Here is a 144,179-nt window from a genome sequence, read left to right on the forward strand (position 1 = left end):
GTATTACCTGTCCAATCCCAAGACATTAACTCTTGAGTGACCTCAGATAATACAGAAATGGATCAATGAATCACTTGGAATGATTTGGGTGCTAAGTAATAGAAAGCCCCATTTAAATTACCATTAAAAATAAGTTGAATTAGTTGGTTCACATAATGAAGTAGACTTTAGGAAAAGTTTGATTAAAACTCTACTACCTCTAGTTTTGTTATTGTTGTTGTTTGTTTTTGTTTTTTGTTTTGGTTTTGGTTTTTTTGTTTTGTTTTGTTTTGTTTTGTTTTGTTTTGTTTGGGTGTTCTCTGGAGTCTTTGCCAAAAGCCAGTGTCATTTTCAGGCTGGCTTCCCCATTAGTGAAAGATAAAAGCTACTCCATAGGGCCCATCCGCCCAAAGCAAAGACATGACCTAAAGTCATACCCTCTCCTGCCATAGTCCTAAGGACAAAAGAAAAGGGATTTCACTGATGGATTCAAGCCAGTTCAGGTTCATGCCTGCACCTAGCAGCAAGGTATTTCAGCCAGCCTTCTGACCACTCTTCTAATGGAGGAATAAATGCTGGAGAACCACAGGCCTCCGAGCTTTCAGCTCAGCTATCCAAAATAGAAATGCAAGCTTCACCAAACACTTCATTTTTAGGCAGGGAAGCAGTGAACTGCAGACGGCGTGCGATCATTATTACTCACAAAAATCACAGAGTACACAAATAGCTAAGGTGACAACCATTACTCACTAACATTTCCCTGGGCATCTGGGGAAGGTGAGAGTTCTAAGGCTTGCTTCTAAGAACCTCAAAGGGCTTTCCCACAGTCCCTTTTGGTTGAATTCCTAGTAATTTAATAAGGGACCTTGAAAGTTTGACCACATGAATGACCTAAGAGTTTTGTTCTAAAATCAGCAATGTACTGCCTGGCCTGTGCTACATTCGAAGATGGCACTAGGCACTAATGGTGCCCCCTCCCCCATCCTGGGTAGCGTCGAGCTGAGTCTGTCTGACATTTTTGGGCAGTCTGAATATAAGGCACGCATCAAGAACAGTGAAGACATCTACGCTTTGCTATAAACTAACAAATTATCCTGTCACAGCTTAACGGATGCTAGGGCCAAAAAATTCCAGGGACAGAGACAAATGGCTTCTAGCAAACACCAGCTTCAAGTCTGCCCGTTTTCCCTTGTCTCCTATCACTCTATAGTCCTGAGAGGTACCAGTGAACCACCATGTGAGGTACTTACTCATCTGCTGGACTTCATCAGTGTGGTGGTACACTTGGTGCTAATGATAGAGAGAGAAAGGGTCAGAAGATCTCAAAGTTTCCAGTCTGTGACTGGCTGACTCCGATGCTATGTGTCTGAAGCAAGGCAAGGCGGGCACCAGGCGAAAGACAGCACCTCATGGCAAACATTAGAGACAGACAGATGAAGGAACTAGGTCCCAAAACATTCATCAAGGGTCTAAGTTCTTCCAATAAAACCCCACTTCCCCCCCCCCAAAGAGTGCCCAGAGCTGGATACTACGATGTAAAAAGCCAGTGGGAACTTGAACTTAGGACACCAACATTCTATTTAAAAGAGTACTTCAAACTCTGTGCCCAAGAGAGACGTTATCTTTACTGCACATAACAACAAATATAGCTGCCCTTCACTTGTGGGAGATGCAATCATTATCTTCCAGGCCTGACCACTGCACAAATACCCATGAGCAGATAGTCTGGAACAAAATCTGCCAATTCTTCTGAACATAGTCTGTACAGAAATGCAAGGCACCCAAGGAGACGACAGCAGACAGTAAAAGAGTTACGTGCACTGAGAGCTGTACCTAGTGTACACGAAATGCTAACTGGAAGCAATAGGAACCACAAGGTAGGGAGATGCAGAGGAGGCCTGAGAGATGTTTTACAGCAGTAGGGGAAATAATCAAAGAGGGACACTGTGGCAGTGGAAATTTGTTGGTACTCCTAACCCATATGAAGAAGCATACTCACGCTTAGAAGAGGTTGCGCAGTGTTCATAACTGAATTAGCGGATGTGAGATTATTTTGCTTGAGAGTAGAAATTTCTCCCACTACCCACTCACCTGCCCTATCATCACAATCGTGGAAGTCAAGCCAGACTCAGGCCGTGCCAGGCAAATGGGCTGTGCAAAAGATTTGTATCCTACAGACAAAAGCTAAATGCTGCAGAGGCTCACCTCAGAAAGCAAGATGTCGGGACACTATCTCTACCACAATAGCCGTTTATGGTGAAGAAATTGATTTTTGCAGTTTTTAGCTTCTTATATATTATCTCTTACTTTATATCTCCACTCAAACTTCTTCCCTAGATAAGAGATACTTATTGTCACTTGCCAGTGATAATAATGGCCCTTGTTAAAGTCAACAGAACAATTATCTCAAAGGGAATGCAACTCATCTTACAAACTAACGGCCTCTATTCCTAGTGTCTGATAACAGTTCATTACCATATCTCCAAAAAATAAATCTTCCCCAAAAAAATTTACATTAAGCGTTCGGTCAAAGCAAGCATCTTGTGATCACTACCTCTTATTTACATTGCATTAAGCATTTTATTCACTCCTACAACAACAATGACAATAAAATAAAAGTCTTGCTGCTCATTGATAATTAGATGTTTGCTTCATTTGGACTCCCTCCAACTCTCTTTCTACTCAGATGCAGCTCTTTATAATTAATTACCCTCTTGCTGAACAACCCAAAGCTGAAGTCTGACCAAAGTACACCTCATCCCACACAGATGTCCTAGTTACTCCACAAAAGGTTAATTAATCATAAGAGGTGCTTCAGAGCAGGAGGCACTGGAAGAAATTCAGATCTAGTTGCTGGCAGCCCAGACAGACTCCCAGCATGCCCCTAGTTATTGAGCTCACACTGAGAGACTCTTTCAGTGGAACAAAAAATTCAAGTGCACAGAGTAGCTGGTGGGTACAATATCCTGCCCTACATAATGGAGCGTGCCATTTCCCAACCGCTGGTGGTTCAGAACCCGCAGCCTGCCTTTGGGGGGAGGTCGGCACTGTTTGTCCTCATTCACAGGAATCAAATCACAACAGCCGAAGTGGTCGTCACTGTCCCACTCCCTTTGGCCACCGGTCATTTCATCCCATGAATGAATCCTCCTCTCCAACCAGTCAGTCTGCAGTCCACTATCTTCCAGCTACGCCCCGCACTCTTCCAGCCTGTAGTTTCAGCCACACAGCCCCTACAGTCCTGGGACAGCCTTGATTTCATTCACTGGCTAGCCAAAGCCTGTGATTCAGTCAAGAACACGTTTCCAATGGCTCCACGCCATAAGCATGCATCAGAATGCTTCAACCACCAGAAAAACGTGTCTTCTTTTGATCAGGAGCACTGCCTTGGGAAACAAAAACGTAGGTGTAGTTTTGCTCCTGTTAAATGTCCATCTTTGAGCAAGGTGCTTGATTCCTGTGAGCACCATTTCTTCCTGTTCAATATACCATGAAGAATTTTGTAAATTTTACTATGGATATCATCTGGAATGAGATGTACAAATGCCTGTCATTTTGCTGCAGCTTAACATATATTTTTTTTTTTACTTAATAATTGCCTAGTCTTATGCTTCTCTTTTCCTTCTTTTTTCTTCTCTTAGCAAAAGATGTGACAGTCACATCTGACTTGAAGTCATCAATCTCTGAAGAACAAGAAGGTGGTTCCATTTGTCCCAGAACAAGAGCGTCATAAAGTGGGTGTTTTAAAGATCTACACAGGCTGTGTGTGGTTCAGTGGCAGAGTGCGAGCTGGTGTGTATGAGGCCGTAGTTCGATTCTCAGATTGACAAAGGTATATAATATAAATAAATAAAAGCAAAGATCATTGAGAAGACACAGACTATGAGAAGGGAACTTTTGGGGAAGCAGATGAGATCAGATGTCAGACTCTCAGGCCTTGGGGGCTCATTTGTGGTCCTAGAGGTGGAGACGAATTGAAAAACAACAACAAAAATATAGCCACCACCGTAGACCAGATGCTGTTCTTCCAGAGAGTATTACAGCTCTGGCTATTCTCCCTAAATCAAGGTGTCCCGCTATTACATGCACAATTTTCTAGACACAGAGACTTCTCCTCAGAGTGTCTGCACTCTGAAGATGGAGAGAGGTGATGTGACAGCAGCCAGGAGATGGCCTGAGTGTAAAGTCTTACCGTGTTTTTCTGCCTAACAGACTATACAACCCGAGGGGCCAAAAACTAGATAGAATTTTATATTTCCCTTAGGATCTGCCCCTCTCTTCATGCAGTTAACATCAGACACTCTGGTTTGTGTCCATAGATTTCACTAGATGGACCTTTGTGAGGGAGAGAGAGGGGGGGGTTGTTTGTGTGCATGTGTGTGCATGGAGAGGCCAGATGACAACCTCAGAGTTTGTTCCTGGGGGACATCCACCTCAGTTCTTTCTCTTTCTCACTCTCTCTGAAACAGAGTCTCTCACTGGCCAAGTAGACAAGACTTACTGGACAGCAAGCCCTAGGGATCCTTCAGGATGGCCTTCCTCCACACTGGCATTACAGCTGCATGCCAACACTCCTGACTTTCACATATGGCATCACACTTAGATGGCAAGTGCAGAGCTATCTCGCTAACCTCGTCCTTTTTAAAATTTTTTTTCAATTTAATTTAATTTTTTGTTTTTGTTTTTTGTTTTTGTTTTTGTTTTTGTTTTTTCAGGACAGGCTCTCTATGTAGTTCTGGCTCTCTTGGAACTCACTTTGTAGACCAGATTTCCCTAGATCTCACAGAGATCTGTCTGCCTTTGCCTCCCAGGTCCTGGGACTAAAGGCATGTGCCACTAAGCCCAGTGTACAGAAGTAGAGTCTAGGCAGTGTTGAAAATTCAAGAGGGTTAGTTTCCCCTCCTTGCTGAATGACTCACTGAGTTTCTCTTAGAACCTCTATTAAACACAGAATTAGCACCCCCAGGGATGGATAGAGTGGGAACAGCCAGGATGCTAGGATACGAGGCTATGTCTCAGGAGCAGAATGTACAGCTTGCCTTTCAAACCTAAATTTCTGTGAGAGAGAGAGAGTCAGAGATTGAACTGCAGGGATGTAGGCAGCTAGTGATGGAGAGGCAAACTGTTCCACTTTCTAGAAGAAAACAGAAAGTGATGTTTGAGACAGAATCTCACAATGTAGCCCAGGCTGGCCTGCAGCTCATGGTCTTTCTACTTCAGTCTCCCAAGTTCTTGGATTACAAGTGTGTGCCGCCATGTCTGGTTCTTCCTAGCTTTCTTGTCCATCATGTTTGGTTAGTTCTCAACTGCAGCCAGTTGATATGGAAGCTTTTCTTCCCATTAAAGATATGAACCTATAAGACATAGAGAGCTATAAGTAGTGATTTGCATTAGAAACCCATTTATTCAAGGATCTAAATTCCCTTTTAAGCCTGATTGTGTCTAGTTTTGAGATAATAAGGTACTTATCAAAATCATCTTCAAGATGCTCACCTGAGTCAGCGAGGTCAAATATCACGTTGAGCTGAACAGAATTGGACTGTAATTCCATTTTGTTCTATGTGTAATCATCCTTATTATTATCATTCAATAGCGTTCCTGGTGCTGACACAACACACTGTGCAGAACTCAGCCAACACCTGAAATGCAGCCTCAGTAGCCGAGACACTGCTTAGCAGGAAGTAACCCTGAGATCACAGCACTCTTAGCCCTGAAAGCCTCAATAGCCATGCCAAATCTATTCATAATGGAAATAAATTACAGAATCCACACAAAGCTGTTTCTTCTATGAGTGCTCCTGCAAACACTATAAATAGGCCTTCTCAACTTCTTGTGAGCCAGCTTACTGGGATAAGGCTAATAGTAGTACTATCAAATTCCAAAGACCAGTGTGTTCTATTCTGAGTCTCCAAAAACCCCATCTGATTGTATTTATCTGCTTTCTTCATTAACAGGTGTTGGGAGCCCTGAAAAAGAGAGTTTTTTGGTCTTATAGCGAATGAGGCACATGCAAGCTGTCAGTTAACAGAGAATGGAGATGAGCGTGTGTCTTAACTCCCTTCCGAACTTGATGGCTAAGTTGCTCATGGAATCTCACATACTAGACCAGTGGTTCACAACCTTCCTAGTGGTGCAGACCTTAAACAGTTGCTCCTGTTGTGGTGACTGCCCCCCCCAGCTCTAAAATTATTTTGTTTCTGTAATTTTGCTGCTTTTATGAATCATAATGTAAATATCTGGTTTTCAGGATATCTTATAGTTGACTACTGTGAAAGGGTTGTTTGACCCCCGAAGAGGTCATGACCCATAGGTTGAGAACCACTGCACTAGAGTCATCCTAACTATCACTGTGGGTGTTTGAAGCACAGCGGTACAGTTTGTCTCATTTCTAGAGACTAAAAGTCCAAGACAGAAGTGTTGACAGTTAGATTCTTCTGGGGTCTCTTGGCTCATAGATGCCATCTTCTTTCTGGGTCTCCCATGATCTTTCCTCTGTGTGCTCACCTTCACGTCCTGACCCCTCTTCTCTCAGTAAGGACACCAGTAATATTATACTAAGGTCAACTCTTACGGCCTCGTTTTACATTAGTTACCCTTCCAAAGACCCGTCTCCAAATGCAGTCACATGCTGAGCTAGAGGGTACATCTGCAGTGTGTCCGTTTTGAAGGCATCACAGTTCAGCACCAACCACTGCATTTCAGATAAAGTTTATAGAGTGGTCAAGGAGAGGCCATCATATACGGGTGACTCAATATAAACATAAACTGATTCTGGACAGACAGGAAAGTAATGACCAGCATGAAAACTCTCTTTCTGTCTGTCTGTTTCTCTCTGTTTCTCTCTCTCTCTCTCTCTCTCTCTCTCTCTCTCTCTCTCTCTCTCTCTCTCTCTCTCTCACACACACACACACACACACACACACACACACACACACACAAACACACATACACACACACACACACACACCCCAGGTTGGGGGAAGGCATCTCTGAGAAGAGCTACAAACCTAGGACAATGGAAAAGCCCAGAAATCTATGAGGGTGACCCTAGCTAAGACTCCTAGAAATAGTGGGTATGGAACCTAAAATGGATGTCTCCTGTAAAGAGGGAAGACTTCCAATGGAGACATGAAGACACCAGCTCAGCCACAAAACCTTAGACCCACAATTTCTCCTGCCAATAAGAGGGGCAGGGATAAAGAGGGAATGGCCAATCAATGACTGGCCCAGCTCGAGACCCATGCCATGAAAGAGAGAGAGCCCAGCCTGACACCGTTAATGATATTCTGCTATTCTTACAGACAAGGAGGCTAGCATAACTAAGAGGCTTCACCCAGCAGCTGATGGAAACAAATACAGAGACCCACAGCCGAGCATTAGTTGGAGCTTGGAGAACCTTGTGGGAAAAGGGAGGAAGGGATTGAAGGAGCCAGAAATGTCAAGGACACCACAAGAACACTTACAGAATCAACTAACCTGGGCTCATAGGGGTTCACAGCGACTGAACCACTAAAACAAGAGTGTATGCATGCATGGGACAGACCTAAGCCTCTTACACATATGTAACAGATATGCAGGTTGGTCTTCATGTGGGACTCCTAACAGCAGGAGCTCTGTTGCCTGCCTTTGGATCCCATTTCCCTAATTGGGCTGCCTTGTCCAGCCTCAATAGAAAAAGAGCCAAGGCAGGTTGATATCCATGGGAGAGCACCCCTTCTCTGTGGAGAAAGGAGGGAGGAGTGGGGAGAGGAGGTGAAAGGGGAAGGATAAGGAGGACAGGAGGGAGGGACGGCTCCTCCAATCGGCATGTAATGTAAAGCTAATTAATTAACTAATTACAAATGAAGAAAACTCATTCCCACCCCTACTCCACAGCTCACCTTCCTGATGCTGGGCTTCCTGACCCATGCTGCTACCACTTGCTTCTCACTGGGAAGCAAGGCCTGAAGAAACATTTCAAAAGGTTACACACAGGGGCAAGAGGGAAAACACTACCCTCCTGAACTGGCAAGGTGTCACCACAGCTCACAGTAAACGTGTAGGTGGGCTTTCTTCCCCGGTTTGTTAACATTATGTGATCAGAATGCTGTTTGATGTGAGCCTATGTCGCGTTTCTGTCTCTCTTCATGTGTGTGAATTTAAGCACATTATTAAATCTCTCTAATTCTCACCTTCCTCATCTGTAAAATAGATGGATAGCAACTTTGTTGTGAGAATTGGATATGCTAATTCACTCCAAGTGCCCTGGCATTAATTGAGCATTGAATTAATGTTAATTTCTTTCCTTTTCAGACTTCCTACTCTATCATAAAACTGCAGACTGACTGGGTAGATCACTAAATGACCCTGTCCCTCTCTGTTACAATACATCTCCACTTATAAAAACTCGCATACCTCCCTCACTGTACAAAGGTTTGACAAGCACATCTTGTTGAGATTTACAGCTTTGACCTCTGAGATGGTTTGGAATATTAAAAAGACAATGCACGAATGTTTCCCCAATCTCCAAGCCACAGAGAGCACCAAGGAGCCCACATGTCTGGGGTTTGAGGGTCAGAGAGGAATTTTCATTTGCTGCTGTGTGGATATTTAGTTCCCACTGCAAGAATTAAATTATTCCCAGAGGTCACAGGCGAAGCAAGTCAGCTGTTTTATTTAAAGACACAAGATACAAGCTAAAGTCCCAAAATGGATAACTGAGAAAAGAAGAAGAAACTGCGGAAGGGACTGAGCAATCACAGGAGTTCGTGTCAAAATCCCACACTAGCTCCTCACTACCTGAATAGCTTCCAAGACGAAATGCAAACGATCTATTGTCAGCCATCTTGTTCAGTGCTCGCAAGCCTCTGCATTTGACTATTTGGCCAGTGTTGGAAAGGGCAGGGAGGAAGTGGAAGCAGCATCCTTCAGACTCCCTTAGTGACTTAGTCAGCCTGCATCCGGGCAGAAACCCACTAGCCTTTGTTTAACTGCCTTACCTGTTGTTAGACACAGGGAGCCGTGGCTGCTCCAGGCACTGGGCATTGCACCATGTTAAACAATGATAGGAGAACATTTCTACAATTATCTTGGAGTCTGTGATAGACAAAAAGGAGCCAGAAAAGTTTATGTAGCATCCCTCCAAAGCAATATCAATGGGAGATGCAGGGAGACAGAACAAAAAGGGGATACGTTATGCAAAATAAAGAGACTTTTTTTCCTTAGTTCAAATAATTCCAGAGCTCTGCAGCCTGCCAGGGCTGCCTCTCCTGGGCTACCCCTTTCATATTCTGCAATTTCACTTTCTTGATCTGAGCTACATTCTTCTAAATCAGTTTGGTCCAATGCCAATCACATAAATGCATACATACAGCCACATCCAACGAGATTGAAAAATCTTTACAGTCAAAAAAAATATCTGGGCTAGTGGTACAGAGACTTCTGGGGGCAGGCCTCCGGGATTTACTACTTTTCTCTTCCTGAGATATGCCATTTTGACACACATAGGTCATTCTCTGGCAAAGAAAGCCGAGCTCAGCAAGGGCTTCATCAGATGCCACAGTCATCAATTCCAGCAGCGCTAACTCATCCTAGGGTAGCAGGAGAGGGCATCCATACATGCAGACGACATGCTGGTGTGAGTGCACACATAAACACACACTTTCGGATTCTGCTCTGTCAGCCTTCGCAGCCTCAGATCATCTGTGATTATTTATAGGGAAGGAAATAAATGTCTCCCTCTACGTTCCGATTTTTCTGTACACCAAACAATCATGAGAACCAGAGCCTTGTGCCAGACTTAGGAACACTGTTATCCTAAACATGGAGAGAACAGAGGCAGGAGCCTCTTCACAAGTTCAAGGCCACCCTGGGATATATAATGAGCCTCTTCCTTAAACTCTGCCCCCAAGAAAACACACCAGTCTCAGTTGCTATGTTGTTTGTTGAAATATCTTCTAAAGGACATCATCCAGAAAGAAAATTTACCTAGAGAGGGAAGTATGAAACAGTGGCCAGAAGCAGATACAGAGACTAAGTGAACATTCACCTGTAACCGAAATCAAAGGTGACAATAAGCATAACTACAAAAAAAAAAAAAAAAAAAAAAAAGATAGAACGGCTCCCTGTCATAGGCACATCACCTCTCCATAGTAAATGCTAAGAATGAATAGGTCAGGCTCAGTTTGCTCTCACAGAATTTAGAGGACAGGGGTATGGTAAGGCTGTATACACACATGGAAATATCACCAGGCCCTACAGGTCAGCCCATTTCTTATGTCAATCATGAAAAAGGTGATTTTTGAGACATTTTGGTCATGCCTTGTCAAGCCATTTGTTATCTGGCCCAAGCTTAGCCACGATAACGATTTGGGGTGTAAGAATTCTTTAGATTTGGAAGGTGATATGATCAGGTCAGTTGGTTTTTGTTTTTGTTTTTGTGTTTGTGTTTTTAATCCCTTCAGCTGGTGGAGAAAGAATGGATTTGGGAAGAGGTAGTTACTGGTGGGAGTTTGAGGTAGTTGAAGTATCCAGCAGCGATGTGCCGTGGTCTGGCTTACTGACATTCGGTAGCAATAGAAGACAGAAAGGAATTCTGTAGCTAAGAAACAGGATCTGCCCTTCCCTTCTGGGAGAGGACATGACGGATGCACCCAAGGGGGAGGGGAGGAGCAGACATTTTGCCTGATGCTCTTCAAATACAAATCATCACGCCATATTTTTTTTTTCCGTTCTTAAGAAATTGCCATCTGTCATTTATCTTCAATGAAATCCTTGGCAATTGGAAGAAACCCCAAATGTAGCACTTGTATTGGACCCAGAAATGTCACACAGTTGTCCTGACTCCTGCAAACTGCTCCTTTTGAAACCATGCACGGGACCCACATGGACCCTGCCTCGCTGTGGCACCTATTTGTTCTTCCGCGTTCTCAAAGAGAATGAGTGAGCGGCTGGCAGTCAATGCTCACAATCAAAACTGTAGGAGCTAACGACAGCAACGGGAAGCGCAGTCGGCAGGACAGTGGTCTCCCAGGGCTATTGGGACAGTACTTGTCAGACCGAGTTTTCCAACCTGTGTCACTACAGCTACCTTTGCTCCTGCAGGAGTCTGGTAACTGATGCTGCTGCTGTCCAAAGAGCTTCTTCAAGCATCCCTGAAGCATCTCAAGTAATCTAAACCAGATATTTTAAAACATTATAATGGCATAATAGATATAAACCAAGAAAATTCTTATTACATTTAAGGAAAAGAATTATAAAGAAAGACACCTGCAATTTATCCTTTTTTAAAACCTATACAACTTGTGACGAAGTGATTAAATCTATGCATGTTTTTTCAGTTGCCTAACAAGATAGAAATTTTAAGATGCCCCACCATCTGAGATACCACGTACTCCTAACTCATGAACACCTATACATACTCACTACCATTTTAGGATGCTCCTGTAAGCCACCACTTACTCATTCTGCAAATATCTGAACAAAAACAAACATCCACCTTGTGGTCAACAGTACACTAGACCCAATGTACCCCAAAGCAATAGAACAAAGGACACAGACGAGAAGGGATAACAAAAATTCAAACAAGTATGATATTGTAATTTGTGACATGCGCAGATAAATATGAGAAACTGTGGTGCCTGTAACATCATCCCAGAGGGCCTCCTAGAGGAGATGACTTCTAAAGTAGATCTTATCAGAAAAGCAAAGCATGGCAGACAATCTTAGCAGGCAGGGAGACAATGGAGAAGTGAAGAGTCAGTGAGGACAGAGGGTATAGTATGGTGTGGGAACCACCAGACTGGAGCACAAGGCCCATCACGGGAAGAATGTAAGAGCACACAAGGTTCGGTGTGCTTCAGTAAGCTGAAACGTGGAATAAACACAGCCTTGTTGCCTTTAGCTCATTCTTCAGAGAAGACAGTGCAAGGCAAGCATCTTTGTGTTTAGTGTGTTGATGTAGTGTGTTGATGACAATGTAACCAGGTGGTACAAACCAGGTGACATGAAGTTGAGTATCCCATTATGGACTGAAAGCTGTGTCTCTCTGTTTCCTCCACCACTACCCACCTTCAGATTCACGTATTAAAGCCTTATGTCCCAATGGGATAGAATCGGGGAGCTAATAATGTCTAGATGAAGTCGTAGAGATAAGGCCCCCCACTGTGGGGATAAGGCCCTGATATAAAGAAGGGTAAGAAGATGGCTCAGTCAGTCAAGCAGTCACCTTGCAAGCGTAAGGACCTGAGTTCAGATCCCTGGACCCCACATAGAAAGCTTTTGTAGCACTGTGCACTTGAATCCCCAGTTATGAGGGGACAGAGAAAGCAGATCCCTGAAGCGTTCTGGCCAGCTAGCTTGGTTTCGATGGCAAAGTTCCAGACCAATCATAGGCCTTGTCTCAAAAGGTAGAAGATGATCCAGGCACAACACCTGATGTTACACACACACACACACACACACACACACACACACACACACACACACACGAGCGCATGCGCACAAAGGGGAAAAGGCACCAAAGTTTCCTCTTCCTGCCATGTGATCGTATATGAAGAAGGCAAGCCACGAATCAAATCAGATAGCACCTGACTTGAGACTTCCAGACTCTAGAACTCGAGAAATAGTATCTGTTGGTTAAGCTTAATCTCCTACAGTGGTTTGTTACACCGATGTCAGATGACTAAGATGTTTCTCTTTCACTCCTGTTTGTCTTAACATGGTAACTCTGATTGGTCCATTCATCTGTGGCTTCGGCATCACTGTCTTCTTACCTCACTCTATTTGATGCCCCCACATCCTTGCTTAGCCATATTAACAACAGGTATGGCTTGCACGGAGTCAGGGTCAGGCCACTGTACCTTTCCTCTGCACTCCATACCTGCGACCCAAATGCACACGCAGTGATGACAAGGCTCAGCAGCTACTTAGGACTTGGTCAATGGCATCCTGGGTGACCCAGAAGATTCACTTATTAGGAAATAGTTAACCCAGAGTACTCTGATTCCAGTCCTAAGTTACAGTCAGGGCCCTGTGTGACTCTGACTGAACTGGTGGACGAGAGCTAGTAAAGCTGTTGTTGGTTATGGAGCAGGAAGAAAGCCTGTAAGGAATGGTGTTCATGGAGGGACAGTAGGCAGAAGAGAAGGGAGCTTCCAGGACAGCAGCTCCACCCACAGAGCAGTAACATCGCCTTCCCAGGTGGAGAATCCCAGAGTCAGCCAGTGGCCTGACAGAATAAATGGCCAGAGAAGAATTTCCTGTTTGAATCTGAACTACTCAGCTCCCTCAGGAAACAGCACCCTGTTTTCGTAGCCTCACATTTCTGCCACCCACGTGGCCCCTCAGGCCTTGATAGAAATGCTCCCCCTGTTGAAATCTTCAGACTTCCCACAGGGCAGTTTTCAAATACCCGAAGCCCCACTCAATCAGAACAGCGCACGGTCATACATATTTAGGGATTTTAATCTTTCCACATAAATCAGTCCCTCTGGCTACTTAATCATGTGTGACAGCTTGCAGTGACTGCATCTCGTGCTCCGATTTCCCTGAGAGGTCTTGCAAGCTAAGCAGGGTTAAGCTGAGTCAGTAATTTGGATGAAAGGCACAAGAACCACACAGGAAATGCACCAAATGAGTCAACAGGCAGCACATCTCTCAGAGCCTCGGCCCCTCACCACCCGGAAGTGGAGCTCTGTGAGTGACTCTGGACTGCTGCTGTTTCCTGAATGTGGCAACAGCTCCCAGGGGCATCCTCCTCGCCTGTGCCTGTGGAACCAGGCCAGTCAGCATTTGCAGTCTGTGGGTCTGAGTTCCCAATTCCTTTTGGAAGCAAATTGCCTTAATCAGAGTTATATCTGAACCAATCAAGCTGGGGTGGCCTGAGGACTTCGAATCCAACCAAGAATTCTTAGAGTTTGTCAAGATTCCCAGACCATAAGCTGCTGGGAGTCTGGCAATGCTCCAGTGTCTCACTCTTCTGGAGTTTTAGCACTACCCTAGCCTCAGACTCACCTATTGGTCAAGGCCGTTAGTGGTGATTTCGGTTGCTTAGACTCTATTGATGATGGCAAGGTCCATGTAACCTGTGTCGTGTGTGCGTGTGTGTGTGTGTGTGTGTGTGTGTGTGTGTGTGTGTGTGTGTGTAGGTATATATTATGAACAGGTAAGCCTGTGGTTATGGGTGCATGTGCACACATGTGCACATTCATGTCTATGCATATGAATGTGGAAGCTATCTCTGGTGTTATCAGGAGCACTGTCCATTTCCGTTGAGACACACCCTTTCATCAGTCTGCAAGTCACCAATTAACCTAGTGTGAGCTCCAGGGAGGCTCCTGTCTCTGACTCCCATGCGCTGGCATTATAAGCATGGGCCACCATTCCCAGCATTTTCACATGGGTTCTGGGAATCAAACTCTATGAGCATTTTCTTAACTGAGTTATCTCCCAGCCCTCTCCTAGACACTTTTCTCATAACTCACTCATTACAACCCCACAGCAAGAAAGTAAGAGCCTTGCCCATGGTCATTGACACAGTAAGAGGCAACACTGAGTTTTGACCTAAGTTCATCTGGTTCCAGAACCACTTTACCTGTCTAATAGACACTTGGATATTAGAGAAGTTTCCTTTACTTAAGCAGAAGACACAGGATAGAGACAATAAATATTTAGTAGGCCTGGTTTAGCAGTTTACTTCCTAGTGTGGAGAAAACTGCTGTTTAAAAGCCAAACACTGAGCCGGGCGTTGTGGCACACGCCTTATTTCTAGCACTCAGGGAGGCAGAGGCAGGCGGATCGCTGAGTTCAAGGACAGCCTGATCTACAAAGAGAGTCCAGGACAGTCAGGGCTGTTACTCAGAGAAACTCTGTCTCAGAAAAACAAAAACAAAAACAAAAACAAACACTGGCCAGGAAGTAACGCCTTGGATTGGAGAGTGGTAGACATGAGGTCATGAAGTTAAACTGGTTAACAGAAGGAGGGGGAGAAAGTTGGCATCACAAGAAAGTTGAGAGATCAAGAGAGTGAGTGTCCCTTGCCCAGGGTTATCTCACCTGGTCAAGTTCATTAGAGTCTTGGAGAAGTTAAGCAAATTGTCCAAGTTCACACAGTGGGTAAATGGCTGCGTACCTTAACTGGGCACATGGTCAGGCAGCCTGATCCAGAGGCTGAGCTCCTAGGTGGAGCAACATTCTTTTCAATATTCTTTGCAAGGATATATGAAAAGGAGAGAGATTCTGGGTCCAGGTGACACCCAAAGTAACTGGGAGCCAAAGGAGGAGAAAAGTTACTGAGCCTGAGCATATAGTGTAAGGTTAAAAAAAAAAAAAAGATGCTGGAGTTTATGTGTTTATATTTCCCCTGAGATCTGAGGGAAGGAACAATGCTGAGGAAGGCACACAAGGTCAGTGTGGTAAGACAGGAGAAGGGAGCTGCCTGCCTTATAAGGTCACATCTTCTCAACAAAGAGACAAGCCATCCGCCAAGTGACAAGGCCTCTGTCGTGGGACAGTAGGGCTTGAGGTAGAGCTTAAAGCTTGACACGTCTGGCACAGCTATTGTTGTGGGTTCTTCCCCAAGAGGTGCAAGCATCACCCTGCCATGTGGAGGGCCTTTCCTGAGCCTGGGTTGTTCTTCTTTGTAGTGAGCCCAGGTGGGCTGATTTTTCTCTAGTAACAGCTAAAAGTTTAGGCAGAGAAGACATCGGTGGGGATGGGGGAGGGGGTGTCTTATGTTTAGTACTAGAGAGTTTCTGCAAAGCAACCAAGATCCCTGAGTGTTGAAATCATTGCTTCTCTTTTTAAAAACAGCTGAAGGCTGATCACCCACATGGTAGAAGGTCAGGGCATGCTGGACCTGTGGGTGCCCTGGTTGTTAACAGTCTGGGCTTTGGCATCAGGCCATGGCGATTCAGCTCCCATCGAGGCCTCCTCCTCGATAGTGAACTTGATGCTACTTAACATCTCTGTCTGAGGTTTTTGGGTTTTTTTTTTTTTTCACTACAAAGGAGCATCCTACTAGAACTCACCTCATAAGGATGCCGTAAGAACTAAACAAAACAGTTAAAGCACTTGGCAGAGTGTCTGAGGCATAACACACGGTCAGACAAGGGTCTTGATGCTCCTTCCTAGCTACTCACTGACTTTAGTGATCAGCTTTCACTATTCAATGAGTGGCACCCCGTGCATATGCATGTGTGTGGCTGATGGGCAACTAGAATCCTCAGGCATCGGTGGTAGCTCTAAATTGTCCAGCTGGAGAGGCTCGATCTTGTTTCCAGGTATAAGCAAAGAGGCATAGTAATGAACTATGAGTTCGTTCCTGGAGAGAGTGGCCAACTCGTCCTTATTTAATACCAAAAAGATCCTGACCTTTCCAGCTTCCCATGTCAGCCTTTGGCTCATAAAGTAAACCCAGACCACAAGCCTAGCCAGAGAGTCGATATTAAATTAAACTTCGAATTTTAAAACATTGCCCCTGTCATTTTCAACAATCACAATCAACTTCACGCATGAAAATCTTCTGCATAGGCCCCTGAAGAGCTGCAGAATAGGACCTGGTACTGTCAGTCCGCCCACCCGGTGGGTCTCCAGGCTCCTCAGCATCATTTCTTTTTATGGTCTCCCAGGGGTGACTGATGTCTGCTGCCTGGGATTGGGTCTCTATTCTGCATAACAAAAAGACTGTCTTGGAAATATGAACTGAATGCAGATGCCTCACACACTCAGATGTGTTAAATAGCTATATTCTCGACCTCCTAAGAATGTGCTTTCCCTAAAAATGTTTCTTTTATTTATTTTTTTTTCCTGAAGAAATAGAACTAGTAAAATTCTAGAAGTCTAATGATAAAAATGCCAGCAACATTCTTGTCTCTGAATCTTTGGGTTGATTTCTGTTTTATTCCAGAAAAGATCCCTGATTACAGGATGTGTCTCCTCCTCCTTCCTCTGCTTGCCTCCTCCCCATCCTCCTCTTCCTCCTCCCCATCCTCCTCTTCCTCCTCCCCATCCTCCTCTTCCTCCCCTACCTCCTTGTGGGAAGGATTCTGTTTTTGTTTCTTTCTGTGAATCTAACAAGCCCACAGAAGTGTAGCGGTGCTCTAATTTTTTTAATTTTATTAATTTATTTACTAAAAAATATTCCTGGTTGACCAAGGTGTGTAGACTAGAGAGCTAAGCAGCTGACTGAGTGATGATGCATGCGGGTTACTAGGATTATGGGGTCGTGTGGACTGCTGTAATACGAAAAGTGCATGAGCTGTTGCAGCACATGACGGAAACTCAGATCCCGCTCACTTTGGCCTTAGGGCAGTGGCATGTGGTTAGAAGTTCCAATTTTTAAATATACTATGGAATTTTCTTAAATGTGAAATTTCCCACCTTTTATATGCTGACAAATTCTCGAAGAACACATTTTTATGATAAAACACAAGTTTTAATTAATACAGACCCAACATGACGTGTAGTTGGAGCAGGTCATTCGGGTCCAACACTTCTCAATCTCTTAGAGAAACTTCCTGAGAAACCATAATAAATAATCCAGACTCTCCTTTATCCACCTTTTATAGCGGTCCCGCCATGGTAATCTGTTTTGTGTTACTGTGACAGAATATGTGACACCAGGGTAATTTGTTGGTTTACCACTCTGGAAACAGAAGTTTGATGTCCAGGAGGTGCCATCCGGTGACAGCCTTCTTGCTCTGTTATAACAGAGCACAAGGGACCACAAGGCCAAAGAGCAAGAAAGAGAACGAACAAGAGGGGTACAGCCTCCATGACCTGACCATCTCTTATCTTAGCACTCCCAGCCACCAACACTGCCAAAATAGCTATTAGTGAGACTTGGAAGAAACATAGATCCAAATCATGTAGCCCACCTTCTACCAGCCTGGTGACCTAAGTCCACAACCCTAGCTTCACTTCTTGTCACAGCTAGAGTGGCCTTCACAAAACAAGACTCATGTCTAAGTCAACTAATAACATAATTGATAACATTGTGTAAAACTAAAGGGATAACCTGGGCATACATCCAACTTACACAGTGTGGTGGGCTGGGGATAGACCTGAGAAACAGAGCTCATGCCTAGCATGTGTATGCCTGGTGTCAGCCCCTGGCACTGAAGTAAAATAATAATAATAATGATGATGATGATGATGATAATCAGGGGCAGTCTTCAGATGGCAGCCGATCACCTACAGCCAGAAGCACAGAAGGAAAGGGTGGGAAGGAATCGTCAACACTCCTCATCACTGCCAGCCACACATTAAATAGTGGAAAAGGAAAATGCTCTCCTCCGTATGAAACAGCACAAACTATCAAACCGAGCAAGCAGCGGTATTCCATTCCTCTCAGAATGTGTGCATTCTCCCTTGGTAGGAAACCTTTCTTTATTCTTACAGCCTGTATAAGGCTCCATGCTTGCCCCCCCCAAAAAAAAATTACAAAAATTTCCTGAAGATGAATGCTGTATCATATTAGCCTCTCTGTCCCCAGAACCTAACATGACGATGTCATGAAGATTCAACAAATATTGTATTGGACTAATTAGTGATCAAATGATTGAACTCAATTTGTGCTTCGAATCCTCTTGCCTTTATGCCAATGCCGGGGAAGTCGGTCAGCATCTTTAAATGCAACACCCGGTGGCGGCGGGGGCGGCGGTGGTGGTGGTGGTGATTTTTAAGACACTTCAGAGAATTGCCTGATAATTTTTCTAGTCCACTCTGGCAGGAAGAACCTGAAGATACGATATCTTCTTCCCTCCTAAGTCTTAGCATGTGCTGATTTGTGGCGGCTCCAGAGGTGAAGCTAAAGAATTAATTGCACTATTAGATAAACACGTTATGTTCCCTCGAAAACCTTAGAGCAAGCCTCTGTGTCGCAGGAAAAGATGCCGGGGCATCAGAGTGGTGAGAGAGACATTAAATTTCCCTCTGCCTGCAGCCTCGTGGAAGCCACGTCTATTTCACCTTGCAAAGTTCACGGTCTCAAACGTGACACTGAACTTGACAGAGAAATTGCAGGTCCTTGAGTATGTATCTGCCATTGCAACAGATGTCAGCCTCACGTTTTAGAGGAAAATTGAATTACAGATGGAAGGAGCTGGGGAACAGAATGCATCTGTGAGAAGAATCTGGATTCAAGAGCCGACATTTGACAACTAAGTCTCAACTTCTGAATGAACTGAAATTGTTCATGATTCTTGCTGAGGTGCTCCCCCACCTCCCCATCTCCCCATCTCCCCAACCTCCCCAACCTCCCCACCTCCCCAACCTCCCCAACCTCCCCAATCTCCCCACCTCCCCAACCTCCCAAACCTCCCCAACCTCCCCCACCTCCCCACTTCCCCAACCTCCCCAATCTCCCCAACCTCCCCAACCTCCCCAACCTCCTGCCTCTTGCAAGGACTGAGAGGAGAATGAAGTTCCTCTACACCTGCAAGGGGAAGATGAGCGGAAAACATTTCAGGGAACCTGTGTCAGCAGTCAATAGCTCTTGAAATGCTAGAATATTCCAGAAAGCCCTCACCCTGATAGAAAGGCATGTTATCTGGGTAACCTGCCATCTTTGGTTTCTATAAACCATCTAGGACCTGCGTGTGACCTTCTATGTTGTCCTTGTCACTTTGTTTTAGCTAATGTGAAGAGGGACCGTTCCATCCAAGGAGTTACAATCGTTTACTTCAGCAAAGAATTTGCTCTTTGAGCCAAAGATCCTCAGAGGATAGTTTATAGTCCTAAGTAAAGTCATTCCTGATAAATATGGCTCTTAAACTACCCACAGGACACGGCTCACTCCTTCCCAATCACGTTCTAACAATGGCTCAACTCACACCTGACAGAACCAGTTATAGTGATGGGGACTGAAGGGCTGAAAAAAAAAAAAAAAAAAAGCACACACACTCATTTACACAGCTCCACACACCAGCTGCCAAGCTCTCACGCGGTCAGTTATCTGCAGTCTAATCTTCATTGTGGAAGACAGATGACTTAAAGATTTAAATCGGTGGGACAGTGATCATCTGTGACCTTAGTGTTACCTAGTGTTACCCTGGAGACTGGCTGGTACCTGGACCAGGGGAGCAGAGACTAGGAGCTCTTGCACAGTCACAGGACTTTAGGACAGCTGCCCCTCAACTCTCCACCAGGAGCTTCAATTTATTAACCCTCCAGTGGCCTCTAAAACCTCACTGTGAAATAAGGCCCTTCCCCCATGCCTCTGCATAGTTCTCATGATGGCTGATGCCTGACCCAAAAGTAGATGAAGGGAGAGAGAAGAAAAGTGACCTTTACTTCAGAGAGAAATCAATTAAGCAAGTGAATGTTCTGGCCCCACGAGCAGGCTAGCAACAAGACTAGGCCTGGGTGTCTAGGCCAAGAGATTTGAATGACTCATGACTTCAGGAAGGCCATTGGAAACCAGAGTCTGGGCCAATCCTCCATTAAAAATGAAAATTATACCTCCTTTTATTATGAGACTTTTGAAAAGCCTTTACTGTTACTCTCTTCCCCATAAGCAGACACTTTACTTAGGAGGAAAATTTCCCTAAGCAGCAGGATTGCTGGGGAAGTGACAGGGGACACTTGGCCACCACTTCAGCTCTAATCATGATGCATGTGACGGTTTGGGTACATCTGCCTGAAGTCAGAAGTCTGAGGCAGCCACATCTGGAGCCTGGTGCTTTTTCATCTCTAATTTAATAGCCGTCTTCCCGGTTCTGAAGCTGACAAAGGACTTGAGAGTAGAAAAATGAAAGGGTGATCACTAAACGTTGCTGGCTTCCAAGCACTCCCTCTTGCCTTGGGGAAATTTATATCCTGTTCCACTGAAGACACTGCTGAGGAAACAGTCAGTGCTCACAAGATTTCCCAAAGATTGACGTTCTTCGTATCCCTGTGACCTGTGGTTTGGGTCAATCCTGTATTGTGGAAGTTTCCCTTGATGCTGCCAGGTCAAGGTCCTCAGTTCACCCAAGGGGTAAAGCAAACACAGACTGCCATTTTCAGATCTAATTCACTTCTGTCCCCTTTGTCATTGTCCCGACTTTGATGAGCCTCTCACATCACTGTGCCAACTCCAAGTTACCCTTTTTAAAGTTGTGTTTCTTTAGTTCATTTTTTCATTAACATTTTCACATAGCTGCCACCAATAACACCTTTCTTGTTCCCATGTCTTCTGAACAACATTATCTACAACTGTGTCTTTCCTTCAGGTATAACCCATATAAATACCTAAGGGACTCCTACCATGTTCAAATTCTGAGGCAAAGTGCCAATGGCTTGAACAGAGACCCAGAGACAATCCCTGCTGTTATTAGTTAGCTTTTCCCCTGGTTAGAACCAAAATCAACAACGTAATGAAAGAAAACATTTGGGGGCTATATGGTCTCAGGGGGTCCAGGCTCTGGTTACTTGGTTACTTAGGCAATATATTTTGGTGGAAGGAGCATGCTGCTGAGGAGAGCTGTCTGTTCACTTCCTAGACTTTCAGGCCTCGGAGAGCAAAACAGGAAGCATTTAGGGACTGTATACCCTAAAAGCCTGCCCCCCGGTGACCTACATCCTTTAGCCATACCCCAGCTCCCATATTTCTACAACCTCACAAGATAACACCAGTAGCTAGGGACCACTCCTTGGAGACATGAGCCTCTGGAAGATACTTCAAATTCAAATCGCAGCATGGTTGTGGTGCTCATGAGTGTTCATCATCAAGGGAAGACCCAAAGGTACAGTATCAAAAGAAAAACAAAATAAAACCAAGACCGGAAGGCACTGGGTGGAGGTTAAGAGGGTGGCAGACTCCAAGAACTCAGAATGTAACAGAAAATTGTGTAGGGGTGTGGCCGCTCCTCGGGGAGCACTGCAGAAGCAGGAGGAGGAGGAGAGTGAAAGAGCCAGAGGATCGGAGAGTTGTAAGATTGCACACCCTAGCAAAATCAGAAGCTATTCCCATAAAATATTGCCAATGTGACCGACCCTGCATGAGCTAGACAAAGGTGTACCAACAAACACGGCAAGCTGGATGGAGAAAAGTCCACCAGGCCTCAAGCCTACACAAAGAACCACAGGCAACTTAGCAAAGCTGGCAGCAGAAGAGATGGTCTCCCCAGGGAACAGTGCACCAATGGGTCGTCCAGTGCCAAATGACCAGCTCTGAAAACGTACACACAAGCCCTATAATATGAACTCAACAGGTTATATCTAGGAATATGCATATATACCTATATACAGAAACATATATGCATACAATGAAAAAAAGAGGCTATGACTTTGAAGCCCAGGATTTAGAGGAGAAAGGATGAAAGAACCACTGTAGTTAAAGCACTATCTCAAAAAATAAACAACAAACAGACATCAACATGGGAAAAAGTGAAACTAACTGCTGACAGTTGCATTTTGCAAAACACTAAAGACAGTATCTGTGGCTGTGTATCTACTTACACGCATTCACACACACACACACACACACACACACACACACACACACACACACACACACTAACTCTTGAGATGGCAAATGAAAGTCTTTGTAGCCAAAAGGTGGGGATGCAGGGGTGGGTGCAGCTCCTAGATCTAGGTGTGGCACATGACAATCCAGAATCCAGAAGTCACACACCTCGCTGTGCAGGTGGGCAGATGAGCAAGTGGCACCACAGGGTCAGAAACCCACAGACCTCACTAGTGACCTCCATAAGAGGCCCTGATCCCCTTCAGTCACTCTCCAGATACACCGACCCCTCCAGCAGCAGCGTCTCCAGCAACCCACTTCCGACTGCCTTTTTATGACTTAACAACACAGTTTTTCCTCGAATTTTATGGCATTTCATTAAAGCCGCCAGAAGGTGATACTGCCCCTTTTTCTAGGAGTGAAATAAATTCCAGTTTTATCGCTTCTGGAAATGCCGGAGCAGCTGTCAGGGCATTTGATAGATTCTCTCAATTACAGCACTTGTGGAGCGTTTTATACTTAACAGTAGCGCCGTAGCCCCGCGCGGTACATGCGCGGTTTTGCTTCCCTTTCCTGTACCTCGCGCATCTTTTTCAGTTTAATGACCAATTTATTATTTTTTCCCTTTGATTTCTCCTTGCTCCCTTTTCCTCCCTTTATTCTGTTTCTCTTTTTGCTATTTGGTTTGGTGAATGATAGATACATTTCTTGTAGAAATTAACATTCTTCAGAGAAAGAGAAGAGAGGGGGAGCTCATCAGAACCTATAGAAGAAAAAAGAAATAGGTTAAAATTTAAAAGCAAATCAATTTTTCCTTTGGGGAGTTCACTGGTGATGCATATTGCACTCCACACATGCAGTATTTATTAACGTGACATGACATATGTTGGCGTTTTTCCTCCTAATGGGATAGAAAACTCTGGGTGTGTGACTTTTCACACTAATAAAGCTCTTCGTTGGTGGCTTTCCTCATTATCAAAATAGAGAATATCATCTGTCTCAGATAACTTCGTGGATTATTCAGTACTACAGAACCATGGTCCCCACAGATGTTGAATAAATAAAAAAGGTTCGTGAGCAACAAAGGCCATACCAGCAGCATGTGCGGCAGGCTATGAGTGTGATCGAAAACACTTCTTTGGTTCTAATCGTGTCCTTTGTGGTGGGTGTTTTTGCTGCTGCTGTTGCTGCTTTTGTTGATGGTGGGGATCTTTAATTTGTTAGACATGGTTTGTTTTTGTTGAGTTTTTGGTTTTGTTGTTGGGGATGGTAAGTGTTCATGTGTGTGGAAGGCAGTGATAAACTTCAGATGTCGCTTTTCAGTTGCCATCCACCTTGCTTACAGAGCTGGAGCCTCTCATCGTTACCCAGTGCTCACTAATTACGCTACTCCTATTGGCCAGTGAGCAAAGCCACCAGCACAGCAATTACAAATCCATGCCCCCATGCCAGGCTTTGTAGATGGTCGCTGGAAATCAAAGCATGCTTGGATAGTAAGCATTTTATTATTAGAGCAATCTTGCCCCCACTCCCTGCTTTGGGTTTTTGACACAGCATCTTGCTATGTTGCCTAGAACTCACTATGTAGAACACATTGTCCTCAAATGTGTGGTGATCCTCCTGATGTCACCCCATGAACAAGAGTTACTGATGAATAAAACAGAGCCATAGGTGGTGTGTGCATGTCATAGCTACTCTCGGGGGGCTGGGGCAGGGCCGAGCCAGGAGTACGAAGCCAATTTAGGCTAAATAGTGAGATCCTGAGAGAGAGAGAGAGAGAGAGAGAGAGAGAGAGAGAGAGAGAGAGAGAGCTCAATAAATATGTGCTGAATAAACACAGAGAACTCAACACTGTACTTAGGACAGGCTTTATTAACTTTATTGCCTATTAACTTTACTGCTTTTTTTTTTTTTTTTTTTTTTTTTTTTTTTAGTTTTTTAAGACAGGGTTTCTCTGTGCAGCCGTGGCTGTCCTAGACTTGTTTTGTAGACCAGGCTGGCCCCAAACTCACAGAGATCCACCTGCCTCCACCTCCCTGAGTACTGGGATTAAAGGCATGCACCCCCGCGCATCTCAGGGCCTTCCTGTCATTGCCTCCTTTAAAAAGACAACAAATGGCCTGACTTCTAGCAGCATTGATTAGTTTTGTCTGTTTCTCAAGGTATGTATCAGTGGAGTCATGTGATATATACTCTTACGTTTGGCTTTTCAGGTTTCCACCATTCTCGTAAGACTAACACGTGCTATTATACGAAGCTACGGTTTCTCATCCTGCTGTATAGTGTTTAATGACACAAATGCGACCATCCTCGCTGCTTATCTTACTTTTGATGGGCATGGGGCTCTTTCTAAGCTGGAGTTAAATGGACATGTTTTATGGGTATAGATGTTTGTGATGTTAGAAGAAATTATGAGTTTCCTTTGTGTATGTAAGTTACAACTGGAATAGTTAGCTAAGGATGATCAAATACACGTTAGGAAGTTTTACCAAACACAGCACCGCCAGCAATATTTGGATTCAGTCCCACATCCCCATAATCATTGCTGTTCTCCTTTCAGCACTCTGAGATGGGTAGAGAAATCCCACTTTTGCCTTAATTTGCTTGTCCCCGGTGGTTAATCAAGGCGACTTATTTCCTCTACCCCGGTTACTCTGACAACAACAGAAATTCATTCTTCATGGTTCTTTGTACCAGAATTCTGAACTCAAGGAAACAACAGGATTGTGTTCATTTCATAGGGTCTAGAAAAGAACCCATCCATTGACTCTTCAGGTCCTAGGGGCTGCTGGCTTTCTTAGGTCTGCATTTGTGTTATTGCTTTCTTATGACTTATTTTATTAGCCTTAATACAAATTCATTGTCTGAGATATTTTTTGCAGATTTTTTGGTCACTCTGTAACTTGACTTTCCATCCTTTTTTTTAAAGATAGGGTTTCTCTGTAGAGCCGTGGCTGTCCTGGACTCACTTTGCAGATCAAGCTGGCCTCGAACTCACAGAGATCCACCTGTCTCTGCCTCCCAACTGCTGGGATTACAGGCCTGTGCCACCGCACCTGGCTAACTTTCCACTCTTCTCATTCTGCCTGGCTCTCACAGTTTAGTAGATTAATCAGTAGGTTTAGTGAAACCCAGTGACTTTTCCAGGTACATATTTAATTGGAAAAGAGGCCATGTCCTCAGCCTCATGTCCATTCCCAGAGCTTCTTCAGTGAATGAATGAGTGTCTGTGGTGGCTACAGAACCACCGGAAATGTCTCCTTTAACATTAGAAATTTCTATTAAAATATTATTTAAGGGCTGGATTATTTAAGGGATAGCTCAATTGGTAAAGTTCTTGCCTTGAAAAATGAGAAGACCTGAGTTTGATTCTCAGAGCACAGATTAAAATGCCAGTTGTGATAGCATAGTGGAAGTCCCAGCACTGGGAAGACTGGGAGGATTCCTGGGGTTCCCTGGCTAACTAGTTTTCCTAACCCATGATCTCCTGTCTCAAAGGAGGTAGATCCTGAGAATAACACCAGGAAGTCATCCTCCTGCCCCCACACACCAATGCAAATGGACGTACACATTCATAAAATGATGATGATGATCAACATATTATAATAAATAACAATAAATTAAGATAATAAAATATTTTTATTTTCAATAAATTGTCAAAACTTGGTTTTATTAATCTCTTCAAATGTCTACTGACTGATGAAGACATTAATAAAATATGCTGCAGCCAGCCCATGGAGAATTGATTCTCTAGGGAAAAAAAATAAGGGATTGACACATTGTATTATACTGATGAACCTTGAAAACACATTCATGAAATGGACAGTAACATAAGACTGTGTCTACGAGATTCCATGCACATGAATTATGCAGGCCAACAAATGCAGAGAGAGAGAAAGAAGATCTGTGGGGATTTTTGTTAGGTGATAACAATATTCTAGGATTGATGATGGTAATGATTCCAAAAATCTGTAAATACGGCCAGGTGTGGTGGTGCACGCCTTTAATTCCTGCATTTGAGAGGCAGAAGCGGGCAGATCTCTGTGAGTTCAAAGCCAGCCTGATCTAAAGAGAGTTCCAGGACAGCCAGGGCTACACAGAGAGACCCTGCCTCAGAAAAAAAAAAAAATACTCAAACTGTAAATATACTAAAGCTGTTGAGTTGTAGGCTCTAAACACATGAATTGCATGATATGTGAATTGTATCTCAATAAAACTATGTTTTAAAAAACTAAATCTAACTGAAGTCTTCTGCTGTGTTTATTAGGGATATTCTTCTCTTAATTCTAGCCTCGTGATATGTTCTGACAAACCATAAAGCAGTTTGTGTATTTGAGCAATCCTGAGGGCACTGTCCTGGGCACCTGGCATATTTCAGATAGTCTTAGGTGGTACAATAGCAGCCTATCTCATAGGTCATTGGAAAGAATGAACTAAGTATTTGAGGAGTTGATATTTAATAGCCAGGTGCTTCAACTAAATAATTTAACTTCTCTAGGCCTCTGTCTAAAAAAAATATAAACAAGAAAAATATAAATATCATCCAGGGTCGCAAATTAGATGAGAAAATGACACACATTTATTTAGAATGTGGCAACAAGAGTTTGAGAACTGAAGAAATGGCAGTTTTCCTCCAAAGACGCCACGTTCTTGCTTACTCTGTATCTTAGATGAGTCACTTGTCAGCCCTGGACCTTAGTCTCAGTCGTACATAACATCAAGATGACAGTAGCTACATTTGAGGACTGTTATTGAAGACTGTGTCTCTTAAGAGTCAGAGTAGTAGGTGACAGCCGTGAAAGAGTGCTTTAAGAGCATGGCAATACAGGTGTGTGCATAAACTCCCAGCAGCTGTGACCACATGCACAACACCTGAAAAAGATGAAGCCAGCCAAAAATCCAAGCACCAACAGGTCAGGGCATCAGAGTCCCAACCCTGGCCGAAGAGCCACTGGCCACTGATGGCTGCTGGGAGGAGGAAAGTGGGTGTTCTGGGAGGCTGCCCAGCAGATGGTCCTGCAGGTATCCATGCACATACCGGCAGCACCAAGTGGGTTTAGAAACAGAAAGCACATGAAGGTGGTGGTGAATCATGGTAGGGTGGGATTGGAAAGGAGCTGAGGGTACAAAATGAGGGAGGAAGTAGATTTACCTAAAATATACTTATATGCACGCATGCATGAAATTCTCAAACAATAAAAACAAAGAGTGTGGCTTATTACTCTAAGCCAGATAAGTTTTTGGCTTTGGTAGAGGTCAGTCGTTACTAATATCAAAAGTACTAGAACTCATAAAATGATGGCAACATGCGTTACTAGTCTGAATCGTCAAGTCAGCCATGAAATGCCAACAACATCCTATGGAATTGCAATAGAGAATTCCATTATCATGCAAAGAAAACAAAGGTAAAAGTTGTTCAACTTGGCCTAGAGTCATGATTTGTAGGTGGGGATGGGAGAAATCTAATTTTGCAATTTAAAGTGTTTTTTCTATATACAAACGTTCATCCCATGATATCTCTATTATTTAAACCCTATTATTTAAGCCTACATCTATTTTTTCCCCCAAATGATCTCATTGTACCACAGTCTGGCTGTAAACAGACAGCCCCCTGCCTCAGCTTTCTGAGTGTGGAGTTCCTGTTGTGTGCCACCAAGACCGATTTACCTCACCCCTTTTTATCACACTATTCCTCAGTATTGTCTCTCATTTGTTAAATGGCATTTATAATGGCATGTGACCCTCTTCAATAAATTTGATATTAAAAATAGACAAATGCACCCTGTCTGTGTTGCTTCACAACTGCGTCACCATCAAGTCACATGTTTGACATTTACAGTGATGGCAGGACATTATCTGAGATAAAATACTTATCACATAAATGAATACCACTTGTGCAGTTTACTCACCAGGTTATATTGGAACTGCCCATCCTTGTGTCTCCTCTCCTCGTGGAGCCCTTTTCCATAAAGAGCTCTGAAGTTCCTCATTTTTATATTTCTAGGGCCTACTGCAGGGCCCTGCCATACCATACATATGCATTCATTCAATAATTATTTATCAAAGGCTTGCAGTTTCAAAGGGCTGTTCTCTGAATCCTTCTGAATCCATTTACTTAAAAAGCAGCTCGCATGCACATCAAAAATATTCTTTTCCATTTGATTTTTAAAACAACTTTATTAAGAAAATTTTGCTGACTTTATTCTAGTTATGTTTCTGTGAGCAATTAAATGTTACATCTGTAGTTCTTTACAAGATGAAGAATAATTTAGACTTTTCCCTAATTCAGTCCTTCCTACAAATTAACCCAAACTAGTGAAGCCTCACTGGGCTCACCCAGTGTCTGTGCCTCCAACTTGGTTTTGAACTCACGTGTTCTCAGATCCAGATGCCTCGTGCTCTAAGAGCCTACCTCTGGGCCGGCCATGCTGATCCCAGAAAGCTTTTGAGTTGGGAGCAAATTTAAATAAACTATGGTTACATATCCACGGAGAGCATGCGGATAGTGTTGGAAGTCTGCGTTTTCTACACGGTTCCTAATTCCTGAAAATTAAAGAGGGAAGAAGGAACATAAGGACGAAGCCTTGGTGCGTGATGGCCAAAGTGGTCTGAACCCCACGGTGATGCTTACGTGCGGTGGGGGTCGGGGCAGTGGGCGCCTAGATCAGAAGTCCAGAAAAGAAATCAGGGAAACTGTGGCTGCAGGGGGCGCTGCAGAGCCATGAGGCAGCTCTAGGTGCCTCTGAGCTGCTTGGCATACGCAGTGTGGTGTTCTTCATCTGCACGTCAGCTGCAATCCTTGTTGTACTTCCTGTGAAACGACCAGAAACAACACCTCAACCCAATCTTAAGTTAATTCTCAGACATGGGGGCTGAAGTGGCGGTGCAGCTGTTCAGAGCACTTGGTTGTTGCTCTTGCAGAGGACCAGGTTCAATTCCCAGTATCCCACGGCGGCTCACAACTATCTGCAACTACAGTTCCAGGGATCTCACACCATCTTCTGACCTCTGCATGCACCAAGTACATACATTCTGCACATACATACATACATACATGCAGGCAAAATATTCATATGCATTAAAAATATAAAACAAATAAATCTTTAAAATGAACATTAATCCCACTATTTCAGAGGCAGAGACAAGCTGGTCTCCATGATTTCCAGGCCAGCCTGGTCTACATATCTAGTTCCAGTCCAGCCAGGGCTATAGATTGAGAATCATGCCAGCCCAAAAATAAAAAAATCAGATATGGGCATAGATGTCAGCTGCCTATACATCAGGCTAGAATTCAATCATTCCAAAACCTCATTCATATCTGTGCTTCTTAAACCTTTCTGATGATGGTTCTTAAGACAGTTAGTCTGATACAAAAAAAAGAAAGAAAGAAAGAAAAAAAACGTCTATAATACATAGGGCAATAACAAGCTAAGAGACAGAGGGGGAAATCATTCCTGGTGTAATTAGCTTTTATTCTGCACACAAGATTGTATTACCCTTCTATTGGCAGGCAAAGGCTGTCCTTGTTCATAAATGTTATCCTACCCACAGACTAATCTAACTATAGTAAATAATTTGCTTCTTTCACAATTCTGACGTTTCCCCCAACCTGTTCGTTATTTTCATTTTCTGTATTTTCACAATAAGCATTACAGAATTGCAAGTCTCGTGATGAAACTAACATCTCTGTAAATGACGCTTCTCTTGGTCAATTCCTTGCCCACCCAGCATCAAAAGTGCCATAGCCCTCTGTCTTTCAGGCCATAAAATCTCTATTCAATAAAGAGTCGTTAATTTTTGATCAGCCAAGTGGGGGTTGTAATATTTTTACAACACTGGCAATATTACAGAAACAGAAAAGGCAATACTTCATTTGTCGATGCGGGCTGAAGACGGAAGCAGTAGGCTGAGACTGAAGATCCCGAGACCTGGCAGCTCTGTGGCCTTCGGCATGTCCCTTTGATGTTTCTGAGTTTGAGGCATCATTCATTAAATGTCACCCATCTTCCCAGGTTATTTTGAGGATCAAAAAAAAAAACCATAATGAAAATATTTGTAAATTGTAAAGAGACACATAAATGTGGGATATTGTTCTTCAAAATCTCATATCTTTTAGGGGTTTTTTTGTTTTTTTGGTTTTTGGTTTTTGGTTGTTTTGTTTTTTGAGACAGGGTTTCTCTGTGTAGCTTTGTGGACTCCTTTTGTAGATTAGGGTGGCTTCGAACTCACAGCGCTCTGCCTGCCTCTGTCTCCCAAGTGCTGGGATTAAAGGTGTGCGCCACCACAACTGGCTAAAATCTCGTACCATTTAGAAGACCTGCTTTACACTGTGTGAGACTCTGGTCCAGCAGCCTATGGGAAACATGCAAGATAGACCCTTACGATGGCCCCAAGTCTATCCTCCTGCTAGATCTTTGTGTCTTGCGTGAAAGGCTTTTATTGTTGTTTTGTTTTTGCTGAATTATTGATTTTTCTAGGTTTGTTTTTTTTTCTCCATAAGAATAAGTGAAAAGTTTCATAGGTTGAAATTAATCTCCATACATGCTCTCACTCCATCACTTCCTTGCACTAAAGGAGACAGCCCACGGAACCTTAAGCCTGTTTTTAAAGACCTCGGTGATATATGGACATTCATTTCCAAGCGCTCCCACTGGAGCCATTCTAATCTGGGGAGCTCTGGGGACTGTTTGAACGTGGTGTATATGAAGTCGTTTCTCAGGCACTTCTTCTCAATGTCATGTAGCCAACAGGCTGAATCAACCACATACAGTAATGAAAACATCCTATATTTATAGCAGTATTTCTCCAAGGAACATCCTTCAGCAGGAATGCCTGAAAGAGTTCTAAAAATTGAAGGACATATTTCAGCCATGTCTAACCTGTCTCCGAACCCCTATAAAAATGGCCAGGGTACCAAATTGTGCCTTACCCCGCCTCGTGCTATAAAATGAAATGGGAAAGTTGTTTGGCTTTATGACTCTCCATGTCATTGTGTCTTTTTGCTATTACATGGATGTAAAAAATAAATAAAAATAAGCTATATTAAGCATTATGCCATGTTACGTGCACACACACACACACACACACACAAACAAGCACACACACACACACACTGAGCAGCAACATAGCATCAGCTGTAAATTTTGCTTTATCTTACAGAATCTTTGGAAATATTGATCTGTAAAAAATACTCTACCATGATATAATTTTAGATTTTCCCACATCTCCTCAACCCAGACAAACCTCACGGCATCTAGAAACACTAGGAAATTCTTTTACAAAGGCAGAAAAGATATACAGTAAGATCAAGTTTGTGTTTTCTCTTAAGATCTCTGAAGAGGAGTCTACCCGGGTGCATCGAGGACACTTGAAACTTAGCAACAAAGAGCACACCACGTATGTAATCACTTACGATGGAGGACAACACATCTGTCTTGCTGACGCTTCTCATCACTAGCCCTTATGCAAAGTGACCTAAAAGCAGAAAGTTTTCCAAAACTTCTGGGATGCAGAGCTATTGATTATTTCCTTCATCACTGTAGGGGGAAAATAGAGGGACTTTCCTGAGGGGCAGGTGGTCGGACATCGATGACCATTTTATGGCCCTGCATTTCAGGAAGGCAGCTACGGTATCACACTCCATGGAGGCAGATTCAATCCACTGGCCAAGCATTTTCATCCAACGGTTTATGTGAACCCAGGTGATGGTATTTTTCAGCCACCTTTTTGTTCTTGTAAGCAGACTTGGAGTTTCACAACTCTGAATTGTATATATACTCAAAACATACATTTAGGCTGGAGATGGAGCATACTTTTTTTCCCTCCAAAACACAGGAGGCAGAAGCAAGTGCATCTCTATGAGTTCAAAGCCAGCCTGGTCTACATGGAGAGTTCCAAGGCAGTTTGACCAACATAGTGAGATACTACCTGACACCATGAAGACTGAACATAAGCACTATGTATGACTTGAGGACCTACTGGGTGACAGATACTAAAAAAAGGCTGTCTGACCCATATCATCAGCAGGAATGCAAAAGAAAATGATTTCTCTCTCTATTCCCCTTATCTTCACCAGGTGAGGGTAGGAAACTACTCAAAGTGATATTACAAGAAACAGTAAAAAAAAAAAAAAAAAAAAAGGGACAAAAGTTTGTCCTATGGATGATCTACTTCGAAGAGTCTAGAATATTCATGCTTAAGCCATGAAGGAGTGAAGATTTGCCAACTTCATCTTTTCCAGTGACCCACCATTACCACGGTTCTAAAATGAAGACAGAAGCAATGGGGTTCTCCGATGCTGGACAAGGCTGGTACAAGGGCACAGAGGGGTACATCACAGAGGCAGGGAAAGGTATGCAAAATAAAATGTTGCTCGGATATTCATCACAAGCTAATACAAGAGACCTAATGACAGCTTGATGGAGAACTTTTACACATCACTCCGGACTTTGTGGGTGCCAGTGAACAGCTTAGGCTGAGTGCTTCTGTGCTCAGACTCACTTTCAAAGCTTTCTAGAAGTTTCAGGGTTATATGGTCTTTGTTGCAAATTACAAAATCCAAAAGAATTAGCTAAAGGACCGAAAAGGGAAGTAACTTGGAGCAGAGCACATAGCTACATAACAGGAAGCAGAACCGAGACTCCAGCCTTGGACCACCTCACTCTAGAGCCTGGGTTCAGCCATCACCCCACACAGGCCTCACCAGTACAACTCTGCTCTTTTCTTCTGTCTCCCTAACTTCATGAATTTTTCTGTGTACGAACATCATCAACATTGTTATTCATTCTCCACTTTATATTTTGAGAAGGGTCTCTCTCAATGAACTTGGAGCTTGCTGATTCGTCTAGACTGGCTGGCCAGCAATCCTCAGGGATCCTCCTGTCTCTCCCTCCCACACTGGGATTATAGCCATAACCACCAATGTACCTGGCCTTTCTTACGTGAGTCCTGATGATCTAAAAAGGTCTTCAAGCTTGCTCAGCAAACAGTTTGCTGTCTGAGCCATCTCCTCTTTCTATATATTTTTATACACACACTATATAAAATGCCGATAGAATTCATTCCATTCAGGCAGTTATTTGGGTTGATAGTGTGCTTATTCTGGGTTCATCACAGTATTTGAATAACTATTCTCTCCACATTTATTCAACGTTACTGAGTTCCTACGCCAAGCCAAGCATTGTGATATGTGGAGAGTCACAGCCCACTGGAAGAGATCACATTAAAATGAAAATAAGTGCTTGGTTTCCCATGGTACAGTAAGGCATAACCAAGAGATTAGAGCCTGCTTATTGAGCTGCAATCCAAAACCACATTATTGAGCTATAATTTCCTATTTGATTGACATGAAAGGGCTGAGCAACTGGCCCAAGGTCAAGCTTCTAGTCAGCAGCAGTTCATTTCACGTATTTTATTGTCTCTGACATACCATGTTTTCATGATCCGTTCTCTCTTAATAGTCTTATGTAATGTTCGAAACACACTTTATGTTTTACAGACATTTTTTAAAATGTAAGGCTAAAGAAGCAAACGTGTCAGCACTCATGTTGGGCTAGATCGCATTTTGGCTGCCAGCTCTCAGGACAGCAAAGCTCCTCCAAGGTCTGGCTTCCCCCCAAGCCTGTTTCCAGCCTATGGAAGCAGTTAATTCTGCCCTAAATGCATGCTGTCTTCCCTCTCCTCAGTAGCCTTCTAGCGAGGCTGAGACTTAATTGGTTTGGGTTGGATAATTCATAGTGCCTCATTAGGGCATCAAAACACATGCTAGGCTCTCTAGTAATTTTCTCCCCCTGAAAGAACATTGATTGGCTCCTTCACTGGGAAAAGAATTAGCTAAAGAACTCTCGGGTTTGTGCAAAGAAAGATTAAGTCCACAACGGATAATTTCAAAGTGTATTGTACAATCAGATTTCTTTGAGGCTATCTGTCGATCAGATTTCTCTTCTCTTGCAAAAAAAAAAAAAAAAAAAAAAAAATCGTCTTGAACCCACACAAGGGCAAGTTACTACCTCACAGAATTTATATAAACGCTGGCTGTTCTAAAGTTCCCACTTGCTAGCCTCCCAGTGTATTCTTTTGCCCCCAAGATCCTCGTCATTAGCACAGTAAGAGAGAGATCCTGAAAAATGGTTTCTCTGCACATTCTGGTCATTTCTTCTGCTGCCCACTCTCGGTTTAGCAGGTTCAGTCCGTGTCCCTTCCACCTTCGCTCCCCATTCAGCATGAGAGCATGCTAACTGTGACTACCTGTGCTTCTTCTCTGACTGCAAGGGAACACCCAGCCTTCCTCTGGGGTGAGAGGAAGTGGTGCATCTGACAGAGGATTAGGTATCCAAATAGCCCAGCTCTAACCAGATGTGGTGATACACACCTGCAATTGAGGCACTCGGGAAACTAAAGCAAAGGGATCTTCAGGGCTAGCCTGGACCACATGAGCCTGTACTATATGAGTCCTAGGTCAAACTCAGAAACATGAAAAGACTCTCATAAAAGAAAAAAACCCACTTCTTTCTTACCTCTCAGTTGGGATAAACCTGGTCTATGGGGTTTTGGCTTTGATATTTTAAGATTATTTTATTTTATGTATATGTATATTTTTACCTGCATACACATACATGTGCACCATGTACATGCCTGGTGCCATAGATCTCCTGGAACTGGAGTTACAGACAATTGTGAGCTGCCATGTGGGTGTTGGAAATTGAACCCAGGTCCTCTAGAGGAACAGCCAGTGCTCTTAACCACTGAGCCACCTCTCTCCAGCCCTTGGCCTGTGTTTCACCCTCTCTCCCAGATGTTCTAGGCAGAATAAACGAATGCATCTAGGTAATGCAATCTTTGTAGGCTTCCTTTTCTTCCTTATCTCGTTTCCAATTTCTACTATGAGAATGTCTTGTCACCTTCCAAATATGGCACTTGTATTTCACCCCTTGTCCCAGTATCTGCTTCTGGGGAGCCTAAAGAAAAAACGGTCCCCATAGTTCAGCCAACTGTTAGCCTTCATCTTCACTTTGTCTTAACCCTTGAGGCCATTTGACTGCTATTTTGAAGGGGAAGTAATCATCATCTCCCAGGTGACTTCCTGTCTATACTGTGACCCAGAAACGTATACAGTTAGATCTAGGGGGCTGACAAAGTAGACTTACCAAAAGCCTAGTTTCATTAAGCTTCATAGGCCTTCTGCCCAGATGACACTTAACGTAAGAGAGGAAAGAAATGACACCTACCAACTTGGCCCAAGGACTTTAGGCTGGTATTCATAGGAGAACAGACATTGTGTGTGTGGGGGGGGGGGGGGATGCTCAGTGGTACTTCAGTTTTTCTTCTACATCATCTTACTCGAGACATCCTCATGTGCCACGGAAGGCCTTCTGAAGGTTCCCTAGCGTAGAATGGTGGGGCTGAGGGAAAGGAGGACCATGAAACAGAAACAGTAAATTAACTATGACATATTCAGTGACTGTGCTTCTTAGAGATGCTAAGGAGGCCAAAACAAAGATTTCTTGTATTTTTGCTATTTATATAATTTTTACCCTGGACTGGTATGTCATGGGGAAACAGAGGCAGAACTTTACCAGCATCTCGGACAGATACAAGCCTGCCTTGGTTCAGTCAGGAATTCTCTCGGCATAGCACTGCTGTTGAGTCTTGAGGGGGCTGCCCTGCCTTTCTTTCTTATCTCTTTCTTTCAAATCTGATATGACCCTTAGCTTTAACATGAATGAAACTGTGAATGGACCTCCTTGGAGGATTATGGAGTCTGAATCCTCCAGGACTGTCCCATAAAGCCCCTGTCAGTCGATTTTGCCTTTGGGCATCTAATTTAACTGACAAATCTGAGGAATCACACAGAGGCAGCCACCTCCCCAGTGACTTCACAGATGGGAGTCCTGCAGTGAGGAAGTTATTCCAGTGAGTTTGACGTTACCTTATGTTGCTCATTCTCCTGACAGGTCTGCTCGTTTCTTAATGGCATAAAAGAACTCGAGGTTAAGCATGAGTATCCCGACTTGATAAATACCATGCCCTCTTTCCTGGCTCTTTTAATGGATGTCCTAAGGGCATCTGAACACGGCATTTTACATTTGGTAGAAACTTACCAACAGAAATATTTTTGTAATTACCTTTGGAAGGCCCAGCCTCCAACATACAAGGCCAAGTTTTCCAACAAGCAAAATATAGCTACTGCAAGGATAGGAGTGTTTTGAGAGTGAATAGAGTGGAGATGGGAATTCATGATGCCTAGTGCATGTGGGTACACTTTGCAAAATCAAGTTGGCTGCAGAAGTCAAATCATGTCTTGGCATGATGCCAAGCAGGGATTATATAGTTGTGAGCTTCCATCACAAGAACAATTAATTGAGGCTATGGTACAGACCAGTTTTTAAAGTCTCCAGGCCAGCAAATTCTTCCCGAGACGCTGCTAGCAAAAAATAAAAATAAAAATAAAAATCTGAGCACAAAAAAAGTATATACTCTATATATTCATCTTTTCTTAATATTTTGACAGTCAATTTGGCCATAGTCAGAGACCTGGCACCACACCAAACACCATGTGCATGGTGCCAAGAGAGCACAAATTAGTGAAACAAGACGTGACCCACGGGTTTAGAAAATTTGAAGTCTACAAGGAGAGTCAGACTACGTTAAATAATACCCAAAAACTGAGGAGAAAATGCAGACTTGGGTATAAAGATACGATTACACGTGTGAACCACGTGGCTCCGCAGCAAGGAGGCCTGCAGAGGACATCGGATGAGGAGTAACTGTTATCCCCTCGCTAGAGAATTTACGTTCATAATCACATGAACAACGACAGGGAAGTAATTCAAGTTGGAAGGAGCTAACTTCTGGGTTCAGTTGTAAAAGTTTTGAGAGCCAGGTTGGAGCAGAGAAACACAGGGACCATTGTCATCAGAGAGAGGTACTGAACCAACCCAGTGGCAGAAGTAGGTCAATTTCACGCAAGAGAGGCAGGCCTGGCCAGCTTAAACAAAGACTCCATCAAAGAGAGAGTAGAGGAAGAGGCAGACAGACACCGCAGCGGCCTGGCAGAGAAGTTTGGATTTCATAACAGAAAGCCAGGACCTACTGTAAGCTCTCGAAGAAGCACAACTGCCTAATTGGCAGGGGCCATGGAGAAACAAACAGGCAGGGCTCTTTGTTCAAAGAAGATCAACAGTTTTAAGACAGTTGTCGTCGGCGCAACGTCAGGGCGCTTCCGAACACAGGACCCTGCGGAAATCAGAGTGGGCTGGAGAAAATGCTTCCTGCCGGCTGCGGGTCTGGCTCCGGCTCATGAGATAAAGACCCACGTGGTAACCCTTTACTATAGTTTGCCAAGAAACGCTCCCGAGAAAATCTAAGACGCAACAAGCCACACCCAAGATGTAAAGCGTCGAGGAGAAAGCATTTTGGATAACGTCAGGGAAGCAGGGCGTGTGAACACGGGAAAGTGAGGTGAGGGTGGGTTCTATGAAGTGACCATTTCCGTTTATTACCTGATGGTATTACTCCCTCTGCAATATGTGCTGAGTGATGTCCCTGCACCGAGTGTGCCAGGACCAGATGGGAGCTCCAGAAGGACAAAGGTTTTTGTCAGTCTTGTTCATCTCTATATATCCAGGTCCCAAACAGAGTCTGGCATACAGCAGTCACTAAATAAATAATGAGCGTGTGGCATGCATGACTGGATGGGTAACCTCGCATCAGTAGGGCTCCCAAGATCCTTTGTGATTCTCTTCCCCTAAACTAAGTTCTCTTAAAAAACAAAAACAAAACACAAAACCATGTAAGCAAGCATAAAAAGTGATGTTTTTATTAAAATTTGGTTGAATCCAAAAGAATTAACAGTGAGTTATTGGGAGAGATGCACTCAACTAGATGTAGACAAGGTAATGTAAAGAATTAGGCAGAGTAAATAAAATTCCTCACTCAAATTGCTTTGTGCGTGCCTGTAGGTTCTCCTTGCACTTTCAACTGACTAAAAATGAGCACAGTGGACGGTTATGGATGTGTTTTGTGGAAGAAAGGCGACACAGGCCTCACGGGGTAGACCTGTGCATAAAGAGGAGGCCTCAAATCTACATCAGGAGATAGATGAAGGACTATTATTCCTGTGACAGAATCCATTCGTCATTTTTTCATAACTTCTTCTTTGACTGAATATTTTAATGAAGTGACCAACCACTAGACCTAACTGCATCAGGTAAGAATGAATCAAAGTATAATTCAGTAAATTAGTGGAGGCATGAACCAACACAAAGGAATGCTAAAACGTCCACAGGTTAGGCCACTGACTTTACTATAGATTATAGTAAGAGATGTTAGACTTTTTATACATTATATAGTTTTGTTTTCATATTAAATTACATTTTTTAAGGTTTCAAACCCCCAATTATTTGTATTCCCTATCCTGAGAAGGCTTTTCCAGATATCAAATTGCCTAAGAAGTGAGTGTGTGTGTGTGTGTGTGTGTGTGTGTGTGTGTGTGTGTGTTAAACCTTGGTGCACACATAGATGTCAGAGGACAACTTATGAGAGTCAGGTCTGTCCTTTCATCGTGTGGCTTTCCTGGGACAGAATTCAGGCTTGGCATCCAGCACCCTTACCCACTGAGCCATCTCATCTCTCCAAGAAGTAAGTTTTAATCAGTATGCTGGTTGGTGATCAGAGAGTAAAAACTTCTTTAGGAGCATGTTTTATGTAAACCCTAGAAACTGCCCAAAGCACCTCACAATGGAAGAGCTATGGGTAGCCAATACCCAACTATTAGAGTCTCCAACATAGGTATTCTTTTCGCGCCCAAATCATGAGCAGTTTCTCCTGAGCAGAGACAGCAATGAGAAACAAGATTGATAAGCTCTTTGTGATGGGCCAACTGGCACTCAGAGATGGCCAAGCCTTTATCCCGGGCACCTGTGAGTATCTCACTTTGCATGTCAGAATTCACCTTGCAGATGCAATTAAGCTGATGGAATTAGATTATCCGGGTGGACCGAATTTAATCACATTAACTCTTAGAAGCAATGAAGTATATTTTCTGTTGAAAACTCCTCATGGGGGTTAGGCCACTGGATGCCAAAATGCGGTCTCCTGGCATTTGAGAAAACAACAGAAGGAAACAGACTTTTAGCCCCATCTTTCCAAAAGCAGGTCCTGAAAGTTACCTGGCCCTTCCATGGACAAAGCACCCTATACCCGAGGAATGAAACACCCTTATCTTAGAAGACCCAGGATCTCAGAAACAAAATGAATGGGCCTGCCTAAGCCTACCTTGTTGTCCTCAGATTGGGCCCTCTCTCCTTTCCAATCATACTTCCTCATGGCAAATTCATCAAACAGCACAAACACACACACACACAAATGCCCCATTCTTTGGCCCTCCTTTCTAAAGGTTCCTACATTACATAAAAGTTATCATCATTAAATATATGGATTTCTTCCTAACATGAGAAAAATATCTCTAGGCTGGACACAGCGGTGCACATCTGTAGTCCTAGGTGCTTGGAAGGCCGAAATGGAGTGGATCGCTTTTACCCAGGAGTTCCAGGCCAGCAGAGCCAACATACCCAAAAAGTACAAAGGGAACCTCTCTTCCCAACACCTGTAGTACTGTTTATATCTTAAACACTATTGTGTACACTGATAAAGCAAGCATATAAACATACACATATCTGATTGTCCCAGGACTGTGAAAAGAACTCTCACAAAATATAAGGAGGCTAACGCATATAGGAGACAGCAGTGCATAAACTGTGCCTCGGCAGCAGCCAGCAGGTGAAAGAAGGTGAGGCCAAAGTTCACCCAGAGGAAAGCTCTTCCCCTCCTTTCCTCCTCTGTCATGGCTTCCATGCAGTGTGTCAGCACGACAGCTCACTGCCTCCATAGCATAAGGAGCAGCTTCATGCCCTGGATGGCTGACACCTGGATGGTCCTTCCTTGATGAAAACCCTAATGTGGTTGATTTCCCTCCAAGTGTGTGCAAAGCCTATTATGCTCCTTTGATCAAAATTATGCAAAGATCCAGATGTTTACTTTCATTATATCCTACAGGCAGCAGCTGGTGTCGGATGACCCAGCTTTGCGTGCAGAATGCCTGTCCTCTGAGTTCTGTTTGGCAAAGAGAAAAATGGATAGGCGAAAGTGCGGTTTTCTTGTTGTTGTATTCTTTTCAAAGATTGTGCTTTGAAATTCTATTTCAAGGCTGGGAGGCCTGCTTAGTTACTGTGCTGTTGCATCCTTGGGTCAGAGTAGGAACAGAGCCTGTCTCAACTGCTCCAGGTCCCCAAAAAAGAAATCAAAGTTGTTGGCGATTTGGAGATAGTAAGGAAGAATTTGCTCAGAGGTCATGAAGGCCGCTGGCAGAATTTCCTTCTTGTGCTTGCGTTATGGACATCCCTGTTTTCGCTAGTTCCCAACAGACTAAAGCCCTTCACTCCCAAAGGGTTCTTGTCAGGCTTTACATGAGGCCTACACCTCTGAATGGGCGCTTCGAGCCCTTTTCACTCTTGGGATTCTCTGACTCCCTCTCCTGCCTCCTACTGTTCTACATCCCCCTGACTCCAAGCAAAGGAAGATCTCTGCTTTGAAGGGTGTGTGTGCTCAGATTGACCTCATCTGGTTCGTAGAGTCCGCCACCCTACGGAGCATTTCCATGTTGTGTTTCCAGTATGCAAAGTAGTTAGTCCACAGGTTCCAGCGTGAAGGCCTTGAACAGTTTGAGGGAGCCAGCCTGACCCCACAGACAGCTTACGGGCCGGCCTTCTTTCTCATCGCTGACAATTCGTGCTCCCCATAGTAAAAGGGCACTGAACTTGAGGAGTCCAGTATCATGGTCATTAGAGCAACCTGTTTGGTTGTGGAGTGTTTTATTAGGGTTTTCTATAGTTTACACAAAACTTCCTCCCAAATAGATTTTTTTACTCTCCTTACCAAGCAGAATTTGGATCAAAAATTCACGTCTTGTGCAGCCTGATATCAGAATAGTGGGTCAATACAATCTTTAAACTATCCTAAATATGGCCTGGTGGCATGGCTCTGGGGTTAAGAGCATTTATGCTCTTGTAGAAGACATAGGTTCAGTTCCCAGCACCAGCATCAGGCAGCTTCATAACCACCAGAACTCCAGTTCCGGGGGACTCAATATCTCTTTCTGGCTTCCACAGGCACCTGCACACATGTGGTGTACATAAACCAATGCAGGCACACAAATGCACATAATTTAAGGACAAATAAATATTAAATATATACATAAGCATCAGTGGTTCTCAACTTGTGGATAACAACCCTTTCAGGGGTCAAACAGCACTTGCACAGGGGTCACCTAAGACCAACAAAAAACACAGGTATTTATGTGACAAATCCTAACAGTAGCAAAGTCACAGTTATGAAGTAGCAACAAAAAAAAAAAATTGTGGCTTAGGGGGTCACCACAACATGAGGAACTGTATTAAGAGGTCACAACATCAGGAAGGTTGAGGACCACAGGTATACATTAAATATGGGTGTGCCTTGGCCTGTTCTGTGACAGAATACCTGAGGTTAGACAGTTTTAAATAACACCATCTTATTATTACTTTTCTGGTGGCTGAGAAGTTCAAGATCAAGGCTCTGGTATTTGTTGTCTAGTAAGTGTCTTCTTGTCACATCTGCCGTGGCACACACACCTGTTTAGTAAGATCCACTCATGAGGGCAGGGTCCCCATTTCCTAACCGTCTCCTAAAGGCCACACTTCTCCATATCATCACATGTATTTGGAAGGGGCAACCAACACTCAAATCACAGGAATTACCTCACAAATTAAATTCATATTAACATAGATACACATTAAAGTTTAATATACATCTTAAGTGAAAGCATTCTGGCTCACACATTGATTCACCTGGATTTGATAATATGCTTCAGTAACCAGAACAACACCCTTTTTTTTTTTATGTTCCAAAGTTACTCTTGGAGTTTAATTTTCTTTCTTTCTTTTTTTTTTTTTTTTTTTTTTTTAATTTATTCTTGTTACATCTCAATGGTTATCCCATCCCTTGTGTCCTCCCATTCTTCCCTCCCTTCCATTTTCCCCTTATTCACCTCCCCTATGACTGTTCCTGAGGGGGATTACCTCCCCCTGTATATGCTCATAGGGTATCAAGTCTCTTCTTGGTAACCTGCTGTCCTTCCTCTGAGTGCCACCAGGTCTCCCCCTCCAGGGGACATGGTCAAATGTAAAGCACCAGAGTACATGAGAAAGTCATATCCCACTCTCCACTCAACTGTGGAGACTGTTCTGACCATTGGCTAGATCTGGGTAGGGGTTTAAAGTTTACCACCTGTACTGTCCTTGGCTGGTGCCTTAGTTTGAGCGGGACCCCTGGGCCCAAATCTGCCTATCATAATGTTCTACTTGTAGGTTTCTAGGACCCTCTGGATCCTTCTACTTTGCTATTCTCCCATGCTTCTCTCATCTAGAGTCCCAATAGGATGTCCTCCCCTCTGTCCCAGTTTCCTGGTAAGTGAAGGTTTTCGTGGGACATGCCCCTTGGGCTAGTATGCAGATATAAGTGAGTATATACCATTTGAGTCTTTCTGCTTCTGGGTTAACTCACTCATTATGATCATTTCTAGCTCAATCCATTTGTCCACAAATTTCGGGAATTCCTTGTTTTTAATAGCTCAATAGTATTCTGTAGTGTATATGTACCACAGTTTCTTTATCCAGTATTCTACTGAGGGACACTTAGGCTGTTTCCATGTTCTGGTTATTATGAATAAGGCTGCTATGAACATGGTTGAGCAAATTTTCTTGTTGTGTGCTGGAGCATCTTCTGGGTATATTCCAAGGAGTGGAATAGCTGGGTCTTGAGGAAGCCCTATTCCCATTTTTCTGAGATAGCACCAGATAGATTTCCAAAGCGGCTGTACTAGTTTGCATTCCCACCAGCAATGAAGGAGTGTTCCTCTCTCCCCACATCCTCGCCAGCATGTGGTGTCGCTTGAATTTTTTATCTTAGCCATTCTGATGGGTGTAAGATGGAATCTCAGAGTTGTTTTGATTTGCATTTCCCTGATGACTAAGGAGGTTGAGCATTTCTTTAAATGTTTCTCAGCCATTTGATATTCCTCTGTTGAGAATTCTCCAGAACAACACCCTTGACCTGGGCGTCGTTTGATATTTTGAACAGTCTATTTTCTGGCTGCCCCCATGATGGCTCTTGTACGGTTGATTCAGTTGTTCCAGGTAGTGTCTGCATCATATTCCCCCTCCCCGTAAAATCAATGAAAGGCAGACACTGGGAAATAGTTTTATGCAGATGCTAACTCTTCTAACACAAGCATATGAGTTTTCCAAGACTGTCTATCAGGACAGAAGACTTAAATTCCAGAATCTTCTGAGAGGATACCAGTAATTAGTAGGTACACATGAAGAGAGAAAAAATGAGGCAGGGAGGAGTGAGTCATTCTGCAAGAGGGGGTCACTTCTATTCGGCCTCTCAGCACCTTGAATTGAAGCTGTTTTGGAGATTCACTTAGCATCTCAAACAATTCCCAGGGACAACCTTTATTTACGGATATTACAGGATAACTAAAGAGTGTAGCATGGTGGGAGCTGGAGAGATGGCCCAGCAGTGAGGATTGCTTGGCACTCTTCCAGGTGACCTGAGTCTGGGTGCCAGCATCCATGTCGGGCAGTTTACAACAGCCTAACTCTAACTCTGGGTGATTTGATGCCCTCTTCTGGCCTCCCCAGGCATGTGCACTCATGCGTACAAATTCATACACACACACACACACACACACACACACACACACACACACACACACACCATTAAAAATAAAATAGATTTTAGAAAAAAATTAAGCACTGTGAAACGGGAACCATACCTATAAACTCACATATACAGATATACATGCACACCATACATGTGTGCATATTAAAGAGTGGGCTTAGCAGGCTGCATGCCAATGCTACTGTGTGTTCTCCAAGTCTGTAGAAGAGCCTTGACACCTGTGCCATCTTGTTAGAGCCACTGTAATTTCATAACAGCTTCTGACACAAACCACACACCTTTTTTCTTGCTGAAATATCTGGCCCCTGCATCAACAGCTTCACTGCCTGACGTCAGGATTCTCCTAACTGTACTTTTATTTATGCGTTGCCTCTTTTGTACTTGTTTATGGGCATACTCATTGCTGCTGCCTTTGATCGCTCTGGTAGGACCTTGCATCTCCTCTGCAACTCCTTAAATCACCGGTTTGGGTCGAGAAACAAAAGGTCAGCGCGGAAAGGAGAGTAGTTGTCACGTGCCAGCCTTGGCTGGACACCATGAGTGTATGACAGAACAGGTCCGCTGCCCAGGACTTTCACAAGTTTCGTGGTCATTAGGCACCCTTTCAACGTTTTCATAACCTAGGCTCTCTGCCCTATGTTGATGATGTTTCTGACCCAAAACCAACAAGCTAAGAGGCTACATGGTGAGACAGAAAATTCACTGGACCAGACGCCAGAAATTGTGAGAGTCTGGGCCAACTCTGGAGCAAACCAGCTGTGTGACCTTGAACAAGTCACAGCATTCCTCTGAACTGTTTTTCCCCTCTCTTCTTCAATGAGCAGCTGATAAAATGTAGTCTGCGGTTTCTTCCAGACCCCCAGTGTGTCACTCTTTCCCTGTGGCTCCCTTTCTTCTCACTGGTGATATATTATGCATGATGACATAGCTTACAATTCTTATGAACTGACTGTTTTTATTACCCCTGCTTATTAATGTAAATTACTACTCGCAAGCTATGTAAACACCAAAAATGAACACTATATGCAATTTCAAAAACAATTTGGTTAAATTATTTGAGGTATGATATAGCAAATGGGGGAATTTAACACTTCGCTGTGAGAGTAAGCCTTGGCTCTAAAAATGTAACAAATAAAAATTGGATCTGGGAAACAAGCTACGTACGATTGGCCGAGGGCCACCATCTTCATGAGGGTGCAGGGGTTTAAAAATACACCATTTGTCTGAGACCTGACCACATGACCAGGAACAAGAGGGCAGGGGGTGGTAAATTGGTGGGAAAATTAAGGATCCATTTTCCTCGGCTGTTTGATTTTTCATGCCGCTGAGTTTTGAGGTTACAGCATGTAACCAGAATATGAAACATCAGAAGGCAACTCATTTAATAGTATGTTAGTTGTAGAATTATAACTAGGTGCAAAGCAAAGAAAGTAGTTATCTATTATTCATTCCCTCTGAATAGACGTTTCCTGTCTGTGAATACAAAGCACGATTAGAATTCACTTGCTGAAACTCACAGATGCTCAGCAAGAACATTTCATTTTCATTTGATCTGACCTTGCGTATGATAATGGATCCTCTTTAAAACAGGGACACTCGTCTGTCCTCCTTAGACTGCACCCCTGAGGACTATTCCCTAAGGGTTTTAGTGCCTTGGCTAAGGTCACCCCAAGGTCTCTTTAGGCAATCCCAAACAGGTCCGGCTACAACATTTGTCAAGTGTGCTACCTTTATATCTATATGCGACTTCATATATTCTATGAAGGCTTTTTCTCACTGTAACCTGAGCACACTAAACTCGGTATGTGAGGCCGACTAGAAAGGACCGTGCATCCTTATTCATTCTGAGTCGCCAACTGCTGGGTGGGAACGTTGGCTTCTTGGCATGGTAATAGGGAAAAAATAAACAAGACATAGATGTGTCAGATACAGGTGGGACAGGGGTGGATGACCCTTGTGGTCCACAGCCATAACCGGTGGCTGCCTCTTGAACACGGCGTGGTTCTGAACCCGTTGTGTCAGTCTCAGGACATTGAGCTAAGACGTGCACGCCTCTTTTCTGTTACTGGTCCCCCTTCCCCAAACTAAAGCATGAACTGAATCAACTTCAGAATTCAGACAAATTTAAAGCAAACTCTATTCTCGTTTTAAAATTATTGAATCAGAACATCCCAGTTTAACTGATATGTCATATAGTCCAACCCCTCTAAAAGCTGCCAAGTGCGTGGATGGATGGACAGATGGCTGAAAGGGAGTGAGAGGGCAAAAGGCGTGCATTTCTCTGGGTTAGAATCCCTGGCTCCAAGCTATAAACCACCTCACATACCCCTTCGCCTAAATACCCCCTTGCTAAAACCCTGCCCTGATTCAAATCGAACCTACCACACTTCCTCTGATGAGCTTTTTATTATGTTCACAAGAGGGCACCATCTGATATAGAGTAGGAAAACAAAAATAAACAAACCTATAATTCGGAGAAACAGCTCCAGGGACAATAACAAGGTTTTCCAATCTCCCAGATCATAATTAACCGTGTAAAGAATTAAAGAGAGGTTCAGGGGGGAGCGCTTAAAGCTTTTTGTAAATTTTTAAAACAAGTAATGATCTCCATCGCTGCTCTCCAGGTTTATTCAAATTTGGACAATTAGGAAAATTAAAAATAAAGCAGAGACAGTTCTGAAGGAGGAGCCGCCACAAAGCAGAGTAATTGCTGGTACAGGCTATCAAATTTACATTTTAAAAGATTAAAAAACTGATTTACATTTAAAAACCGAGATCAGGCAATATCTAAGACAGATAACACAACCCGTGGAGTAAAGCTTTTCATCAATAAAGGAGACGCAGAGGCAATTCTAGGAAACAAAACTAACCTTCTGGATTGCTTTAATCACCTAAAAGCACTTCCACTGTTTACTTGGGAACAGTAACTTTTTTTAAGTTGCCTTTAAAATGCCTGCTCTCCACAGTGCAATAAAGCATCACCACGAAGGCCATCGAGATGGACCCCACGGGTGTGCTCGCTGGGGCCTCTCCTCCAGATCTAGACTCCCCTCAGAGAGGAGAATCCTCAGGAATGACATCTCTATACATTCTGAAACGTGAAGCTGTGCTGTCAGGTTGATATTTAAGATACTTCCAGAACTGAGGTTTTACTTATTGTGACATTTCACATGCATGCTCTCAAAAAGCTGATGGGGGGGGGGGGGGCGGGAATGACAAAAACTTCTTCTAGTTAGAGGATAATTTAAGTTTTGTTTGGGTTTTTTGTTGTTGTTGTTGTTGTTGTTTGTTTGTTTGTTTCCTTTTTTCCCAAACAAAAAAAAGAAAACATAATTAAACAATTTTTTTATTAGCCAGGTGGTGGCTCATACCTTTAATCCCAGCACCTGGGAGGCAGATCTCTGTGAGTTCGAGGTCAGCCTGGTCTACAAAGTGAGTCCAGGACAGCCAATGCTACACAGACAAACCCTGTCTCGATAAAACAAAACAAAACAATTTTTTATTGACATTTATAGTAGGAAAGAAATTCTCTTCCCACTACATGTTTGAGGTTCTCCGGGGGCGGGGGCCTCACAGTGAGTGGATAGATTAAGAAGGAGTGGGAAGGCATTCAAATTTATTTACCAAGTATTATGTGACACCAAATTACATTTTTAAAAAACATTTTTTTAATGATTAAACTTACATGTTTTTGTAATAGGTTCAGTGAAGAAAGGAAAATCATGGGTGAGCATAATTGTCCAAACAGAGTATGAACAAAGAGTAGCAAGGGGCAGAGACTTTTATTGTTAAAAACCCCATTCATTCCTCTCAAAACCATCTCAGTTTTGTAAATAAGCATGCTTTTCCTCTGGGGCGGGGGGGGGGGGAACAACAGCACCTACCTCAAGAGAAAAAAGTAAACAGGACTTTGACTTGACATCTAAATCTTGGAACTTCCACTCCACAGTAATACTCAACAAAGTGTTGGTGGGTTGATCACAAGGCCCTTGTGGATAGCAGCGGGGAACTGTTAGCCACAGTAAGACGCCTCAGCCCACTGCAGCTCAACTACAGCCCAGGGCTGGACTCTGAATAGCCTAAAAGGATGGGAAGAGCTCACCAGATGGGGACTTGGATTCTACCTGACACAGTGCCAACCCCACTGGCCGAATGATTCCACCCTGACAACCACACAGTCTCACCAACATGACTGCCTAGACATAGGCTGAGCAAAGGCAATGGTTATGCCCAAGTGGGTGGAAAAAGATTGCAAGGCCTCAACCCCACACATCTAAGGAATGTTCACAGCATGCATATATACAAGAGACATTGTACATATATGAGCTGGTTATATATGCATATATATATATATATATATATATATATATATATATATATGCGTATAACAACAATTCTTTAAAAAGAAGCCATGAACTTGAAGGAGAGGAAGAAAGGTATATGGAAAGGTTTGAAGGGAGGAAAGGGAAAGGAAAAATGAGACTATATTTTGATTATATTGAGATTATACTATAATCTCAAATTTAATAAGACCAAGGTGGTCTCGGGCTTAGGGCACCCCCTAGCACTATAACTCCTACAATGGTCAAGGGTCTTTGGACCACAACAGACGCCATAATCGCTAATCTCAATTATCAACCTAATAAGATCTAGAGCTGCCTGGGACACAGGTCCCCGGATATGCCTGTGGTAGACCAGTTGATTAGGCTGACTGAGATAGGAACGCCACTTGTGTGTTATCATTTTCCAGGATGCGATCCTAGACTGTGCAGAAGGAAGGAAGAGACCTGGGCACAGAGATTTGTTACTCTCTGCTTCCTGCTTCTAAATGCAAAGTTAGCGGCCACTTCTTTGTCCTGCCACCTTGGCTTCTCTTCCATGATGGAGTGTACCCTCCAACTGTGAGCCAAAACAAGTCCTTTTCCCCTTAAGTTGCCTTTGTCCAGGTACTTTGGCCACAGCAACAAGAAAATAGCCCAGACTCTAGCCTAGAATTTCCAGACAGGCTTACTGCTGAAATATATTCCAAAATAAAAGCAGATGCAAAGTACTTCTTAAGTATACAGAAGGTGATTCATGCCCACTAGTATAAGACCAACAAGGGAAACATGTTATCACTGAAGACAAATCAAAGTACCAGGGACTCACAGTAAGGGAATGGAGCCATATGAACACTCAGACAAAGACTTCAGAATAGTTATTTTGGAAAGCTCAATAAGCGTCACCAAGAAACAATTTAGACACTTACCAGAGAGATGTAACAGTGAAATGGTAGTAATATCTAAAACACAAGTAAGAATCGAACTAAAAGTTATAATTAACAAATGTAAAATGTGATAGAGACCAGCTACAATAAAACTTACTAAACAGAAGGATACGTGAACTTTAAGGCAAGGTACTTAAAATATACGTGCATGAAAATGAAATAGATAAGACGTAACAAGATGCTTGCAAGATTCTAGGGATGATGTCAAGAGCATACAAGAGCATATGTTTGTGTGTACATTTTATATATATATACATATATGTGTGTATATATATGTACACACACACACACATACACACACACACACACACATATATATATATATATCTCACTGGTAAACAAGAGGAAGTAGAGGTAGAAAAGCAAGGATTTAAGGAAACAGTAGGAAGAACGCTTTCCAAATCTGGAGAAAGATATAAATATCCAAGACAAAGGCAGAGAAAGACACCAGCAAGAATGAATTCAGGTAAGGCAACCACATACATATTGTAACATTCAAAAATGAAAGACCAAGAAAGAAAAACAAGAAGGAAATAGAACCAACTCCCACATGAAGGAACTTGGGTGTGTCTACCTGCAGACTTCTAACAGAATCCTACACACCAGAAGAGAGCCAATATAGAGATGTATTGGTACTTTGATTTGTCTTTAGTGATAACATGTTTCCCTTGCTGGTCTTATACTCATGGCCATGAATCAACTTCTGTATACCTACACCGTACACCTTGTATGATGTAAGGATATCACTCACAGTGTGAAAGATAGCTGTCCTTCAGCATTGAGGAGAGCCATTCCCAGACAAACGCAAGCCCTGGGACTTCATTACTACCAGACCTGCCTTACAGGAACTACTGAAGGGAGCCAGTGCTTCACTGTGCAAGAAAAGGACACAAAGAGAACAGCTTAAAAATTTCTGTAAGTATAAAGCTCAACCAGTCAAAGTAAGTATACAGTAAAACTCAGAATAATAAGAAATGGGGTATAGGGATGGAGAGACGGCTCAGAGGTTAAGAGCATTGACTGCTCTTCCAAAGGTCCTGAGTTCAAGTCCCAGCAACCACATGGTGGCTCACAGCCATCTATAATGTGATCTGATGCCCTCTTCTGGCCTGCAGGAGTTACATGCAAATAGAACACTGTACATATAATAAATAAATCTTTTTTTTTTAAAGAAAAGAAATGGGGTATATAAACCATATATTCCTTAAGCATAAACAGTAAAAGGCAAAATGAAACAAACAAAATACTCCAGCAACATTTGAGATACAGTCATGACATAGACTATCAAAATGTGGAGGAGTAAAGTTCAATGTTAGGGTTGTGTTGTTTTGTTACAATTTAAGTTAAGTAATTATCAGCTTTAGGTAATCTGTTATAGCTATAGGATGTGATTTGTAAGCCTCGGGGTAACCACGAAGCAAAAGCCCATAATTGATGTGCTAAAAAGAAAACACGAGAAATCAAAACATACCCCTGGAGAAACTCACTTTACTACAAAGGAAGACAGTGGAAGAAAAAGAAATTATTGTTGTCTTTATATGACCTCAAAAGCCAAGGCAAGAGGGGGGAATAGACAAACGAGGTCACATCAAACTAAGATGCTTCTGCACAAGAGAAACAACCAGCAGAGTAAAGAGATGACCGACCTACAGATAAGTGAAAATATCTCCAAGCTACAAATCTGATGAAGGTCTAATTTCCCTAATTTATAAAGAACATAAATAAGCCAATAGCCAGGAAACAAATAACACTATCAAAACAATACACAAAATTCATGGATACACATTTCTCAAAAGAAGATCTACAAATAGTTTATAATATATAAAATATCACCAATCACCAGGGGAATGTAAATCAAAACCACAATAAAATATCCTCTCACATTTGTTAGAATGTTTATTATCAAAGAGTTAGTCGGTAACAAATGTAGACCAGGATGTGGAAAAAAAAAAAAACAAACCTTTACCCAGTGTTAGTAAGAATATGAACTGGTACAACACACACAAAATGGAAATTTGTCAAAATATTAAAATAAAGCTACTGTATGCCCCATATGACGCCCTCTTGTGGTATGCACATGTACATGCAAATAGAGCACTCAGATACAGTAAATAAATAAATAAATAACCAAATGAATGGCTGGAGCAAAGGCTCAACAGTTAAGAGCACTGGATACTCTTTCAGAGGATCCGGGTTCAATTCCCAGCATCCACACAGTGGCTCCAAGCAGTCTGTAACTCTAGCACAAAGGGGTCCAATGTCTTCTTTGGACTTCTGTGGACACTCGTCTGCATGTGGGGCACAGACACAGAATCAGGCAAAACGCCCTTTATACACAAAATAATAAAATAAAAACTTGAAACTAAAAAGAATCAAATAAAGGATTAGTGTGAAAACTCGGAAGGTAAAGGCTACTGCAGCCAATTCTCAAATTTGAGCTTGAGTCTCTCATGGTAGAAACAGGTAACCAGCTCTAGCAAGTTGTTCTCTGATGTGAATGGACACACACACACACACAGACACACACATACACAAACACACACACACCTAATAATAATAATAAGCAAGCAATGAAATGTAATAAATTTTAAAACAAAAAACATCAAGTAAAAAGTATTTGTATACTTATAAATCCTAGAAGACCTCAAATGTTATCTGGCCAAGTTCAACCTCATTTTTTTTTTCCTTTCTTATTTTTAAAATCAAATCAATCCTGTTTTGCTATGCATTTCCATCACAAACCCAGAAATGTCATCACATAAAACTAAGAGCTTATGAAATTCAGGCGACAAAATGGGGGGCTGTACTGTGGCCTCTCTAGAACTGCGGTCCCAGTTTGCTGAGATCCCCCAGACACTCAGGATGTCACGGGCTTTCCCTGTGGCGAGCGAGCCTCTCGTATTTTTCCTCATCGTGCCCAAGCATGCATAACCCCCTACTTAAACATTACACCTACACCTGGGCTCAGTGGCTTCTCCTCAGAGCGTCTTAACTCCCCCATCAGTCAAAGGCTCAGCTCTCGATGCCTGTCCTACCAGGCAGGAAGAGAAAATGAAAAGATGAACTAGAACCTGAAAGCCACTCGGAATCCATAGGATGAAAGTCCTGAATGCCTGTTACTGTGCTTACTGTGTCGGTGAAGCAAGCTGTTGCCCTACAGGAATGTCTCAAATACACCGGCAGCTCAACCCGCGGACGAGGCGGAAGCTCCCTTAGGTGTGAACTGCAGTCTTGTCAGAGCCACCTGTGGGGTAGATTTTACTAAGCACAGTGAATTAATATGTGAACCACATAGAAGGCGGTACCTCAACGAGTATTCGAGGGAAACCGAGGAGACACGGTAACAACACACATGATAATCGGGGGAAATACATAGTAAGTACCCTCTCCCTAACAGAGTAAAAAAAAAAAAAAAAAAAAAAATCTAGAAGAATGAATCATGTGATTAGCCAGGTGTGGTGGCGCTCGCCTTTAATCCCAGCACTCGGGAGGCAGAGGCAGGCAGATCTCTGTAAGTTCGAGACCAGCCTGATCTACAAGGCGAGCCCAGGACAGCCAAGGCTACACAGAGGAAAAAAAAATCATGTGGAAGAAGCTAGCAGACATAGCAATGAACAAAGGATAGAAAATAGAAAGGAATGTGTGTGGCCAGGCATAGTGGCTCAAGCTTTTAATCCCAGCACTGAGGAAACAGAGGCAGGTGGATCTCTGAGTTTGAGGCCAGCCTGGTAGACATAGAGAGTTCCAAGGCTACATGGAGAGACCCTGCCCAAAAACAAATAAAATAAATAAAGTTTTTAAACATGATGTGTGTTGTTTGGCTTCATTCATATGATAAAGAATTCACGCAACTAGCTCATTCCATTAAAATCATACCAGTGGTTCCTTTTACAAGAGGGCAGGTCGTAATTAGATCATGGGGGAGGGGGGCGGGAGGGACTCTAATACTTGATCCAGCTGATGGTATATATGCAAATCTATCAACTTGTACACTTGAGATGTGGGCTTATTATTCATGTTATGCTACAAAATAAAAATAATTAATTAAAGAAAAAGCTATCAGTGCCCAGTAGAAGCAAAGGAGTATGTTTTATTTTTATTTTTTAATCAGCCACCTAAAAGATTAGTCAGCATTCGCGCAAGATGGGTTAATAGAGAGACAAAAAAAATGACAGCAATTTACTTAATGTTTTAGACAGCATTGAGCCTTCAGAAATGTAGGTTCTGAGCCCCTGGGGGAACCTACTGTTCGGCTTCTGCTTGTGAATGGGCAGGTGTTTTAAAATGTGATTGGAAAAAAAAAATGTGATTGGGCAAAAGGCATGACACGATTCTAACAGACTGAGAGGTCAGTCAGTGTGCATTCTTCCCTCAAGAGAATTTCCTTGGAGGGTACACATGGTAGAAAAGAGTCATTCCCCACCAGAGGTATAGAAAACACCTTCCAGGTGTCACCAGCTGCTTTCAAACTCAAAACTTACATGAACTGCTACAGCAGGCTCAAGGACAAAAGAGCGTGGGGGCGGGGGTGGGGGTGGGGTGGGGGAGTGGGGGGTGGGGGGGTTGTGCTCCCAGCAGAGCAAATCACATGCATTGCCTGTGCCACAAAGACCTTGGGGTCATACGTAGGCTACTCTGAGACTGTCTCAAGTCAGAATATTCAGCATCATTTAACAAATGATAAATGTCAGGAGTCAAACAGCCATTCAGACCATCTGACGCTTGTTCCAGGAACATCTGAGAAGCCACCACAGACAAGCCAACATTGCGGAAACAGAGGACCTGCATCTGTCTCATACTCAGCATTTCAACAGCATTGCAACAGGAAGGACCGGTGAGACGGGTGGTTTGGAAACGCATGGTTTATTGAGGATGGACCAGAGAGTGCGGGGGAGGGGGGCTGTAAGAAGGTGAAGGAAGAGAAGAGTAAATCCAAAGTGACTAAAGAGAGGCTTCTTTGGGCAAGGAGGTTCGCCTTTGGTAGCCTCCGTTTCAGTCCTTTTCTCCAGGATGGGTAGAGGTGACCACAGCCTCCTGCCAGCCTACAGCAATTCTTTAGAGAAAGAAACGCTGGGTAAAGCCAGCAGCCATTACTCCCTGTAGACATAAGGTTACTGTGCAATTTAAATTCTGATTTCCTGTCTAAATGGCGTGTAAACGCTGCTCCCCAATTGTCCCTCTGTTGTGTCAATAAGGAAGCCAACAGCCAATCAATGAGCAGAAGAGAGAATAGGGCTGGACTTCCTGCCAGCCAGGGGAGGAGAAGTCAAGAGAGGAAGAAGGGAATTTCAGCCATAGGTAAAGGTCCAAGGAAGATGGAGGGGCGGAGGGGGCGCGGGGGGAAAGGAGCCGAAGCCGAGTTGCAAGTATCACTAGGATGTTTGCTGGGCTTAAGACAAAAATCGCAAAAAGGGTTAAAGAACAGACGTAAACTGCTCAAGATTGTGTTGTGAAGCCTTGTATTATAAAAGAGTCTCAGGGCTGGAGAGATGGCCCAATGGTTGAGAGCACTGACGGCTCTTCCAGAGAACCCCGGTTCAGTTCCCAGCACCCACATGACAGCTCATAACTGTCTGTACCTCCTGCTCCAGGGAATCTGACACCCTCACACAGACATACATGCAACCAAAACACCAATGCACCTAAAATAAAAACAAATAAAATTTCATAAAAAGGAAAAAATATAAAAGGGTCTCAACTGTTTGTGTGATAGCCAGGTTAAGAAATAAGCTAAGAGCCGGGTGTGGTGGCTCACACCTTTAATCCCAGTACTCAGGAGACAGAGGCAGGCGGATCTCTGTGAGTTCGAGGCCAGCCTCGTCTACAAAGTGAGTCTAGGATGGCCAAGGCTACACAAAGAAACCTTGTCTCGAAAAACGAAACAAAAAAGAAAGAAAGAAAGAAGCTAAGAGAAACAAACATAGTTTTATAAAAATAACTTCAACAACTCCCATAGCTGGGATGGTGTGCCAGTCTGGTGAAGGGTTTGAAGCTGGCCAGTGTCCCCCTACACTGGCCATTTGAACCCTAGATTCATCTTCAAATGAGCAAGCAGTTTACCTTCACGATGACACTCGTCAGTTCTTCCAGCAGAACCCACATACTTTCCAACAACTAATTTTTGATAATCTAATTTTCCTAAAAAAAACAAAAAAACAAAAAACAAAAAAAAACTTCATCTTTACACCAGAGACTCAAACTGGGTCCCAAACAAATAATGTAATTATCAGTAGATGATGGCAGTGGGCTTCAGAAATGAATTTCCTTTGAATAACCTGATATTAGGGAGTGATAAACAAGCAGAACGCTGGGGAGGAGGTCAGAAAGACTACTCTCTCAAGCCATAAATCATAGAAATTGAATTAGATCATCTCAAAGCGAGGGACGAAAAGCCAGTTACAGATCCATTTCGCCGGCACTGGCTGACACGGGTTCCGTTTGTGTGGCTCACTGGGCAGCGTTGTTTACCCTGAGTGCTGCTCTGACAGCATACGCACTTACCGCGAAGATGCGCCAGAACACCGCAGGAAGCAAAGGAAAGCGCAAATGGAGACAACTTGCCCAGAAAAGAGACTTCCGGCATCACTCGTGCACTCCGGAAGCCTGCTCTCACTTCCACTTCCACGAGGCTGCCAGTCTCTACGCTTGAGAGCTGTGGTCCCCAAGGGAAAAAAAAACTGCACCCTTTAGTCAAAACAAATAGGGTGGGGACGGAAAAGATGGCTTACTAGATAAAGTTTCAAGCACGGAGACTTCAACCCCCAGCATCCACACAGAAAGGCAGACATAAGGGCGCATGTGTAGTTCCAAGCTGGGGAGGTAGGCACAGGAAGACCCTGGGGTCAATCAAGTCCAGCTAAATGGATGAGCTCCGGGTCCAGTAAGAGACCATATCTTAAAAAACTAAAGTAGAGCGAGGCGTGGTGGCACACACCTTTAATCCCTGCACTTGGGAGGCAGAGGCAGGCAGCATAGCCTGGTCTACCAAAGGAGTCCAGGACAGCCAAAACCACACACAGAAACCCTGTCTCAAAAATCCAAATAAATAAATAAAAATAAAGTGGAGCATGATAGAGGGCATCCAGCATTGACCTCTGGCGCACACGCACACACACACACACACACACACACACACACACACACACACACACACACACACACACACACACGGCAGGGCCAGGGTGGGTAAGGAGAGAGACAGAAACAAGGAGGGGTGAGTTCCGTGAGACCCTTCTAACCACCTGTCCTACCATAGTAGCCTGGATCTATTTAGAAGCCAGAGAAGCAAGGTCTGCGCAACTCAACCGCAAGGGTGTAGTGTAGAGTGCAGAGAACAGCGAGCCGGAAAGCAGGGCCGCTGCCGCAAAGCAGACCCTCGCCAAAGCATGCGTTGGTACGCTGTAACCACGCTTGGGGTCATAGTTCTGAAGATACACAGTTCCCTTTGAACGATGCTTTTCGAGAAACTTCCTATGGGGTTAACAGTAATAACTCTCATGCCGGGCACTGTACCTTGTGGTCTACCTTTAGCTATTTCATGTTGAAAACACATCGGAAAAAGAATTCACCACCACCGGGTAGAGAACGAATTCGCTTTCTCATACAGATGGACAGTGCCAGGCTTACAGTGAGCCAAAGAGCTGAGTGAGCACAGCCCAGCCAGGATGCCCCGGAGGCCAGGACAGAGCCCCACACTCTGACTGCCTGCTCTCTCTCCTCCTTCCCTATAGCCAAGACCCTTCCATTCTCCAAAACGCCTTAGAATATGTGGCTACTGTCAGAGGGCTTGTGCAAGGCTTATTCTCCTAGTTCAAAAATAAAGCCTACTTGGGCTATTTTACAGTCACACATTTTTACCAAAAACAACAAAACGGTGGTGGCGGTGAATCCGCTCTACCATGCTCACCAGATGTGAGGCCAGATGATGTTTGACTGTATCTAAAAGGCAAATTCAATCACCCCCATAGAACTGAGGGGACTGAAAAATAAGTTCTGAAAGATAACTTAAAAAAAAAAAAAGAACTTTCAAAAACAACATCTGTAATTTATGGACACCTGGATTCTAAATGTGATGCCTTCTGGACCAACCACGGGCTTCCCACTCAAGAACACACAGTCTCCAAAAGACTCCAAAAGACTCCAAAAGTCACTCCTTAGTGACAAGAGCAAAAAAAGAAAAAGAAAACAACCTAAATCTCTAAAAAAAAAAAAATAGGGCAATAAGTGCTTCCACATGTGTGTGTGCCGCTCACTCCACCCTACTCTAGCCTTCTCAGGTAGAAACCAATGTGGGAGGATGCTTCTGGCTTCCGGATGCACCTGCTTTATGCACCATGCCCGGCTTGTGCCTGTCCTTATGAAGATAAGCGTAAATGAATGAATGAATGAATGAATGAATGAATGAATGAATAAATGAATGAATCTTCCTTCCTTCCTGGAGTGCAGCCCCATGTAAATACCATAAATCTTTCAATACTATTTCGCAAGAGGGGGAGCATCCATGATGTTCCCTCATAGATGAGAGCAGAAATGATCGCCAAGGCTATCGATGGGGAAGCAAGAAAACAAGTGCTTCTCTCCTTCCTCCCATCCTCCACTCTACACCCCTACGCCAGCTTACCTTCTCTCTCTCTCTCTCTCTCTCTCTCTCTCTCTCTCTCTCTCTCTCTCTCTCTCTCTCCCTCCCTCCCTCCCTCCCTCCCTCCCTCCCTCTCTCTCTGTTGAATGTCAAACAATCCCTGGGTCCCTTTGGCAGACATGGAGCATCTTTTTCTTGCAAAGCTATCCAAAAAATAATGAATATTATTATATCTTCTTCAGAGGCATGTAATTGGCTAATACTAAAAGTGCTAAGAGAGACGGCGTTTTTGCTGGTTCACATCTAAAATTTAGACAATCAACCATGAATGCCTCAGGCTGATGACATGCTGAGAGAAGCAATAATAACACGTCTGGCCAGATTTCCCTGCCAACTGGAAAGCCCAGGTTTGGGAGCAGATGTGCTGTGGAGGGCTGATACATTTGGTTTTTAGTGGGGAGGGTCTGTAGGTCTCATCTGTCTTTTGGACCCCTACTGGTCAGTTCCAAAGTGCAGTACCAGCTGCCTCAGGACCGGCTCTTAATGCAAAGCATCCAGGCATTGGGGAAAGAGATGTATCCCGAGGAAGCTGCAGCCCTTTGGAGCATCCTGCAGCCTAGTTACAATGCCAACGCTCTTCTTAATGTCGTCAAAGTTTGGTGGCATTGTACAAGGTGATTATGGCACTGTCCTCTTTCTCCCTCCTCCCCCAAGCTCACTTCTGCCTCCGCATATCGAATCAGCCTACAGATCGCATGTCCGCCAGAAGCCACAGATGACCAACTGCAAAATCAATATCCTCTGTCGCTGCTGCAGCGGGCGACCCTGGGCTTATCAGCAGCATCATGATAAGTACCTATTTGCCTGACATCTCCTAAATCAATAACTTTGTTATTGTTTGCATTATCTGACTATAAGTTTGGTCAATAATATACCCAGCTAATGGATAACATGAGCTAGGATTGCATTTCTTTCTTTCCTTCTTTTTAAATTTAACTCTCCCTCTACCAGTAGCATTTGCTAAGTGACCCTCGCAGGCCTTATGTCTGCCTTTGCTGAGTTTTATCAAATCCTTCTAAGATATGGGCTGTCTTGAGACAAGGAAATTAACGTTGCCCAGGTCTAAACCAAATTGAATAAGCCCTGCCTCTCTTTGCCATTACTTTTATTAGGTTTCCATAAGGATGGCAGATGTGGTGTTTGAGTGTGTGTGTGTGTGTGTGTGTGTGTGCGCGCGCGCACACACACACACACTTCCTTTACTTAATATGTTCAGAAGAAGAGAATAAACTTTCTAGTGGGTTAATCTAGATGTGCAAAGTTAAAAAAAATAGCTGCTAAAACTGTGTATGGGGGCCAGTGAGGTGGCTCAAAAGGTTAAGATGCTTGCTGCCAAGCCTAACTGCCTGAGTTCAATCCCAGAAGCCAACAGTAGAAGGAAAGGAGAAATTGCTCCCTCAAGTAATCCTCTGACCTAACACACACACACACACACAGAGAGAGAGAGAGAGAGAGAGAGAGAGAGAAGAGAAAGAGAGAGAGAGAGAGAGAGAGAGAGAGAGAGAGAGAGAGAATACACAAATAAATGTAATTTAAAATTGTTAAAGAAAGTGTGTGAGTATCATGGCAAAGTTTTGAAGTCCTCTACATTATTAACCTAATGTGTGTGTGTGTGTGTGTGTGTGTGTGTGTGTGTGTGTGTGGTGTACATATAATCATATATATCATATATATGATAATATCAGGATAAAAATAAGTGTTTTTAAAATATATAACACATGAGCTCCCTGCACTGTCTAATGGCATACAAATATGTGGCCCATCAGGTGTAGATGGCGCCACCTGGCCACTCACCTTTCTCAGGATCACACAGGATTCTTATACTCTAAAAAGTCTAAAATGTTTCAGCTAATAATTTTTTTTTTTGAAGAAAGGAAATAAGCCCTGGGAGTAACAACAGTGCGTGATGAACAGAATGCTTTGATTTTTCTGTCACATTAAAAATATTTACTGGTTTCTCCGACCCAGCCTTAGTGGCAACCCTGAGTACTAAAGAAATAAACAAATGACTTGCTTACCAGAATGAGGAGGGGGAAATCATTGCATGCTTTATCACACTACCCTTTGCTGCTCTTTTTTTAATCTAATAAGTTATTCATATATAATGGCATTGGTAATGGGGTATAAGTATATGGATCACAGGAAGAATGCTGCTCATTGCGTTGTTTACATAAATTAACTTTAAAAGCGAGCTCCTGGATTCTCAAATTGTGGACTGCTGTAACTTCATGAGCTTGGAGTGCCCCACAGTGCGTGACAAGTCTGATATCTGACTTTTGCTGCTGAGATGACTAAGACTTAGCCAGGTGGACAACAGACTGCCAAGTCAAAAGCCTAGTCAGCTCCACTTCAGTGGGTTGTGAAGCCCCGCCCCCTAGCCCTGCCCCTCAGGCCACCTAGAACACACCTTTCAACCATTCCGCTGGCTCCACTCCTAATCCCTAATCTGCTCCTGTCTTTGCTGTTCCTTAGAGAGACATGAGAGAAATAAAGGCTTTGGGGATGCTATTAGGATACTAGAGTCGGGCCATCACCTGCTGGGACTTCCAAGGTTCCTGTGTCCTGGATAAAGGACTTGGACCAGCGACACATGGGTGGAGATGGAAACCAAGATAGTTTATTAAAGGCGAAAAGAACTTCAGGGAATGGAAGTGGGCCAAAGCTGGAGTAAAGTGGGAGCTCAGTGACGCCTGTACTGGGTGTCTCAGAAGACTGGGACATTTGTACTGCATGCACAATGTGTCTGCGCATGCCCAGTTAATGTGTCAGCATTGATGGGGGAGGGTTTCTCCTCTCTCTCTCTCTCTCTCTCTCTCTCTCTCTCTCTCTCTCTCCCTCCTTCCCTTCCTTCCTTCCTCCTTCCCTGCCTCCCTATCTCTCCCCCTCTCCCCTTCCCTACTTAACCCCCTCCTCTCCTTCCTCTCTGTCCCCTCTCTCACCTCACCTCTCTCTCATCCTCTGCCTCCTCTCCCCCCCCCCTTTCTTCCTATACTAATCTTGAAGCTTCTCTCTGCCCTGCCCTACCTTCCTATCAGAGAGAGGTAATTTTTTGACTGCCTAGTCCTTCAGGCAGTAAAGGGAAGGAGATAGGAGAACAGTGAAGATCCAGAAAGTTCCAGAAAGGGAAGAGAGTGAAGAAATGCCTTCCCCAATGCTCAACAACAACAACACCCACACACACCTACACACTGTAACTTGTTTAAGTTAAGAATAGATGTAGCTAACAACAACATTTGAAGGACTAAGGGTGTTGGTGCACTGTAGGATATAGAGCCACAGAAAATTATGAATGAAAAGTAAGTGTTGCATATATTACAGACATGAGAGGTGGGTGATGATTAGGAGGCCTGGACACCTTTGTTTCACCTAGTGACACCCATGGGACCATGTGCCCTAAACTGGGCCATACAGTCATTCCAACAGTCCCAAGGTGTGTGGAGACCAGCTGCGGTGAGCTAAAGCCACTTCTCAGTTTGCTTGTCCCAAAACATAGCCAAGATCACACCTCCAGGGACTATGTTGTTACATTGATGGCCTGCTAGCTTTCTTCTTGTCACCTGATCCTATCTTTATTGGAGAGGGCTGGAGAGAGAAGGGTGACCTGAAATGGCAGTTGACAGACAGACGGGGTGTGCATAATGACCTCCCAAACTCCTGAGCCTTGGAGAGAAGTCAAGGACAGACCCGCTGGCATGTGCCAATCCTTCCTGCACAGCAGGATGAGAAACCAGAGGCCAGGTCGGCTGGATGGCCTGCTTCCTTCATCTTCAGTACCCATGTTTTCTTTTATGACATCCTCTTTGATTGGTACCCTGTCTAAGACCCTAGACCCTAACTGGTGGCCTCATTCAGGAACTTGGGGCCACCAGTGAATGATTTGCCCTCTGCACACCAGTTCTGGTGAAGGGCCCCCTTGAACCTCCCCAAGACCCTTCAAATAGCAAGAGTCTTTAGAAATAAGGTATTTTAAGAAAGCCTGCCCTAAACCCTAAGCGTTATAATCTAACACAACGATTTGGCCTCTCTGACTGTCTTCTTCTGGGTTTCGTGCATGGAATTAAATGAGAAAGTCAGAATCCTTCCTTGTCTGCAGTCTAGATGGGATTTCTCTGCTTATCCTGGGCGCCTGGGAACCAGTTCCTCTGAGCATGTTTGCATTTTCTCCTACTAACACACTTCGAGGTTTTCCGGGTGCCGTACTACGTGAACCAGGTCAAGGCTGGGAGGGAGAAGGGGTTTTTTTCCTTCCTGTGACCTCAGAAGTGATTTAATTAAGCATCTCCTCCAGCCCCGATTTATAGTCTGCAAAGTGTCCTAGCAGAGGCCCTTCGATGTGCTCCGCCTCTCAATGAGCAGATAGGCAGTGACAGGGCAGCGCCGCCACCCTCTGAGCATCTGCTGCCACCGTGAGAACGCTTCCTCCAAGCACAGCCTCATGCAGCCCTCGGTCTAAACCTCCTTTGGTAACTCCGGAGGTGCATGAGAGCTTTGATGCTCTCCTGGCTCCCTAAGGCTCAAGGCTTTCTCCCTAGATTCCTGCTGTGAGGAGGAAATGATTTTTGGAACCCTTTTCCAGAAACCACGATTTCTTTTTTAGGTTGAAAATGAATTTTTTTTAAAAGCCTCCACACATCTGGATAGGAAGACTGAGGGAGGAAAGAGATGAAAAGAAAGGGTGTCTCCATGGGTCCGTCCTCCCAGTGGCTTCCTGTTCTCCTGTCGGGCTGCAGCTGTCCTCTACAGCTCAACAGCCCTGCCCCTTACAACCTGCCACCCAGGAATGAATGAAACCAAATGTCCCATACATAGGACATGGCCCTCGCAGACTTCTTCCTAAAGATGAAATCTGATGAAAGAAACAAATTAGATTAAAATGTGCTGCTAAGGGCTTTACGTTGCCCAGATAAAACTCTTGTCCTACCGAGTCTTTAAGACCGAGAGTAATCTCAGTGGCGTTACCGCACGTTGCGGTGGGGGGAGGGGTGCATCAGCTGGTCTCTTCTCACAGCTGCTGTTGCTTGCTGGCTACCATGCAGGCCCTATTGTCCTCAGCTGCAGATGGGCAAGAGAGCAAGTGGGAAGACAGAAGGAGGGCCCACAACAGGCCTAGGGACCGGACAGGGAATGTGAGTGGTGAAACTGGCAGTGGGGACCCTTATATTAGCTGGACTTTTATATAAGTTCTCCAGATTTTTAAATGTCTACCTCTCTCAATTTACACACACACACACACACACACACACACTTTCTGCAATATTTATATTATGTGCTTCCTAGGCACCGGGCACTTTATAATTCCATTATGAACCATATGAAGTGGGTGCCTCTATGGCTTCCTGTTCCCTAATGGGGAAGTGAGGTAAACACCTGCCATGCTTGCCTACCCACAGCAGACAGCCACCTGTATTCTGCAGGGCCTTCCTGGATGCACTTTGACCCCAGGCACTAGACTGCCTAAGCACTTCACCTGGGGGGACATCTCAGCCTGGAGAGTGCTTACCAGAGTTCCACTCCATCCCCCAACCCCCAACCCCCCCCCCCCACTTCCCCCCACCCCCAAGCCCTTGTTAAAAAAAAAAGTAGAGGTCTTTCTTATAATCTCAGGACTGGGGAGGGGGAGACAAATGGCTCCCTGGAGCTCACTAGCCTAATAGATGAACGCCACAGCAGTGAGAGACTTTGTCTCCAATGAATGAATGAATGAATGCCAAGGGGGGAACCGTCAAACAACACCCCAGATTGACCTCCATATGCCTAACACCTGCACTGGGCATCTACACACACGCACACACGCACGCACACACATGCTACACTAAAGAAAGCTAGATGGTGGCCTCAAAACTTCATAACGCACTACAAAAGCCAATGCTGGCTACAACTAATGTGGCTGGATCAAAAAAGAGCATGATCATATTCTTTTTTTTTTTTTTTTTTTATGTATACAGTGCACATCAGATCACATTATAGATGGTTGAGAGCCATCATGTGATTGCTGGGAGTTGAACTCAGGACCTCTGGAAGAGCAGTCAGTGCTCTTAACCACTGAGCCATCTCTCCAGCCCACTATGATCATATTCTTAAAAACAAATAATAAAGCTGCAGAAATTAAGTGTAGAATATGAAAGAGGCTTGCTGGAGAGAAGAAAGAAACATAGCGTGGAAGGAAGATAAACGCCATTATTAGACGTAGACTTGTCCTAATGGCTAGGCAAACCTAGAGACCTAAGTGTTTTATTGAAAAGAATGCAAATTTAAACATAAATAATGCCGATGATTTTTTTTCCCCACGTGTCTGAAACCAAATGGTGGATAGCCTTACCACCTTGGCGGTTGCTTGCAATTCGGATTTAGGTAGACAATGCTTCCCTCTGGTGGTCAACTTTCTAATAGCATGATTTTCTTTTACATTTTGTTTTCCAAAAGTACTTTGTAGACTGTTACATACATTTCGAGCGGTATATGCGCATAAAGGAAAGTATTTGTATAGCACAACACTCTTTTCACATTTTAATATATAACTCATGTTTGGGATTTGCCATTTTCGCATGGGTTTTACAAGCTGGAAGAAGAAATCATGACGTTACTGGGCTCCTGAACTTTGAGAACTCAGATCCTTGGGGGAAAGAAGGATTTTTTTTCCCCCATGGCAACAAGCTCAGAAGAACTCTCATACGAACAGGATCTGGCATAAGTGAGTACCATCTTCCATTTGATGGAGGAGCATTTGTTTTGTGTGAAGTAAACAAGAAATCAGTTCATAAACATTCAGGTAAAAGTAATAGCCTATGGTTGTTGGTTAAAAAAAAAAATAAATCACTTCCTGGCTTCTTGAAGGGACAGATCACTTATGATTTCAGTAGGTCAGCTAAGTTACTGTGGTCCAGGACATTACACTGCTTAGGCCTGAGGGACAGCATTCAAAGGTGCTGGGCAGTTCAGAGAGGGCAGCCTGTGTGGGAACTGTGGTATGGTGGAAGACTTGGAGGGTGGAGAGGGCTACTACAGAAACGAGGTTGGTGGGTGGTTTGTAACTTCAAGGGGGTCCTGCCAACTTCACGGCTCCTCTTGAAGAATATTTCAGTTGAAAAGAAAACCCCACCACCTAGATCCAAACCTCTCTAGAGGCAAATCTCACATGTACCAAGGCTAGACTGGAGCCTGAGGCACAGTTCACTTGCAAGCATTTATTAGTATACTTTTTTATTAACATTTTACATTAAAATCCTGGCTTTGGTTCTCAGCACACTGAGAGGACTTGATAAGAGTGAGGTAGATTTTTTTCCCCCACTAGAGCTGAGGAAGACAGCCCTTGAAGGTAGAAGGTGCCCTCTGTATATGGTCCACTACTCCCAATGGTGAGCCCATCCGTTTCTCTCATTTTGCCAAGTGTCTGTGTTTTGTAGGCCTTTGAGTTGAATGCCCTCTGTTCTGTCTCTAAGAATTGCGGTACATGTATTTGTTCAACAGCCATAGCCATTGGCAAACTTAAATGCATGCAAGTTTGCAAACACTCCCTTGCCTCCTGTTCTGTTCTCTTCATTAATAGAACTACCTATAAGAATTTGAAGCCTATCTGGGCATGGTGGCGCACGCCTTTAATCCCAGCACTCGGGAGGCAGAGGCTGGTGGATCGATGTGAGTTCGAGGCCAGCCTGGTCTACAAAGTGAGTCCAGGACAGCCAAGGCTAATACAGAAAGACCGTGTCTCAAAAGATGAAAAAAAAAAAAAAAAGAATTTGAAGCCTTTTTAAAAGTACTAGTTATCTCTAAAACAGTTCAATGTTTAGTAAAGAAGCCTTTCGTGTAGATTTCTATTTGAAATAATTAAGCCAAGCAATAAAAACAAAAACAAAAACAAAAAAACAACTACATTGAGATGAGCAAACAGAAAACCCAAGGTCTTATTCAAGTCTTTTCCTTTGATAAACTGTTGCACCGAGTCACCTCACTGAAACCTTCTTAGCATTTTTTATACTCCTCAGCGGAGGGAATGACAGTTACTCCTCCTAGGTCGCTGGGATTCTGAAAAATAACTGTGAACCAGAACACATCTTCTCAGTGTCCCTAGTCCACAGGTGACACTGAACCTACAAGGACCAAGGAAGCGTCACAAGGTGGCATAGGTCTAAAAACGAACTATAGCCCAATTCCAAGGAGAATTGATGGAAAACGAGGCAGGAGGATCAAGAGTGCAGGGTTGGGATGTAGAGTTTAAGGGCTTCATGAGGCCTTGTCTTAAAAACCCCAAAGAAAAAGGATGAAGAAGAAAGAGAAGGGGTGTGGGGGGGGGGAGGGCGGAGGACCCAGCAACAGTCATTATAACATGATCATGTTTGGAGAAGATATTAGTAATAGAAGTACCTGTTCTATTGCTGTGAAGAGACACCATGACCATGGCAACTCTTATAAAAGAAAGCATCTGGTTGGAGGGTGGCTTACAGTTTTAGAGGGTTAGGCCATGCTCATCACGGTGGGAAGCAAAGGGGCATGAGGGTGGAGACATAGCTGAAAACTTTACATCCTGATCCGCAGGCAGCAGCAGGCAGGCAGGCACTTTTGAGACCTCAAAGCCCCACCCCAGTGACGTCTCTCCTCCAACAAGGCCACACCTCCCAATCTTTCCTGAACACTTCCACTAACTGGGGACCGAGCATCCGAATAGATGCGCACAGAGAGGAGTCATTCTCACTCAAACCACCACAAGTTACGTTGAAACCATGGGATTCACGGTGATTCTTCTATTTGACCCTGCTTTCCGCCCCCCCCCCCACAAAGTTTCCCTGTGGTGATCATGTCTTAGCTGCATAACAAAAATTCCAACAGAAAATAGTGTTGAAAAACAGAGACACTGGTAGAAAAGAAATCAAACCTTTACACTTCTGACCTTTACAGGGTTGCTAGCAGCTACCGCATCCATTTCTAAATTTCTGGTGTTACACTTAGAATTGTACGCACATTGGAGTTGAAGAGAGGCCAGGAGAGTCAAGCGCTCTGCCAGCTAAGCCATATACCAAGGCCTGTGCTGTCCTTTTTTTCTGTTAAATCAAAATATTTTAAAAGAAAATCAATTTTTGGGCTTTCTCATTAAAATGAGAAGACTTAGGATTGGACTGATTTATTTTTTTTAAAGATTTATTTACTTATTATATATATATATATATATATATATATATATATATATATATATATATATATATACAGTGCTCTGCCTGCATGTACACTTGCAGGCCAGAAGAGGGCATCAGATCACATTATAGATGGTTCTGAGCCACCATGTGGTTGCTGGGAATTGGACTCAGGACCTCTGGAAGAGCAGTCAGTGTTCTTAACCTCTGAGCCATCTCTCCAGCCCTAGACTGATTTTTACGCTGGCCCCTGAGGTGAAATTCTCCCTCCACAGTTTGTCGCAATACCCACACTCCTCCCTAATACCACTCCGTTCACCTCCACTGGGTCACACCTGTTGTGTCTCTCCATTGCTCCTCAGCCTTCATCAAAACTAGAAGAAAAAAAAAAATGTTCAAGGCCAACCTGGTCTACAGAGTGAGTTCGAGGACAGCAAAGGCTACACAGAAAAATCCCTATCTCAAAACAAAAATGAAACAAACAAATAACTAGAAAATTTTTTCTTACAAAGACTTCTATCTAATCTGTAGTATATGTAGTCTATATTTTGCTCTTGTTCACCTGTCTTTTGTTATAGGGACATCAGCCACAAACTTAAGTAAAAGGGTGTTTTTTGCCTCTCCTACAATTTGAAAGACAAAAATGAAAATAAAAAAAAAATCTCTAGAGAGCATTAGAGCCCATGGGCAAGACCCCTACACTGGTCCCCATGGAATCTGAGCAACTGTTCCATGTCCTCCCTTCCTAGTGTCTGTCTAATCAGAATGACCTAGACCAATTGACCCAAGCATGACGGGAGGGACTCTGACTCCCCCAGCCCCCCTTTTTTGTGTGAACTGTACCCAAGGTGCCACATGAGTGATGCAGGCTATGTCATTCCTGACTATTCCAGTCCCTCAGCTCTCTGTAGACAAGTTGTCACTGTGCTCTTCAGCTGAAGATTACTGTGTAGGGTGGTTCTCAGGACGTGACAATATTGCTCCCCAGGGACATTTGGCCATCTGCGTATGCTTCAAGAGAGGTACCTGCTACGAGCTTGGAATGTCTCTAACCATCCTAGAAGGGGCGAGTGGTGCTAGATGAACCACTACTCAGATGAGCAATGGAGATGAATATGTCTCCAGGCAGCAACAATGCAGTCTAAGAGACTGGAACTTTCTCTGGACCTCACAACCAGACCTAATAATACTCCTTGAGGTCCCATAAGTCTTAAGACTGCTACCCTACTGTGTACCCCTCCTGTTCGTTTAGCCTACCTTTAAGAGGATAATACAGTAATCAACCTGACTTGCCTTGAATTTGCCATGTAATCAGTTTTTCCAACCTAAGCTAATGCATATCTGTGCCTTAAGCCATGTGCTCTCCCAGGACCCCAACCCACAAATAATTCATGTTTGTCTGTATGTTATGGTAACAAATGCTGCAAACAGCAAATGTGCTGAAAGTGGTCTTAAAAACTGAATAGCCACCATAAACGCTGGATGTAACATACGGATGTTGCTTGGCAGCATTGGTTGGCTTGTTATCTGGATCAGGTGGGCTCAGTCAGAGTTAGAGATTTCGGTAAAGCAGGCCTCATTCCTTCCCCGATGATGCTTCCTGTGACATTCAATAAAAAGAGAGCAAAGCCTGTTATGAGGGATGCATGCGGACACACAGACAAGAACAGACAGGTTCACAAGGCAGCATTTAGGAAGGAAGATTCGGATTCATAAAATAGGCAGAAGTCATGGAAGACATAGGGGGAAAGCATCAGACAATTCAAATCCGGGCTAAGTCTTGATTAAATTGTACTAAAGGGGGTGCATTTTCATCCTTTTTCTCAGACACCAATGAGTTACTGGTGTCTGAGTTTATCATGAAGGCGTTCAAACCAGTGTATCTGAGTGCCCCGTGTTCAAACCAGCGTATCTGAGTGCCCCGTGTTCAAACCAGCGTATCTGAGTGCCCCGTGTTCAAACCAGCGTATCTGAGTGCCCCATGAAACCGAGGAACCTTAAACAAGTTGAGTTAGTGAAGCATTTTGGAGCACTCAGGACTGCCTGAACTCATATAGGTGTTAGGAAGACCCATCCGTGGGGACGTGAACTTTGGGCATTTCCATTGCTAAAAGCGATGGGAGCCTGGGAATCTGCACATGCTCCTAACCTGATCGGCCTGCTGTGGTGGATGGAGGAAAATTTGCATGTCTCAAGTCGGCTAAGGCAGTAGATGGATCTCAGGAGCTGGAGCAGTGGTCCCACGCCCCCCAAAGCTCCCCTTGGCACTAGCTCTTTCATTTTGTTTCTTTTTATTGAGCCCATCGGCTTCCATCACAAGAAGCCAGCCTGGCTTTCAAGGGAACATGCCATGTCTCTCTCTCTACCGTCTCTCTTAGGCTTTCAAACCACTCTCACAATGGAGCCTTCTCTGTCTCTTGCAGCTCACACACATTCAGCAGTTGATCCTTTGTATGCCAACCCACAGCAGGGGGAAGTGGTAAGTTTGAACCATACGGCAATTTGGCATTTCACAAAAATGTTAATGTCCTCGTCACAACAGCGATTGCTATCCAGTGAGGTCTCCTCTTAAAATCTTGTCCTTTGAACCCCACTGAAGGTAGAGACCCATCAGGGAAGAGGAGCTGGGTTTTGTCACTATTTACATTTCTCTGTCCCCAGGAAGAGGACGGAGTGAGCTAAACAGTTTGCTGGGATAAAATAAAAACCACATCCGTAGCACCAGGCATGCTGACAAGACACCACGCCCCAGGAATTCAGAAAGAAAACACTCTTGAGAGAGATGTGGACACGCATCTTCCCAGCCTTGTTAAAGTAGAAGCGATGCAGGAACATAATTGAGTCTCAAAAGCTGACACTCGCCTGCTCAAGCCCCCCCAGTCAACAGTCAAAGGCCGGCTCTTACAGGCACTTTTCAGCTTGTTATGGCTGTGACTACTTCCTCTCTGTTTGCAGGGGTTTTTTTTTTTTTTTTTTTTTTTCAATTTTTTTTACGTGTATGTGTGTGTGTGTGTCTGTGTGTCTGTGTGTATACATGTGCCACAGCACATGTTAAGGTCTAAGATCGCTTGCAGGAGTTGTTTTTTTTTTCCCCCTGCACCATGTGGATTCTTGGCAGCCACTAATATCTTTACTCACTGGGCCATCATAGCCTGGAAGACTTTTCTTACTTTGAAAAGTCCTATTGCCACTCCAGATTTTAAAAAAAGAAAAAAAGCATAGAAAAAGTTAATGAATGAAAAAGAGAGAGCGAGAGACAAGGTGCCTTTGCCTTTAATGTCTCTGAACAAAATTCTTGACATTCATTATTAATGTGTTGCGTTCATAATAGATGTTAGAATCAAAATCATTTGCCTGATTATTCACTTTTTGACCCTAGGGTCAGAAAACAGCCTATTTATAATTTTGCTTTAGGAAAACATTTAAGAAATGAACACAAAGATAGCGCCATCACCATGTTAATTAGCAAGCTGAGTTGGGCCTCTGAACCCTGGACCTCACTTTGGGTTTAGTGCAGAAAAGATGGGGAGCTGGGCGTTTGAGAGGGGCCTGAGCAGAGCATCAGGCAAGCATGTGGTACTGGCTCTCACATAGTTTAGATTGGAGGAGGGCACACATAATGAAAGCCTAATAAAATCCATTTCAAATCACAGCAGGGCAGAGTCAAGAGTCCCGAGGAGAGTCCTAGGGAGACATGGTGACAGCTGAAATTAACATCACCCCTGGTGGCCTGTTGCTTTACTCTGACTGGTACCCAGCAAAGAAACTCTTCCCAGAGGTTTTCTGTATTCAACTATAGGGCTTTCTCCCAGCTACCAAAGGCATCTTGGCTGCCTCCATGGTTCCCTGGGGGTTCTTCTCTGGACCAGAGAAAGATGTCAAAACAGACATAGGCAAAAGACATTTTTAAAGAAGGGTGGCAGAGAGAGAAGAAAAGGTGAAAATGAGAGTGTGCGTATAGAAAGCTGGCCTGGGGGGCTGGAGAGATGGCTCAGTGGTTAAGAGCACTGACTGCTCTTACAGAGGTCCTGAGTTCAATTCCCAGCAACCACATGGTGGCTCACAACCATCTATAATGTGATCGAATGCATACTGTATACATAATAAATAAAATTTTAAAAAAAGAAAGTTAGCCTGTACGTCTCAACTGGGAGCAACTGGAAAGCATTGGGTCACAATAGGTAACATCTTATGTCACAGTACAGTGTCTAGTGTTTCTTATGTGCTAAAATCTCTCTACTTACTTTCCAACGTCCACCCAGCTAATCTTCCCATCAGTCCCTGTATTTATCACTGTCACCCACCGTACTAGTCAGGCAGAGAGATGGAGCATGTACCCTTGGCTACACAATTGGGGAATGACAGACCAGGAAGCTGAAGTGGGGATTATGATCTCGGACTTATGTACATCCCATCCCCCAGTCCTGCGGATTTCTCTCAGGCAGGCAGTGCCTATGCTGGACAGCCATGGCTGTGGTAGAGTTTAAAATCGGTAGAAAACAGAACGCAGGAAGCTTATGCAACTGGGCTTCAGGGTAAAACTGGAAGCTGCCTCTGTGCGTGCTGTGAACAGAAGAGTTGAATTTTTAAAAACATAAAATAAAAAGTTCCAAAGAGACGAGCTTAAGAAAATCACAAAAAAAGTAAAGGATACACAGGGGGTACAGAGAAAAGGATGGATGGGGGAAAAAGAGGCAAGCAGCTTCCACCATGTAACAAACAGCCTGGGGAAGGGAGGGTGACTCAGTTTCCCTCCTGCTGCCATATAAACACAAGCAAAAGTGAGTCGGAGGAGGAAAGGGTTTATTTCAGCTTACACTTTATAGTCCATCACTGAGGGAAGTCAGAGCAGGAACCTGGAGGCAGGCACCGAAGCAAAGGTCATGAAGGAACTCTGCCTACTGGCTTGCTGCTCGTGGCTTGCTCAGCCTGCTTCTATCACTCAGGACCACCTGCCCGTGGGTGATAACCACTCAGTGCCTGGGCCTTCCCACATCAGTCATGCGTCAAGAAAATGCCCCACAGACTTGCCTACAATAACAGTGGGATGGAGGCATTTTCTCAACTGAGGTGCCCTCTTCTCAGATGACACTAGTTGACACACACACACACACACCAGCACAGAGGGGAAGCAGGAACTACTCCTGAAAGGCAAGTCAGGGAAGATACTTAGGACAAGCCCATTACCCTCACAAATCTCACACTTGACTGTGGATTTTGGTAGGATACTGGTTCCTCTGGATAAGCAGTCAACAGTGGAGAGAAAGCCATTCTGTCACTCTGTGATTCAGAGGACAGTGACCAGGAACCAAATTGAGAGAGAATGTATTGTTTTTGTTGTTGTTTTGGTTTGGTTTGGTTTTGGTCTTTCGAGACAGGGTTTCTCTGTGTAGCCTTGGCTGTCCTAGACTCACTTTGTAGACCAGGCTGGCCTTGAGCTTAACAGTGATCCACCTGCTTCTGCCTCCCAGAGTGCTGGGATTAAAAGCGTGTGCCAACCCGCCCACTTTGAGAAGTTGTTTAAAACCAAGCTACCCTGGGAACCAATGTGATGGGAACAACCTCAGTCAAAAGCCTGAAGTTGGCCAGAGGGAAGGCCCTGGGCGAAGGAAGGCCCTGGGAGGCATTTGTGGAGAATGGAAGCGTAGTTATGCCCAGGCAAAGAAGGGAACAGGTAGTAGACCTCATCACTTGAATTCGCTGCCCTGAGCCTGAGCCCTGCAGGTGGACCGACCTCAGGAGCCCCCTGCCTGCTACTCACTGCTGTGACATCCAAGAATGCTGAAGCCAGCAGCCTACATAGCACTGTAGCTGGGTGTCCTTCGGCAAGGCCAGGAATGCCTTTTTTTTTTTTTTTTTTTTTTTTTTTTGGTTTTGGTTTTTGTTTTTCGAGACAGAGTTTCTCTGTGTAGCCTTGGCTGTTTTGGACTCTCTTTGTAGACCAGGCTGGCCTCAAACTCACAGAGATCCCCTTGTCTCTTGACTCCTGAGTGCTGGGATTAAAGGCGTGTACCATCATGCCCAGTTCAGGGCCATGAAGTCTAAGGAAAGAGCTGGGCCCCCTGTCTGTACAGTTCTCCTGGCTGTGGTCACTTCCCACATTCCTAACACAATGCGTAGGAGCTGGAGAGTGCTAGGCTAAGAGGACATTACCAGTGCCCAGTGTGGCCAGCAGAGGCCCCTGGTGCCCAGGATGGGAGGGGCGCTGCTAAAGTGAAGACAGCTACAATAGATTTCAGACATTCACTCACCAAACACAGGATCGATACCAGTGTGAGCCATGGAAAAGACAAGAGCCCAGGAGTTCGCTGGCCCTGCTCCCATGTGCATTTAACTGGCAGTCTCTGATTTTTTTCTATTATATTTTTATCAGTACTTTTACTTTATGGTGCTTTTAGAATTGTGTCACTATTTTTATTGTTTCCCTTAGTTTATTTTTCATTATTAAGTTATCTTTTTCTTTCTTTCTTTTTTTTTAGGTATCTTTTTCTTTCTTCTTTCCTATTCTTTCTTCCTTCCTTTTTCCCCTTTTCCTTCCTTCTTTTTTCCCTTTTTTCCTTCCTTCCTTCTATCTGAGCTTTGCCATTTCTTTCTAATCTGTTTAAGTGGTTTTTCCCTCCATCTCAGTAGGATTTTCTGTCTGTTTACCTGCTTGATTCTTTAAAAACATATATGTAATTTTTATTCCCTTTCTTACATTTATCTAATTCTGCTTTCAAACCTTCTTATTATTAGGAAATCTTTCCCACCCTCACCACCAAATTCTTTGTCTTATTCCCATCCACAATATTCTCCAAACCTTTTTTTCCATTTACTGAATATCACTGGTCCTTGGTAGCTCTCCCTGGCCCTCTCTGGTCTTCTGTTTTCCCCTTCCCATGTTCCCTTCCTTTATCTCATCTGTGTAAATGTTTCCATATTTACTCTGAAAAAATTGTAACTTCATGGCACACTCTGTCTTAGTGTACCTATTTTATGACTTGTATTTGTTGGTGCTTTAATCATGTTGGAGTGTGTTTCTATATCTGGCAGGGTTTGGTGTGTTTACAATTACATGAATTGTTTTATCCTCACTGTGTGGAGCTTTGGATTGAGCCCACAAGAGTAGGCTGATCAACAACAAATCCTCAAATGAGACCAGAAGTGATAATCAAACTAACAATTGCACAGATTGTGTTACAGAAGCACCAGGAATACAAAAAAGAAGATGGCATGGCTCCGCTGGAATATCAAAACTCTTCAGGGTGGCCAAGTTCAGTGATACTGACGTAGGCAAAATGCTACGTGAAATTTTCTAAGGTTTGTTAGTAAAAACGATCAATGACCTCAAGGAGGATACAATCAATATGAATTCAACACGAGACCTGGAGACAGAGGTCATCAACATTGTGGGTTGCAGGAATCGGCAAAATGAGTGAGAAAATCAGCGATACGAATGAAAAGGTGACGAATGTGGGAAACAAGTTCAGTAAGAAAATGGGATTCTTTTAAGAAACAAAAATAGAACTATTGGCAATGAAAAACCTCAGTGTCTTTTTTAAAGTGAAAAACCCGACAAGTGACCAGTGGACTTAACCAGGCAGAAGAAAGAAAATCAGAGCTTGCAGACAAGGCCTAGGAAATACTACATTCAAATGTCAATAAAGAAACAATATCAAGTAGAAAATATGGTTTAAGGTAGAGCAGGCAGCCTGAGAATCCAGAGGGCTTTCCTTATACAGGAATCTAGATCACGAGCTTTAGTCCCACTCCCAGACAGCCACAGGAAGAAAGAAGCTAACTTACTTTGTATATCAGGATACAAAACATTCACAGATGTACTGAAATGCTAACGACTTAGGCCAGTCAAAAACTAACAGCAGTTTCAGGTGGAGGTGCATGCCTGCTGTTAGTCATAAATTCCATCAACTACATTCTTTTGGTCTCTGAAATAAAAGCTCGCAAGTTTAAAAAAAAAAAAAAAAAGAAAGAAAAAAGAAACAATACACAGCCAGGTGTGGTGGTGCACGCCTTTAATCCCAGAACTCAGGAGGCAGAGACAGGCGGATCACTGTGAGTTTGAGGCCAGCCTGGTCTACAAAAGCGAGTACAGGACAGCCAGGACTGTTACACAGAGAAACCCTGTCTCAAATCACCTTAAAAGAAGAAGAAGGAGGAGGAAGAGGAGGAGGGAGAAGGGGAAGAGGGGGAGGAGGAGGAGGAAAAGAAAAGAAAAAAAGAAACCATACACAACATGACTACAGTACCCAAGAACTCTTGGATACCATCAAGCGACCTACCTAAGAATCCCCAGGGTGGAGGAAAATGCTGAAAATAGAAGCCAAAGACAGAGATGCTGCTTCCTGAAATTATAGCAGAAATGTTCCAAATCATGAAAGCAATAGACATCCAAATGCAAGAATCGCAAGCTGGTATAGTTGGTGACAAACCTCTGATAATCCAGTCAGGGTTTCAAAAATAAGGCTAGAGGGATTGTTCAGCCATGAAGAGCACTTTCTGCACTTGAAGAGGACCTAAGTTCATTCCCAGTAGCACACAACTAAATGTAAGTCCAACTCAAGGGCATCCAGTATCTCTGGACTTCAAGCGCACCTGCAGTCACAGACAAAACCAACAGAGACATACACGGAATTTTTTTTTAAGTAAAAGATGTCAAAAACACAAAGCAAAAAATAAATAAATAAATAAATAAATAAATAAAATAAAACTCATAAGAGAAAAAAATGCTCACAACTGACAAGGGCAAACTCATGAAAAGAACATCAGACCTCTCGTCGGTGCTGCAGATGATGCCGAAATGCTCTACGGAGGCGAAATAAGGCTGCCTTAACCATCACAGCACAGGAAAGGATACGCTTCATGAGAGCTTGAAAGGATCATCATGACCAACATACCAAATCATCAAATCTATAGGAGAGAAAAAGTATAAAGTGCACCTACGGGGAAATTTACAGGAATCAGTAAGCAACTTTCAACAACAATTTTAAATGCAAATAGCCTCAACTTACCAAAAAAGCTAACTGCACTCAAAAACTATAACTATCTGTTGTCTCTTAGAATCCCAACTTGTTAGTAAACACATACACAGACTGAGAGACAAAGGATTGAAAAAAATCTAGCAAGTGAATGGAAATTGAAAATAACCTCACATGGGTATTTTGATATCTGATAATGCAGGTCTCAAGCCAAAATAAGTCAAAAGATATAATAAACATGCACTAGTGACAATTTTGGAATTTTGGTTTCTTTTAAAAAAACAGCAATATTATAAGTATATGTTTTTGTTTTTAATCCCAGGTGTAGAGATACAGGGCTGGTTCATTGAAGGAGAGAAACCTGTTCTTTAGGATCCCAAGTGTGGGATCGGAACGGATCGGAATGGTCTCGTGAGAGAACAGGTGAGATTAATTCACTAGAAGAGCAACCACCTCCTGCAGGAGCTTTATTGCTAGCAGATGAAAAAGATCCCATGAACAGACTCTGGGAGGAGCTATATAAACGAGCCCAGAACTGGCGGTGGCGTGGATTGGAGACTTGGGATAGATTTGGTTGTTCATCGCTGCCCTTCAAGACGCTCCTAGAGAAAACAGCTCCAGGGAAGGCTTCAGAGCTCTGGCTCCTGCTGAGGCTCTGGGGTCTGGTTACCCCTGATTCCAGTGGAAGAAATCCTGCAGCTCACACCCAGAGAATCGTTCCTCGGAACTGGTATCCTTAAGGTTTTGTTATTGTGTCCATTAATCTTCATTTCCTACTGTTTTGGTTAATTGGGTTATAATTGACATAGGCTCGGTCACTAAGTTGTTAATAAAATATTCTGGTTAAGAAAATTGAGTCTACAGTTCATAGCAGGTATGATTTGCCTAGTACTGTAGTAGAGGTGTGATTTTGCCAGCTGCAGATATTTTCTGCAGTTGTGTGACATTTGGAATCCTGGGGACTTTTCAGAGGGTGTGTAAATCTTAGGGCCCTAAGAAGTGTGTAGGGGGGGTTGCTGGTTGGTTGTTGTTGGTTATGATTTGTTAAATAGCCATGCGCAAAGAAGAAACAACAAGAAGAAATTAGAAATCCTGATGGTGATTATCAAACTCGCCCCAAGGAATTCTACATCCCTACTCAGCAGGAAGTCGTCTAATGATAGCTCCGCCCCCTTTCCAGCCCCTGACTTTACTCAGGAGTCTCTTCCCTCTCCTCTCCTATCTAGTGGTAAGGGGTTGAAAGATGGGGAGAAAAGGGTTGAAGAAGGGTAGAAGAAAAAAAGAACCCACAAAGTAGTAAAAAGTCCAGCTACAATGTACTAGTAAAGGGATCAACCCATCTAAAAGTCTAAACAACTGTAAATTTAGGTGCATCAAATATTGGAACACCCAATTTAATAATAAAACAAACACCAATGGACAATAAAAGCCTAACAGGTCCTGCTAAAATAATAGATGTCTTTAACATGCCACTCTTACCTTAGATAGGCCATCCAAAATAAAACTCATAGACCAACTGTTCTTAACAGATACATCTGAAAACATTGTGTGTGTGTGTGTGTGTGTGTGTGTGTGTGTGCAGGCATGTGTGTGCATGTGTGTGTGCGTGTGTGAGTGTGTGTGTACAGTTCATTCATCTAATAGCTATGGAATATATACTCTCTCAGCAGCCTATACAAGATTCTCTAAAACAGACCACATTATATGTCACAAACCAAGTATTAACAAACACAAAAGAATCAAAATTGTTCCATCTATCTTATCAGACCACAGTGGTATAAAACTAGAAATCAAGCCAGGCGTGGTGGCACATGCCTTTAATCCCAGCACTCGGGAGGCAGAGGCAGGCGGATCGCTGTGAGTTCGAGGCCAGCCTGGTCTACAAAGTGAGTCCAGGATGGCCAAGGCTACACAGAGAAACCCTGTCTCGAAAACCCAAAAAAAAAAAAAACCAAAAAAAAAAAAAAAAAACCTAGAAATCAGTAGATACAGAAACCACAGAAATTACCCGAATATTTGGAGGTGGAATAATACATTGTTTACAATGGTTCAAATTAAGAAATCTGGAAGAAAGCTTGAAAAAAAAAAAAAAAAAAAAAAAAAAAAATTCCGGGAATCAGATAAAAATGAAAGTGCAACTTACCAGACCCTCTGAGATTTTTGGCTAAAGCAATTCTAAAAATAAAGTTAATGACTAAGAGTGTTTTGTTTTGTTTTGTTTTTTTTAATCAGAGCAATGTTAAATAAATAGCCTTTAAAAAAAAAAATCAGAGTGATGTTAAGTAAATAGCCTAATGATGTACCCAAAGGCTTCTGCCCAGCTTCCACTTCTTGTCTGGGGCACAGCACACCCACACCCACAACCAAACAAGCTACAGAGAAGTAGGAAAGAGCCCAGTCCCACTGGCTTCCTCAGGCAGAAGAGCTACTGTGGGCAGCCCCCTCCAGAGGCACATCACATGGGGAAATTATCCACCTTCCCTGTTGAAACCCAAAAAGCCAAGTCTTTCTTCCATGAGCTGGCCTGGGCTTGTCCTTTCTTTCCCATTACCGACTTTGAAAAGAACCTCTTAAGTGTGCGTGTGTGTGTGTGTGTGTGTGTGTGTGTGTGTGTGTGTGTGTGTGTGACTGCAAGTAGAAATATGCAACTGGGGAGGAGGGAGAGGAAAGAAAACACTAAAGGAAATAAAGCATTACTAACAGAACAGAACATGTTTATTTTTGAAAATTATTTGGAGGTTCAATAGATTTGCTACAACAATTTTCCCTACGAGTTCTCATCTGTTTTTGTTTGTTTAACTCCTCATTTGGATAAAATCACTAATCATGCTTTCTTCTCTTTTGGATATTTTCTTCTCGAAGATCATCTAGTAGGAAGCTTTTGAATAATCTTCCACTAGACTTTTTCTGGTTAATTTTAATTAGCATTTCTTGCTCTGAAATTATACTCTTCTGTGACATCTAGAATCATCCAGTCAGTGTTAGGTTTGAAACATTATATAATGTATTCTTAAAGCTGAAAAGGAAAAGAAAAATTTAAGATACTCCACAGAGCCCAAACCAGCCTTAAACTCACCCTCCAACACACACACACACACACACACACACACACACACACACACACACACACACACACACACAGACACCCTCCCAAGTACTGGGATTATGCACACATGACACCACGCCTGGCTAAATCAAAATCTTTTCACTCTGCTACCATGGCTGCGGCATGAAGAAGTCTTTATGCAACTTCTAAGGAGTATAACTGGAATAGCCGTTCTGCAAAAATGCTAAAGAAATCCACTTGTTCTTTCAGATACTCTGTGTGCTGGTGAGCGCAGCTCCAGAGTTAATCTTCCAGTCAGAGCATAAGCAGGAGTATGTAAGTCAAGCTCAGTATTTTTAGCACTTCTCGGAGAGTCTAACTTGACTGAACTGCCTCACAAAGTTGATGTGTCAAACTGCCATCTGCTCCATCTACGCTCACGTTCACACATCCAAGGAAGAAACACCACTCGCTTTGTTTAATTGTCTCATGATGAAGAACTGAGTTAGTTGGTTTACCACAAAGCAACTGCCTGTTTGCCACAAACCATCAGCACTCTTCACCTTTGATTGTGAGGCTTCATTTTTAACTCAGTCACTAGGGGGGGAGGGGGGTAAATATTCTAAAATAAACGTATTAAATGAAAAGCCAAGCTTTTTTTTTAAAGCTTGCTTGGCACTTATTCAAGATCTACAAACTCATAAATAACTAAGAGATGAAGTTTAGGACTGATGAATTGCTGGAGAGCATGGGAAATTTATGTTCTGGGGAGTCTCTGATTCACAGATACGTAAATTGCATACATCTCTTAAATACAAATGACTGTACCAGCCAGCTGCCCACCCCCACATCCACTCAAGCTACCCTTCCCGCCCTGCCGCCATGATGCGATCCCTGTCTCCTGTTTCCTCTCTTTCTCTTCCCCACCTATAATAGTTAGCTAAGAGGGACTCATCAACAGGGCACTAACAAAGGGAGATGTGACAGAGGACAACTGCAGCCCTTCCTTTCCTCGTCCCACCTGTCCTTTCAAACATTCTGCACTGCCCCTCCCCATCCCTAGCCCACCCTGCCCCACCCACACCCACCCCGGGCAACAGCCCAGCTCAGGGAGCCATTTTATTATGGCATGTGATGCCCTCCAACACTGGATTTTGGGTGTTATTTCTATTATCTCATTTAAAATGTTCCTTGGGGCCAGCAGGCACGCCTTGTATCAGCCTTTAGCAAGGTGTTCATCCGTTTCATGGGATGTTCGTGGTAAGTGCCAAATAACTCCTTAAAAATGAGTATTTTTGAATCCAGCTGACTATAACTGAACCTGTTCATAGCCACCAAGAACAAAGGAACTAGGAGTCTTTTTTCAGGGAGTTTTGAGTTACCATCATGTTCTGTTTTCTGGCATATTCTTTTCCATTGGAAAATAGAGGCTCAAGGAGACAACTTTTAAATTTACATTTTTCAAGAACAAATAAAACATTGCAGATATGAGTAAATCTTCTAAACTATCTCCCTGGTTCATTATATGTCCTCATCCTTCAGAATAAAGGTAAGGCCAAAGGTCACCATTGCCCTGAGGGTGATGTTTCCCATTCTGGTCACAGTCATAGGTTTGCAATCGAGGAGCAGGCCTTTCAGTGATATATAATTTTGTTGTAGATACTTCCAAACTTTATGTGAGCAGAGTAGTGGACTTGAACCTTTGTCACTTTTTTTCTCACCATTACCTTCAAGATATTTTCAGGTTCACATATTTTTTTTTTTTTATCATCGTTGGCATTGGCATCGGCATGGACGCCATTGTCATTGTTGTTGCTCTGTGAGATGGGCTGGTCTTAGTCTCCTAGGCTCCTGAACTTTTGGGAATTGATTAGTTTATTTTTTAACTACAGTGCTCAGTTATGTGAGAATATATTACCTTCACTACAGTGTTCTAGTACTAATACCGTCCTTTATAGTATTAATTGTAACATTCAGTTATGTGGCTGTATCAACTTGTCTCTTAATTCTTCTGAGGAGGTCAGAGGACGGGTAGAATGCAAGCCTTTCTAGCTCTAAAAAGACATCTGCTAACACTTAATAAACCAACAGAGCATCTCACATCCTGTTGGCAGAGACTGAGAACCCCTGATACTGCACACTCCCACAGATACAGAATTATCTAGCAATTTGATTTAGGATATCTGCATCCAGATTGAAGCTTATAAGTCAGTGGTTCTTTAAAAAGTGCCCTGGGCAACACACACACACACACACACACACACACACACACACACACACACACACATGAAGGCTCCCTTCTCCAGGTCATTTGTGAACAAAATATGCCAAGATAATGTTTGCCTTTTACTCCTATTCTCTCACAAGTGCATGGCAGAATTCTCTAGAGCCTCCCTAGCCTGTGAGGTTGTATGAGAACACACAGAGATGCAAATATAACACCCAGTTGTCTTCTCTTAAGCCAGACATTAAGGAGATTTGCAAATAAAACAAGGCAAGTTACTCTAATTATTCATACTGGAAAAAATGAACTACTTTTGTTTTGTTTTGTTTTGTTTGTTTTTCGAGACAGGGTTTCTCTGTGTAGCCTTGGCTGTCCTAGACTCACTTTGTAGACCAGGCTGGCCTCGAACTCACAGCAATCCGCCTGCCTCTGCCTCCCAAGTGCTGGGAATAAAGGCGAGCGCCACCACCGCCCGGCAATGAACCGCATTTTAAGACATGTTAACATATAATGGATTTGTTGCTGTCTTTGCAAGAATTTAGAAATATTTTAAATATTCCAGTTTTGATTTCCAGCGTGCTAAGTATCCCTCTCTATGGCATGCACATGGACGAATGCTCCTTGAGGCATTTATGAGCATCACAGAGGATATATCAGGAGGCTCTCTTCACACCAAACACTGGAAAGTCACTGTCACAGGTCACACTTACTCATCATCATTGCTGCTCAAACTGATGCTGGAGGCACATCGAGTCCAGCCTGTGGATGGGGCACAGGACTAAATGCCTGAGGACCACCTTTCCAGTCACCTCCAGGACAGTCTTGTAAAGTAGACAGTGAGGAGGGTCTATTCACAGCAAGTTTGGGGAGGTTGGGTAGACTGCCGTGGCTGCACAGTCATCAAGAGAAGCCCCTTCTACCCCACCCCCACCCCCCACCCCACCCCGCCCCGCCTCCGCCGTGCACTCCCCATCCCTTCCAGGTATGCAGTAACCATTCTCTGAGTCAAGCAGCTTCAGAGCGTGCACTCACATTCCAGTCATCCTCCCCAAGGCAGCAAAAGGACCCGTGACTTCCTGGAGGTGGAGTCACTTCTGCAGTACCAGACCCAGAAGAGCTGGCAGTCAAAGAGACGTGCAGGAAGCAGCCCCTCCCATGGGGTGGGGCCAAGGACAAAATAGTGGCTAGAAGGAACGGTTGCTGAGATCTTAGAGCAGGCTTGTGGATCCCTTTTCTCTGAGATCAAGGCCACAGGTGAGAAGGAAATATTAAAATCAGGCATTAGGAATTATATCTACGTCTTTTTTTTTTTTTTTTTTTTGAGACAGGGTCTCTCTGTGTGGCTTGACTGTCCTGGACTAACTTTGTAGACCAGGCTGGCCTTGAACTCACAGCAATCTGCCTGCCTCTGCCTCCTGAGTGCTGGGATTAAAGGCGTGCGCCACCACCGCCCTTCTATATCCACGTCTTAATCTGGTTCAGCAAATACAGTGGTGTAACTAGAAGGCTGTGATGGGATCATGAGAATAGTATGTTGGGTTCTTGCTTCATAACAGGCAGTGTTAATTCATTTAGTCACTGAAACCTCATATGAGCCACATCACACACTGGAAGACTGAGGTACAGAAAGTAACATCAGCATATGTAAAGTCACTTAGCATGTTCTTTGGGGGGGGGGGGAAGAAGTAGATTGCCATCTATGTAAGTTTTCTGCTGCTGCTGCTATGACAAATTAGCACAAACTTAGTCATTTGAGCCAGTTAACACTTGTTGCAGACGTATCCTCTTACACTATGTAGGTCAGAAGAAGAAAGATGCCACTTGTCTGAAGCCAAGGCTGTTGGCAGTCACCTTGCCTCCTTGGTGACTCGAAACTGGGCGCTGGCTTTTACAGTTCCAAAGTCAGCAGCACAGCCTTGTCTCTCTGACCTCCACTTCGCCCCTCCCCTTTCTCATTCCCGTGCTGTTGCCTCCCTCTTGTCAGGACCCTGGCGACTAACTTTGGACCCACTTAACAACCTCAGATCTAGATTCTTCATTTGAATGCAGCTCCAAAGTCCTCTTGGCATTGTTAGGCACTGGCATCATGGGGATCTAAATGTAAGCATCCTTTGCGTGCAAGATCACCGTTATTCAGTCATCTAACTCAAATTTAGGCAATTCAACAAAGATTTACTGAGAGCTCACTATGAGAATCTTTTTAGGCACTTAAAGAGACAGTGATGGGCAAAATTCAAAAGACCACACAAGAGTCAGCCAGGTGAAATGAGATGCGGGGCAGTAGCGCCTAGAAGAAAGGCCCAGTGGGAAGCAGGCCTTTCCAGAGTGTCTATATGGTCTGCCCTGTCTTACCTGTGGAGAAGCAGACCTCAACCCCGGCCATTCGTGAGAATCAGATAGAGAGGGTGGTGTTATTGTTGCTGATGGGGTTTACAAAAATCTCCTGTGCCTGCTCATGTCCCCAAGATCCTAACATTAGAGGTGGGACTTGGGCGTCACATGATTCCAACATGCAGCCAGGGTATCTAGGATATGGGTGTCTAGACGTGGGGTTGAAAAAGGAAAAAGAGCCAGGTCATAAAGGACTTTGTAACCCAAGAGGATGAGTTTAGGGCTCAAAGAAGCAAGATCAGATTTTTCTCTTTCCAAAGATCTTCTAAGCTACACAATGGAAAGACATGAAGGGGTATACAATGAAGGAGACTAAAATTATAGGGCCTGAGTTTGACATAGGTCTATGGGGATGGGTGAAGTCAAGTGATTGGGAGACAGGATAGCTTGTAGGATGCTCCAGATCACTAGAGTCATCTCCTGAATTTGTCAGAGTTCTCTAAAAGAACAGAACTGATAGGATGCGTGTGTTTGGGAGAAGGGGGAAGGAAAGGGAGAGAAAGTGAGATTTCCATGGAATGGCTTTCAGGCTGTGGTCCAAGTAATCCAACAGCATCTGTCTCCTGACCAAAAGGCCAAGAGTCAGATAGTTGTTCAGTCCACGGGACTGTGTGTCTTAGTGAGAATGTCTGTCTTTGTGAGACTGGATGGCTCAGCAGTCCCAGTCTGGTTCTGAAATCCCAAGGAATTCCTAGAGAGCTGCTGGTCTTTGGTCTATGTTTGAATCCCGAAGAAGTAGGTTCTAATACTGGCAGAAAAATACCTCAGCAGTGGGATAGAGGAACTTGCCAGTGAGAAGAGAACAAGCAAGCAAAAAAGCAAAAGCTTCCTTCTCCCATGGCCTTTATGTGGGCTGACACCAGGAGGTGTGGCTCAGATTTAGCGTGGGTCTTTCCACCTCAAATCATCCAATAAAGAAAATCCCCCCCTCAGCTAGGCAGTGGTGGCACACGCCTGTAATCCCAGCACTTGGGAGGCAGAGGCAGGCGGATCTTTGTGAGTTTGAGGTCAGTAAATTCCAGGACAACCAAGGCTATACAGAGAAACCTTGTCTGAAAAAAGAAAAACGAAAATGAAAATCTCCCTCACGTGTGCCCAGCTGCTTGGGTTTTTTTGTTGTTGTTGTTTTGTTTTTGTTTTTTTGGTTTTTTCTTTTTTTTTTTTTTTTTTTGGTTTTTCGAGACAGGGTTTCTCTGTGTAGCCTTGGCCATCCTAGACTCATTTTGTAGACCAGGCTGCCCTCGAACTCACAGCGATCCGCCTGCCTCTGCTTCCCGAGTGCTGGGATTAAAGGCGTGCGCCACCACGCCCGGCCCAGCTGCTTGGGTTTTAATTGGTTCCACATGTAGGCAGGTCAACAACCACCGTAACTCCTAACTAGACTTCCCAGCACCAGTTTTCCAGTTAACCCAACATATCATCACCACATTAACCTCCTGTGACAGTCACTTATCATGAGTTCCAAACATCCTAATAAATAAAATACTCTGACAAATCAAAACAAACAAACAAACAAAAAAAAAACAAACAAACAAAAAAACAGGCAGAAAGCAGTTTATTTCACTTCACAGTTCCAAGTTAGAGTCTACCACTGTGGAGAAGGCAAGAACTTCAAATAGCCAGATCACATCCACTGTCATGAACAGAGAAAACTAATGTATGCATGCTCGTTTGCTTATGTGCCTGCTCTCAACTCCATTTCTCCGTTCTTACACAGTTTAGGATCTCCTGCCTAGGGAATGGCACCACCCATACTGGGCTGGGTCGTCACATGTCAATTTGCTTAATTAAGACAATTCCCCACAGATTGTCCACAGGTCAACCCAAGGTAGACAATCTTCACTGAGACTCTTTTCCTGGGTTTTACATTGTATCATGCTGACAGTTAAGACTAACCATCAAAAACCGTGTTTTCATCACAGGCCTGCTGTGAGTAGGTGGACCTAGAAATCGTGTCATTGCCTGTGTGTGCTAAGCATTCTTCCAGGTTCATTACAGCTACATCGTATTTCTACACAGAGACCTTCAAGAAGGGTAGGGGAGATGGTTCCATTGGTAAACATGACATCATAGAAACACAAGTTTCATCTCGAGAGCCCGTGTACACAGCGGAGCACCGCGGCTCACACCTCTAATCTCAGCACAGCTGAGGTGGAAAGAACAGGGTCCTTGGGACTCTCTAGCCAGCCAGGATAAAATGAACACATCCCAGGCTCAGAAAAGACACCCTGCCTCTAAAAATACGACAAAGTGTGATTAAAGACATAACATAACCACACTGACCTCTGGTCTCTTCAGCACAGACACACACATGGGGGCACACACCCATTCAAGCCACACCCACTAAGCAAAGAAAAAGAAACTTAACAACAACAAAAAAAAAACAACAACAACACTGTTCATTTCTAACTGGTTGACTCCAATATGCCTGGCCAGATCCCCGTTTTCCACTTCTTCTCGGTCTGCCCTACTATTTGTCCCCCCTGCCCCCAAACTATACCTCAGAAACATACCAGTTACAGCTCCTTTGTGTCTAGACAAGTTGGTCCCCTCATTCTCCATGCCTTTCTTGTCTCCCTTCTCTTTTGCCTTATTCTCATTCCCTTAAATGTCCATCACCATCCCTAGGAAAATGACTTCAAATGCAGTGTCTGGTGACCTACTTAATCACCTGCCCTCAAGCAGGCTTGCTGTCATTCCTACTAGGATGAGCCACTCACGCACATATCTGTCACTGCTTTCTAAATGCTAAGTACTCACAGAGGGCCAGGCCCTAGATCTGTCTTTTCTGTGCTTCGTAGGCACCCCAGTTACCCTAGAAGCCTATAAAGAAAAAAATTACCTTGGTATGAGTTGTTTTCATTGAGACCATCAATGAAATAGTTTAAGGTTTTCTTCAATCATTAAACCTAACCAAGGTTGTATATTACAAAAAGATAGACGCAAAAAAAATATATGAATTAATTCACCAAAATGTGTTTCAGCAGTTATTCTCAGGAAACATAAAACTGGTCCTCCCTCCCCCCCCCTTTTTTTTTCAGACTTTCAGGCATGATTGACAACCCATATACTATATACTATGCAGTCTTGTGAGGAGGTACCACTTGATAAGTCAAGTGTTCTTCTAACTTGAAGTATTGCATCACTTAAAGTTCTCCTGAATTTTCAGACTGGTTAGTGTCACTTTAAAATCCAAGCTGCCTACAATGAGAGTTTCCACATCTGTAAGTTACTAGCAATCTTCCTTGGTTAAGGAGGAAAATGTGTCTCAGAATTAGAAATCCAGACAACTAGCTGGGCGTGTTGGTGAACGCCTTTAATCCAAGGACTCAGGAGACAGAGGCAGGCAGATCGCTCTGAGTTCGAAGCCAACCTGGTCTACAAAGTGAGTTCAGGACAGCCAAGGCTCCACAGAGAAAACCCTGTCTCGAAAAAAAACAAAAACAAAAACAAAAACAAAACAAACAAACAAACAAAAATAGACAACTAAAAAAGGATGCTTTCTGTCATCTTTATTGAATTTTTTCAGTTAGCATACAAAAGGTGCATTTCATCATGGCATTTTCATACATGTTCACCATTGACCTTTGCTCACCCTGCCCTGTGTCCTCACCCCTCCCATCTCAGGCTCCTCCCTCCCCTCATACCCTCACTTCTACTTTCGTGTCAAAGGGATGTTTTTAATTTTTTTTTTTTAAATTATAGTTTGCATTGTGTTTGTTTATGCACTACTAAGGATTGAAGCCAGGCCTCTCACATTCCAGGCAAGCATTCTGCCACTAAGCTACAACTGAGTTTGCATTTTAAACTGAGACAGAGTAGGCATTTAATTTGCTTTAGGTTGAAAAATAAGAGACTTTATGTACAATACACCCCTTCTTAGCCACAGTCGTTCTACAGATGATGGGGCATCCAGTAGGTGGCAGAGTTTCTCTCTCTGTGTTCTTGGGAAGGGTGAGAGAGGCCAAACACATCCAGGTGGCTTCAGGCGACAGGCCAGTGAAGAGTCGACAGTGACGGGAATGCCTTCCTTCTTCTTGGTTTCCTTATTCACACGCGTACACGTTGATTTGAGATAAGACACCAAACTTCAGCCCCTGAGGTTAGTCAGGCAGCAGTCCACCCAGAACCTGAGAGGCCCTGACTCCCCTGGGTCCACGAGGGACAGGAAGCTGGCAGGATGGTGGTGTAAGGCTACCCATGTGCTACATGCATCCTGTCCCTTCCTGCTGTGATGACCTAATCTGTATGACTGGATTTCTGACTCAGTTTCCTACACTCTCAGCTCCCTGAGACCTTTTTTTTTTTTTTTTTTTTTTTTTTTTTTTTTTTTTTTTTTTTTTTTCTGAGCCAGGGTTTCCATGTGTAGCCTTGGCTGTCCTGGACTCACTTTGTAGACCAGGCTGGCCTCGAACTCACAGCGATCCACCTGCCTCTGCCTCCCGAGTGCTGGGATTAAAGGCGTGCACCACCACGCCCGGTTTGAGACTATTTCTGCTAAAACTGAAATATTTCCCAGGACCTTGCTTGCTTAATGAGCCATACTGTTATTGCTTAATGAGCCATAACTGTTAAACCTTTTCTTAAGTTGGCCCTTAGTCCCTCGGTCCATAAGGAGTGAGGCTAATGTCTAATTTCGAATGGTTTTCTTGTGTTAGTTTGCCTGATGGATGAGAGCTTTGATCACTTGTCAGAATGTCAGTTCACAAGGTCCCCAGCCATGCCTATATGAATCAGAAACTCTGTGGGAAAGAAAACATGTCCCAAAAGAGGAATTTAGGCCCACAGATGCTCAGCTCCCTGCAGGAATCCTGGCCTGTTGGAGCAGAGCCCGCCAAGTCCCACCCACCTCTTTTATATTCTAATTAGGTTCTGGGGAGCCTTGCAAACCTGTTTGCATCATCTCACAACCTTTTCTGAACCAGATCCTCCTTACTTCATTTCCTAGAGTCACATAGCTTCCTCTCCTTTTTCAAAAATATAATGCTATGTCAAATAACTCAAATACCCAAAATAGACAAACAAAATAGCATGGGGCTTGCCTGAAGCAACCTGGATAGCAAACGCATGCGCAGAACTACTGTCAGGCCTAGGCTTTGAAAAATTTAAAAAGTCGTCCCTATGCAAGGAGACAGCCACCCCCAGTTCCTATGAACTGCTTCTTAATAAAACTGTGAGCCCTTCTTTGCCTAATGATCTGGGTTTTCTGGTGAAACCTCAAAAATGTCACTCCCACAATTCTATTCTATGATGAGACAACACCCAATCTTAAAAACTGGAGAGAGGCCGGGTCGTGTACCCCTTTAATCTCAGCACTTAACAGAAGCAGGCAGATCACTGTGAGTTCAGGGCCAGCCTGGTCTACAAAGAGAGTTCCAGGACAGCTAGGGGCTACACAGAGAAACCCTGTCTCAGGGAGAAAAGAAAAAGAAAAAAAAACAAAAAAACAAAAAAAACAACAACAACTGGAGAGAGAAGGAGTGAGCAATTAGCCAAAGCAAGCTTTGCAAAGACCTGCTGGTGGTGCTGCCATGTGACAGGGTGACTGCTAGTGGCTTGAGGACCTTAGTCCTCCAACCAAAAAGCTAAATTCTGCTATCAACCATGTTAGCCTGAAAGGAGGATCTCAAATTCTAGAAAGGAATGTAGTACAACCAGCATTTTCATTGCAAATTTTTGAGACCTTAAGTTGGCTGACTAGAGTTTTATCAAGGTGACACAAGCTAGAATCATCTGGGAGGAGGGACCCTTAATCGAAGTACCGGGTCCATCAGGCTATTTGTAGGAAAATCTATGGGGACATTTTCTTGATTAGTGAACGATGTGGGAGGGCCCACCATGCTGTGGGAGGGCCAGGCCCACTGTGAGTGATGCCAACCTGGCCAGGTGGTCCTGAACAGGTCATAAAGAGCAAGCCAATAATCAGTGTCCCCCCATGGCTTCTGCTTCAGTGCAGGCCTCCGGTTCCTGCCTCTAGTTCCTGCCTCCAGTTCCTGCCTCTACTTCCTTTGTGATGCCTAAGCCACTGAGTTGTAATAATCCTTGATGCAGTGATAGTAAACTAGTAAGATTCCTGGGACTTGCCCATTCTAGACAAAGAAAATAAAGTCCAGAGATTTTTTCTTCCTCATTTGCCATCATTATCTCTATTCTTAACTGCAACTGCGTGTCAGAGAGAAGCTAATTTGACTATTGACCCATACTCCTGTAAATTCTTTGCTTTTCCAACAGACAGTTTAGAAAGATAGTGGCTAAATAAAATAACCGACTCAAATGATGAGATTTTAGAAACACAGATGATCCTACTGGCTGCAAACAATATCACTGTCTTCTTGTAGGAATGAGGTCAGTCTAGACAAAACCCCTCTGAATGGCAGGAACAGAGGCCAGGAAGTGTGTCCAGTTCCTGCATCGCCACTGCTTAGGAAAGCCCATTACCTTCTCTGGAAAATGGAGGGAATGGGAGAGAACTCCGCTGGCCTGCCTGACTAAGCTCTCTGAACTCATGCTGTTTGGTATCTCTGGGGACACCCTGGAAGCAAAGGAGATATTTACAAACACTAATAGAGCAATCGAGCCTGGGAGATGGCAGGTAACTATCTTAATCCCAGCCTTGTAGTCTCAGTCCTAACCCTGCCTCTATTTGCTGGGGGTGGGGGGAGGGGGGGGGATGGGAGATGGGCTTGATTCTGTTTTTGCCAGGGGCTAACATTCTCTCCTCAGCTTCCTCTCAGCTGACAAATGCCAGGGAAGAACTGACAGGATGTTCCAGCACATCCCGGCAGCCTGATTAACCAAGGAGAAAGGGCCACCAGATAGCCACACAGGCATCAAGAAAGTCCTGGTCACGAGAGCAAACATGGCTTCATCAACGAGTATTCTCTGGGAAGGCTAGGTCCACTGGGTCCTTCAGACTCAGGAAGTTGGTCCCCTGGAAGTTCTAGCAGCAGGAATACACTGTGTCTATAGCCAGATTTCCAGTGGCAGAAGCAAGAGAAATTTTTCTTCTGCTACCTATAAGGCTGGTGAAACATAATATCACATAGGTTTGCTATATTCCAGTGGATGATCCAGGAAGAGGGGAGAAAAGAAATAGAGAAGATTAGCCACTGATAGCAGCAAATAAAAAACGTTGCTTGAGAAAGTATGTTTTTCCCATTATAAACCTGAAGACTTTAGTCAAGGATGACATGATTAATTGAAGGAGGAGAGAATTCAACTGAATTATTAATATATGAAGTTTGGCTAAGAATAAATTATCAATACTAACAGAAGGATAATAACACTAAGCATTTACTGAGTTGAGTTTACTGTGTATCTGACTCTGTGTTGGTTTTTTCCTGTGCATCCTCTTCCTCTGCCATCAACGCTGAAAGAAAGCTGCCATTACTCTTCCTAGTTAACAGACAAACGCTTACACAGCTAGCGGTGGACAAGGGGTAGACGTTCTCAGAGCCGAAATTCCCACAAGCATATTTAGTCCTCTGTGTTGATATTTCCTAGAATATTCAAAGGTGACATCATTACCCAGCAGGAAAAGCCAAGTCATATGCTCTGGGTAAAATCCAGACGAGTAAAATCAGGAGAGCAATAGCAAACAGACCTTCGAGAGTCCTGATGCCAGGGCTTATGGACACTGGCATTAAAAATGGACACACCCAAAGCGAGTCCAGCACAACCAAGATTACACAGAGAAACCCTGTCTCAAAAAATGAACAAGCAAAACAAAACAAACAAAATAACAACAACAAAAAAAAAAAGGCACACCACACCAAAGTATTGGATAATGTCTCCGCATCCCTGATGATGCCTGAAGGTGACCTGTGGCTCAGAAAATGGCAGCACTGCTGAAGAAGAACTAGAAGAACATGGTAACTGGTAATATTTGGATACCTGTGCTCTGTAGGTAAACTAAACATTGGTTTTCAGTTTGGAGTTTTCGTGACAACAGCTGTTATGTGTTGGGTAACACGTCATGCAGCACACTCTGTGGTCCAGCCTTGCAGACAAGTCTCTCAGGTGACTATCACTATTCTCTTCCTCAAACGAGAGACCTGAAGATAAGAGGAAGTGAGTTCTTCTCAGGCATACAGAGACGAAGAGAGGCTTGCCCATATCAGCTGAGATCACTGCTAAACTTGTCCAAACAATATTGAGTGAGCAATTTGTATGCAGTAGCACTTGAAAGTCTCAACATAATAAACTCCTTCATTTTACAGAAGGAGAAACTGAGGCTTAAGTAGATTAAATGATGTACAGGGTCACTTAGCTGGGGAGGGTGAGGGAGCTGAGACAGGGACTATTCCTAAGCTGACTCTATGTACTCAACCATTGTGTTCTGTGCACTTCAAAAGTACGACGTATACTTAAAACACTCCCATAGGATTATCATGCTGGCTTCAATACATATTAATATGTGGCTTGTTCCACTACATGGTGAGTGTGAGAACTGCCATTAAGAGTAGACAAGATTTAGCTATAGGTAATTTAATGCAGGATTAAATTGGCTTTGTTTTATTTTTATTTTGTCATTTAGGTGGAAATATGCTGTAATGAACTGTGATAAATCACATTAATAGTCTTTTGGAGCCAGAAATTAAAGAGCTAATGATACTCAGTCTTTCATTGAATATTACGTTTTAAGGATTTATATATTTTTATTTTATGTGCATGAATACTTGGCCTTCGTATATGTCTGTGAACCACATGTGTGCCTGGTACCCACAGGAGTCAGAAGAAGGCATCAGATTCCCCCTAGAACTAGAGTTATAGATGGTTGTGAGCTGCCATGTGGGTGCTGGGAACTGAACCAGGTCCTCTACATGTGCTCTTAGCCACTGAGTCATCACTCTGGTGCTGCAGTTTTTATTTTTTAAATAATTTCTTGTATTCCTTCAATTAGCATTCAAGATACCAGTGTAGCAGTTTCGAATGTTTTAGAATATTCCACTCTACATGTGTGTGTGTGTGTGTGTGTGTGTGTGTATGTGTATGACTTATACCTTATACACATTTGTACAGTACAGGCTCGGAACTGCATATGAGGGAACACAAGCAGTTTTTGTCAGTGATTAATAAAATTAAGACAAATCTTCTAACCAAAAAGGAATAAGGATGTGGGGAGCCCTTTCCTTCTCCAGACCCTAAGACCCTCGAGTGTGTCCGAGGATGTGCATAGCCTGGGCTGGCAGGTCTTGTAAATGATGAAACTTAGGGATGTTTGTGTGGCAGTAAGCAGGAAAAATAATGAGCTTTGAAGGACTTGGTTTATTTCTCTTTTCTACTTCCTTCCTGCACTTTACCTTTCACAATACACTGCTCTATTTTAGGTATAATTACTCTCAGAAGAAACACATTTTATAATACATGATCCTGTCAAAGATAGACTATATAACATCGAAATATGAGCCTGTGACCTAATAAGCTTTAACTTCTTTATTGATTAAGTATATTGGAGGGTATGTACACATGATGACAGGTGCCTGAGGAGACCGGAGCCTCCCCTGAAGCTGGAGTTCCAGATGGTTCTGAGCTATCCAACACAGGTGCTGGGAGTCAAACCTACATCCTCTGGGAGAGCATCATGTGTTCTTAACTATTAAGCCACCTCTCCAGCCCCGAACTTTAATTTCTTTTTTTCCATTAATGTATTTATTTACTCACGTTACATCCTCATTGCAGTCCCCCTCCCTCCTCTCCTCCTAACCCCACTCTCCTCCCATTCCCCTCTTCTCCTCAGAGAATGGGAAGCGCCCCCCCCCCAATGAGTACCAACCTGCCCTGTCATATCTAGTCCCAGCAGACTGTGCCTATCCTGTCCCACTGAAGCCAGACAAGTCAGCCCAGCTAAGAGAAAGGGATCCAAAGGCAGGCAACAGAGTCAGAGACAGCTCCCGTTGTGAGGGGACACACATGAAGAACAAGCTGCACATCTGCAACATATGTGTTGAGGGTCTAGGCCCAGCCCATGCATCTTCTTTGGTTGATAGTTCAGTCTCTATGAGGCCCCCAAGAATTAAGGCTAGCTCTCTTTAATTCTTCCCCTACTCTTCCAAGAGACTCCCCGAGCTCCACCTACTATTTGGCTGTGGGTCTCTGCATCTATTTCCATCAGCTGCTGGATGAAGCCTCTCAGAAGACAGTTATGCTAGGCTCTCCTGTCTGCAAGCATAGCAGAGTATCATTAATGGTGTCAGGGGTTGGCTTTCTCCCGTGGGGCGGATCTCAAGTTGGGCCTGTCATTGGTTGGCCATTCCCTCAATCTCTGCTCCATTTTTATCCCTGCACATCTTGTAGGCAGGACAGATTTTGGGTCAAAGGTTTTGTTGGTAGGTTGGTGTCCTGCTCCCTCCATTGCAAGTCCCACCTGGCCACAGGAGGTGGCTACCTCAAGCTCCCTATCTCTCTCTACTAAGAGTCTGAGCTAGAGTCACTCCCATAGACTCCCTGGAGCCCCCCCCCCCCCATGCCAGGTCTCCAGCTCCTCCCAGAGATGCCCCTCCCACACACTGATTTGCATTCTCTCTCCCAGCCTTCTCCGACATCTCCCCACACCTGATCCCCTCCCCACCCCACCTCTCCTACCTCTATCTACTTTAGATGTTTATTCTATTTCTCCTTCTGTGTGAGATTCAAGCATCCTCCCTTGGGCCCTCCTTGTTATTTAACTTCCTTGGGTCTGTGGATTGTGTCATGGTTTTTCTGTACTTCATGGCTAATGTCCATTTGTAAGTGAGTACATACCATGTGTGTCTTTCTGGGTCTGGGTTACTTCACTCAGGATGATCTTTTCTAGTTCCATCCATTTGCTTGAAATTTTCATGATTTCCTTGTTTTGAATTGCTGAGTAGTATTCAATTGTGTAACTGTATCAGTTTCTTTATCTGTTCTTCACTTGAGGGACATCTAGGTTGCGTTCAGTTTCTGGCTATTATGAATAAAGCTGCTATGAACGTAGCTGAGCAAGTGTCCTTGTTGTATGGTGGAGCATCCTTTGGGCATATGCCCAGAACTGGTATAGCTGGGTCTTGAGGTAGAACTATTCCCAATTTGCTGAGAAAGCACCAGATTGATTTCCAAAGTGGTTTACAAGTTTGCACATCAGCTGGCAATGGGAGAGTGTTCCCCTTTCTCCAAATCCTCAACAGCATGTGCTGTCGCTTGAGTTTTGATCTTAGCCACTCTGAAGTATGTAAGACGGAATCTCAGAGTCATTTTGATTTCCGTTTCCCTGATGACTAAGGACATTGAGCATTTCTTTAAGTACTTCTTGGCCATTAAAAATTCCTCTGTTGTGAATTCTGTTTATAGCTCAGTACCCCATTTTTTAATTGGGTTATCTGGTTTGTTGGTAATTTCTTGAGTTCTTTATATATTTTGGATATTAGCCCTCTATCAGATGTAGGGTTGGTGAAGATCTTTTCCCATTCTGTAGGCTGCTGTTTTGTCCTATTGATGGTGTCTTTTGCCTTATAGAAGCTTTTCAATTTCATGAGGCCCCATTTCTAAATTGTTGATCTTAGTACCTAAGCTGTTGGTGTTCTGTTCAGGAAGTTGCCTCCTGTACCAGTGCATTCAAGGCTCTTCCCCACATTCTTTTCTATTAGACTAGGGAATCAGGTTTTATGTTGAGGTCTTTTATATACTTGGACTTGAGTTTTATACAGGGTGGATAAATACAGATCTATTTGCATTCTTTTACATACAGACATCCAGTTAGACCATCGCCATGTGTTGAAGATGCTTTCTTTTTTTTCCATTGTATGGTTTTGGCTTCTTTGTCAAAAATCAAGCGTCCGTAGGTATGAGGGCTTATTTCTGGGTCTTTGATTCAGTTCCACTGATCAGTCTGTCTATTTATGTAAATACCATGCAGTTTTTATTACTGTTGCTCTATAAGTACAGCTTGAAATTTAGGGATGGTGATACCTCCAGAAGTTCTTTTATTGTATAGGACTGTTTTAGCTATCCTGAGTTTTTTACTTTTCCACATGAAGTTGATACTTGCTCTTTCAAGGTCTATAAAGAATTGTGTTGTTAAAGCTTAGTTTCTTGCTCACAGAAAGCACTGTATCAATTGCATCTGTCCTCTGGGGACATAATAACCCAGGCTGTGTCCATTGAATGGTTCTACCTTCTCTGCATGTGGCTTTTAAGATCACAACTTCAGAGGAAGAGAGAAGTTAAGGATTACACACAGACTTTTGGTTTAGAAATGTTGTGCTGCCTACAATTCAGGGGCCACCATGAGACCAGTGTTTATAAGAGTACCCCAAAATGTAAAAACACACGGCTATTGGATGGATAATAAATGTGTTTAAAATAGAATATCATTTTATATTTTCCCCCAATACTATTGCATGTTTATTACAACTGGTGCTTGTTGATTTTTTTTCTTTTGTCAAAGGAGAAGCTTGATTTTTCTGAGTCTGCAAAAAAATGTTTTGTGTGAGGGTTTTGTCTAACACACCCCAGGCCCTGTATTTGATCCTCAGCATAACCAAAATTTTTTCTGTGCTTATGTTGTTTTTCTTTTTAAAAAAATATTATTTATTTGTGTGTGCCCACACATGTGTGTGTGAGCAAGTGTGTATGTGTGTGTGCATGTATGTGAGTGTATGTGTGTGCATGTATGTGCCTGCAGGTGTCTTTATAGTCCAGAGGACAGTGCTGAATCCCTGGAGCTAGAATTAAGAGCAACTGTAAGCCAGCAGATGTGGGTGCTGAAAACCAAACTCAAGGTCTCTGGAATAGCAGCAAGTGCTCTTAGCTGTTCAGCCATCTCCCCAGCCTGTCTTTATCTTAACTCTGATGTAAACTCATCCACTCTCTAGAATTCATGTTGTATAATCTGTCTTTTTATATTAGCTTTGTTTTCAATTGCTGTCATTTTCTAATTATAAATTACATCCAAAGGGACCTCACTCGGTGTCCAAGCATGAAGTGAGAGGTATGTTCAATACCAAACCATCCCAGGTATGAATGTATGCATGCAGGCAAACACACGTACATATAAAATAAGCGTAAGTAAGTATTTAAAGACTATTTCCCACTGAATGTCATCTTAGCTGCTCCCTAGAGTGTTGACATCTGCCACTTTCAGTCTGTTCTCATTCTGAACATTTCACAATTCTACTTTCTCTATTTACTCAGAGCATTATTTGGGAATTATTTGAGGAAATGCTATGTAGATTCCTAAATGTAAAATTTTGAGTGGCTCTTTTTTCTTAACTCATCATTGGTTTGTTTTATAATCAAATAACATTTTGCCAGTTATATAAACTTTTTAAAAATTGGACTTCAGATTTTTTAAAACTTGCCATATTTATTTTACCCTCTAAAGCAAGGGGGAGATGATGTTGAGGGCTTTTACACACACCCACTCACACATAAACACAAAATTATACTCGAACACTTCTACATAGTGCAGCTTAAAAGTATCCAGGGTGGGTCTAGGTAGTCTATTTCCACCTGCCTCTTAGCGCTCAGTGCAGCAATGGTTTACAGCCACTGGTTGAAAACTTCAGCACTGGAGCTAAGAGGAGGTGGCCCATGCCTATAATCCCAGCACTCAGGAGGCAGGGGCCAGCAGATCTCCGGGTTCAAGGCCAGCCTGAGATGTTACACAGAGAAACCCTGTTGAAAGAAAGAAAGAAAGAAAGAAAGAAAGAAAGAAAGAAAGAAAAGAAAGAAAGCCTCAGCTCTAATTACCTGTAGACTTGGAATTTGAGAATTCAGAAAAAGATTGAATGGGGGCCAACTTGATGACAGTAAGTGTGAAGATTCCTCTTTGTACATATTAAGTAACTATCTTCTTGATCTTTCTACCGCATTAATAAAGAGAAGGTACTCAATAAGTGTGGATGACTATTCCAGTCTGTAGTTACACAGGCAACTGTGGGTATCCTCATTGATAAAGATCTGTCTAACAGAAATAAGATCATATTTCATTTTCTGAATTATCAGCCGCTTATGAGAAGATTTTACAACATTCACGTTACTTTCGCATCTTCTTCCCATGCAGAATAGTAACTATATACTAAACACTTTATGAGCACTTTCTTTTTTTTTTTTTTTTTTAGTCATTTATTCATTCATTAGCAATCACACAAATTTAATTCGGCAGGCTCCATCACCCAGAATTCAAGTCAATCTTCAATCCATTCTGGGTCACCCTTCAGCCTTATGGCCTAACACAACTTTAACTGGATTTATGTAAACTTATGATTTCCACCTTGGTTCAGTCTCGGAGTTTGAAGTTTCATTGTGAGCTGAGTGACCGATCAGGGAGCAGTTTCCTATTGTCCACTATGTATCTGCTGGTCAGTAGAGAAACAGGAAGGAAACAATCATGGACACTTCTGTAAAAGCAATTTAGGAGTATGTGTATTTGTCTCCAATCGCTGCTATAGCACGCAAGGTGTCAGCAAAGCTACACTGGAAAGAAACGATTTCCTGCCTTTTCTAGCTTCTAGAAGCAGCCACATTCCTTGACACCCTTTCTATCTCAAGGGTGGCACTTTCTCCCAGTCCCACCCTCTGCTTCTAACCCTGTCATCTGCACCTTACCCAGCTAAGGACCTAGCAAAATCTCATTATTGTAAGGCCATCTGATAAACAACTTTAATTCCACCTTCAATCATAATTCCTCTTTCTATAAACCCCCTCTGATCAGTGGCTTTGTGGATTTGGATATGGACACCTTTGTGGGCCATTTTTTTTTATATACCAAAGACCATGAGCCAAGAGTAAATAAGTACATAAAAAATAATGGCTATGCGAAGACATGACAATGAATGAAAGAGATAAAATTGTAGTTTTAATAACAATATTGGGACTAGAGAGGCATACAGACTGGTCCATTGGACTACAAAAGTGTACTATAAGACAAAAACAGTCCCTATTCACTACTCAGAATTCATTTCAAGTACATGCACACACACAGACACAGACACAGAAAGACAGAGAGAGAGAGAGAGAGAGAGAGAGAGAGAGAGAGAGAGAGAGAGAGAGAGAGAGATCCTGTAAATTGTATCCCCCTAGGATTCAACTGTGGCAAAACAAACCAAGCAAATAACACATGGTGTTTTTAAAGCTTTTGTAGAAAAAAAAATCCAACTCCTCTCTTCCTTGAATTTTTTTTCTGCCCCTTCTTTCCTAACTCATCTTTAACATATCTGAAAATTTCTCCCTGCCCCTCAGCAGCAGCAGCCCTCAGGAGAGAGAGCCCTGCAACTTGAGTGGGAAGCACAGTAGGGCCGGCTTTGGTGTCAAAGATATGGGTAAGCCAGCACCAAGGACCAGAGGGCAGGAGAGCTACCCCTGCCCCTTGCCTGAGCCATTCAGTAAGCTAGCCAGGGCAATGCTGGAGAGCCAGACCTGGTGGTGTGGGTGCAGGAGAGCTCGTGGACTGACTGACTCAGCTATAGCCCAGACCCAGGTCCAGGGCTTTGAGTTGGCCAGCTCCAACATCTACCCCATCTACGAACTGCTGCAGTGCATGAAGGGGGTCAGTCCTGCAGATCCAAAACTACAGGAGCTCCATGACACAGGGCTACAACAGGATATCCAAGAGGAGTCCTTGTGAGGATCCCGTGTTGATAGTGTAGCAGAGGCCAGAGGCCTCAAACCAGACCAATGAACATTTTCGAGTAAAGCTGTGTGGACAAAAGGGTACACTGTGAGGCACACTACAGCCTCCACAAAGAGATATTTTGTTTATTCTTTCTTTATTTTTTTTTGGAGGGGCAGAGGGCAGATATGGAGGAATGGGGAGATGATTGAGATCGGGGTCATGGTGGGAAATTCACAAAGAATCAAGAAACAGTTTAAAAATTTTTTTTTCTGAAAATGTCTAAAAGGGTGGATGGAAATTGCAATATTTGCTGCTTCAGCTGAAATTATCACCATTCAAAGACTAGTACTGATTCAAATATACCCTACCCCATGAAATGCCATACATAGGGATTTATGCCAGTTAAGAGAAAACAAGGAGCTAGAAAGATGGCTCACTGGGTAAGAGCACTTGCCACCAAGCCTGACGGCCTGAGTTCGATACCAGGACCCACATAGTAAAAGGAGAGAACAGCAGACTTCCTGACACCCACACATGTGTGTGTGCATACACACACACACACACACACACACACACACACACACACACACACACTAAATTGTAATAAAATTTTATAGAAAATATTTTTAAGACTTAGTTTCTTTGGTGCTCACTGCTGCGGGGCCCCACGGGAGGGGTGAAAAGCCATTAACTGCACTGCCCGTATGTCTAGCTGAATGAGATTTCTTGGCTAAAACTCCATGGAAAAATGGTTGTTTGGCAAGTAAAGCTCTCTGGGGCCTTCCAATCAACCTTTTTTTCATCTTTTTAAACTTATCTATTGGGAAATCACTGTAAAACATATTTCATGGAAAAGATAACCAGATCCAGTCAATACTGCGTGGAAAGATGTAATAGCCTAAAATAAATTTTTCATTTGCCTGCCTTTTAAAAGAGCGTGCTGAAAGCACCTTCGACGGCTGTCTGTGCTCCACCGCTTTCCTGCGGCGTGCAGGCACGCCTGGCTTCTGCGTGTCTCACCAGCCCTGCAGTGTGGTGACTGTTCCGCTGGCCCCCTTCCTCCCCTGTCTCTGTCTGTATAGCCTTCGAATTGGGGTTTTGCTGGTGAGACTTCCTCAAGCAACTTCCTTCCCTCCTCATTGCTGTGGAAATAGTAACTAGGATACCAAACTCATTAGAATTTCCAGTAAAATGAGGTTAAGTGAAATCCTAATAAAGGACTCTCTTGTGAGTACGGTATGTGAGGGTTAAGACAAAGGCAGAGTGACACCGTGCACATGACTGCGGGCTCCATCTGGGATCTGTGGCTGTCTGGCATCTATTTGGCTACGAACGGGCTATTTTTACCTCTTTTCTATTTTTGTTCTGAATAGGTTAGTAGGAGATAATTGTACTTTGACAAGATGAAATATGGCTATATTTAAAGAGCACCATATCACAAGATGGGATGAAAGAGGTAGCCTTGGCCCTAGAATCAAACCACTCACCAAAACCATACCCCTTCCGACACGTCCGTGACTCCATATAAAACCAGGGCTGTGAACTATAAATTCAGTAGACTAGAACTTTCTTATCATGTGTGAGTTCCTGGGTTCAATCACCATCTCTGAACACATAAAATGGCGTGGCATAAGTGTCCATTAGGAGGTAAATAGCCAAAGTAGATCATCTCTAAAATGAAATACTATGTAGCTACAAACCATGTACTATGCATTCATTACATACATACATGCATTCATTACATACATACATACATCTTGCATGCATACATAGAGGGAGGGGTTAGAAAGTGCTCTCTGTCATAACGAGTAGTTGGAGGCAGGAGTGTTGATGGAAAATGCTTCCTTTTGGTTCCTCAGAAAAAAACCAGACTGAGATACACCCAATAGAGCCTCTCAAGAGGTCCCAGCAGAATCTAGCACACCACTCCCTGGTGGTTACAACAGTGAGAGTAATTGTGACAAGATCTAAAACTGAGTAGGAGAGAAGCCTCTGGGTACACTTGTGAGGATTCAGGAGATTGGCTAGCGGATTCGGGGGGGGGGGGATTCCGCCCAGTGCGCAGACAGTAGTGTTCCCTGGGCTGCGTCTTGGATTGTCCGAAGAGGGAGAAAGTGAGCAGAGCCCGAGCTCACATCTCTCTCTGCTACCTGAATGCAGAGGCAATGTGATCAGTTGCCTCCTGCATCTGCTTCCATGACTGTCCACCACAATGGAGCATCTTCATCTATCTTCAAGTATCCTCCTACTGGGAGCTAAAGTAAGTCTATCTGCATTGGGATACTCTCTCATGCTCTATGTAAAGGTTGTCTTTGCCATTTTCTGAGTACAGGCCAGACTTTGGTATTGTTATTCTTATAGATGTATCATGTCTTGTAAGCATCCCCTCCAACACCTTCTGATTGGTTTACTAAAGAGCTGGATGGCCTATAGCAAAGGCAGGAAAGGAAGGTGGGGCTTCTGAGAAATAGGAAGTCTGAGAAAGAATCTCACACCGGAAGTCACCAGCCAGACACAGAGAAAGAAACAGGTGCTGGGACTAAGAGACTAAGAAGAGGTAACGAGCCACACGGCAGAACGCAGATTAATATAAACTAGGTTAATATAAATGTAGTTAAGCTAGGGCCAAGCTTTCATAATTAATAAAAGGTCTCATGTCATTATTGGGAGCTAGTGGTCTGAAGAAAGTTCTGTTATAATTAACACCCAGAGTTTATATTTCTGAGCCAGGTGTGGTGGCGCACGCCTTTAATCCCAGCCCTCGGGAGGCAGAAGCAGGGGGATTGCTGTGAGTTCGAGGCCAGCCTGGTCTACAAAGCGAGCCCAGGACAGCCAAGGCTAACACAGGGAGACTCTGTCTTGGGGGAAAACAAAAAAACAAAAAACAAAAACCAGAGCTTATATTTCTGTCCTTAAGTTGCTTTGTCAAGAACTCTGTCACAGTGAAGGCAAAAGTAACCAAGGCTCGCCCCTAGCAATTTCTCACTCAATAATGCCCTTTCCGTCAGCTTTCTCTTTTCTACCCGTATCATCCTCCTGGTCCCTGGCCCTGTACCCGACACCCCAGTATTCTTCACACAAGCCTTTGCCTCGGGTTTGGCTTTGGAGAGCAGCAAAATTAAAGCAATGTTAAGCAAGCTCGTCGTGTGTGGAGCTGTGTTATACACTGAAACCACAGGGCAAGACCCACGGGCATCGGTGGACCACAAGGCAGCCACTCGCCTCTGGACATCTTGACCAGTGAGTGGAATAAAATCAATAAAATCCAACTGTTTAAGTTACCCTCCACTGGGGCTTTGATTGCCTACAGCTAAATGCTTTTTGAAATGATATACAGGTATACCAGAGTCCTCGTTGGGCATTTTCTTTTTTGTTTGTTTGGTTTTGTTTTTGTTTTTTGAGACAGGGTTTCTCTGTGTAGCCTTGGCTGTCCTGGACTCGCTTTGTAGACCAGACTGGCCTCGAACTCACAGCGATCCGCCTGCCTCTGCCTCCCGAGTGCTGGGATTAAAGGCGTGCGCCACCACGCCCTGCACGTTGGGCATGTTTTATTCGGAAGTGAAGGCCTCAGACCAGCCTCTCTGTACGAGAAACTCATGGCTGAGAGCCACACAGCTTCTGGGGACTTGCATATAGTTGTGAACCACATGGGACCTAGAATCGAACCCAAGTCCTCTGCAAAAGGAACAGTGCTTTCAGCCACTGAACCTTCTCCCTTGCTTCTCTCTTCTACTTTTTCCTTGTATCCTCCATTCCAAGATCTAAAAGACAGCTCTGGTATTCACCAGGACCTCTGGGGTTGGCTGGCTCACTGTGGGAAAATTCCAGGTCACGGAGACTGCTGTGTGCTCATTGGGCCTGGACGGCACAGCAGAGTTGGCCTGGCAGCCTGGGCTCTCTGGTTTGAATAGTGAGCTTCTTTACTTCTTGACTTTCTTCTGAAGCCCTAGCTCCCTGTTTAAATATATGCTTTTCCCTGGTGAAAAAGAAATCCAGTTCAGAAAGCCCAGACTGTTAACATTCTGAGAATTCGCTTTTGTTTGAGAAGCTGATACAGTTTCATTATTCCTGCAGACAGCAAGAGCCAGCTCTGTGGCTCCAGCGAAAAACTCCGTGACTAACAGGATTCTTTCTTTCTCTTTTTAGGGGTTACTTCCCCCCACTTAGCTGCCAGGTCATCTTGCGATGGTTCTCTGGCTGAAGTGATTTATCTCACTGTGCAGGAGAGATGGGAACTGTCGGCTTCCTTTTCAACGCCTAAAAGTTGCATCCGCATATCTGCGATCTGAGCAGGCGAACAGCTCCTTGCCTGGCGGGGGCAGGGAAGGGTTGCGGGGGGCGGGGCGCGTAGAATACTTGACTCCGAATTGTTGCGGTTCTGGAGAAACCCTGGGCACCCAGGGCTGCAAGCTAGCCCGTGTAGCAGAGATGAAAGTGCCTTGGGAATCCACTCCGCATGTATTTCCCATTTAGCCAGAGTGAGTGGTGACTGAGCCGAACAGGCATTTTGACCCTGGGTAAGTCTCAGCTTTCGCTTCCCTTCCTCTCCCAACACATTAGCCTGATCACTACAGGCTGCTGAAAACTCCTCGAGGGTACACTCTTCTTTCCCCAGCCGTTTTATACAGACAAGTGAGATTTTTAAAGAGACACGGAGAACTGGCGTGAAGCTCAGGTGAGAGGGTGCTCCCCTAGCCTGCCTGAAGCCGCGGGTTCTTTCCTCAGACTGTCATAAACCTGCACTCTCAGTCAGGAGACAGAGGCAGAAGAATAAGACATCTACGGTCATTCTTGCTGTACAGTGAATTTGAGTGCAGCCTGTCTCAAAAACAAACAAACAATAACAAAACAAAGGAGGCGGGGAAGCAAAGAGAAGATAAGACGTGGTAGTTTGAGAAATCCACTCAGTAGTTTACTGTTGTGTGACTGAGAAAACATGATAGGGAAACCTTTAGGCTTCACAGTGTTCAGAGCTCCACCCCAGACACAGGTGAGACAACCACAGTGCAATTAGATGTGCTAATGCTCTAGAAAAATCCAGGTGCCACCCTGTGGACTGCAAGGGTTAGTGCAGTCCTCGCAGTTCTCAGCCTCTGCCGCGGACTCGACAGTAAGCTTCCAATCCCCACCCCACCCCCCACCCCCGCATACTGACAAGAGTGACCAGGAGCAGAGAAACTAGGCTGAGTATTTGAAGCAGAGGGCATTGAAAGTAGGGAACTACTTTTAGGGCAAGGGTTGTAAAGTGAATAATTTTTTTAATTTAAAAAATGGAAAAGGGAAAAAAAAAAGTCTTGCTGGGTGTGGTTCCTTATGTCTGTGGTTCTGGCTGCCATAAAATCTGCCAGTGGCAGCAACTCCTGCTGTCAGGCAGCCTGGTGGAGAGTAATCGTAAGAGTCCAATACGGTGCCAGATTCCTCGTAGAAATGGGGGTTGGGTGGGTGAGCATCCTGAGGTTTAGGGAGATGGATCAGAGGACAGAGCACTAGTAATGGAAGTGTAAGGATCCAAGTCTGAGTCTGCAGAACTCACATAAAAATGGTGGTCGGCTTCCAATGCCAAGACTATAGAGACAGAGACAAGGGATGTCTCGGGAAAGCTGACTAGCTAAACTGGCTGACTCAGCGAATCGTGGGTTCACCAAGACATGGTGCAGAGACATTTCGCTCCATCAGAGAATAAAGTGGAGAGTGACCGAGGATGTCAAACTCTGCCAGATGTCAAACTCTGCCCCTGTCATGTGCATACACATGTATTTACAACAAAACGTGCTCTCTAATGTAGCCACAAGAGGCCTCAGTAAAAGATGTATGAAAATAAAATATTAAAAGCAAATATTCAGTCACGCTGCGCTTGCTGTTTCACCGTCCCAGCTGTTTCCCGAAGTGTCCCCTCTTCAAATTCGTGAAGCTTCCAGCTCCTGATGTGACTGTCTTTATTGGTAGAGCCTTGGAGGAGGAATTGTAGTGAATTGAGGACCTCAGGATAGGGTCCGGATCTGATGGCACTGGCTGTCTTTATTAGACAAGGAAGAGAAACCAGAAATGACCTTGCGTAAGTGCACAGTGAAGAGGGCATCCGAGGACACAGCGAGACGGTGGCCTTCTGCGAGGGAGGCAGGAGAGACGCCTCTCCACACACTAATGCTGCCAACACTTTGTTCTGACTTTCAGCCTCCAAATTGACACAAAACAAGCTTCCTAGCTTGTGGTGCTCTGTTATGGCTGCCAAAGCAGAGTGCTGCACGGGCTCAGTAGCTCAGATTCATCTATCTGTCTACTTTGTTTCTTTACTTCAGAAAAAAAAATGAGAAAATTTTCTCCTCACAGGGTTTTTTGGGAGAATTAAATCTAATATGAATTTAAAGCACACAGTATGTGGTAAGTGTGACAGATTTTTACAACGTTTGACTTTGAATCTTTGCCTCAGAACCTCAGGGCAGATTTCAGATTGACTTAAGGCAGTTAGAGGCTGCCTCCCAGCATTATAGAATCTTCTTAGACTTTTCCTTGGGTTCTACTTCTGGCACACACTTCCGGCACACACACACCCGCCCCCCATCATTTGAGATCCTAGTGGCACTGCTCAGAACTGTCACCTGTTTTTTTGTTTTGTTTTGTTTTTCTCTTCAGCTGAATGCACCCCTCTTCTCGGTATCATCTCTGCCCTAAGCATGCCCCGGCGTTACCATTATGTGCTCTGACCGAACCATATACCAATTGGCCCAATGTTGAGCCAGCATCCTTTTTCCACATCTCTCTCCCTTCCGTCGCTGGCTCCATCTCACCAGCCTGCATGCTGAAATGAATTCAGGATGCTGCCTTTTCATCTGGAGAAGCTTCAGAGCCTGAAGTGCAGCGAGGGAGGGGGGGGTGGGATGGGGGATGAAGGTGGAGAGGTGGGGGGGGGCGGGTAGGGGTGGGGGGGAAGGGGCAGTGGAGAAGCCTGTTTGGAAACTGTATTTGTAAAGCAAACCATGATTCCAGTACTATTTCTGTAAGCTATGAAGTTTATTTGGGTTGTATTTTGGAGGGAATTCTATGGGTTTGGGGCCATGGTCACAGCAACTGGATGCAGCGTCTTAGGGTGAGTCTCCTTTCCGCACACTGTGATTGGTTTTGCACAGTGAAATCTGTGATGGTCTCTCCGAGGCTGGTTCGGTGGTTTAGCAGTAGCACTTGTCAAGTTTCTAATGGGTCCTTGTTTACACTGATTTTATGTTCTCGCAATCGACGTAAAACAGCGCACGCTTATTAATTCAGGATTTCTGCAGCTCTTTAGTCTCTTTTTTTCTTTCCAATTTTAGTTTCTTTTTTTTTTTTTCTTTTAAATTTCATTTACTTTTTTATTTTCTGTGTGTGTTGTGAAAGTGTCAGATCCCTTGGAACTGGAGTTAAAGACAGGTGTGAGATGCCATGTGGGAGCTGGGAATTGAACCCAGGTCCTTTGGAAGAACAGACAGTGCTCTTAACCACTGAGCCATCTCTCCATCCCCCTAATTTCTTTTTTTATTATTAATTAATTTATTCAGATTATAATTAAATTGTTCTCCCATCACTTGTATCCTCCCGTTCCTCCCTCCCTCCCACCCCCACCCTATTGTCCTCCCCTAGATCCATGATTGAGGGGGACCTCCTCCCCCACTTTATGGTCACAGGCTATCAAGTCTCATCTTGGTAGCCTGCCTATTCTTTCTTTGAGTGCCACCAGTGCTCCGTACCAAGGGGAGGTTGTCAAATATGGGGCACCAGAGTTCATGTCAGAGTTAGTCCCTGCTCTCCCCGTAACTGCGGAGAATGTCCTGCCCATTGGCTAGATCAGAGTAGGTGTTTACTACTTGTGTTATCTTTAGTTAGCGCAATAGTTTGAGCAGACACCCCTGGGCCCTGATCCACCTGTTACGCTGTTCTTCTTGTAGGTTTCTAAGATCCTCTGGATCCTTCTATCCTTCTATTTCCCCCATCTCCTACACTTCTCTTACCTAGGGTCCCAGTAGGATGCCTTCACATCTATCCCAATCTCCTGGTAAATGAAGACTTTCATGGGACATGTCTTTTGGGCTAGTGTTCAATTATAAGTGTGTATATACCATGTAGGTCTTTCTGCTTCTGGGTTAACTCACTCAGTATGATCGTTTCTAATTCCATCCATTTGTCCATACATTTCTGGGCTTCCTCATTTTTTATAGCTGAGTAGTATTCCATAGTGTAAATGTACCACAATTTCTTTATCCATTCTTCAACTGAGGGACACTTAGGCTGTTTCCAGGTTCTCGCTATTATGAATAAAGCTGCTATGAACATGGTTGAGCATATGTCCCTGTTGTGTGGTAGAGAATTTTCTGGGTATATTCCAAGGAGTGGAATAGCTGGGTCTTAAGGAAGCACTATTCCCGGTTTTCTGAGAAAGCGCCAGATAGGTTTCCAAAGTGGTTGTATAAGTTTGCATTCCCATCAGCAATGAAGGAGTGTTCCTCTTTCTCCACATCCTCACCAGCATGTGGTGTTACTTGAATTTTTGATCTTAGCCATTCTAATGGGTGTAAGGTGGAATCTCAGAGTTGTTTTGATTTGTAGTTCTCTGATGACTAAAGATGTTGAGCATTTCTTTAAGTGTTTCTCAGGCATTTGATATTCCTCTGTTGAGAATTCTCTGTTTAGTTCTGAGCTCCATTTCTTAATTGAGATATTTGGTTTGGTGGTGTTTAATTTCTTGAGTTATTTACATATTTTGGATATTAGACCTTTGTCTGATGTAAGGTTGGTGAAGATCTTTTCCCAGTCTGTAGGCTGTCGCTTTGTTCTTTTGACAGTGTCTCCTGCCTTACAGAAGCGTCTCAGCCTCATGAGGTCCCATTTGTTAATTGTTGACCTTAAGGCCTGGGCTGTTGGTGTTCTGTCAGGAAGTTAGGCTGATGTGTTCCAGGCTCTTGCCCACTTTTTCTTCTAACCGATTTAGTGTCTCTATTTATGTTGAGGTCTTTAATCCATTTGGACTTGAGTTTTGTGCGTGGTGACAAACATAAGTCTAATTGCATTTTTCTACACATAGATATCCAGTTAGACCAGCACCATTTGTTGAAGATGCTATCCTTTTTCCATTGAATAGACTTGGCTTCTTTGTCAAAAATCAAGTGACCATATGTGTGTGGGTTCATCTCTGGGTCTTTGATTCAATTCTATTGATCAACCAGCCTATTACAGTGCCAGTACCATGCTGTTTTAATTACTGTTGCTCTATAGTACATCTTGAGACTTTAGTCTCTTAAAATGACAAAACATTACAGTTTGTTTTAAGAAGTTAGAAACTGAAGAGTGTATAATGTTCAAGAGATATCTGTGACTCTTTTCCTCTTCTGTTCTGAATTTCCCCACAAATCATTTAGTATGTACATTCAGAGGTTATTTTTGTTTTGTTTTGTTTTGTTTTGTTTTAGATGCTTAGACACAAATACTCACTCAGAACTACCTGCTTTTTCCACACTGCTATTTTACTAGAAAACCAAACCAAGCATGGTTCCTACCTAAATTAGACAGGATTCTTTTGTTTGTTTGTTTGTTTGTTTTTCAAGACAGGCTTTGTCTGTATAGCCTTAGCTGTCCTGGACTCACCAGGCTGACCTTAAACTCACAGTGATACACCTGCCTCTGCCTCCCGAGTGCTGCTGGGACTAAAGGAGTGTGCCACCATGCCTGGCTTAGACAGGATTCTTCTCTGCAAGTGACAAAAATCCTGTGTGCAACGCCTTCAGCCAGGAGAGAAGTGGAAATCACAGAGCTTTCTCTCGTCTTGTTCCTCTAGAGTGGATCTGTAAGTCCCCAGAGGCTGTGTGGCTCTCAGCCATGAGTTTCACATACAGAGAGGCTGGTCTGAGGCCTTCACTTCCAAATAAAACATGCCCAACGAGGACTCTGGTATACCTGTATATCATTTTTAAAAACATTTAGCTGCCGGCAAGCAAAGCCCCAGTGGAGGGTAACTTAAACAGTTGGATTTTATTGATTTTATTCCTCTCACTGGTCAAGATGTCCAGAGGTGAGTGAGTGGCTGCCCTGTGGTCCACCAATGCCCGTGGGTCTTGCCCTGTGGTTTCAGTGTATAACACAGCTCCCCACACGACGAGCTTGCTTAACAGTGCTTTAATTTTGCTGCTCTCCAAAGCAAAACCCGAGGCAAAGGCTTGTGTGAAGAATACTGGGATGTGGGGTACAGGGCCAGGGACCAAAAGGATGATACTGGGGTGTGGGGTACAGGGCCAGGGACCAGGAGGATGATACTGGGGTGTGGGGTACAGGGCCAGGGACCAGGAGGATGATACTGGTAGAAAAGAGAAAACTGACAGTAAAATGTATCCGTTTGGCCTAAGATAGCTAACTGACACAGAGTCTGAAACGTACTTTAAAGCTGCCAGCACTATGCTGGGCAGAATCTAAACTGATAAAAATCTACTCCTAAACTAACATAAACAAAGTACTCTAAACCTCATAACATACATATCTCCCAAGCACTTGCCACTATGGTGATCCTCCTTGTCCTCTTCCACTGTCAACCTGCTCCCCTCTCAACTGTCAATCTTGGCTCCACCCTCTCTCCAGGAAGTCCCACCTTCCCTTTCTTGTGCTTCTGGCCAGCTGATTGGCTAAATAGCGCTTTATTGACAGTTGTTACATCCACTGAAGACATTCCTCCACAGTAAAGGGGTGTGTGTGTGTGTGTGTGTGTGAGAGAGAGAGAGAGAGAGAGAGAGAGAGAGAGAGAAAGAGAGAGAGACAGACAGACAGACAGACAGAGACAGAGACAGAGAGGGAGGGAGGGAGGGAGAGAGGAAGAGGGAGGGAGAGGGAGAGAGAGAGGTGGTGGGCGGTGGGGTGGAAGAGAGTGAGTGTGTACTACCATGCAGGGAAAAAAAAATTTTTTTTAATTCAAAATGAAATGTAGGTGTGGAATTAGATGTCATAGTATCCGATAAAGGCAGCTGCAGTGGTGTCTGCCTGTAATACCAGCACTTGGCAGCTGAGGCAGGAGGGTGCTGACAGTCTGGGCCACACAGCAAGATTCTGCCTCAAACGGCCTAAGATAAAATCAAAAGTGTGACCAAAACACAGGCCTGATTCACGTCTTCTGAGCAGCAAACTGTATGAGGAAGAATAGTCCTTAGCTCCCCTTTGTCTTAGTGTTCTATTGTGACCACGGCAAGAGAAATGCTTGCCCTTTCTTCTCATAAGAGAGAGCTTTTAATTGGGCTTTGCTTATGGGTTCAGAGGCTAAGACTGTTCGTGTTCAGGTGATCTGTTGAAGAAAGTCCCCAAGGCAGTATGCGAAAACAAAGAGTGTTTTTATTCTAGCATGCTAGGATCGCCTCTCTCCTCTAGAGGGCGACGCCGAAATGAGCACGCAGGCTTGGAGGGATTGACAGAATTGAGTCAGAGTGTACTAAGGGATTCAGGACTGGCTGTTTGTTTGGTTATTGGGGACTTTTGAGTCACTGAAGTTTTGGCTCTTACTCAGGAGTTGGCCTTTAATTTGATTGGATGGGGCCAGCTGTGTTCTTTATCAAGGCCATGAAGTAATAAAAACATGATATCTAGTCATTTTGTTCTATAAGCTGATTAGTTGCCCATGAGCTGTCCATAACTTGTGGGTTTTCCAGGAATTGTTAGAAGCATGGCCTAGTTAGGCAGAGTGAAAACCTGAAGCCTGTCATGGAGTTGGTCTAGTCAAGCAACTGGGGTCTTTGGGGGGTCTGGGGGTCTCTGGGGTTGGGTCCCTTTAAGACCATTTATCATCATTGCTAGGAGCATGACACCACATAGGCAGACATGGTACTGGAAAAGTAGTTGCGTCTGACATCCAGATCCTCAGGCAGCAGGAAGAAAGAGCCTTTGACCTGGCTTAGGCTTTTGAAACTTCAAGCCCACCCCCAGTGACCACTTTCTCCAAGGCCACACCTACCCCAACAAGGCCACACCTACCCCAACAAGGCCACACCTCCTAAGCCTTCTAAGTGATGCCACTCCCTAATGACTAGACATTCAAATATATGAGTTTATGACACCATATTTATTCGAATTAGCACACCATTCCTCGCCTAACTAGTGCCTTTTGGCATTCTCTTTCTCCAAAAGTGTCTTGGGCACTCAGACTTCTCCCAGGAAAGAGTAATTCCTCTAAATTATTCATACCACTTCCCAGAAGTACTTGCTGTGTTAGATCTCAGTGAAAGTGAGCAATGCTCCAACAGATAATGACTCCTGATAAAACTTCAGTCATGTAGACATTTCTCTGCATCCATCCTGATACCACGTATGATAAATTTGACCACCTTCACGGTGGCAATTTATAGTCTGTGGGTTGGATAACATTGTTTTTGAAATACTGATGTTCAAAGTTGAGGGTCCCAGCCAGGTGTGGTGGCTCATGGCTGTAATCCCAGCACTTGGGAGGCAGAGGCAGGCGGATCACTGTGAGTTCGAGTCCAGGCTGGTCTGCAAAGCGACTCCAGTAGAGCCAAGGCTAACACAGAGAGAACCTGTCTCAAAAAAACAAAAACAAAAAAACAAACAAACAAAAAAAATCAATTCTTAAGCCGGACAGTGGTGGTGCACACCTTTAATCCCAGCACTCGGGAGGCAGAGCCAGGCGGTTCGAGGCCAGCCTGGTCTACAGATTGATTCCAGGACAACCAGGCATGCACACAGAGAAACCCTATCTCAAAACAAAAACAAACCTAAAATAGCCATGTATTTAAGCTAGACCCCCACAGAAAAATATTTTTGATCTTTCTTCTAAATTTTGTTCTTGGCTTTATGTTTTATTTTGTATATGAAAAAAAAAAAAAAGCATCTCTCAGGATCCAACCAATCTTCCTAAAGCACTGATTTCTGTTAGTACTTCAGAAAGTTGGGGAAGCGTTTTACCCAGCCCCTGCTTTGGTCACAGTAGAGGTCAAGCTCACCAACGAATGATGCTATTTCCCGATGATAATTATAAAGAATTCCTACTGTGATTTTGAAGTTCCCACCCCTGACTGGTGGACTGCTGGGGAGACGGATGCAGCAATACCTACAACTGCATGCAAGACACAAGATAAGTGGCTTTGTTACTCCTCCTGCTAGGAGGTAAAGTGGCCTTATCTCTGCATCCATCCAGGATGGCTTTGTGATTTGCTTTGGATGCTAGAATCTGCCAGAAGGACCTTGGAATGACTCCTAGGCTTAGGCCTCCAGAAGCCTTGGGAGTTCCATTCTATATTCTTGAATGCCCAAGCCTCTGGGTGGAAAAAGTCAGGCTATTCTACCCGAGTCATACAGAAAAGCAGAAGCTTGCGTGGCTGACGCCAAGCTCAGGATGAGTGTAGGTGGTCACAATAGGCCATGCATCCCGTCCCAGGCCGGTCAGAGCCTGTAGAAGAGGGGCTGGCCTCTCCATACTGTCTTGTCCACAGGTCAATAATAAGAAAATCACTGCTGTTCTTAATTGTCAACTCGACAACTGGAATTAACTAAAAGCTAAATGGCTGAGTACACCTGTGAGGGATTTTGTTTTCTTAGTTAAATCACTTGAAGTGGGAAGGCCCGGTTCTAATCCAGATGGTTAATCTGGGCCATTCTAATAAATCCCTTGTGTGTGTGTGTGTGTGTGTGTGTGTGTAAGTAATGCAAATAAAGTTACATATATATGTTGTGTTCCTCCAGAGAACCCTGAATAATATAGACTTTGGCACCAGAAGTGGTTCTGGGACAACAGAAATATAAGGCTAAATTTTTTTTTAAGTATTGGAAATGGGTTTTCCAATTGCCAACACCTATAGTTAGTGAAGCCTCTCCAGTTACTGAAGTCTTTCCTGGAAGCTCAGAGAGTACGGAAAGCCCGTGGTGTGAACTATTTTATATAAACAAATGCATTTGATTATTCTGGTTCACCAGTTGTGAGAGACAACAGATTTGCTGACTCTGTATATAAAACTTTTGACAGTTTTTGGAAAATAAGGAAAATGATGATGCTGGTCAATTTGTCTCTGGATAAATTGACAAAGGAAAAGAATAATCTCCGTGATAAAATTAACCAAAGTTTAGTATCGCAGAATATGGTGAAGGATAAAATCAACCAGTTCCAGATGCTCATAGACAATCTAACGGCTTCTTTTTTCTTTTTTTTTAGGGGGGGGGGGTGTTTGTTTGTTTTTGTTGTTCAAGACAGGGTTTCTCTGTGTAGCCTTGGCTGTCCTGGACTCACTTTGTAGACCAGGCTGGCCTTAAACTCACAGCAATCCGTGCCTGCCTCTGCCTCCCGAGTGCTGGGATTAAAGGTGTGCGGCACCATGCCCTGCAGCCTAAGGGTTTCTAAGTGTACCCATGGAAGAGAATTTTCCCTCTAGCAGCCACAGAGCCCAAGTTGTGGAAAATCAAACAGAAGTAAGCATTTTAAGTTTGGCTGAACTTACAGAGAGAACTCATGCCTGGGTCTTAGGGGGTGCCGGCAGTTAATGTGGATCTTAAGGCTCTGGGACAAGGGGGGAAGGAACATGAAAGTGGACCAGGCTGAGTTTACTGATAGGGGCCCGCTGAGTGGAGATTCTAGGTTTAATACGGAAGCTAACAGGCTGGGCGTTGTGGTACACGCCTTTAATCCCAGCTCTCGGGAGGCAGAGGCAGGCGGATCACTGTGAATTCGAGGCCAGGCTGGTCTACAAATCGGGTCCCGGACAGCCAGGGCTACACAGAGAAACCCTATCTCGAAAACCAGTCAAAAGATAGCTTGCTGAAAAGGAGTTGGAGATGAATTAAGTGCAACGGGTTTAATGGGGCCTGCAAAGTAAGCAGGGGCCACGCAGCAGCACGGAATTGCCAGAGGCAAGCGTAGAGGATTTTAAGTTCAGAACATGGCTCCTCTGGCAAGAGATGACATCCAAAGATCTTCTAGGTCTGTGTGATCCAGCTGGAATACAGACACACTTTTAATCCAGGGGACGGAGGCAAGCAGATCTGAGTTCAAGGACGGCCTGGCCTAGAGCAAGTTTCAGGTAAAGAAAAGCTTAGCTCCAGGTGTTGTGGCTCATGCCTTTAATCCCAAACAATGAAGGTGAAGATAGTTTGTAGAAGGAATAATCCATGTTTGAAAGAGATGTTTAAAGCCAGGCGTGGTGGCGCACGCCTTTGATCCCAGCACTCTGGAGTCAGAGACAGGTGGATCGATGTGAGTTCGAGGCCAGCCTGGTCTACAAAAGCAAGTCTAGGACATCCAAGGCTACACAGAGAAACTCTGTCTCGGAAAAAAAAAAAAAAGGTAGCAGAAAAAGAAAAAAGTGATAAATCAGAGAAGATTTAATAGACTAGGATAGACCCAATTCTCATGAGAAGAGAGCGGAAAGGGGAGCTGGTCAAGGGATAATGCAGAGAGAGGAGGCATTTTTACCAGTGCAGTAATAGAGAGACAGGTTGCAGAGAGAGAGCTCAGGTGAAGACCAAATGAGCCAGAGAATGAGATTAGTTTGAAGCTAAGCAGAGCAATTCAGGGACAGAGAGAGAAGCCAGGCTGTGTAAGTTAGCTGGAGTTTGGAGAGGAGTTTAAGCCAGAACAGCTAAGTTGAACCAGCCTTCTGTGAGCTCAGAAAGAACAGGAAACGGTGAGCTTTCAGAGGCTGAAAAAATGTTCTAGGCCTAGGCTAAATTGTATGGAGGATACAAGCCTCCAGGACTAGGCCTGGGTTAGCAGACGGAGGCAATGATCCTCTACATAACACTTGAAACAGGCAAGTAAAGTTCATTTTACAGGCAAGGTCATCGTAAGTTATTGCAATGGGCAGCATAGACAAAGCAATGTCCATAATCGCCTGACCTGTAATGGTCAGCATAGGCAAAGTTAATTTTATGATGGCATGACTTCTATGGACCTTTGGTTCCAGGCATGAAAAATTTTTTTTAAAGCCTAAAATCAAAAATTTAACTGATGGCACATTCTGGCAAGAATATGGAGAAAGAGAGACATGTCTCTATTGCTGGTGGTAATACAAACTTGTACAACCACTTTGGAAATCAATCTGACCCTTTCTCAGAACACTGGAAATAGCTCTACCTCAAGACCCAGCTATACCTCTCCTGGGCATACTCCCAAAAGATGCTACACCATACAACAAAGACCTTTGCCCAACTATGTTCTTAGCAGCCTTGTTTGTAATGGCCAGACTCTGGAAACAACCTAGATGTCCCTCAATGGAAGAATGGATAAAGAAACTGTGGTACATTTACACAGTGTAATACTACTCTGCCATTAAAAACAAGGAAATCAGGAAATTTGCAGGCAAATGGGTGGAACCAGGAAAGATCATTCTGAGTGAGGTAACCCAGACTCAGAAAGACACACATCATAGATACTCACTTATAAGAGGATTTTTAGCCATTTAGTACAAGGATAAACATACTACAATGCATAGACCCAATGAAGATAAGTAACAAGAGGGACCCAAGGGGGGATGCTCAAATCTCACTCAGAGGGAGAAATAGAATAGACAGAACTTTTGGTTGAAGAGAGGCAACAAGGTAGGAGATGAAGTGCAGAGAGAAATAAGGGTGCAGATCAGACCTGGGGAGAATTGGGGGCAGGAGGACCAACGGCCTACAGAGAAAAGAGAAACTGTGGGGAGGACATCCCTCCGACAAGCTGGACACCAAAATGAGAATAGGCCTCTGGGAGGATATGAGGGGAACTATAGCTGAGACTCCAAGTAGCAGGGTCCATGGAGACTGACGAGGACACCCTCTAACTAGACAAGACTCCTAGTGGAGGGAGGAGAACACCAACCCACCCACAAAAACTTTGTTCAAAATTCACCTTGCCTTCAAGACACGCAGGGATAAAGATAGAATAGATAGAGCAGAAATTGAGGGAATGTGCAAGCAATGCCTGGCCTAACCCAGGACCCACCCCATGGGAGAGAGCCAACCCCTGACACTATTAAGGATATTCTGTTATGCTTGCAGATAAGAGCCTATCAGAGTTGTCTTCTGAGTGGATCCACCCAACCAGAGGTTCAGCACAGATGCTGAGACTCACAGCCAAACACTGGACGAAGCAGAGGCAGTCTTCTGGAAAAGTAGTGGGAAGGAGAAAAGGACCTGGAGGTGACAGGAGCTCCACAAGAAGACCAACAGAATCAACTAACCAGGGCCCAGAGTGGCCTGCTGAGACTGAAGCACCAACCAAGGACCATGCATGGACTGGACCTAGGTCCTCTACATAGATGTAGCTGATGGGCAGCTCAGGCTTCCTGTCAATCTACTACTAAGGGGAATGGAAGCTGGCTCAGACATGGACTCTGTTGCCTGCTTTTCGATAACTTCCTCCTAATGGGGCTGCCCTGCCAGGCCACAGGGGAAGAAGATAAACTCAGTCCTGATGTGACTTGATGAACTGGGGTGGGTGGGTAGGGCAGCTCCCCTTTTCTGAGGAATAGGGGAGGGGAAAGAAAGGTAGGACTGGGAAGAGAAGAGGGAGAGGGCTACAGTGGGGACATAAAGTGAATAAATAAATAATTCTTTTTAAAAGTCTTGCATTTTTTTTGTTTGATATGTATAAGCAGAAAAACTATCAAACAAATATAAGAAAGGCCATACTTGATCATGGCAAAAGGGGATCTTGGCTTGTAAGCCAATTTCCAGACATTAGCCAACTTGCAGACTCAGAACCCCTTGAATGAAAGGATGGCTAGATTTCCCTGAGGAAGGTCCTTGGTGAAACACCTAATAATTTTACTGTTAGCCTTTTCCCCAGTCCTTCCCCAGCGGGACCTGTGGCCTTTTCCAAGGTGACTGTACACTGGGGGAAAGTTAGTCAGACTTTTTGGGCTCTATGAGATTTTATCTCTGAATTGATACTGATTCCTAGAGACCCCAAGAAGCACTAGGGCCCTCCAGTTAAAATAGGGGTTTGTGGAAGTCGGGTGATTAATAAAGTTTTGGCTAAAGTCTGCCTCACAGTAGATCCAGTGGGTCCCCAAACCCATCCTGTGGTTACTTCTCCAGACCCAGAATGTATACTGGGATAGATATACTTAAAATTAGGCAGGATAGTCACATTGGTTCCCTGAGCTGTGGACTGACAACTATTACAGTTGGAAAGGCTGAATGGAATCCTTTAGACTTGCCTCTGCCAGGGAAAATAGCAAATCAAAAACAGCATCACATGCCTGGAAGAACTGAAGAAATCAGTGCCATGATCAAGGACTTGAAAGATGGAAATTTAGTTCAGAGAATCTTGGTTATCTGTCCCTTACACACAAATATCACATTGGTTCACTATATTGGTGACATTGTGCTGACTGGACCAGGAGGTAGCAGAAAGTAGCAACCACTTTGGCCTTGGCGATAACACATATGATGGGGAGACCTGGTGGCACTCAGAGGAAGGATAGCCCATTACCAAGAAGAGACTTGATACCCTATGAGCATATACAGAGGGAGGAGGTCCCCCTCAGTCACAGTTGTAGGGGAGGGGAGTAAGGGGAAAATGGGAGGGAGAGAGGGATAGGAGGATACAAGGGATGGGATAACAATTGAGATGTAATATTAATAAATTAATAAAATATATTTAAAGAAAACACATACGTTCCCAACATATCCCTCTTTACCTCACCTCTGGCCAGTGTAGAAGTCAGATGGAACTTGAAAGATAATTCAGTCAGGTAGGGACTCCGATTGCAGCTGCTGTACCAGATGTGATGTCCTTACTTGAGAAGATCCACCCATCTCCTAGTACATGATGTGCAGCTGTTGATCTAGCAAAAGCGCCTTTTTCTCAGTGCCTGTCCATAATGACCACCAGAAGCGATTTGCTTCCAGTTGTCAGGGCCAGCAGCGCGCCTTTACAGTTTCACCTCAAGGGTGTATTAATTCTCCTACTCTGTGTCACAATTTAGTTAAAAGAGATTGCTTCTCTCTTACACACACACAAAATATCACGTTAGTGCCCATATATTGATGTCATTATACTAATTGGACCAAGTGAGCAGGCAGTAGCAGCCACCTGGGACTTGTTCATAACACATTTGTGCATCAAAGGATAGGAAACAAGCCCAACCAAACTTCAAGGGCCTTCCTAGGAGTTCAGTGGTGTGGAACAGGCAGTTATTCCTTCTAAGATGGTGAATAAGCTATTGCACCTGGCCCTTCCCATTACGAGAAAGAAGTACGGTGTTTATGGGACTATTTAGATTCTGGAGATAGCACATTCTTCCTTTGGGTGTGTTACTCTGGCCCTTATACAGAGTGACTTTGGGAAGCTGCTAGCTGTTCGTGGGGCCTGGAACAGAAGAAGGCTCTTTAATACATCCAGCATTCTACCACTTGGACCATATGATCCAGCAGACCTGATGGTACATGAGGTGTCGGTGGCAGATAGGTACGCTGTTTGGAGCCTTTGTCAGACCCCTACTGGTGAATAACAGAAGAGATCTTTAGGTTATTGGAGCAAGGCTCTACCATCATCTGCAGATGACTATTCTCCCTTTGACAAATTGCTCTGGACCTGCTATTGGGCTTCAGTAGAAACTGAACATTTGACAATGGACCATCAAGTTACCATGAGACCTGAGCTGCCCATTACGCAGTGGGTGTTGTCTAACCCATAAAATCATAAGCTAGGGCACACACAGCAGCAATCCATTGTCAAATGGAAATGGTATATATGTGATTGGGTCAGAGCAAGTCCTGAAGGCACAAGCAAGTGACATGAGGAAGCTGTCCAAATGCCTATGGTTTCTCTTCCCCTTACAATGTCGTCTGCTACCAAGCATGCATCTATAACCTCTTAGGGTGTGCCGTCCCGTGATTAGTTGACTGAGAAAGAGGAGACCATGGCCTGATTTGCTCATGGTTCTGCACATTATGTAGGCACTACCCAGAAGTAGACAGCTGTAGCATTACAGCCTCTTTCTGTAACAACCCTGAAAGACGTTGGTGAAAGAAAACCTTCACAGTGGTCAAAGCCTCGGGTAGTACACATCATCATACGTCTTGTTTGGAAGGAGAAATGGCCAGATGTGTCATTAGTCACTGACTCATGGGATGTGGCCAATGGATTGGCTGGATGGTCAGGGACTTGGAAAGAGCATGACTGGAAAGTTGGTGAGAAAGACATCTAGGGCAGAAGTATGTGGATAGATCTCCCCATACGGGTGAAGGAGGTGAAGACACTTGTGTCCCCTGTAAATGTTAATTTAAAAGGTGACTTCAGCTGAGGAGGGGTTCAATAATCAAATAGATAAGATGACTCATTCTATGTCCAGTCAGCCTCTTTTCCTGGCCATCCCTGCCTTGCCCAACGGGCCATGTTGGCAGAGATGGGAGTTATGCATGGGCTCTACAACATGGACCCTATTCATCACACCTGGCCTGGATACATCTGCTACTGAGGGCCAGGCCTGACAACAGCAGAGACAAACCCTGAGCCCCTGCTATGGCTCCATTCCCTGGGGTGACCACTCAGTGACCTGGTGGCAAGTTGACAACATTGGACCACTTCATCCATGGAAAGGACAACACTTTGTTCTTAGTGGAGTAGATACTTATTCTGGTTATGGATTTGCCTTTCCTGAACATGATGCTTCTGCCAAAGCCACCATCTATGAACCTACAGAATGCCTTATCTGCCATCAAGGTATTCCACACAGTATTGCTTCTAACTAGGAACTCACGTCACAGCTAGAGAAGTGTAACAATGAGCCCTTGACCATGGAGGGCACTGATCTGACCGTATTCACTGCTATCCTGAAACAGCTGGCCTGGGAGAAAGATGGAACAGCCATTTGAAGATACGGTACAGGGCTAATTAGTTGGCAGCAGCCTAGAGGGCTGGGACAAAGTTCTCCAGAAGGTTGTGTACACTTTAAATTGGCATCCACTATATGGTACGGCTTCTCCCATAGCCAAGATCCATGCATCTAGGAATCAAGTGGGTCTGCTCACTCTCACCTATAGGGCACCACTAGAAAAAAAGTTTTGCTTCCTGTTCCTGCAGCCTTAAGCTCTGCAGGCCTAGAAGTTTTGGTTCTAGAGTGGAGAGTGCTCCTGCCAGGAGCCACAACAGTTCCGTTGAACTGGGAGCTCAGATTTTCCCCCTGGCCACTTCGGGTTTCTGGCACCAGCTAAAACCAAGAAGCTAAGAAAGAAATAACAGTGTCAAGAGGGGGGATTGATCCGGACACACTACCCAGGAGAAATTGGATTGCTTCCCCACAACATAGGAAAGATTATGTCTGGATGCAGGAGATCCTTTAGGGCATTTCTTAGATCTACCAGATCGTGTGGCTGAAGCCAATGGGAAACTACAACAGCCTACTCCAGGCGGGATGGACAAAGGGCACAGACCCTTCAGGAATGAAGGTATAGGTCACTCTTCCAGGAAATGAGCCGAGATCTGCTGAGGCGCTTGCTGGGGGTGGAGGAAATGCAGAATGTGGTGAAGAGGAAAGAGACAGGTTGTCCTGGCCTTTACTGATGTGTTTTTATGGTGGCATTTAGGCATCTGAGTTTGGGAAGATTGTAGTTCTAGGTGCTGATATTTAGTGCTGTCTTTGTTGTTTTGTTTTGGGGTGTGTGTGTGTGTGTGTGTGTGTGTGTGTGTGTGTGTGTGTGTGTGTGTGTGTTTTGTTCCTTGGTGTCTTTTATCTTCTCTTGTTCTTAGAAGTGTGCAGTTGCTCTGTGTTGCCTAGTTAAAAAAAAAAAAAAATCGTCCAGGATCCTAATAGTTGGGACCACTGGGGGTTCCAGGTAAAATGTGTTTCTGGTATTGGGAGCTGACATTTATGAGTGGGCATGGGTTAGGAGGAGGCAGTGAGGTAGCTCACAGGAAGTAGGAAAGCAGAGCGGTCTATCAGGATCCGTTTAGTTTCTTGGGAATAGGGGCGGAAAGTGAAGAGAGGCCACAGCAGGTCTGCTACAGACTGTTGTGGAAAAGATATGCGACTCTTGGGGGCTTCTCTACCCCAGCTAGTTCCCAAATAATTGAGATAGAGACCTTTTCAATTTATAAAAGCAGATATTTTCCCCCCATGTTTTCAACCCTAATACACTAAAGAAGCTTCAGGAAAAAGCCTTTTGTTCCAACTAATACTGCTCATTGCCCACATCACACTTCCATTCCAAATTTTACTCTGAACATGAGACAATGATAAAAGTAACCAACAAGTTTAGATGCCTTAAAATAGGCCAAGGACAAAAGCAATGGCAGAGAGGCCTCTCACAATGACAGTTGTCTTTAAACTCTCAGCTTCATCAAAGGAGAAAAGTTTGAGAAACTCTCAGAGCCAACAGAGCCTAGAGAGACAATACAATGAAACAGACAAAATGGGGCCCTGGCCCAGAGAGTAATATTAGACAAAAATCCATGAACTCATGCAGAAACTACAGGTTTTAGGCAATAATTCTCATGCAATCTGAATTGATTCATTATGACAAATATCTGTTATTAATGAAGGCTCTTATCAACGGGAAAGCTAGGTATGCCCTCTGAAAGACATATGAATCTCAATAGTACCTGCTCACTTATCCAGAAAGTTTAAAACTGTCCTTAAAATACAGTTTACTGGGGCAGGTGAGATGGCTCAGCAGGTTAGGACACTTGTCACAAAGCCTAATCATCTGGGCTTGACTCCTGTGACCCTACAGAGTAGAAAGAAAGAACCATCTCCCATAATGTGTCCTTTGACCTCCTCACTCATGCTATGGCATGGCTGTGTGCTTGCACACGCCAATAAACAAATAACTATAAAGAAAATACATTTGCTAACAACAGTAATGTGCCACAGACTACTGCATAACTTGTATAAACATATATTCTCATAAAGACCAACGTATGATGAACCCTGTTTCACAGCTACCTTAAGTTCTATTTCTCCAGGTCCTGGATGAAGATGCCTAAACATTTCTTCTGAATCAAATGTATTTGATCCACTCATTTGCAAAATGTGAATTGATTATCATGTGCTAGAGAGGAACTGCTACACTCCCCTTAAGTAACTCTATGAGCAAAATCTTCAGGGTTAAAATTTAGAGGGAAGAGGGGCTTTGCACCTCTTAAGCTGAAGAGTCATAAGCCAACTTTTTCAAGCATGTGCAGCTCTGAATATGTCATATTTGCATGTTTACAACACCTGCAATGCTTCAACAACTAAAGACAACTGGGCTTGACATCTAACTGGAAGGAATAACTACTTACAATGAAACTAACAGATAGTGCCTACTGTTAAGAACAGTATCCATTAGAAGCTAAAAGACTGATTCAGGAATGGGTTTGTCACAGGGCGGTGGTGGCGCACACCTTTAATCCCAGTACTCGGGAGGCAGAGGCAGGTGGATCACTGTGGGTTCAAGGCCAGCCTGGTCTACAAAGCGAGTCCAGAACAGCCAAGGCTACACAGAGAGACCCTGTCTCGAAAAACAAAAAACAAAACAAAACAAAACAAAACAAACGAATGGGTTTGTCTCATCCCAGATGCCAATATAGCAAAGACCAAATACGCCCCTTAACCCTCAGTTAGCAAAACGTGTCATAGAACTCTTCTCTAATGACACCCACTACAAATTCTGTAATTTGTGTTTTAACTGTTGAGCCAATTCTCCAGCTTCCTGTAACTTATATTTTTGACAGGACATAGAATTTTCTTTACCGGCCGCCACCCTAAACAAACGCGTGGCACCATAGCTGGTCGAACTAGTGGTACACTCATATAGATGGGTGTTAGTGTTGTACTTTAAGGATACATCCTGCAAAGGGTATTTTCATTGAGTTTGACTTCCAAAGTCTGAATTAATATTAGTGGGAAGTATTCAGACTAAATAACCCTCTGGAAAAAAGACCCAAGTATAATGGACTGAATGTATCCTGCCACCAAAATTATATGCTGAAATCCTACCCCCTAATATAAAGACATGAGAAGGCAGTGAGGTAACTAGATCATAAAGGCAGGGTCCTTGTGAATGGGTAAGTGGTCTTATAAGAGACCCCAGAAATTTCTCTTTGCTTGTCAGGAAACATCCTGAGGAGGACATTCACTCTCCAGATGCGAGATCTGGAGCACACGGCTTTGGGCTTCCTGAAGCCTCTACACGCTTGGGAAGTGAAGTCTTAAGTCAACCGATTCATGATGTTTTGTTGTTACTTGTCATTGCTATAGCCCAAATCGACCAAGACACAGGGAAGTATTTGCATCTCTGAGTCTGTTGCATTTCATGCCCCTCTTGCCTGCCTTGCTTGATTCTTGAAGGGTCAGCCGAGACCCAAACACATTCAGCCCTTCTCACTTGCTCTGTGTGGACCGTTTTCATACCCTCCCATGAAACTGTGGAAGTCTTCCTGTCTCCACCATTCTACAGCGCCATGTGTGTGCTGTGACACCTGGATTTTACATGGGAGTGGGGGATCTGAACATAGGTCTTCATGCTTGCACAGGCAAGCACTTTACCCACTAAGCAATCTCCCTACCACCACCACCCTCTCATGGGGCGGGTCTCAAGTTGGGCCAGTCATTGGTTGGCCATTGCCTCAATCTCTGCTTCATCTTTACCCCTACACTTCTTGTAGGGAAGAAAAATGTTGGGATTAAGGTTTTCTGGTTGGTGTCCCCCTCCCTCCACTGGAAGTCCCACCTGGCTACAGGAGGTGGCCACTTCAGGCTCCTTAACCTCTACTCTAGATGTCTCAGCTAGGGTCATCCTCATGGATTCCTGGGAGCCTCCCCTGTTCCAAAGATGCACCCCATAATGATTTCTGTACCCTCTCCCAGGTCACCTGACCCCTGCTCTCCACACACCTGATCTCCACCTCCCGTTACCCTCCCCATCTCCTCTCCCACCCAATTCCCTCCCTCCATCTATTTCTAATGTCTATTTTATTTCTTGGTCCGAGTGAAATTCAGCATCTTCTCCTGGGCCCTCCTTGGCTTCTTTGGGTCTGTGGATTGTAGCATGGTTTTCCTGTACTTTATGTCTAATATTTACTTATAAATAAGTATATACTGTACATGTCCTTCTTGGCCTGAGTTTCCTAACTGAGGATGGTACTTTCAAGGTCCACTCATTTACCGGCAAATTGCACGGTGTCCTTGTTTCTAATAGCTGAGTAGTGTTCTGTTATGTAATTGTGCCACATTTTCTTATTCAATCTTCAGTTGAGGAATATCTAAGTTGTTTCCAGTTTCTGGCTATTATGAATAAAGCTGCTAGGAACATAGCTGAGCAAGTGTCCTTGTGGTATTGGAAAGCATCTTATAGGTATATGCCCAGAAGTGGTTTAGCTGGGTTCAACATCCTTAGTTATCAGGGAAATGCAAATAAAAAACAATGGTGAGATTCTATCTTACACCCGTCAGAACGGCTAAGATCAAAAGCTCAAGTGACAGTACATGCTGGTGAGGATGTGGAGCAAGGGTTACATGCCTCCATTGCTGATGGGAATGCACACTTGTACAACCACTTTGTAAATCAATCTGGAAGTTTCTCAGAAAATTGGGAATAGATCTATCTCGAGACTTTGAATTTTTAAAGAGACCTTGAACTTTTAAGCTGCAGAGCTTTTTAAAGATAGTGGGGGCATTTAAAGCTGAACTATGTTTTATTTTGTGTTATTCATATGAGATCTTGTAGACAAGCAAGAAGAGAAAGGTTCTTGTTTAAAGTGATGTATTTGTGTATCAAAATTGACAAAGAGTGGAGTACCATAGTTCACTTCAGCTGTCAACTTGACACAAATCTAGAGCCTCCTAGGACTCTCAAGTGGAGAATTGCCTAGATCAGATTGGCCTGTGTTTGCAAGGCATTTATTTAATTACTAACCAATGTTGGAGGGCCCAGCACACTTTGGACAGAGCCATGCCTAGGCACGAGGGTGGGCCCAGGCTACATAAGAGAGATAGCTGAACAGACCCAAAGAGCTGTCCCCTGTTGTGTCTGCTTCAAGCTCTCTCCATTTGAGTCCCTGCCTTGGCTTCCCTTTGCAAATGACTGTAAGCTATAAACGGAAATAAACCCTTTCCTCCCCAAGTTGGTTCTCTCCTTGGTGCTTAATCACAGCAACAGGACGTAAACTACGACAGGAGTCAATTCTGCAGGTGCTGGAAGAAAAATTCCAGGGAGAAGGAAGAAGGAGAGCGAAGACCCTCTGGTGGGAATCTGTTCTGCATGATTGAGAAATGCCCAAGAGGCCAGCAGCTGTGGAGAGAAAGGTGTGAGAACTGAGGAAGAGAAGAAGAAAGGGGAATCAGGGAGCAGCACTGATATTACAGGCCCTGTGGGCCGTGACCAGTGAAGCTGAGAGTCTGAATAAATGAAAGCCATGACCCAACTGTTCTGAGATTTATTCTGGCCCACTGTGTTGAGAATAGAACTGCGGTATGGCCAAACAAAAGCAGAAAAAAACCTGTTAAGGGGTAATTATAGGTAAGAGATGCTGCTGCCGTCGGCCAAAATAGTATCAAGAGTGGAAGGCAGATTCTGGATTTTGAACCTGGATGGGTGGGATACAGAGTGTAAGGCACAGAGAGGAGCCAGGAATGGTGGCAGGGACTTCATTCTGAGAGGCTACTGCACCGGACTTCTGAACTGAGGAGAGAGGATAAATGACATAAGAACGCAAAGAATGGTCAGCCCTGAAAGCATTTACATAAATGTAACATTATATGAACTGAGCAGGCTGTATCTATATATTTAGGAACACACACACACACACACACACACACACAGGTAATATCAATTAAGGGGGGGAAAGGCCATAAATTTGAAAGGGAGCAAGATGGGGCTGTACGGATGGGAAATTTGGAGAAAGGAAAGGGAAGCAGGAAATGCTGTAATTGTATTATAATTTCAAAAAAAAATTTTAAGAATGTAAATAGCGGGACATGAGGAAAGAATACAAATGTGGTTGCCTGGCAACCTTCCATTGGCACTCAAGCACAAGGAGAGTGGGTGTCTGTGAGCTGAACAAAATTCTGAGTTCAGCAGAGGGGCACATCTCAGATGTGCACATCGCGCCTTTCCAACATTCCCAGTGTAGCAGCAACAGTGCAAGGAGGAGAAACGCACCAAAGCCAGCATACCTGAGGCTAAAAGTGATTTAGAAGAATCAGATTCTGAAGGTGAAAAACTTCCAAAACTCCCTGAAATGATTTGCCTGTACTTGTCTTTTTTATATATTGAACAAGAATAAAATTTATGGGTTTAAATTTCTATAAGGAAAAAAATTCTAGAAGTTTATCAATAAATATCATTTTGGTGACAAGGACTCATGCCATAGTTGAAAAGACAATTAACTCTCTCGATACAGAAATATCCATTTACCTGGATGCAAAGGTAACGGCGAACCCACTATCCCCTGTCACTTTCAGTGGGCCAGTGTTGTGTAATGTAATATATGGGTCTTTTCAGTTCACCCTCAAAACAATCCTGTGATGTCATTGCCACAATTTCCCCCATTGAGAACATTTAGATGCCCTCTGTATGTTCTATATGATCTTTGTCCTTTAAAAAAAATACATATCAGTTGTTATTTAATAGAAAAATACACCATATATTGCAGGTTTGGTTTGAAACTACCTCATTAAAGTTAGTATCGCATAAAGCAAGTTGCATACTTTGTTTTTGTTTCCAAGTGCAAGTAGGAGTTGGCTCAACTCATTGTTTCTAAGAATAAGTAACAGACATGCCTTTGATGGTTAATCTTCACTGATGGGATTTAAAATGAGCACTAGACATGCCCGTGAGAAATTCCCTAGAATAGGTTAGCTGAGTTGAAAAGACCCATCCTAAATGTGGGCTGTTCTGTTCCCTGAACTGAATAAAAAGGAGACCATGAGCTGAGCACCAGCGTTCATTCCCCTCACCCCACCCCCACTCCCCCCCTGCCCTCTCTCTGTTTCCTGACTGTGGCTGCCATACGACCTGCCACCTTCTGCCTCTGTTGCCATCCATACCATCTTCTCTGACACTTTGGGCTGTATCTTCTATCTGAAAGCCGAAATAAATCTCTTTCCCTTAAGTTGCATTGGCCAGGGTTTTTTCCCCCCACAGAGAGCCATGTAATTAGTATAATGCCTTAAATTTAAAGTAGTTCATTGTTCAAAATCACCGATCATCAGCAGAGTCTTTGGCGAGCTGTAATCTTTTTGCTGGTAGACAGTTTTACCTGGATGTTGAAGCTTGCTGAAAGTTGGGTGGATACAGAAATTTCTTCAAGTAAGATGTCAGTAAAGTCTGCGCAATATTCATTCTTCCTTTCACAAACCATTTCTCTGGGGTTTTTTTGTTTGTTTATTTTTTTTTTTTTGTTTTGTTTGGTTGGTCGGTTTGGTTTTTCGAGACAGGGTCTCTCTGTGTTAGCGTTGGCTGTCCTGGACTCACTTTGTAAACCAGGCTGGCCTTGAACTCATAGCGATATCTGCCTGTCTCTACCTCCTGAGTGCTGGGATTAAAGGCGTGCGCCACCATGCCCAGTGCCTGTGAGGTTGTTTATGTATTGACACAGGTTTTCAAATAATGCAGGCTAGCCTTGAACTGAGCAATAGCTAAGGGCAACTTTAACCCCCCCTGATTGTTTTGTCCATATGGAATTGTGGGAGAGTGACACCACACCTGGATGTGTGTGTGTGTGTGTGTGTGTGTGTGTGTGTGTGTGTGTGTGTAGGATAAAAGCATATTTACTTTATATATTTATATTATGTATTATATGTAAACATGTAACTTTAACCACATACTTTTTTTTTTTTTCAAAATAAGAGCCAATATTGTCAAACCCTGTCACTGCTTTCCCAACTGAGGTTCTGTAATAGTCAAGTGTGCCATCATTTCAACATTGTTCTCACCATCTTCAGCCAGAGTAAACTTCTTGAGGTAAATCTCCTGAGACTGGTTTCTTTGCTCGTCCATAAGAAACAACCTATCTATCCAAATTTTATCAGGAGATCGCAGCAATCAAGTTCCAATTTCAGGTTCTTTACTTCTGCTGCTATTTCCAATGTGTCTGTAGTGACTTCCTCACCTGAAATTTCACCCGCCTCAGAGACATCTGTAAAGATTTTCCTTGTGTTGATGGAATAAAATTCACCTTTTTGTTTTTATTGGCTCTTTACTTTAGACCTCACAACTTATTGAGATCCATCGTATTAACACTGAAAGAGTCATCAGAACTGGTAAGAAATACAGTTCGTAGCTGTAACACTACTAGTTAGTTTTGACTACATAATATTAGAAGACACAGTGCATATGGACATACATACACCCATCATGAATAAGTACAAATGAAATATCCGTGGTATTTCTACTCCTTCATAAGAGGAGTGTGTGCTCAGTTGCAGATTTGTGGCCTTTTATTTTCTATTTGTATACCACAAAGAGTAGCAAAAAAACAGCAAGCCTGTTTTACTCATATAAAATTTTACATGAGTAAACAAGGTTTTCAATTGCGATTGCCCAGATCCGTCAGAGTAATTACTGTCTATGTATTAGATATGACTCTTAAATAGTAAGACTAGAAATCAAAAGTATTCCTTGGTTTACGGCTACAGAATGGCTGCTGTGTTAGCAGACATGAAAACAGCATGGGCTTCTGTGTACAGTTCCGTCTGGACCTGCGGTCACTCACAGGCAGTCATGAGGGGGTCTGATGTGGGTGCTGTGGACTGAACTCGAGCACACACTTTTGCTGCTATCATCAGTAAGACAGCTTACTCTTGTAGTGTTTGTGTAGTCTTTTCCATTGTGCCCACTACTTAGCTGTTGGGTGTAAGAAGTCTAGCTTTCTACCTCCCCTGGCTTTTCTACTGGCTGTCCTCCCTACGTTTGATGATTCCTGGGTTTTGATTTAAAGCGAGAGATGCATGACTCTTCCTTTCCCTAGGACACCCACAGGGCATCAGAGGACTACTAACTGGTGTGATTTCAATGTCGTTGCCTCTCAGGGCCTAGGGAGGCTGGAGGAGAGGGGCAGATGAGGGAACAGCTAATCTTTGAGACAGTCTGAACACAATGTTTATTGGTTTAGTTGACCAATATTAGTAAGGTTCATGACACCCAAAACAACTCTGATGTTCACGTCAAAGATCCCTGGCTGTAGTTCATCCTAACAGATACAATAATAATCAAATAGTTCAAAATACTGTGAGAATTACCAAAATTTGACCCAGAGTCAAAAAGGAAGCTGGTGGAAAGATGACTCTGGTATGTTTGCTCCACACAGGCTTGCCACAGACCTTCGACTTGAGAGAGTTGGGACAGGGGATCTTCAAAGCACAATAAAGTAGGTGCAGCCCACTAAAGTTAAGAGTTTCTTTATTCACCTAATGCAATTGTCATCTCTGAGGCTTATTGCCTCTTTCTGCTAACCTAGGCCTAGTCATGGAAGCTTCTAGGATCCATACAATCTTATCTAGGCTTAGAGTGTTTTCAGCCTCTAAAACTTCCTGTTTAATAAGATCACCCTTTCTGGACTCTAGCTGGCTGGTTCAACTCAGCTGTTCTGGCTCAAACTCCTCTCCTAGCTGACTGATTCAACTTGGCTACTCTCTTGGCTTCTGAATTGCTCTGCTTGGCCTCATACTAACTTTAGCAATCTGTTCTACTCTTCTGGCTCCTTCTCATTCTGTGATTCATTCTGTCTTTACCCGTGTTTACCTTGTTCCATCTTCAACCTGTCTCTGTGAAACTGCCTCTGGATTCCATGAACTGAACCGGCCACCAACTCGACTCCACTGAACTGCCTCTGAACTCGCTGACTCAACTGAACAGCCTGGACAGAACTGACTAGAACTCAGAAATCTGCAAACCTCTGTTTCCTGAGGGCTAGGATTAAAGACATGTAGCACTGTGCCTAGACCTAAACTTTACCTAAAACTTGCTCTATACCACACTGCCCTTTAACTCAGAGCTCTGCTTGTCTGTCTCCTGGGAATAAAAGATCCACTGGATCTTTAGAAGGTCTTTGGATGTGATCTCTTTCCAGAGCAGCCATGTTCTAGATTAAAATTCTTCTACACACGAAACTGAGATATCCTTGTAGTTCCTCACCTTTCAGAAATCTGAGGGCAAAATCCTGAGTGAGGGCTGTCCCTGCCTTTTACATCTGTCACCCCACATCTGGATGCTCTCTCTGCTCAGGACACACTCTCCTGTGTCCAATGGTTTTCCTTCCCTCTGCTCAGGCCAATAAACATAGAAAGGCTATAGTAGGGTCAAAGGGAGTATTGAGGCTAAAAGGATGAATAAAACTTTGCTCCTGGTTGTGAGGTGCTCATAGATTATAGGTTAAACAAGTGCATGAATGGGTAGCAGAGTGCACAGAACACGACGTGTGCCCTGCGTCTGTGACACAGCAAATTCTGACACAGAAAGGACAAGGACAGCCCTGAGGGAAAGAGAAGGGTGTGTTTTAAACTCTTGGCTTCACCATATATTATGGTTCTTTGCTGGCTAGATTTATATCAACTTGACATAGGCAAGGGTTATCTGAGAGGAGGAAACCAAGACTGAGAGAATGCCTCTGTAAGATTGGGCTGTGGACAAGGCTGTAGAGCATTTTTTTAATTAGTTATTGATGGGGAAGGTCTAGGTAATGGTGGGTGGTGCCATCTCTGGCCTGGTAGTCCTGGGTTCTATAAGAATTTCAGGCTGAGCAGGCCATGAGGAGCAAACCCTAAATAGCACCCCTCCATGGCCTCAGCATCAGCTTCTCCCTCCAGGTTCCTGTCCTGACTTCCTTCAGCAACGGACTACAGTGTGGCAGTGTAAGTCCACTAAGCCCTTTCCTCCCCAAGTTGCTTTTGGTCATGGTGGTTTGTCCCTACAATAGAAACTATAACTAAGACAGGATCTTTCCAGTAAGAATCTCTCGCTGTAGCGACCCACTTCGCAAGTGTTTCAGCTGTAGCTTTTCTCATTTTGTATGATGTAGGCCAGGAGAGCATATGGTATTTGTTTCATCTTGAACTAAAGATGGCAGACCAGCTTATATAAAAGTTCTGAAGAAGATTCAGTTCCAGCTTCATGTGAAAAACACAAGAATTTCTGACACACAATTACAAAGGCATTCTACTGGTCCAGCTCAAAGCCTCGGCTAAAAACCGAAAGGCTTAACACAGTGCCATAGACTAGATGGGAGACAGAAACATTTACAGAGCATTAGACAGTAACGGGTTTGCAGGTTTGGTTCATGAATAGTTCACATCGAAAGATCATAGATCTGTTTGGGAGACTCTGTTCATCACCTTCATTCATATTTGAGTGCCTATGTGCTAAAGGGTCTCTTATCTTAAAGGGACTTCAGACCTGAGGATCATCTGCTCCAACCAATGGCTTGTGATTGGATTTTAAAAACATTTATAGCCAGGCAGTGGTGTCACACGCCTTTAATCCCAGCACTCAGGATGCAGAGGCAGGTGGATCCCTGTAAGTTTGAGGCCAGCCTGGTCTACAGAGCAAGCTCCAGGGCAGCCAAGGCTACATAGAGAAACCCTGTCTGGAAAAATGAAGAGAGAGAGAGAGAGAGAGAGAGAGAGAGAGAGAGAGAGAGAGAGAGGACATTTCCTGGGGGCTGAAGAGATGGTTCTGTGCTTACGAGCATTGGTTGTTCTTCCAGGGGTCCTGACTTCAATTCCCAGGTATTCCCAGCTCACAACCATCTGTAACAGGATCTGATGCCCTCTTCTGGCATGCAGGTGTACATGAAGGCCAAGCACTCATATACATAAATAAATAAATCTTTTAAAAAAAAAAATTTCCTGCGAGAAGAGACATTGTAGTTTACACAGCGTATACAAACATACTCACCAAGTCACTGCCATCTTGGACAAGCCGCCTTTTAAAGAATATATCAAATAGTAGAATATTTAAAGAAAACTCTATTAGGCAGATGTTTTGCTAAGAAAAATCTGCAGAGAAAAGGGACATTTGTACTCAAGACTCTGTTAGCAGAGGTTCTTCCTCTCACTTATAGGAAAGTGGGCAGATTAGAAACACATGTTTTCAGTTCTAGGAGAGTTAATAATCATGTATCATACACTACAGAGTGAATCTTAACTTTTTTCACCACAAATTAAAAAGAGAGCGAGAGAACGTTTGGCGATGAATATGCTAACAGCTCACTGGATCAATTCACATGCATCAAGACATCACTCTCTGCTTTGTAACGTGTCTTAAAGCCCTGTGAACGTGAGTGTGAGGAGGAAGCGAGTCTTGGTGGGAGGAGTTTTAAGTACAGTGATCGTGTCCTTTACTCGGATTGTAGAAGCTGCTGGTGGAAACCCAAGAACATCCCAAGAAACATAGGTTAGATGCCTCAATATGATTAATTAGAGGAAACACGGGAACTCAACATTGCAGCCTAAGCACGCTGCTACCATTTCAAGTGCAGAGACAGGCTGTGCCTTCCTTACGTGGTGTGTATCCCACACCTGGGCTTGCCCCATCAGGATTCCTGCGAGGGCATGCACGAATCTGCCATGATCTGTTTTCCAGTGTAACCAAGACATCTCTCATGGCAACAAACCCCAGCACAGGACAGTTGAATCTGGAAGCGTACGAGCTTCCGTGTTAGGACTGAGTTCCCGACCGATTCGGTCAGTTTTATTCAGGTCCTGAAAGAAATTTCAACTATTCTTAAATATCCTCTGGTGCTTCTGAAATACCTCCCGTGATTCATCGCCTTTTACTCCAGTCAAGATGAAGTGGCACTTCTCCAATCCAAGTGGCAGTCGGTGTGGACTGAACTCTGCTTTATTTCAGTAAATACTGGGTGACACGGATAAAGCCTGAGAGAAAGCAACAAAACCACAGCGAGCCATTCCAGAAAGACAAGACCCTCTCGCTTGTTTTGTGTGGATGGCTGCCAGCCTTGGGTACGTGACTGCAGGCTTCAGAAGGAGAACAGCACAGTCATAGGCACAGTGTGTACAGGAGTATGAAACAGTTAACCCTGGTGTCGGTGCAAAATTCAACATCTCGGGGTCACTAACCCTGTTTCCTGGCGGCTTCTTAGAAAACAGTACCACTTTCTCTGCTTTCCTCCCAGGTGCCTAATCAAAGTGACACGGTGGAGGAGGAGAAGCACATCTCCAACAGCTGTATTATGATGCTAGTAAGGTGACAAAGTATTTAACGAAAAGGAAAGGTAATTCGGAAATGGCAGTCTCCTGCCAGCAGGGTTGTAGACAGGAGCAACTCACTTCTGAGCTCTCTCTCTCACTTTCCATTCTACACATCTGTTACACAGATGTCCTGGACATTTCTTTCTCTTTTCTGTGCAAGAACTGCCTTTGAGATTGATTTAATATCTTTCAAAATACTTGTCATATCTCTATTCAAGTGAATTACATTTTCTCTTCCCATGATATCAGACTTCTCTATGCTTTTTGTGCCCGTGCCTAGTGAACTCAGAAGTGACCATGTGATTTGCTTTAGCCAATGATGTGTCAATTCTGAGTATAAATTTAAGAGACAGATTATAAACAGGGCACAGCGGCACAAGCCTATAATCTCAGCACTCAGGGAGGCAGAGGCAGGCAGATCTCTATGAGTTTGAGGTCAGCCTGGCCTACAAAAAAAGTGAGTCCAGGACAGCCAAGGCTACACAGAGAAACCCTGTCTTGGAAAACAGAGGGGGGGGGGCCGAGCATGCTGGTGCACGCCTTTAATCCCAGCACTTGGGAGGCAGAGACAGACGAAAGAAAAGAAAAACAGACAGAGGAGCAGAGAAATAGACACAGAGAGAGAAACAGACACACACACACACACACACACACACACAGAGAGAGAGAGAGAGAGAGAGAGAGAGAGAGAGATAGAGAGAGAGAGAGAGATTATAAAATTTCTCTCTTTTCCCTTCACCACAAAATGTCTCAGACAAGCTCCACTGACCTGGACTCCATTATGATAACAACAAAGAAGAGAATTACCTGTATGGTAGACATGTTGGGTAAGAAATAAACCTGCAACACAAGTCATGTGAAATCTGCTACTACATAATAGCTTTGGGTGACAGATTCGACCCTTGTTTTCTTCTCAATTTACTCCCTGTTTTGGTGCTGCAAAGCTGCTAGTAGGTTCTTGAAAGGAAGGTTATGATGAGCAAGACCTCATTGTCTGAAAGTAACAAAATGTTTGACTTGTAATATCTCTGCACCCTCAAAATCACTGACTATTTTCTCCTATTTCCCAATGCTTCTATTAGAAACTCCAGTTCTGGGGGGGGGAGGGTCTAATACCCTCTTCTGGCTTCTACAGGTACCTCGTGCACACACACACACACGCACACACACACACACTTAAAAATAAATAAATCTTTTTGGGGGAAAAAAGTAAGATTGGGCTGGAGAGATTGCTTAGTGGTTAAGAACACTTGTCCTCTTGCAAAGGGCCAGGGTTCAGTCCCCAGCACTCACATGGTGACTCACAGCGATCTCTAACTCTAGTTTCAGGGGATCTGAAGCCCCCTCTTCCAGCCTCCATTGGCACTATATACACATACAGACAGGTACAAAACTCACGCACATAAAAATAAAAATAAACAAAATTTAAAATGAATTAAACAAACAAACAAACAAACAAAAACCAAGACACTAAAATGACTGAGTAAAGACCCATTTACATGACCAGGACTTTGCAACTGGAGATCACCGAGGGTAAGTGGAAAGTGAGCAGAAACCTCGGTGGGAAGACCCTTCTTCTGCCTTTCTCATGACAGGAGGTGACAGTATGTCCACCCACAAACATTTTATTAGCCAATTCATAACTTTCATATGAATGCTCTGCAGCTGTCTTTGTGCACTCTTTTCCGGAATCTGGGGATGGTTTCAATGGCACTCTTAACCTCTGACCCATCTCTGCAGTCCTGGGAATAGTTTTGAAGAAGGTGTGGCTTCCAGTTCCTTCCACAAGCTCAGGCACGGGCTTCCTAGTCTGCCGGGGGTCAGCTGGGTTTCCTCCATCCACTTCCTCTCTTCCAAACATGAGAAATGATCTCGGCTGCTCTTGTTTCCTTTCCTGCCCCCATGCTAATGGGGGTAGGGATGGCATTATTTTCTAATGGACAGTGTAACTAGTTAACACAAACTGACTTAAAACAAAACATGCTTATTAGCTATAGTCCTAGAGGGTTGAAGTTCAAGATCCATCTCACTATGGTAAAAAACAAGATGGTAGTGATGTGTCTGCCCCATCTTCTGGAAATTCTACAAGACACTGTTTCTTTTAGCTTTTCTGGCCCTTGGAAGCTATCTGAATTTCTTAGCTCATAGCCTCTTCCTCCATCTCCAATGCCAGCAGAAGAGCAAATTCTGGTTTCTCTGACTGAGTCTCCCACTTCTCTTTTCCTTTATCAGGATTGCTGTGCTCCCTGAGGCACAGGTCCCAGGAGAATCTCCTATCTCAGATTCCTTGCTTAATCATATCTGCAAAAAGCCTTTCTACCAGATAACATAACTATTTAGAAGTTTTGGCAATTAGGACATGGTCATCTGTGAGGAACATTCCAGTCCAGTGTCATTGTCTGAGGCAGTCACAGTGACCTTGTCCTTGGAAAGTGTTCGGTAGATGGTTGAGCAAACTGGTGTGGGAGGAGGGCAACCGTCTCCTTTGACGGAAGTGGAGCAAGCAGAGAGATAAGGCCCAGCAGACAGCACATACATATCCATTAATAGTCAGCTACACCCTGGGGCACTGAGACCCAGTACTCTCGGGCCTGGGTTTGTATGATGCTGATGCTGCCGCCTTTAGGATCTTTGTCTCCCGCTGTGTTGAGGACTGCAGAAATGATTAATGAGACCCAAACTCCCTGTGGAGCTCTGCAGCTTCTTTCTTTGGTATCTCCATGGACAGTCTGAGGCTTTTGTTTTGTTCTGTTTTTCGAGACAGGGTTTCTCTGTGTAATAGAGGGTTTCTGTCCTGAAACTCTCTTTGTAGACCAGGCTGGCCTCGAACTCACGGTGGATCCACCTGTCTCTGCCTCCCAAGTGCTGAGATTAAAGGCATGCGCCACCACACCCAACTCAGTCTGAGGTTTCTGAAGTCTTGGGGTTGTACAACAGTCTCTCCGGGGAGACTATTGCTCTGCCTCACACAAGGTCTCTCATTCCTTTACTGTGGCGTGTCAGGAAAAAGCAGAGCAAATGCATGGGATCGATCACTTTGCTTGACCAGGAGCCCAAACAGTTTATGTCCTGATTCCAGTCACGGAGACGCTTCCCACATATCTATTTTAATATAGATATATTAAGAGCATAGACATCCTAACAAAAATAACCCAGTCTTAATAAAATCCTCAAGCCATTCGTGCGATTATGACTGGTCCCCAGAAATGTTTTTTATAAACCCCACTAGTGCTTGGGAAAGACGCTAATAGTAAAAAACAAGAAGAGCATGAGTAAAGATGGAAAAAGACGTAAGGGGACACGAAACATGTTTTTAAAAGAAGTGCTTATAAAGATCATGAAAACAGTAAACCATGCATCACTTAGTAGTTTGGTGCTGTGCACTAGTAGACAAGGATGTTAAAAGATGGAAAGAGTCGGGCAAAAAAAAAAGTACATTGAGAAAGAGAGAGAGAGAGGGAGGGAGAGAGAGAGAGGGAGAGAGAGAGGGAGAGAGAGGGAGGGAGAGAGGGAGAGAGAGAGGGAGAGAGAGAGAGGGAGAGAGAGGGAGAGAGAGAGAGAGGGAGAGAGAGAGGAGAGAGAGGGAGGGAGAGAGAGAGAGGGAGAGAGAGAGGACTTGAAGCCTAGAGAGACAGCTCAATGGTTAAGAGCACTGTGGTCTTGCAGAGGACTCTGCAAAAGCAAAAGTTGGTTCATAACTGCCTGTAATTCCAGTCATTCCTGTAATTCCTGTGCCCTCTTTTGGGCTTCACCGGCACCAGGCACACATGCAGTCCGTGCATATACATGCAGGAAAAAACACCCATATGTGCATAAATTATTTTTAAAAATCTTTTTTTTTTTCAGAAAGGTAATTTATAGCTGCAAGTTCTAAACTCAAATCTTAATTATCAAACTCACAGTTAGATCTTGTACGCACAATTCTATTCAGTAGTCTCATGATACAGCAGAGGAAATTGAAGATCAAAGTCATTGGCAGTGAGGCCACAATGTGAAAAGCCAATGGCTGGAGGGCAGCCTAAAAGAAAACATCTTCACTATTTCTTAAAGGCTGGACTGGTCTAGCTACAGAAAGCGGGAAGCATATAAGTATAAAGCATATAAGTTCTATAGAAATACCCCTTCCATTCATTCAAAATGAATTTGCTGAACTCTTTCTGCGTGCCAATACTATGCTGGGCACCAAAGATATGAAGAATAAACAGGTGGACTGTCGGCTCACACAGGGCTTAGTGTTACTAGACAGTAGACAAGCCATAAAAAGTAACTGTGGGCCAGTCATGGTGGCGCACGCCTTTAATCCCAACACTAGGGAGGCAGAGGCAGGTGGATCGCTGTGAGTCCGAGGCCAGCCTGGTCTACAAAGCGAGTCCAGGACAGCCAAGATTATACAGAGAAACCTTGCCTTAAAAAAAAAAAAGTAACTGTGACAGGGGCTTCAGGGGCTTTGTTGGGAATAGAATTCAGGCACCTAAGCTGAAGTAAATTGCCCTTGGCATGGGGCCAGGGGAGGGATTTTAGGTAGGGACCTCATTGTCACCAACACCTCTCAGAATTCAGCTAAAAAGCAGGGGCTCCTGTAGCCAAGACAGAGGAAGAGCTTGGCAAGAAGGTTTCAAGGAACCAACTTCTTTGCTAGGAGAAGTAACAGAGTCTCTTGGAGGTCTTTCACCTGATTGAGTCTAGCACCAAGCAGGGAAAAAGCAACAGGCCTCACCCAAGGAGACTGCCTTTCAGTTGCTATGGTTCCTCCAAGCCATGGGATTACTTTGCTTGCTTTTGAAAGCCAGCTTCCCTTCCCCCATCCTGCTGTGTTTCACAGGCAGGACTTGGGGCACACAAGGGAGATCTATAGACTCTGCAGACAGACTGCCACTCGCCAACTCTAAGGATCCAGGCATATGTCTTCTACGACTTCGGGTCCCTCATCTGTAAAGTCCTCCCAACATCAATATTTTCTTTCGCTCTGTTGTTATGGCAAGTAAACTTGATAATACATCCAAAAGTGTCTAGAGCAGTAGCTGGCACAAAGGAAACCTTCAGTAAATTTTTTGTTACTATTACTGTTTTTAATTGCCAACCACTGGCCTTTTAAGATTCTCAAGGAGGATAATGAACCCTTTGGCTTTACTTAGGCCTTTGTTTTCAGTTGTAGAAAGAGTGGAGATGGCAACAGCACCGGGATGTTACTATCTGAAGTAATATTTGACATAATACGACAAAGCAAGCAGAACCTGGCTGATCTCTTCTGCAGTTCTGACTCTGAATGCGAGAAGGCCAAGATGCTTCAGTCAGGTCCTATCAAAAAAAAAAAAAAAAAAAAAAAAAAAAAAAAAAAAAGCTGCTATTTATAACTAGCCATGTCAAAACTGGGTCCGGAAGAAGGCAACACCATGGTGGAGCCGACAGGATTCTGGCTGCAATACAGAAAATAGAGATGCACCCAGGCGTGATATCTGAGGGACATGTGGCGTGTGCACCAAATGGCCAGAAGGTTAAAGTCACACTCTCATCTGCATTCATTCAACAAGTATCTGAGTATCAGCTATGTGGCTTTGTGTCAGCAACTCTTTTTGGATATTAAGAATGAAGTAGGGATGGCAGGGTAGTGCTTGTCCTAGAGAATGAAAACAATAAAGAACAATTCCAGGAACATATAGAATACCAGAAAGCCATGGTGCTGTGAGGACAAGGACAGCAGGTGCTGTGTATAGCTATTGCATCCTCTGTCTGGGGGGGGGGGGTGAGAGGCTCATAAGACTCAAAAGGCCAGGGAAACATATAAAGCTAGAGAAACTAAAAAAAAAAAAAAAAATCTAAGATTCCAAAGGCTGCTGCCCAAGGTTATATAAGCAGTGCTGCTTTGGGAATGTAGCTTTCCTGAGCTGTCAGCCACACTGGGCATGGATGGCTTTTGATGAGGCAGTTGCCTTCTAGTCACTGAGACTCTTGTAAGTCACTAAGTTATGCTTGAGTGGTCTCTCTCTCTCTCTCTCTCTCTCTCTCTCTCTCTCTCTCTCGCTCTCTCTGTCTCTCTCTCTCTCTCTCTCTCCCATCTTTGCTCTCTCAGGGATGGATAAATGAGAAGGGTGGGGACAGGGTTGAGGTGGGAGAAAGTAATAGGCAAGAGTTACCTCCTTATAGACTGTAAGGGCCAGGGTCTCAGGTCAAGCAGAAGCCAATCACAAAACCTGAGGATAGAGACAACACTGTTAATTAAACAGCTAACAGACCTAGCCAAGGTCAAAAGAAAATGAACACAAATGACCACAACATATGATGACACCCCTGATTGGGTGAACAGCACACAATCATCTCCTTGGTGGGGCCAAGGGACATGCACAGTGTAGGAGGGAGGGGCAAGTTCATGCATGCGCGTCCGTTGGTTTAGCTAGCAATATGCTCAGAGAATTAACCAGTGTTTTGTTTGTTTGTTTGTTTTTGTTTTTGAGACAGGTTTCTTTGTGTAGACTTCCTTGGCTGTCTTGGACTCTCTTTCTAGATCAGACTGGCCCTTTCCCCTCCCCCAATCCCTTCCCTCCCTCTCTTTTCTCGCTGCCTGAGGGTCCAGCTGTAGAACTCTTTGCTCTTCTCCAGCACCATGTCTGCCTCTGTGCTGCCATGTTTTCTGCCTCTGAACCTGTAAGCCAGCCCCAATAAAATATTTTCCTTTATAAAAATTGCCGTGCTTGTGTGTTTCTTCTTCTTCTTCTCCTCCTCTCCCTCCTCCTCCTCCTCCTTCTTCTTTTTGGTTTTTCAAGACAGGGTTTCTCTGTGTAGCCTTGGTTAGTCTGGGCTCTTTGTAGACCAGGCTGGCCTCGAACTCACAGAGATCTGCCTACCTCCGCCTCCGGAATGGTAGGATTAAAGGCATGCGCCACCCACACCCAGCTTGCTCATGTGCTTCTTCACAGCAGTGGAACACTGTGACTGAGACAAACAGTGTATCTGACTACTTAGTATATAGTCTTTCCATGGATAGAAGCATTTAAGAGGCAAGGAAGGCACAGAACTGCCTGAGCAAAGCAATCAGAAACAGGAACATGTGCAAAGTCCATAGGAAAGACCTAGGAGTCATCAGACCTTTGCAACTGAGTGAAGAATAGCTGGGCAGGAAGAGCTAGAGATAGTAAGGTCTTGGAGGACCAGATGTAAGAGCGTTGGCTTTGACTATTGGTGCAGAGGGAAGCTGTTAGGAACTTTTAAACTTCCATGGTATAGTTTGTGTATGTTTCAAATTTATTTATAATGATAAAGGAATGTCAGGTACCCACACAGAAGTCAGAGCACAACTTTGAAGAGTTGGTTTGCTCCATCCATATTTGTAAAGTTTCTGAGGATCAAACTCAGGCAGCTGGGCTTCTACGGCACTTTACCTCTACCCACTGAGCCATCTTGCCAGCTCTCTAAGCTCTCTAGTTAGGCTTTCATGGCTGCCAAGAGACACAATGACCACAGCAACTCTTATAAAAGCAAACATTTAATTGGGACTGGCCTACATACAGTTTCAGGGGTTTCATCCATTATCATCATGGTGGGAAGCATGCCAGCATCCAGGCTGGCATGGTGCTGGAGGAGCTGAGAGTTCTACATCTTGATCTGAAATCAGCATGGAGAGACTGTACATCACACCGGGCATAGCTTGAGCATATATAAGACCTCAAAGCCTCCAACAAGACCACACCTCCTCCAACAAGGCCGCACCTCCTTAATAGTACCACTTCTCTCTCTCTCTCTGTCTCTCTCTCTCTCTCTCTCTCTCTGTCTCTCTCTCTCTCTCTCTCTCTCTCTCTCTCTCTCTCTCTCTCTCTCTCTCTCTCTCTCTCTCTCTCTCTCTCTCTCTCTCTCTCTCTCTCATGGTTGTTGTGTCAACATGTATGTTCTCTATGGTGGCTTGAATAAGAATGGCCCCCATAGGCTCAAATATTTAAACGCTTAGTCATAATAGAATGGCGCTATTTGAAAAGCATTAGGTGGCCTTGTTGGAGGAAGTCTGTCAGTGGAAGTGGGCTTTGAGGTTTCAACAGGCCGAGCCAGGCCCAGTGTGTCTCTCTCTCCTCCTGCCTGTGGACCCGGATGTGAAACTCTCAGCTCAGGCCCAGTGTATGTCTCTCTCTCCTCCGCCTCTGCCCGATGAACTCTCAGCTCACCCAGTGTGTATCTCTCTCTCCTCCTGCCTGTGAACCCGGATGTGAAACTCTCAGCTCAGGACCCAGTGTGGTATCTCTCTCCTCCTCCTGCCCTTGTGGACCCGGATGTGAAACTCTCAGCTCAGGCCAGTGTGTGTCTCTCTCTCCTCTGCCTGTGGACCGGATGTGAAACTCTCAAGCTCAGACCCAGTGTGTGTCTCTCTCTCCTCCTGCCTGTGGACCCGGATGTGAAACTCTCAGCTCAGGCCCATTGTATGTCTCTCCTTCTGCCTGTGGACCCGGATGTGAAACTCTCAGCTCAGGCCCAGTGTGTGTCTCTCTCTCCTCCTGCCTGTGGACCCGGATGTGAAACTCTCAGCTCAGACCCAGTGTGTGTCTCTCTCTCCTCCTGCCTGTGGACCCGGATGTGAAACTCTCAGCTCAGGCCCAGTGTGTGTCTCTCTCTCCTCCTGCCTGTGGACCCGGATGTGAAACTCTCAGCTCTTTCTCTAGCACTTTGTCTGCTACCGTCATCTCCGCCATGATGATAACGGACCAAACCTCTGGAAACCGTAAGCCAGCCCCAGCTAAATGGGTTTGGTTTTGTTCCGTTTTTGTTGATAAGAGTTTCCTTTCCACGGTCACGCTGTCCCCTCACTGCTCTGGCACCATACCTACCTGCCTGTTTGTCATGATGACCGTAGACTCTACTGTTACTCTCTGCAACTATGAGCCCAAAATGAAATACTTTCTCTTCTATGTTGCCTTAGTCATGGTGTCTCTTCACAACAATAAAAAAAGTAACTAAGGCATTGTACCTGTAAGGGGCAACAGTGGACTATCTGACTTACTATTCAGTAGTGAAGACATTCCGGCCACAAATGATGGTGAAGCTCTTCAAGAAAAATATTTAGGATTTCAATTGTTAGATTAGGACTTAAATCTTACTTAGTAAGGAGAAAAATCTCTTATGCCACTTTGTTTTGATTGTGGGAGTATAGACTCAAAGGAGATGCGTTTAGACTTGTTTGACAACATATAGAGTATTTGTTGTGTCAGGGAATGGCCTCAGATATTGGCTTTTAGAACTTTAGCAGGGTACTACTCAACATTAAACATAAAACACAACAAATTAAATAGTATGTTTGAAGTCAGATCTTATGGGGGGGGGTGGGGAACAAAGCCAATGTGAGGGTACATGGAGCATCAAATTGCAATTTTAAGTTGTACTAGAAAAGCCTCAGTAAGAACTCCAGAGAAGTGCTCGGTGGAAAGATCTGAAGGATGGGACAGTGTTGGCCTTTTGAGTAATGGAACAGTCCAGGGTGCCAAAAGCAGAATGGAATAGGTGACATGCAGCTTTCTTAAAGATGCTTTGTAGGAATCCAGGAAAGAGATGAAGGTTGGTATGAAGCAGGCTCACTTGCACTAGTGAAGGATCAGTTTAGGACTATATTTTAAGGTGCCGATGAAGTTTGCTGCTGGAATAGATGTGGAGCAAAGAAGGGCTCTATCAATTGGGTCAACATTTTAACCTCACTGGTTAAGCTAGGAAAGGCTGATGCTTTCTGATGGGAACAGTCATTCTATTTTGAACAGACTGAATTTGAAGTCTTGTAGCCATTTGCTACATTGCTCGTGGCTCTGTGGGGCTTTTGGCTACTGTCTTACTGTTTCTAGACAATTGACCTCAGGCAGCAGATCCAATAGCACTCTGCCTTGTGTCCAGGCGGCACATCTTGAAAGAACTGGACATCTACCCACACAAAATAGAAGTATGTTTACATTACTGAGGTGGAGGGAGCACGCTGTCAGCATGCCTTTGACTGCATCTTGACCTCTCCTTTCCTCAAACTATTTCCTGAGACTCTGCTCTCTAAGAAAATAGTGTGGAGGCTTTTGCCTCCAGCTCTGCCTCCCGGGAGAACACAAGCTGTGATAGCATCTAAGTGGATAGCTATGTGGGGAAGAAGCTGTTTAAATGAGTCACAGTTTGGGAGAGTGGTTTAGGGAGGGGAAATTTTGAGTGCTGCGAATGTGGACGCTGATAGACACAATGGTCAATGGAGACCATCATGATACCAGTTGAAAGCACAGAAGAGTGAACAAAAGCCTGCAGTGTGAAGACGCTGGTCCCTGTGAGAGCAGAGACAACCAGTTCTATTCACTGCTGTCACTCCAGTTTCTAGGAAAGAGCATGGCGCAAAGTTGGTGTTCAACAGATAGTTTGAGGTTGAATGAAGTAGATCAGCCTGGCCTTGGGGTTAGATGGGGGGAAAAAATCAAGTCATAAGGAGCGGTGAACTTAGTGTTTTGTTTTTTGTTTGTTTGGCTGTTTTGTTTTTGTTTTGTTTTGGTTTGGTTTTTCAAGACAGGGTTTCTCTGTGTAGCCTTGGCTGTCCTGGACTCACTTTGTAGACCAGGCTGGCCTCGAACTCACAGTGATCTGCCTGCCTCTGCCTCTGAAGTGCTGGGATTAAAGGCGTACACCACCACTGCCCCGCT

The sequence above is a fragment of the Acomys russatus genome, chromosome 12, assembly GCF_903995435.1.
Source record: "Acomys russatus chromosome 12, mAcoRus1.1, whole genome shotgun sequence".
In the NCBI taxonomy this organism is placed as follows: domain Eukaryota; kingdom Metazoa; phylum Chordata; class Mammalia; order Rodentia; family Muridae; genus Acomys; species Acomys russatus.